The 142,916-nt window shown below is 43.0% G+C and overlaps 4 protein-coding genes and 5 long non-coding RNA genes across 13 annotated transcripts; 4 read left to right on the top strand and 5 right to left on the bottom strand.

Moving 5' to 3' along the window:
* Nucleotides 1-11,383: 11,383 nt before the first annotated feature.
* Nucleotides 11,384-16,995, bottom strand: LOC112432471 (uncharacterized). The gene is made up of 2 exons (XM_024801027.2): nt 14,347-16,995; nt 11,384-13,902 (listed from the first exon to the last, which is right to left on the bottom strand). Exons 1-2 carry the CDS (start codon nt 14,362-14,364, stop codon nt 12,736-12,738), a joined length of 1,185 nt encoding a protein of 394 aa, XP_024656795.2. The 5' UTR covers nt 14,365-16,995; the 3' UTR covers nt 11,384-12,735.
* A 12,283-nt stretch (nt 16,996-29,278) lies between these two features.
* LOC143414353 (uncharacterized) lies at nt 29,279-35,566 on the bottom strand. The gene is made up of 2 exons (XR_013094921.1): nt 35,299-35,566; nt 29,279-29,857 (listed from the first exon to the last, which is right to left on the bottom strand). It is a non-coding gene; the product is annotated as an uncharacterized LOC143414353 (long non-coding RNA).
* A 16,522-nt stretch (nt 35,567-52,088) lies between these two features.
* On the bottom strand, nt 52,089-78,675 carry LOC143414344 (uncharacterized). The gene is made up of 3 exons (XR_013094902.1): nt 78,540-78,675; nt 55,111-55,216; nt 52,089-53,981 (listed from the first exon to the last, which is right to left on the bottom strand). It is a non-coding gene; the product is annotated as an uncharacterized LOC143414344 (long non-coding RNA).
* A 359-nt stretch (nt 78,676-79,034) lies between these two features.
* On the top strand, nt 79,035-83,081 carry LOC106676426 (uncharacterized). Of its 2 annotated transcripts, XR_013094892.1 has the most exons (9): nt 79,035-79,187; nt 79,313-79,402; nt 79,491-79,610; nt 79,687-79,836; nt 80,147-80,218; nt 80,482-80,593; nt 80,674-80,782; nt 80,868-80,938; nt 81,465-83,081. It is a non-coding gene; the product is annotated as an uncharacterized LOC106676426 (long non-coding RNA). The 2 variants fall into 2 exon arrangements; XR_003023114.2 differs by having other exon boundaries at nt 79,687-80,218.
* Nucleotides 83,082-90,970: 7,889 nt separating this feature from the next.
* Nucleotides 90,971-101,126, bottom strand: LOC112432545 (uncharacterized). Of its 3 annotated transcripts, XR_013094878.1 has the most exons (4): nt 100,820-101,106; nt 99,263-99,587; nt 97,284-97,393; nt 90,971-94,666 (listed from the first exon to the last, which is right to left on the bottom strand). It is a non-coding gene; the product is annotated as an uncharacterized LOC112432545 (long non-coding RNA). The 3 variants fall into 3 exon arrangements; XR_003023097.2 differs by lacking the exon at nt 99,263-99,587 and having other exon boundaries at nt 100,820-101,105; XR_013094877.1 differs by lacking the exons at nt 90,971-94,666; nt 97,284-97,393 and having other exon boundaries at nt 99,023-99,587; nt 100,820-101,126.
* A 1,529-nt stretch (nt 101,127-102,655) lies between these two features.
* LOC112431643 (uncharacterized) lies at nt 102,656-113,077 on the top strand. Its single transcript, XR_013097161.1, has 6 exons — nt 102,656-103,058; nt 111,792-111,870; nt 112,070-112,187; nt 112,281-112,349; nt 112,514-112,888; nt 113,012-113,077. It is a non-coding gene; the product is annotated as an uncharacterized LOC112431643 (long non-coding RNA).
* Nucleotides 113,078-113,667: 590 nt separating this feature from the next.
* Nucleotides 113,668-117,023, top strand: LOC143412334 (uncharacterized). 2 transcript variants are annotated; one of them, XR_013097160.1, is made up of 8 exons: nt 113,668-113,840; nt 113,936-114,029; nt 114,425-114,781; nt 114,877-114,994; nt 115,069-115,160; nt 115,263-115,377; nt 115,748-116,690; nt 116,862-117,023. XR_013097160.1 is itself a non-coding variant. In XM_076882592.1 (7 exons), exons 1-7 carry the CDS (start codon nt 113,737-113,739, stop codon nt 115,879-115,881), a joined length of 1,014 nt encoding a protein of 337 aa, XP_076738707.1. In that variant the 5' UTR covers nt 113,668-113,736; the 3' UTR covers nt 115,882-117,023. The 2 variants fall into 2 exon arrangements, 1 of the variants encoding a protein (XP_076738707.1); XM_076882592.1 differs by having other exon boundaries at nt 115,748-117,023.
* Nucleotides 117,023-117,803, top strand: LOC112432446 (uncharacterized). The gene is made up of 3 exons (XM_024801010.2): nt 117,023-117,029; nt 117,155-117,310; nt 117,547-117,803. The coding sequence occupies exons 2-3, from the start codon at nt 117,199-117,201 to the stop codon at nt 117,753-117,755; spliced, it is 321 nt and encodes a 106-aa protein (XP_024656778.2). The 5' UTR covers nt 117,023-117,029; nt 117,155-117,198; the 3' UTR covers nt 117,756-117,803.
* A 2,228-nt stretch (nt 117,804-120,031) lies between these two features.
* LOC143416917 (uncharacterized) lies at nt 120,032-124,610 on the bottom strand. The gene is made up of 6 exons (XM_076882591.1): nt 124,573-124,610; nt 123,886-124,091; nt 123,270-123,435; nt 121,426-122,301; nt 120,872-120,915; nt 120,032-120,147 (listed from the first exon to the last, which is right to left on the bottom strand). Exons 2-4 carry the CDS (start codon nt 124,087-124,089, stop codon nt 121,625-121,627), a joined length of 1,047 nt encoding a protein of 348 aa, XP_076738706.1. The 5' UTR covers nt 124,090-124,091; nt 124,573-124,610; the 3' UTR covers nt 120,032-120,147; nt 120,872-120,915; nt 121,426-121,624.
* Between the last annotated feature and the right edge of the window lie 18,306 nt (nt 124,611-142,916).

The following is a 142,916-nucleotide window of genomic DNA, read 5'->3' as shown; positions in this document are numbered from 1 at the left end:
CTGTGAGGGTCATGTTTTTTGACTTTTCCAGTGCTTTCAACACCATCAGGCCGACCCTCCTGGGTGATAAGTTAGCAGCGATGCAGGTGGATGCTTCTCTGGTGTCCTGGATTGTTGATTACCTGACAGGAAGACCACAATATGTACGTCTCCCACAGTGTGTGTCTGACAAGGTGATTAGCAACACAGGGGCACCACAGGGGACTGTCCTCTCCCCCTTCCTCTTCACCCTCTACACCACAGACTTCAGCCACTGCACAGAGACCTGCCATCTTCAGAAGTTTTCTGATGACTCTGCGGTGGTTGGATGCATCAGCAGGGATGATGAGACAGAGTACCGGGCTGTGGTCGACTCCTTTGTCACGTGGTGTGAGCAGAATCATCTGCAGCTCAACGTGGCAAAGACCAAGGAACTGATCGTGGACTTCAGGAAGACCAGGAAACACTTGACCCCTGTTTCAATCCAGGGGGTCAGTGTTGACATTGTGGAGGACTATAAATACCTTGGAGTACACATTGACAATAAACTGGACTGGGCTAAAAACACCACAGCACTTTACAGGAAGGGCCAGAGTCGTCTCTATTTTTTGAGGCGACTGAGGTCCTTCAACATCTGCCAGAAAATGCTGAGGATTTTCTATGAGTCTGTGGTGGCCAGTGCGATCCTCTATGCTGTTGCATGCTGGGGGAGCAGGCTGAGGGTCGCAGATGCCAACAGACTTAATAAACTGATCCGTAAGGCCAGCAATGTTGTGGGGATGGAGCTGGACTCCCTCAAGGTGGTGTCGGAGAGGCGGATGCTGTCCAAGATAAAGACAATGTTGGATAACACCTCCCACCCACTCCATGACATGCTGGTCAGTCACAGGAGCTCGTTCAGTGAGAGACTGAGATTACCGAAAAGCACCACTGAACGACACAGGAAATCATTCCTGCCTGTGGCCATCTCCCTGTACAACGCATCCACTTAACACACTGTTTGCTGCTACAACTACACATGTTTCTTTTCCAAATATTTATTTATAAGTGACTTATGTATGTATGTATGTATATATATGTATATATTGTACTATTCTTAGTTAGCGTATTGTCTGTCTTGTCTTAATGTTGGTTTAAAATGGAGCACTGTAACAAAAAATAATTTCCCCCAGGGATCAATAAAGTATTCTGATTCTGATTCTGATTCTGATTCTGATGACTACTGAAACCCTGAACCTTCCTTCCTCCAAAACATGGTCCTCCGAGCCGGAGTAGCGTTAGCGTCATGGATTCACAGCAGCCATTGACTGAAGATTTGAGACGTTCCGGTCATGATAGTCGACCTCCTGCCCACCTGCAGCAGTATGACGTTCAGTATCCTGGAAGTAGAAGTGCTCGATGTGATACAGAGAGTCAAACAGAATGCCAGCATAGTGACACAGACACACATGGGCTGCAGGATCCTGATGGGGAGTCAGGAAGACAACCAGAGACATCGCCTACTCCTTTACCCACCAATCAAGATGAGGTGATGAGGGAACTCCTGATGACAATGAGGGAGATTAGGCAACTCATGATTCAGTTATCTCCTCCCCATTCTCGCAGTTCCTCCAGATCTTCAATTCACATTGTCTCTGATGAAAGCAAATCCTCTGTTTGCAGTTTACAAGCCATTCCCCAAACACATCAGCAACATGAGCAGTTCCCAGTGATTGATCCAGCAACATGTCAATCACCCTCTCAGCCCCCCCCCCAGGTTAGCCGTCACTCTGGTGCAGTTCTGGCTGCTAGCCCTCCTTTCCCTAATTCAACAATATTAGATGCTGCAGTTCCTTCAAGTGGTTTGCCTAGACCAGTTTTTCCTACACCAGATGAGACTCCTTTTAATTTCCTGGCCACGCCACTGCAAGGTCCCCACCAGATTTCATGTGTTCAACCTGCTGTTCCTCTAGATGAAGACCCCACTCAACCTCTCGTTTGCATTCCAGAACCAAGGCAGCACCCTCCTTTAAAGCAGCAACCAGCTACATTTGATGGTTTGCATGCACAAAAACCTTCGGTACCCATTACTGCTAGTTCTAGTCACCCTGTTAGCACTAGAACACATGTGTATAAACTTGAGGGTCCTTCTTTCCCAGACCTTACCAGAGAAGATGAAATCCAGTATAGGCTGTTACGATTGGCCCTTACTAACCTGCTTGACCCTCATGAGACAGAGCATTTCAAATATCATGTCCTTCTTGATCACCTGAAAGTAGACAAAGCTAAACGGTTAGCTATTTCCTTTTCCTATGCTCCTGACCCATACACTCAAGCCATCAAAGCTCTTGATGAGCGTTATGGGCAACCAAGAGAGCTAGCATTGAAAGAGCTACGGAATATACTTGAGCTTCCTCCTATCAGAGCAGGTGATGGTCGGACTCTGGATTACTTTGCTCTTCGTGTGCAAGCTTTGGTTGGTTTGCTTAGCACTATGGGTGATCAAGGACGGACAGAAGTAAATTGTGGCTCCCATGTCGATCGCCTACTTGAAAAGTTGCCCGCAGAGCATTCCAGTCGCTTCAAACGGCACATTTACAGGGAACAAGGAGATATGATGTATGACTTACCTTTGTTCTCATCCTGGTTGCAAATGGAATGCAAGTGTCAACCAAGAAAGGACAGTCCTGTTTCATCCTTTAACCAGCCACGACCTGCCCATAAGTACACCTCTCCACTCACAACAATATTACATGGGACAAATGCATCCGATCCTGTACAGGCAGCACAACCCATCATAATGACTAAGGCAAGATGTGCATATTGCTGCTCACCTGAACACCACATTAGCAAGTGCCCTGAGTTCATTAACAAGACAAAGGATGAGAAAATAAACTGGATAAAGAGAAACAAACGGTGTTGGCGTTGTGCTAGGACTCATCAGGCCGCAAAGTGTGACCTGAGGAAAGCATGTGCCACCTGTATGGGACTACATCTACAGATCCTATGTGAGGTGAATCAGAGACCTAGAACTGAAACTAATCCTGTAGTGAGGACACTGTACTTTGATAGACCTAGCGATTGTCCCAGTGTACTATTAAAGCTTGTGAAAGTGCTCCTGCGTAATGGCAAAAGAACCCTGGAAACATATGCAATACTTGATGATGGCTCCCAACGTACCATGCTTCTGACATCTGCAGCTAAGCATCTCCACCTAACTGGGAAAGCTGAAAAATTATCACTCAGAACTGTCCATCAAGAAGTTGAAACTATTCAAGGGTCTTGTGTAAGTTTCCAGATTTCTCCCATCGCACATCCAGAGAAAACTTACACAATAATAATAATGCCTTCGCTACAAGTCACTTAGCACTTTCAGACCACACCTACCCCGTATCCTCTCTTCAACGGAGATACAAGCATCTTCAAGGTATCCCATTAACCTTCATTAACAAAGCAGCTCCACTACTGCTCATAGGCTCTGATCATACCCACCTTATTACGCCTATTGCACCAGTTAGACATGGACCATTTGGATCTCCTGCAGCAGTCAAAACCCGCTTAGGATGGACACTCCAAGGTCCAATCACAGACTTCCAACCCCAGAGCAGTTCCACACATGCCCAATGTTTGTTCACATCTTCCAGTTCAGGTTCAGGAGAACCGCTCCAGCACATCCTTGTGTCCGCTGATGGCTCGGCTCTGAATTCATTCAGCCACCTCATACTCTACCATCAGCATTACCTATGTCGTCACCGGCAGTGCCACTATCACCAGTTCCACCGCCTGTGGCTGCCATTCCGCCAGTGGTCAGGGCGCTGCCTGCTCCTGCATCACCTGGTCCTGCCTCTGCCAAGCCCCGTACATTGCCCCCAGCACCTGCAAAACTGCCCAACGGTCTGCAGGTCTGGGCCTGCCGCTGCATCCCACGCGGTTGGCATTTGGACCTGCTTTGCCGCCACCGCTGGCTACATGGTCGGCCCCCTGAACTGTCTGGCCTGCATTGTCGACCTCTAGGTCGACCCCCTGAACCTATATTAGACCTGTAGCATGTCTGATTCCTCTGCCCCCGCTTTGTGAACATATTTCTCAGTAGAAATATGGGGGCGGCTGTTGTAAAGGCTCACCTTCTAGCACATTCACTTCACCAGATGCACCTTGTTTCTTTTCCTCACCTTTGATTGGGTGTGGTGCTTCGCCTTAATCGCACTCACCTGTCACTCATTATATAAGGACTGCAACCAGAGACATCGCCTACTCCTTTACCCACCAATCAAGATGAGGTGCGTGTTGTGCGCTCTGCTGAGAAGGTGATTGGCTGCAGACTCCCATCTCTGCAGGACCTGTACACCTCCAGGACACTGCGGCGTGCAGCTCGGATCTCAGCTGACCCTTCTCACCCTGGACACAGTATGTTTGATCTGCTCCCCTCAGGCAGGAGGCTCCGGTCCATTCGCACCAGAACCTCTCGCCATAAGAACAGTTTCTTCCCCTCTGCTGTTGGACACATGAACAATAACCGTATGACTGTTCCCACCACTAACACATGACCCTACGCTGTGTTCACTGCATCATTCCATGTTTGGCACTGATCACCACCTGCAGTCATGTATATATCTATCTACTTAGCACTTTTAATTCTTATTCTTGTTTTTTTTCTCATGTCTATTTAAGCGTTATTTATGACAGTATGTTTGCACTAAGCACCGCAGCAATTTCCTTTTTTTTTTTTTTGAATTCAACATTTTTATTTTGCAAATCTTCTCCTTTTCCCCCCTTTACACCAATGAACCTCAAAATGAGACTTCTCCACAATCAAAAATCCAAGGCATATTTTAAAACGTGAACTGATGACAGTCATGATCACATTTTAGTCTCCGCTACAATGAAAACAATGAACGGTGAGAATACACAAGAGGCTGTAGTCACTGTGACCTTTGTAATCCTGAGTGGTCACTTTGATATTGTGAATATTTATTTTTCTGCAATTCACTCACTCTAAACAAATTCCCTGATTCCTTCTTATTATTTTTGGCAAAATACCTATTGCCATGTTCTAACAAAAATGACAAATCAGCAAATGCACAAAAAGAAATGTGTATGGACACCGAAGATGAAGTACAAAAAACAAGGAACAGTTATTTACAAATGTAACAAGTTAACTGAGTACATAAAGTGTAAAACTGCAAAGCCTTCATATTTATACCCTTACATTTCAACTATATTTGTTTGATGCAAAAAAAACATTCATAAAACCATTCTTATGAGCTTCTGAAAAACTGTTATTGCTCCATTTCAAAAGTGCACAGCTTCAGTTTTGAAAATAAAATACAGACTTTTTTGTTCAGGTACAATTAATATTTTGCTGAAATGTTAGCTTTAACAGAAATTTTTCATGATGACCAAGAGCACGTCAGTTAGAGAGGTAATTTAACTGCAAGTGCCAAAAAGGAAAAAGTTATGCAAATAGTAATAACAACAACAACAACAACAACGCCACAATAAATAGCAGTAATACTTGGAAAGTCAAAGTGATAGAAAACTACTATGAACTAAAGACACCAACTAGTGTAGAAAGAGTGCTACCACAATATCAACAAAAATATAAACTTCTGTTTTTCCACCTTTTTAAGAAGTTATTCCTGAGATGTGTTCAAAAAAATAAAAATAAAAATATAGATTCTGTATAATATCACATTTTCAATCGAACATGCTACACAATTTATATGACAAAGAGCACCCTTTTCAGTAAAAAAAACAAAAAACAACAACAATAGAACATATGGAAATACAATGGGCACAGACCTAAACTGTGGAAGATGAATGGCAGTTTTGACTGGCAGTCAGCTTTAGGTTGAGCGCCACTCCAGGTCCGGGAGTCATGATCTGACTCCACATGTAATTTAAAGAAGGAAATAGGAACTGTGTATTTGCTACTTTGACTGGTCACAAGGTCAGAGGTCAAAGATACTCACAGTGGTCAGCATTTTGTAAACATATTCACATCACCACAGAGCCTTTATCAGAACGCACAAAGAACAGGAAACCTCTCCCCTTCCAAAACAAGGTGTCACACACACAGCATAACACACAGTTTATTCTTTCCAATGATGCTTCCAAAAGTATCAATAAGTTTCATACACATTGCAACACAGTTTTACTTGGGGCATGTTGTTGCTTGTCTGCACACTCAAATGACCCATTCACTCCAAGCACCAATAAGTTTAGACTCTGTTATACTGAGTGCAGAGGCAGCAATTTCCTAATGTTGTAAACCTGCTCAACATTTGGCAATAAAACCCTTTCTGATTCCGATTTACTGTATAGCACTTTGGTCCTGTGCTGGGTATTTTAAAGTGCTTTATAAATAAAGATGGTTTGGATTGGATAAAATTAAATACATCTTGTTCTCTTAGACTTTATTATTGTGATCCAGTGGAACTCTTTTCCTGCTCCCTGTTATGGATCTCTGTGACTACAATAAAATTCCCTCCATCCATCACTGAACTGCACTGAAGTAAAACGTCATCCTAAACACTGCAGTACACCAAAGGACACCACTAATAAACACTGATTACACTCTGTTCTTCTTGCAGCAACAATTTTTTCTGCAGGTAACAATTTCCCATGTCACCCACAGCTGTAACTCAGCAGTAAGAATGTATTTGTCTCTATTCAAATGATGATTCAGTGAATTTGAATTATCCTGCAGCAGGAGAATGACCCCAAGCATACAGTCAAAGTCATTAAGAACTATCTTCAGTGTAGAGAAGAACAAGAAGTACTGGAAGTGATAGTACAGCCCACCACAGAACCCTGAACATCATCGAGTGTGTCTGGGTTTACATGAAGAGAGAGAAGGATGTGAGGAAGCTGGTAGGAACAACCTACCTTCAAAAACTGTGTGCAAGTGCACCTAGAAGAATTGATGCTGTTTTGAAGGCAAAAGGTGTTTACACCACTTATTGATTTATCTTTTGTTCATTCACTGCATTTTGTTGATTGATGAAAATATGGTGACTTTCAGCTCACAGGGCTCAAATAAGAGAACCAATCAGTCATATTTGTAGGTTATTGTTACGCCCCATTCTAGGGGTACAGAAACATAACATAAGGGTTGGAAAGGAAGTGACCCCACCCTGGTTCCAAAAACCATAGTCAGAAGCCAATCTTTGAAGTGAGCGGTGGTTCATTTGTATCTACACTGAAAAACTTTACTCTGGGATGAACAAAGCCCGAAATAACAAGCCCCCCCCCAAAAAAAAAGCAACAACAAAACAAGCTAAGTCAGGAAAGGAGGTGCTGTCTAAACCCTATGTGAAACATAAACCAAACAAAGGACACATGCTACACCTAACTCCCTAACTGAAATAAACAGGAGAATATTAAGGCAGCTCTCCTCTTCTGCTTCAGTGCTTATTTACAGTTTACTCTTTACAAGTGAAAATGTGTCTACATACTATGTCCAAAGCTCTGTAGGTCTTAAGGATCACACACACGAATGTCACAAAGTTTGGAGGCCAAGGATGGGTCTGCTGCTGCTGTCACCTGCTGCCGCCAACAACTGCTGGTGAGGGATGTTTTAAAAACAGCCACATGATGAGGGGACCAATAACCCACCGCCAGCTCTCCTATCAGGAAGGACCTGTAGATACTTAAAGACATAGCACAGAAACAAACTCTAGACGGCCAGGGCCGTAACAGCTATTGCCAATAACCTTCAACTATTAAAATACATTTTGCTAAAGTGACTTTAATGTCCCCTGTATTAGATCAAAATAAGAGAAAACCACTGTTGTGATACCCTTTATCTCTCACCTGGGTTTGTTGGTTTTGTCAAGTCAATTAATACAAAGAAGGACTGGCTTTGTTGAGCTGCCTCAGTTAAATCACTAACACAGGTACACACTTAGCCTGTATTTTTGTAGGAACATTACATTCTGGCAACTTAAGCTCACCATCTGTAAACTTAACATGTGAAGCTCAAGATTACAGAAAACAAACTGAAGCAAAATTAAGAGAAACTCTATATTTGTTTCTTTATCAGTACCTGTGAGAAGACTGTTCATACTGTGTTGTTCTCTCTGCAAAGTTTTCTATCAGTAAATCTCAGAGAGACAAAGTAAACATTTACCGTCAGGTCCCAAGCTACTGCTAAAGATACTGTTACTGTGCCACGTGCATATCTTTGGAAATAATGAATTAGGTGGCAAAATCTGAGAATTAAAATCAGTTAATTAACTAAAAAGATAGAAAACAAGTAGAAAACCAAATTGAAAGGAAATATGTGTCGGTGTGTCTCCTCCTGTGATAAAGCTCCACATGTACCACTGAAAACAGTTAAATTAGTTTGAATCAGAAATCAGGGCTCAAACTACTTGTTCTGAGACCATTTCTTCATTTTTCACACCAAACTGTTTGTAGCTGTCGCATTGAAATGTAATTATTATGTAATTGCAATGTTCAACATTTGGTGTTTAATCTGGATTCATGTTGTGTTGTCGCCACCTACTGGTGGGCCTGAGTGTGACGCTTTGTGGTGCGCGTGCTTTGGGGTGATGCTCAATTAAACGCACATGTCACCAGAGACTGAAGGCTCGAGCCAGAAAGAGAATGCTGGCTTGTGTAAAAGGTGGAAATATTGAAGATATGGACTACAATTGCTCATGGATGTTCAGTAGAAAGGCGCAAACAGTGTGTTGGTGCGTTTACTTTGTGTGCATGTTTTATTTGAGTTGTAATTTTTGTTCTCCTGATGTAATATCCGTGTTTTTCATTGATCATTTCACCATAGTTTTTCACGGTGTTTGCTGGTGAAAAGAAGATTAAAATACTGGCTGAACATCAGTTGGAGCATGGCCCTTCATTCTACTTCGAACATGAAAAACCTTCAGGAGCAGTTACACTGTTTAATAAGACAAACGTTACAGAGTTCATCAAATATAACTAACGCTTTAACATGATCAGGATTTCATAATACAAACTCCAACAGGAAAACAGCTGCAGAACATGTGGATCAAAATGAATTCATTAAAAAAACAACATGTGGACTTCAAGGACTAAATACACTAAAGTGAAAGGAGGAGCAAAAATTAGAGGTTTAACAGAATTTGAATTAAGTAAAAGTAGTCACCTGTGATCTTTAAAATGGTCCTGATGTGTGCTGCTGTTTATAACTTTCAACATTTCTTTGCTGCCACTGTGAATATGAATGTGGTCTTTGCCTAATTAAATAAATGTTACACTGACTCACTGCTTCATGTTCTGGTACAAACTGGCATTATATGAAAGTACAGCCCAAAACCAGTTTAGCTTGAGTTTCTTTTTTCTGGACATAAAGTCACAGCAGGTGTTGTTTCAAAGCTGGTGGACAGATTTAGTTCATTTTGGAGGTTTTAAGAGCAACTGCTGTGAAAATATTTGTAGTTTTGGAAGAAAATGATTTATGATGAATGAAGGATTGAAATTTAACTTAGGTAACACTAGAGCTGGGCGATAGAACGATAACGATATGTATCGCGATATAACTTTTACTCGATAGAGAAATTAAGCTATCGCGATAGACCTCGCCGCTCTTGTCCTCAAAAAAAAAAAAAAAAAAAAAAAAAAAAAAGGTCAGCCAATCCAAATTAAGTAGCGCAGAGCCGAACCAATCACAGCCGCAGCGTCACGTCGCGTGACTTGTTACGTACAGCACAAGTGCCAAGCCGCACGTGTGTTTGTTTGGGAAGCAGCCAGCGGGTAATGGAGGAAATGAGTGTGCCGACTAGAAAAATCAACCGAGCGTGACCGAAGAGAAAACAGATGATGGTTCCAATGCCGGAGAGATTGTCGAACGGAAGAGCCATAGAAGTTCCGTAGTGTGAAGGTATTTCGGCTATTTCAAGTCTGACAAAAAACAGAGTAGCGTGCACTGTAAATGTGCCGAAAGCAAGTCTGGAAATACAATAAACCGGTGCATGCGTCACACTGTGCGCCACGTTATTGTTTCGGTGAAATGGATTTCTACAATACTGTTATTGTTAATTCTACTCTCTGCAGTGTTTAAATGCTTACATATACACACAGTTACTGTCCCTCCACACATACGACTCGGTTCTGCTTCTATGCCCCAGCTTTGTTTACTTTTTCCCACCGAGGCTTCTAGACTTCTGATTGGCCAATATTTCTGCACGGTTAGGAATCTAGCGCCACCTGCTGCTTTGGCATGTTCATAGCAGCGTTTTCCTTCATTTCTGCCTTTATGTGTGGACGGGATTATTTTTTAAAACGAAAACGGAAAATCTCCGTTTTCAAAAATACCCGTGTACGTGTGGACGTAGCCTCAGTCTCTGACTGGAAGCGCTAATTCGTCATTCGGCTTTTGTCAGACTAAAGTAACTGTTAAAACTGTTTGAAAAGCTCAGCTATACAACAAGGAGACATTGAGAATTTCCTTTTAGTTCTCAGTTTATTTGATATTGACAAAAGTTAGTCAGTTTTGTCTGTTCTTCTGTAAAACAAACTAAGATTTATTTTTAGAATTAATATTTTGTTTCTAAGTGGAATTGACAATTTAGTCTGTTTCGTTTGTTCTATTTTGAAACTTAAACGCTTTAGCGGCTGCCTTTTGTGTAGTTTGCAATATTTGCCTTTATTTATCTGAAAAGGTCTCATGTTCCTTAAGTACATCTACCCTGTTGAACTTATTATGGGAAATAAATATTTAAATAAAAACAAGCTGCTGATTATTTCACATTTTACTTGTGAGCAACGGCACATTTAAATCTTACAAATATAGTTATTTGGCTTATATCGTGATAGATATCGTTATCGCCTGAAATGAAAAAAACATATCGTGATATGAAAAAATCTCATATCGCCCAGCTCTAGGTAACACATAAAATGAATACAACTACTAAACACTACTGTGTCCTAAGGAAACAAAGACTAAAATGTAACAGGGATAACATTTTAGAGAATTAAAATCCCTCAAAGGAAAAATAATAAACTTGATATGCATATCTATACATGCAGCTTCCTAAATGTAACATTCAGGATTATTCACTGCAGGTCCAGAAATCAGAGCTCCCTCATCAGATCCAAGTTTGGCATCAGCTGACACTCTTTACAGGAGATTCCATCTGAACTCTGTGGAGCCTGATCTCAAGGTTTTTAAGTCTGAGCCTGAAACCAGAAGAGGATCTTTCTCTCTCTTCAGATTCATTGTGATCCAGTGTTAAGAAATATACTCTAAAACACTTCTTCAGTAAAGACTCAGAGAAGAGAAACACACAGAACTTCTTGCTAGCAAGGGCAGTCTCCAGAACTGAGACTCGCACTGAGAAACTGCCCTGGTCTTTATTTATACTTCAGGGAGCGTTTGTTCCTTACATTGGAATGTGGAGGTGTGTGTGTGTGTGTGTGGGGGGGGGGGGGGGGGGGGGGGGGGGGGGGTTCAGAGTGTGGCCCCATAAACGACTTCCCTTAACCTGCTGGTCTGGAAAATCCAACAGTTCATCTATATGTAAAAAAGCATTTAAACTGACATAGCTACGTTAATCCTACCGTAAAACAATAAGACAAGGTACGACCTCTCCCATGCTCCTAGGATGTGGGGGTGAACACCCTAGAATGTTACAGAACTCCTAGGATGAGACATTCTTTCAATATGCCACCAACTATATACTTCTACACACAAATGATTACATGCAGCATTCTACCATATGCAAACTTATATCATTGAAAGACTATACTGACTACCAAGCACAATTTTCCTATTAACATCCAGTGATTTCAGTCCTGCATGATCAGGCTGATGTTTGCACAGAGCAGATAATGAAGTGAATGTTTTTGCACATTGGTAACAGTGAAACAGTTTATTTACAGCGTGGGATCGTTTGTGTTCGGAGTATGAACTGACATTCCTGAAACTCTTGTCACACTTGTCACAGCTGAAGTTCACTTCCATGTGTGTACGTTCATCTTTGTTACCTGATTGTGACAAGCTTTTGTCACAGTGTCTGCACTTGTATGGTGTCTCTCCTGTGTGGATTCCCTTATGCTTTTTCATTGAGCTCACGTCCAGTGGTGAAGGATGACCCACACTGGTCACAGATGTGCTTTTTGACCCCACTGTGGAAGAGGTCATGTATTTTAATGTACTTGGTGTGTGGAAGCCTCTCCCACATTCTTTGCAGTAGTTCATTTTGTCTCCAGTGTGGCTACGTTGATGTGGTTTTTGGTCCCGTTGATGATTAGAAGTTTTTCCACAAAGATCACAGAGAAACTCTTTCCCACCACCACAGTGACGACAGGGTTGAGAAATGGATCCATGTGCGTCGCTCCACTTCTAAACAAAGACATTGTAAGTCAGGGAATTCCTTCAACGTTTTTATTCTGAACGTCGCCTGAAATAAAAAGCATCTCTGCCAACGTCCAATTACATTTTACTGTTTACATTACAACACTCAGCTTACTGAAAGAAAATGAGTCTTCATTTTTCCAAAGAGTTCATTCAGTATAACTCCATAAATTTACTGATCAGACTTGTTCCAAACAATCAGGTTAAAATTACAAGATAAAAAACTACACTCAACAAAAATATAAATGCAACACCTTTGTTTCTGCTCCGATTTGACATGGGATGGACATAAAGACCTAAAAGTCACTCAGATACACAATATTACCATCTTCATCTTTGTTACTATGACCTGATTGTGACCAGCTTTTGTCACAGTGTCTGCACTTGTATGGTGTCTCTCCTGTGTGGATTCCCTTATGACTGCTCTCTGGGGGGGTTTAAGTGTTAAATCCACTGTGAATGATTTGGTGTCTTTTTAAGTTTCCAGCCTTGGTAAAAGCCTTTCCACACAACTCACAGCTGTAAGGTTTAACTCCAATGTGGATGACTTGGTGTGTTCTTAAGGTTTGTGCCAGGGTAAAAGACTTTCCACACAAGTCACAGCTATAAGGTTTAAATCCACTGTGGATGATTTGGTGTCTTTTTAAGTCTCCAGCCTGGGTAAAAGACTTTCCACACAAGTCACAGCTATAAGGTTTAAATCCACTGTGGATGATTTGGTGTCTTTTTAAGTCTCCAGCCTGGGTAAAAGACTTTCCACACAAGTCACAACTGTACGCTTTAACTCCACTGTGGATGAGTTGGTGAGTTTTTAAGCCCCCAGCCTGGGTAAAAGACTTTCCACACAACTCACAGCTGTAAGGTTTAACTCCACTGTGGATGACTTGGTGAGTTTTTAAGCCCCCAGCCTGGGTAAAAGACTTTCCACAAAACTCACAGCTGTAAGGTTTAAATCCACTGTGGATGAGTTGGTGTGTTTCTAAGTGTCCAGCCAAGGTAAAAGACTTTCCACACAACTCACAGCTGTAAGGTTTAACTCCACTGTGGATGATTTGGTGTCTTTTTAAGTCTCCAGCCTGTGTAAAAGACTTTCCACACAAGTCACAACTGTACGCTTTAACTCCACTGTGGATGAGTTGGTGAGTTTTTAAGCCCCCAGCCTGGGTAAAAGACTTTCCACACAACTCACAGCTGTAAGGTTTAACTCCACTGTGGATGAGTTGGTGAGTTTTTAAGCCCCCAGCCTGGGTAAAAGACTTTCCACAAAACTCACAGCTGTAAGGTTTAAATCCACTGTGGATGAGTTGGTGTGTTTTTAAGTGTCCAGCCAAGGTAAAAGACTTTCCACAAAACTCACAGCTGTAAGGTTTAACTCCACTGTGAGTGAGTTGGTGTGTTTTTAAGGTTTGAGCCAGTGTAAAAGACTTTCCACACAAGTCACAACTGTACGCTTTAACTCCACTGTGGATGATTTGGTGTTGTTTTAAGTGTCCAGCCAGGGTAAATTCCTTCCCACACTCATCACAGCTGTAGGTTTTCTCTCCCTTTCTTCTGTGAGGTTTGTCAGCCTCCTGAGAGCGCTGACTTCTCGCTCCATGTTGGTCCTGCAGTGACAGAGATACAAACACAGGCAGTGAGTGAAATGCAGTCGTGGAACAAACTGAAATTGGTGGAATCAAACATGTCAAAAAAACACATTGTTGGTGTGTTACCACCACCTTCTGGTGATAGTATCACATTACAATGATGTCCTACAATGAGAGTTGTACAAAATGACAATATTGAAGAAATATTGATCATCAAAGAATCTATATAACTTCAGAAAATTTTTTCAGTTCAACTGATGATATTGTGGTTTCAATGTGTGTAGAGAAAATAAGATCTTTGTATTTTCTTGCAACTTCTGTGGTTTTTGGTTGTGAATGTAGATTCTGTATATATGGAGGAGCCCAGGATGGAAAAGATAAAGCTGCTGTTAACAGGTTTTTAAAAACCGACCAGCTGTACACACAGTTTCAATAACAGTGTAACTATGATGTTCTTCTCACCTTTTGTGTTGAAGACATTGTTTCCTCTGTAGTGGCTGAGCTGAGTCCAAATGGCTGAAATTGTTCCTCTGCTGCACCACCAGACTCTTCTCCTCCTGTTACTCAGCTGGGACACAAAAAGTATATATATGTGTATTTTATCCCTGACAAAAAGAAGCAGATCAAATAAACATGACTAAACTCCTCAGTGACAACAATACCTTTGAAGCTTCAAGGTGAAACCCCAGAAGCAACTACAAAAAGAAAGTCATCAGTTGCCTACAAGAACTTGAAAGGGAAAAACCCCTGACCCCCCTGCAGATCACCACCTTTACCCAGGGGATGCTACACCCTGTATATATGGACTTCCATAGATCCACAAAGACGGAGTCCCGATCAGTCTCAATGGTAGCAGTATAAACTCAGCCACCTACAACATTTCAAGCACCTCATTACCATCCTAGCGCCCCTAGGATGGTAATGGTTGAAATGTAATGAGGTTTTTAAAAAACATTTCGAAACTCACTTTGTTAATGTGGAATTCTAAAATTATTTTACAAATGGAGAATTTATTTATTTATCAAAATTTATCAAAATTATTATTTTGATTTACTCATGAAAGTGGCCACTTTCATGAGTAAATCATATAAGTTTTTACTATTTCTTTTCCATATGGGTTGTATCTGCTTGACACATGAGGGGGCATCATAAATAATACCGTGATGCTATAAAAACAACTGCTTGTGTATTATTGGGCGGAGATTGACGCTGAGTGTGTGACAGTGTTCATCCCCCCACACGTGTGTTTATTAAAATCATCGTTTGTCCCAACCCTCCTGGACAAGTGTTGTGATTTTGAATCCCTCCTGTATTCCTCCTCAATATTTGAACGCTTAACAGTGTCCACGTCACACAGCTCCATGGATTTTGGATTATCTTCTCTGCTCAAGGGGAGGAGGTGGAGAAAGAATCTATTCGGGTCCTGCTATGTCGGATTATTGCTGCCAACCTGTTTTTTGTGGAGCGCTTATCGGAGCAGCACAAAGACTTTTTTTGGCTACAACTGGAGGAGTTTCCCATTCACTGCCAAAGCAGCAAGTCCCTCAGCATGCAGACCGAATCACTCCAGCCCCTGTGTGACGCAGCTCTCCCTACACCAGATACAGGAATTAAAGTTGGCGTGTTGAGCCTCCCGCCTGTCTCCAGGTCCATGTCGATGCAGCAGCAGACAAGTGCTGCATTTTCCTGGACACAACCAGTGGCTGCTTCTAGCACCACATTCACCTCAGCCATGGCAGCGCCAGCTTCCACAACCGTGGCTTCCAGGAGGAGGCGGTGTCCACGTCATCACCCCGGCTTACAGCAGCATGAGGTGGGTGACTGTGTTCCGCGTGTTTTTTCTAAGGAGGAAGCTAAAATCAACACAGATTTGCTAGTTCATTGGCCCGGTTATGAAGAGACTGTTCATGTTCATGAAAGGACTAAGACTGACAAGTTACTGCCCAAGTCTTCCACAGAACATCTTATCCCTTTGCACAATTATCTAGCATCTCTGTGTATTGATCATGCCACGACCCATGCTTCTAAGAAGTCAGGCTTCGAGACTGTTTTCACTGGAGATGCTAGCCGTGAGGCTCAGCAAAGCCCCTGTGGGACTGAGACCCAGGCCAGGTTGGATCCAGAGGCTGATTTGGAGGACTAACTTTGCTCCGGACCTCCCGAAGAGCCTGTTTCTGCTTCCATGGGGGTCACTGAGCAGTTTGTGTAGACTCTTCTAGTGTCTGCTGGGGGTTCAGGCGAACCACCCCAGCACTCCACAGCTCCCGCTCCGCCATCAGTTCCTGCTGAGTGCTCTGGAGAGCCCGCCCTGCCGTCTGTGGTTGCCATGCCGTCACCTGCCATGCCTCAGCCAGAGGTTTTCGCACCTGCTCGCCCTGCCACGCCAGCTGGATGTTCAGCCGAGCCCATCCAGCATCCTGCCATTGTAGCAGATGTGAAATGGTCGACTGCGTTGTGACAACAGACACGGACTGGCTGGAAACAGGGTTTATTCCTATAAAACAGAGTGCAGCAGCAAAATCAGTGTCACACAGCGGCAGCAGGCTTCTCCTCACCCAGTGTGGAGTCCGTACAGCTCTGCTTGCATCATATAAAAGAAAATACAACTTATCAAAATAATAATTTTCACAACCGCCACTTCAAAATCAAATATTACAGTGGGGTAAAACAGAGACAATTATGGAATCACTAACAATAACGTATAACATTCAAATTCCCATTAAAATAGGTCAATTGCATAATACATATTCAAACAACTTTTTAACTCTTCCCAACATGGCTGAAGATACTGCTCAGAGCACAGCCTCGGGACATGAGCTCATTATACACATAAAACAAAAACTACACATTTACACATACCTATAAAACAGAGTGCAGCAGCAAAATCAGTGTCACACAGCGGCAGCAGGCTTCTCCTCACCCTGTTTAACACAAGTCAGTTCCACACAAACGGATGATACAACAGATAAAGCGCAGTTCCAAATATCATTTTTCTCACTCAAAGCGATTGAAAACACTTTGAGAGCTTTTAACCCTAGGAGCCAATACTTAACAAAGACAAATACACCGAATTTTTATGGATAATTTAGTACAGGGAGAAGAGCTACAGAAAGCGTGCCTCACCAGTGTGGAGTCCGTACAGCTCTGGCTAGGAAACCCCACACCCGCAATGTGGCCGCAGGTGGCGTTACACTGATTAATGTCCCACTTCAACAATAACACACGGAACCTTAGTTCCACAAAAATAAAGTTCACACAATAAAAAAGTATAACCTATGTACAATACAGTTTTGAGAATGTTCACAATTCGTACATTATATCTCAGCTACACCATGACAGCTAGAGGTTCAGCTGAGCCCGTCCAGCATCCCGCAGCTTCCACGTCTGGTTCTGTCTTGTTACTGATCAAAAAATCGTAAAGTGAGCTTCTCCACATTACAGTGGGCACTGGAGAACATCATCTATGTGGGACACGATTAGATAGTAAGTCCTAAGTCCCTTGTCTAAAAGGATTCAGCAAGGTAATCCATTCTAAATTCTTCTTGATGCATGCTCAATCATTCAGGTAAGTAAATCTCGAAAAGTTGATTCTGTTCATCTGGACGTAGCGTTTTCAGTGGGAGAAACGTTTTGTCACTCATCCAAGTGACTTCTTCAGTCTCAGCTGACTGCAGGTTTCCCCAATCTTATAAACAGTAACTAGAACCACTGAAGGAACAATGGGCTGGTAGGTCAGTTCCTTCATCATAATTATGTAAATTCTCATGACCACTGATCAATGGCCATGAGTACCATTCACAGAGAGTTGGAGAATGGCTGTAATCACAGCATTGTAAGATGGCAAAAGATGTCCCCTTAGTCCCCCTCCGCGATTCAGGGATGGTCTTTCCCTTCTCATGTAGATGGCCTCATTGACGCCACGCTCAAACTGGCGTTCCTCCCTGTCCAGGATGTGTACATCCTCATCAGTGAAAGAGTGTCCACTGGCCTGTAGGTGTTGTGGAGGCAGATTTTTCTTCTCATGTATTAATCACATATTTAATCATATCACATTAGTTATAGAAATATCACTCTCACTTTACTATAGTAAGAGCACTGAGCTCAGCAGTACAGCCGGGATCCAGGTTTTGATTGCATGATTTTTTTTTCCTCTTTCAGAAATATGGAACAGAAAACATGGAGTATGAAGTGTGTAGAAACTGAGGAATGCAGTAAAGAGAAGTGTGTTTGTGTGTGTCTGTAAGAAGTGATGGAAAGAGATGTGTTAAAATGTGGATAGAAGAATAAGAGAGGGAAAGTGTTATTGAGCAGTGATGAAAATGATATTATAAGTGTCTCAGTCTGTTATTACAGGTGACTACGGAACTGGATCAATGTCCACCACGGCACAGCAGCCAGAACAAAATATATATTAACAATGCTTGGTGCATGAACTCCACTACTACTGAGAGTCACTGCTCACCTAATGCAGAGTTTTTAATGGTCAAATGCAGACCTTATTATCTCCCCAGAGAACTCACTTCGATCATACTCACTGCCGTGTATATACCCCCCGACGCTAATGCTAGGTTGGCCATGAAAGAACTTTCTGCAGCCATTAACAAACACCAGAATAAACACCCCAAGGCTGCTTTTATTGTTGCTGGCGACTTCAACCACACCAACTTAAAGACAGTCCTCCCCAGATTCCACCAACATGTCTCCTGCCACACCAGAGGAGACAAGACTTTAGACCATGTGTATTCCAACCTGGCTGGAGCCTACAAAGCCACACCCCTCCCCCACATTGGACAATCGGACCATCTCTCCTTGTTCCTCACACCTAGGTATTCACCACTCATCCAACGTGTGAAACCTGCTGTGAGGACAATTAAAGTGTGGCCAGAGGGGACAGAGGCAGTGCTCCAGGACAGATTTAAAAACACAGACTGGAATATGTTCACCCACACAGACCTGGACCAGTACGCCTCATCTGTACTGGATTACATCTCCGAAACCACAGACAGTGTCACCACCCAGAAACGGATCACCATGTACCCCAACCAGAAGCCTTGGATGAACCGGGATGTTCGTCTCCTCCTGAAGGCCCGCAACCCCGCCTTTAGGTCAGCAGATGCACACGCCTACAGCACAGCCAGGGCTAATCTAAAGAAGGGCATCAAAAAAGCCAAACACCATTACAAAAAGAAGGTAGAAGAACACTTCTCCAACTCCAACCCCCGATGCATGTGGCAAGGACTCCAGACCATTACAGACTACAGGACCACCAAACCCTCCCCCGCATCCTCTGATGTCTCCTTTCTCAACGAATTCAACAACTTTTATGCTCGTTTTGAGCGAGGGAACCCCACAACCACAACCAAAGCAGACATGACGCCAGACCACCAACCTCTGACTCTCTCCCCCACCGATGTAGGAGCGGTGCTGAGCAGGATCAATGTCCACAAGGCTGCAGGTCCTGATGACATCCCCGGGCGTGTTCTCAGAGCGTGTTCTGGGGAGCTTGCAGGAGTGCTCACAGACATATTCAATCTGTCCTTGGCCCACGCTGTGGTACCGGCCTGCTTCAAATCCACCTCCATCGTCCCGATACCCAAAAACTCCAACCCATCTTGCCTCAATGACTAGTAGCACTCACCCCCATCATCACTAAGTGCTTAGAGCAGCTGGTCCTAGCACACTTCAAATTCTGTCTCCCCCACACCCTGGACCACCACCAATTCGCATACCGCCAGAACAGGAGCACAGAGGATGCAGTCTCCATCGCACTGCACTCTGTCCTCTCACACCTGGACAACAACAACACCTACGCCAGAATGCTGTTTATAGACTTCAGTTCAGCATTCAATACAATCCACCCCTCACAACTCATCAGGAAACTGACAGATCTGGGCATCAGTTCCCTCATCTGCAAATGGTTACTGGACTTCCTGACCAACCGCCCCCAACATGTCCGGCTGGATAACCACTGCTCATCTACCATCACAATGACCACAAGGCTGTGTGATGAGCCCTTTCTCACCTGGACGACCAACTGCTCCAAGCTGGTCAAGAAGGCTCACCAGCGCCTCTTCTTCTTGAGGACTCTGAGGAAGAACCACCTGTCCTCAGTAGGGATGGGTATCGAAAACCGGTTCTTGTTGAGAACCGGTTCCCACTGTTTCAATTCCTTGGAACCGTTTGCCATTTTTGCAAACGATTCCCTTATCGATTCCAGTCGCCCCGAATGACGTCACCACGTTGCGGAGCGTCATTTACCTGGCAGGAAACACGGCGCCTAAGCGGCTCAAATGCTCAAAAGTTTGATTATACTTTATGAGAACCGATGACAACAGGGCAACTTGCAAAGTAGATATTTCATTTAAGGGAGGAAACACTACGAATATGCAAAAGCATTTGCTCACAAAACACGCGATGACACGCGTTTTTAATTCCGCTCCGGACTCGTGACTCTCAACCCAGCAGCAGCGCTAACGTTTGCACGTCCTCTCCCGTTAATGCGGCAGGTAAATAATCAACGAACAGTGCATATTATGTTAGCGCAATCTGCCTTATTACAAGACCTGCCATTACTGTACATGTAGGTGACCATGATGAGAGAGACAGACAGAGTCTGGCTGGCGCTCGCTGGCAGTTCTCGCTGCAGTCTACCGGTAGCGTCTCCTTTCAGGCCAGGATAGACGAATGTCACCGAGCAGTGACTAAGTTTGTGGTCAAAGGCTTGAACCCATTTGCCACAGCAGATGCCCCGATTTTAGGTAAGTGAATGTGTTTAATTGTGGGCAGGGACATTACTGGATATTCTTGTGTAATTGCCACAGAACAATTTATGTTATACTTTGTTATTGCTACAGAAGAATATTTATTTTATTATTTTACATTTACAATTTTTTTTCCTGGGGACCCTGTGACACCCCATTGAAGAGCCGTAGGCTGGATCTCTTAAGATCTCACTGTTGGGTTTGTAAGGCCATGTTACTCCTAAATTTCTATCTTGTTCAAAGAGAAGATATAAAACAAAAAGTTCTAAGTGTTCTCCTTTAAAAAAAAAAAAAAAAAAGAATCGATAAGAGAATCGATAAAGAATCGAATCGTTAAACAGAATCGAAAATGGAATCGGAATCGTTAAAATCTTATCAATACCCATCCCTAGTCCTCAGACATCCTGGTGAACTTCTATCGTTGCACCATCGAGAGCATCCTGACCAACTGTATAACAGTCTGGTACGGGAACTGCTCTGCCTCGGACCGGAAGGCGTTGCAGAGGGTCGTGAAAACTGCCCAGCGCACCGCCGGAGCACCACTTCCTGCCATAAAAGACATCTACAGGAAGCGGTGTCTGAAAAGGGCTGGGAAAATCATCAAAGACCCCAGTCACCCATCACATGGACTCTTCACCCTCCTGCCCTCTGGGAGGCGCCACAGGAGCCTCCGGACTAAGACCACCAGATACCGGAACAGCTTCTTCCCCACAGCTGTCAGACCCCTGAACTCTGCCTCCTGACATCTGACCCACGTTAAACTCATGGACTGAACATACACACACACAATGGACAACTGTACCCTCAAACACACAATAATAACATGGAGTGAACCACTACTCACAACCACTAGCACTTTATATAGCCTCTGTAGAAATTATATCTCACTTATCTTAACTGCACTACTGTATAGCTCTGTGTAAATAATCATTCTGTACATTCGATAATTTTTAACCCTACAACTGTTTGCAGCTTGCATAGTTCCCATTTCTGTATAGCTGTATATCTCAGATTTCTGTAAAGTTATTTATTTCATATTCTGTATAGTTTTTCATATTTATATCCTGTTCATAGCCTGTACATAGCTTGTACTCACTACAGCCTGTACATACTTAGTTATAGAATATTCACAACATACTTCATAATGTGTACATTATAACATACCACAATAGACCCATTTCTGTAATATACTTACATATCTATACTATTGCTAATATATATTGTAATATACCTATATCACTAAAGCACTTCTGGATGGATGCAAACTGCATTTCGTTGCCCTGTACCTGTGCATGTGCAATGACAATAAAGTTGAATTCTATTCTATTCTATTCTAAAATGATAGATTAACATAATTGGAACCACACCGAGCCTGTGTTTTGGTTGAATATTATTCAGCTTCATCCCCATGTATATCTTACACTAAAGAACAAGCTTCGAGGACAATCAATGTATCCCAGAAGACAAATGCAGTTCGAGAGCAAAGGTGTCGGTTTCAAGAGTCAACAAGGTGAACAGACAGCAGCACTGCCCTAAATCTTAAACCTTAAAGTGTTCAGCAGCACGTACAAATGTCATCGTAGACGGGAGCGTACGCTCCCAATCACAAGCCGAGAGGTTCACCAAATTCAAATCAAATTCAAATTTTATTTGTCACATACACAGTCATACACGGTACGATATGCAGTGAAATGCTTAGACAACTGCTCGTAACCTAAAGAAAAAAAGACTATGAAGACTTTTCCAGCTTTGTGTGTCTGTTAAAATGCTTTTTACAAATCCTGCTGGAATATGTCTGGTTACATCTGCAGTCAAAGTAAGATGGAAATAATTGAACAAGCGAGCAAACCATCAACTTCTCCCAGCATGCTGAGCTAATGATTAGTTGGTGTTTTTTTCCAAACACCCTCTCAACCTTCTCTCAACGTGATCACAATAAACTGTGAACAGACACCGAGGAGAGCAGCCGAAGACTTCATTCAGGAGCTGTTGAAGTACGCCGACTTCGGGGGCGCTACCTAGCCGACAATGGAGTTAGGCATGTTGAACTGGGCTCACGCCTGTCTAGCTTATATTTTAACAATTCCAAGCCCCTTTTAAAGGATAATTTAAACGAACTATCACTCCCCCTAACACCTGTGACCGACGGGGAAAAACGGACCAGTGGTTACAACCGGAAGGGCATCTAAACCCGAGGGGCCGGCATACTTATACTTAAGCAAGTGGGAGCTCGTCGCCTAGCTTGTCGCCTAGCTCGCAGTCAGGAAACGCAATGGAGTATGAAGGTCTGAAATCGGACATCCTCTCCTCTCTGAAAGATGATATCTCCACGATTATCAGGTGAGTACTGACAAGTCCGCTTGCAGAGGATTTCAACTACCTCAAGTACAAACTAAGAGAAGTTAAGACGGAGATTGCTAACAACACAGCAGCAGTCCGCTCAGAAATTAACAATGTCAAGTCCGCTACTAGCCACCTGAAAGAGGGTTTATCATTATGGTCGGACAAGGTTGTCAGCCTCCAAGAGACGGCTGCAGGATTACAGACTGAGCTTGCTTGCTTAAAAGAAAAGAATGGAGATATGGAGTCAAGAATGCGGAGGTGCAATATTCATATTGTGGGTGTTGCGGAGGATGCCAGTTCCAGCTCGACCAGCTCAGTTTCTACTCTATTGAAAGATGTTCTGCAACTGGATGAAGAAATCCTGGTGGACTGCTCACATAGAGACCTTGCTCCCAGAAGATCTAACGGGAAACCTCAAGTTATCATCGCCAAACTCCATTACCAAGACTGCGTCAATGTGCTACGGCAGGCCCGGGAGCGGGGTCAGTTGCAACACAAGGGGAACCCTGTGGCCATCTTTCCTGATTACACCGCGAGCATTGCCATAGCTTGCTCTGCTTTTAAGGACGTGAGGAACCTGCTTCGAGGGCGTCAAGATGTCCGCTACGGAATGTTTCCAGAGAGACTGCGTATATCTTTTAGGGGCGAGAGTAAGGAGTTTCTGGATCCAGAGAAGGCAATGGTGTACGTGAAAAACGTCATCTTACCAAGTGAAACTGCCGGGTGAAGTTCCCCTCCTGACTGACTTGTTTCTAGCCAGTCGCAGATGATGGGCTTCGCAAGACACATGGTTTGGTGGACAGTAGAGCTGGGCGATATAAGATTTTTTTCATATCACGATATGTTTTTTTCATTCCAGGCGATAACGATATATATCACGATATAAGCCAAATAACTATATTTGTAAGATTTAAATGTGCCGTTGCTCACAAGTAAAATGTGAAATAATCAGCAGCTTGTTTTTATTTAAATATTTATTTCCCATAATAAGTTCATCCATTAAGCGGATGAGAATGGATGGATGAAGTTCAACAGGGTAGATGTACTTAAGGAACATGAGACTTTTTCAGATAAATAAAGGCAAATATTGCAAACTACACAAAAGGCAGCCGCTAAAGCGTTTAAGTTTCAAAATAGAACAAACGAAACAGACTACTAAATTGTCAATTCCACTTAGAAACAAAATATTAATTCTAAAGTCTTAGTTTGTTTTACAGAAGAACAGACAAAACTGACTAACTTTTGTCAATATCAAATAAACTGAGAACTAAAAGGAAATTATCAATCTCTCCTTGTTGTATAGCTGAGCTTTTCAAACAGTTTTAACAGTTACTTTAGTCTGACAAAAGCTGAATGACGAATTAGCGCTTCCAGTCAGAGACTGAGGCTATGTCCACACGTACACGGGTATTTTTGAAAACGGAAATTTTCCGTTTTAAAAAATAATCCCGTCCACACATAAAGGCAGAAATGAAGGAAAACGCTGCTATGAACATGCCAAAGCAGCAGGTGGAGCTAGATTCCTAATCGTGCAGAAATGTTGGCCAATCAGAAGTCTAGAAGCCTCGGTGGGAAAAAGTAAACAAAGCTGGGGCATAGAAGCAGAACTGAGTCGTATGTGTGGAGGGACAGTAACTGTGTGTATATGTAAGCATTTAAACACTGCAGCGAGTAGAATTAACAGTAACAGTATTGTAGAAATTTATTTCACCGAAACAATAACGTGGCGCACAGTGTGACGCATGCACCAGTTTATTGTATTTCCAGACTTGCTTTCGGCACAATTTACAGTGCACGCTACTCTGTTTTTTGTCAGACTTGAAATAGCCGAAATACCTTCACACTACGGAACTTCTATGGCTCTTCCGTTCGACAATCTCTCCGGCATTGGAACCATCATCTGTTTTCTCTTCGGTAACCTTCGGACACGCTCGGTTGATTTTTCTAGTCGGCACACTCATTTCCTCCATTACGGTCGCTGGCTGCTTCCCAAACAAATACACAATGTGCGGCTTGGCACTTGTGCTGTAGGTAACAAGTCACACGACGTGACGCTGTGGCTGTGATTGGTTCGGCTCTGCGCTACTTAATTTGGATTGGCTGACCTTTTTTTTTTTTTTTTTTTTTTTTTCTCTATCGAGTAAAAGTTATATCGCGATAGATATCGTTATCGTTCTATCACCCAGCTCTAGTGGACAGCGTAATTACTTCGTTAATACCACATCATGTTAAGGCTGGATAAATGACGTTTGCACTACTTAAGGTGTTTATTAAGGTGCTATGTTATTTCATTCGGAGTGATAGCCAGGCGGCTGCCAGTTTTGTTTCTTGTCTTTTGTTTTTTTCTTGGTCCTAGTGTTTCCCCAATGCCAGCATTCCAATGTGTGGTCTTGTTCAGATGGGGATTCAGGGTCACCGGGTTCTACATGGTGACAGGGTTTGGGATACTGCCAGAATTTTTTCTATTTTCTTTCTTTCTTCTTTTTTTCTCCTTTCGGAGTCTGGGGGTGCATATTCATGCATAATGTTGTTCTCTGATTAGATAACTCTATGGCTGCTGTCAACAAACACGCGAAGCGTACTGGTTATTCAGCCAACTTTGTAAGCTGGGATGTTAAGTCTATGAATCACCCTGTTAAGCGCAAAAAGGTGCTTATACACCTCAAAAATCTCAACGCTGACATATCTTTTCTGCAGGAGAATCACCTTTGTATAGCAGACCAACATAGACTGAAGAATAGTTGGGTTGGCCAAACATTCCATTCCAACTTTAACTCTGAAGAGGATTGGATATCCTTATTGGTAAAAGCATCCCTTTTGCTGTATCAAGCATTTTATTTGATCCCATGGGCCGTTATATTATTGTTGCTGGCCAACTTTATGGACTCAGACTAATTTTAGCCAGCATTTATGCTCCGAACTGGGATGATGAAAACTTCTTTGTCAATTTACTCTCAAAAATTACAGATACAGTGGGGCAAAAAAGTATTTAGTCAGCCACCAATTGTGCAAGTTCCCCCACCTAAAATGATGACAGAGGTCAGTAATTTGCACCAGAGGTACACTTCAACTGTGAGAGACAGAATGTGAAAAAAAAAAAAATCCATGAATTCACATGGTAGGATTTGTAAAGAATTTATTTGTAAATCAGGGTGGAAAATAAGTATTTGGTCAATAACAAAAATACAACTCAATACTTTGTAACATAACCTTTGTTGGCAATAACAGAGGTCAAACGTTTACTATAGGTCTTTACCAGGTTTGCACACACAGTAGCTGGTATTTTGGCCTATTCCTCCATGCAGATCTTCTCGAGAGCAGTGATGTTTTGGGGCTGTCGCCGAGCAACACGGACTTTCAACTCCCGCCACAGATTTTCTATGGGGTTGAGGTCTGGAGACTGGCTAGGCCACTCCAGGGCTTTCAAATGCTTCTTACGGAGCCACTCCTTTGTTGCCCGGGCGGTGTGTTTTGGATCATTGTCATGTTGGAAGACCCAGCCTCGTTTCATCTTCAAAGTTCTCACTGATGGATGGAGGTTTTGGCTCAAAATCTCACGATACATGGCCCCATTCATTCTGTCCTTAACACGGATCAGTCATCCTGTCCCCTTGGCAGAAAAACAGCCCCATAGCATGATGTTTCCACCCCCATGCTTCACAGTAGGTATGGTGTTCTTGGGATGCAACTCAGTATTCTTCGTCCTCCAAACACGACGAGTTGAGTTTATACCAAAAAGTTCTACTTTGGTTTCATCTGACCACATGACATTCTCCCAATCCTCTGCTGTATCATCCATGTGCTCTCTGGCAAACTTCAGACGGGCCTGGACATGCACTGGCTTCAGCAGCGGAACACGTCTGGCACTGCGGGATTTGATTCCCTGCCGTTGTAGTGTGTTACTGATGGTGACCTTTGTTACTTTGGTCCCAGCTCTCTGCAGGTCATTCACCAGGTCCCCCCGTGTGATTCTGTGATCTTTGCTCACCGTTCTCATGATCATTTTGACCCCACGGGATGAGATCTTGCGTGGAGCCCCAGATCGTGGGACATTATCAGTGGTCTTGTATGCCTTCCATTTTCTGATGATTGCTCCCACAGTTGATTTTTTCACACCAAGCTGCTTGCCTATTGTAGATTCACTCTTCCCAGTCTGGTGCAGGTCTACAATACTTTTCCTGGTGTCCTTCGAAAGCTCTTTGGTCTTGGCCATGGCGGAGTTTGGAGTCTGACTGTTTGAGGCTGTGGACAGGTGTCTTTTATACAGATGATGAGTTCAAACAGGTGCCATTCATACAGGTAACGAGTGGGGGACAGAAAAGCGTCTTACAGAAGACGTTACAGGTCTGTGAGAGCCAGAGATTTTCCATGTTTGAGGTGACCAAATACTTATTTTCCACCCTGATTTAGGAATAAATTCTTTACAAATCCTACCATGTGAATTCATGGATTTTTTTTCACATTCTGTCTCTCACAGTTGAAGTGTACCTCTGGTGCAAATTACTGACCTCTGTCATCATTTTAGGTGGGGGAACTTGCACAATCCACAATCGGTGGCTGACTAAATACTTTTTTGCCCCACTGTATGATAACATACAATCTCATCTTAGCTGTGCTTTCTAGCCTAGACCAATGATCTAATAAGGATACTCCTAAATCAAAACCCACAGAAATTATTACATGCTTTTTCCAATCCCACGGCGTTGTTGCCTTTTGGCGTTTTCATAACCTTTCATCAAGGGCATACTGCTACTACTCTCCTGTCCACAAAACATTCTCTCGGATAGATTTTTTTCTTTTATTGATAAACGTGCTCTTCCACTGGTTGAAACTTGCAATTATCAATCTATTGTTATTTCAGACCATGCTCCCCTAGTGATGAGAATGCACATCCCTGGTGCCAATCGCATATACTGCCCCTGGAGTTTTAATCCTCTTTTACTCTCTAATGAAGCATTCATGAATTTTAGAAAATCTGAGATTAGAGACTTTCTTGAACCAAACCAGACCCCTGGGATGTCTTTTTCAGTCATATGGGAGTCACTGAAAGCCTATCTTCGGGGTCAAATTATCTCATTTTCAGCAGCAAGAAAAGAAGCTGACACTGAGCACTTGAAACAGCTATTATATGATATTTTGCGGTTAGATATAAACTACAGTCACTCACCATCGGAAAGCACCCTTAAAGAACGTCAGACCCTCAAAATGAAATTTGATCTTTTTTCAACAAAGCAAGTGGAGCAACCTATCCTAAAGTCTAGACGTACTTTCTATGAGGAGGGAATTGGCAGTGTCTTAGCACATCAAATACGTCAAAAGTCATCCAAACAGTTCATCTCTGAAATAGCTGATGAACAGGGCCTAAAGCATACAGACCACGCAGAAATCAACTCCTGCTTCCAACAATTTTACTCTTATTTATATACCGCAGAATCACGCCAAGATGAGTCTGCTATGGACAGTTTCCTTAGTTACCTCAGTATAACCACAGTTGACCCAAAACTGGTTACTGAACTCGAAAGGGACCTCTCTATCCAGGAGGTCATGATGGCGATTGGTGGAATGCAAAGTGGCAAGTCCCCTGGACCAGATGGATTTTTAAAGACATTTTCTAACGAACTTGCACCACTTCTGCTGTCAGTCTTTTTGGAGTCCTATTCATCTGGCACTCTCCCTCCAACTATGAGAGAAGGGTTTTTTTCACTCATTCTTAAAAAGAACAAAGACCCTCTCCAATGTAGCTCATACTGGACGATTTCACTGCTAAACACCAATGCAAAAATTCTTGCAAAGATTTTTTCACAGCGCTTAGAGGTCGTGTTACTAACAATCATCTCCACAGACCAAACCGGCTTTATCAAGGGCAGACACTCTTTCTTCAACATTAGACGCATCTTAAGCATAATTCATGACCTTCCCTCAAAGGATTACACCTGAAGCCCTACTGTCACTTGATGCTGAGAAGGCCATTCCACCGGGTGGAGTGGGACTACCTTTTATATAGTTTGAGCAAATTTGCCGTCCCGGGCTGCTCTGTCACTAATTATCGTTACTGTACTTTCATTACAAGTGTTATACTGTAAAAGCAACAGGCTGCACTCTGATTCAGCTCCTGCGCAGAGCTGATTATTAAATATGTGCATTCAGTCTCCACATGTGTAAAGACAGTAACACCAACTTTATTTTATTTTTTTAAGCTTGTACCTCAGTAACTCCTCATTAATCTGTAACTATGGATTAAACTGTAGAACTGAAAAAATGTAAGAGAAGAACTTCAGATCCTGAGCGTGTGAGGAGAGAAGGATCAGCTTTATTTCAGATTTAAGAGATAGACTTTATAATTCAGTTTGCGTTGGTTCTGTTCTCTTTGCGATTACAGGAGCTGCCCTCAGGTTCAGACCTCAGCACCAGTCAATGACAGCAGACAGATCATCCAACATGTTCACATGTTAACTGCAAAATTAACTGATGAAAACAGTACAAAGGTTAAAGTACCACATGTGCTGTCAGTGAAAGCTGCAGCTGTTTTATTGATGAAGTCAAAGACAAAAAGTCAAAAGGATTAATCACCCATGTAACTGTGTCACTATATATCAGCATTAACATAGCCCTGTTTGGTGTTTCAAAGAGCTGCTGATCTGTAAATGTCCGGAGACTCTGGAGAGTATCCGAGTATTTATGACGTTACACGTTACACAAACCAAAAGTCTCCATCACAGTGTTCATGAAGATGAGGAGTACTGAAGATTTCCCAGTGAGGGAGCTGCTGGTGAAGATGATGAGTTCCGCTTGATCAATGCCATGAGCTTCAGTCTTCCTGGTGTTTCTTGAATGAAGCCTCTATGGGCAGAAATCTGTGCCATCAGAACCTGAATATGAATAAGTTAAATTTGAATTTGAATTGCTCAGATTGAATCTGAATTGTAACTTGAATAAATGCTTTAAAATACTGAACATGAATTATCCTAATTTGAAATTCAATTTATTGGTTTGAAAATGATCATCACTAAATTGAAATTTAATTTTATATTTTGAAAACGAATTAATTTTCTTTGAAACCGCATTTTATCCTTTAAAAATTCAGCTTTCGAATAATTTCAGATTCACTTCTCACCATTCAGTTTCAGTTCTACAATTCAATTTCAGTTCCAAAATTCAGTTTTTTGGGACTTAAATCCGGTTCCGGTTCAAGAGTAGTCGAGTGCAGATTAATAGAACTACGTTTTGCTAGCAGACCTACAGCATCTTGAGCTGAATTAAGACTTCAGAAGTCATTTGTCATGTCGAATGACCAGCGGATAAACTCTCAGGTTACTAATAAATGTATTACATGTATAGGAACAAGCGTCATGTTAACAAATGATAGCCATACAGTACCTTTAATCTTATTGTAGGTGTTAGCTAAAAATGCTAATTTAGCGTAGTTTGCCCTGAATTCAGCTTTGACAAACAAATATGATCGACTGTTTCTAGTAGAATTCCAAAGTTGTCATCTTGTACCCTCTCAGAGTATGCTTGCAGAGACCCCTACAGTAGGGAAACATGCAAACCGGTAGGGATGGGTATTGATAAGATTTTCACGATTCTGATTCCATTTTCGATTCTGTTTAACGATTCGATTCTTTATCGATTCTCTTATCGATTCTTTTTTAAAAAGGAGAACACTAAGCTTAGAACTTTGTTTTATATCTTCTCTTTGAACAAGATAGAAATTTACAAGTAACATGGCCTTACAAACCCAGCAGTGAGATCTTAAGAGATCCAGCCTACGGCTCTTCAATGGGGTGTCACAGGGTCCCCAGGAAAAAAAATTGTAAATGTAAAATAATAAAATAAATATTCTTCTGTAGCAATAACAAAGTATAACATAAATTATTCTGTAGCAATTACACAAGAATATCCAGTAATGTCCCTGCCTACAATTAAACACATTCACTTACCGAAAATCGGGGGCATCTGCTGTGGCAGCCTTTTACCACAAACTTAGTCTCTGCTCGGTGACATTAGTCTATCCTGGCCTGAAAGGAGACGCTACCGGTAGACTGCAGCAAGAACTGCCAGCATCTGAGCCAGACAGACTCTGTCTCTCTCATCATGATCACCTAAATGCACAGTAATGTCAGGTTTTGTAATAAGACAGATCGCGCTAACATACACTCAACAAATATATAAACGCAACACCTTTGTTACTGCTCCCATTCCCCATGGGATGGACGTAGAGACCTAAAATTCATTCCAGATACACAATATAACCATCCCCCCCAAACAGTGGTCACAAATCAATCCAAATGTGTGGTAGTGGGCACATCTGCTATATTGAGATAATCCATCCCACCTCACAGGTGTGCCACATCAGGATGCTGATCTGACATCATGAGTAGTGCACAGGTGTACCTCAGACTGCCCACAACAAAAGGCCACCCTGGAATGTGCAGTTTTTTGCGCTATTGGGGGTCTGGGGACCCAGAACCGGTCAGTATCTGGTGTGACCACCATTTGCCTCATGCAGTGCAACACATCGTCGCATGGAGTCTATCAGATTGTCAATTGTGGAATGTTGGTCCACTCCACTTCAATGGCTGTGCGAGGTTGTTGGATATTCGTGGGAACTGGTACACGCTGTCGTATACGCCGGTCAAGCACATCCCGAACATGCTCAATGGGTGACATGTCCGGTGAGTATGCTGGCCATGCAAGAACTGGGACATTCTCAGCTGCTATCTGCCCTGAACAATGTGAACCATGATTCATCCGTGAAGCGCACACCTCTCCAACGTGCCAGACGCCATCGAATGTGAGCATTTGCCCACACAAGTCTGTTACGGTGACGAGCTGGAGTCAGGTCAAGACCCCGATGAGGACAACGGGCATGCAGTTGAGCGTCCCTGAGACGGTTTCTGACAGTTTGTGCAGAAATTGTTTGGTTGTGCAAACCAATTGTTCCAGCAGCTGTCTGGGTGGCTGGTCGCAGACGATCTTGGAGGTGAACCTGCTGAATGTGGAGGTCCTGGGCTGGTGTGGTTACACGAGGTCTGCGGTTGTGAGGCCGGTTAGATGTGCTGCCATATTCTCTGAAACGCCTGTGGAGACGGCTTATGGTTGAGAAATGAACATTCAATGCACGGGCGACAGATCTGGTTGACATTCCTGCTGTCAGCATGCCAATTGCACGCTCCCTCATTGCTTGTGGCATCTGTGGCATTTTGCTGTGAGACAAAACTGCACATTCCAGGGTGGCCTTTTGTTGTGGGCAGTCTGAGGTACACCTGTGCACTACTCATGATGTCAGATCAGCATCCTGATGTGGCACACCTGTGAGGTGGGATGGATTATCTCAATATAGCAGATGTGCCCACTACCACACATTTGGACTGATTTGTGACCACTGTTTGGGAGGGATGGTTATATTGTGTATCTGGAATGAATTTTAGGTCTCTATGTCCATCCCATGGGGAATGGGAGCAGTAACAAAGGTGTTGCGTTTATATTTTTGTTGAGTGTAATATGCACTGTTAGTTGATTATTTACCTGCCGCATTAACGGAAGAGGACGTGCAAACGTTACTGCTGCTGCTGGGTTGAGATTCACGAGTCCGGAGCGGAATTAAAAACACGACATTCATTTAAGGTCATCGCGTGTTTTGTGAGCAAATGCTTTTGCATATTTGCAGTGTTTCCTCCCTTAAATGAAATATCTACTTTTCAAGTACTGCAAGTTTCCCTGTTGTCATCTGTTCTCATAAAGTATAACCAAACTTTTGAGCGTTTGAGCCGCTTACGCGCCGTGTTTCCTGCCAGGTAAATGACGCTCCGCAACGTGGTGACGTCATTCGGGGCGACTGGAATCGATAAGGGAATCGTTTGCAAAAATGGCAAACAATTCCAAGGAATTGAAACAGTGGGAACCCGGTTCTCAACAAGAACTGGTTTTCGATACCCATCCCTACAAACCGGTGTCCAAACCTTTGTATTTTAGCTTTATTTATGTCTTTAGCTTTATTATTTATTTATGTCACACAATATTCGAAGCACATAGCCCACACTGTGGGAATTTACGACTGTGCATAAATCCTCCTAATATTGGTACGATCTGAGCTCAGACACTAAGCGACTAAGCGAGGGGGCGGGGGGAGCTGCAGCCTGTGATGTGAGTGAGCTGATGGAGAAACGCAGCCAACCAGACAGAGGAGAACTAAAGTTCAACCAGGTACCAAAGCAAATCATTCGTACTGTACAAATAATGTAAATATGACGGTGTATCACGAAAGATTGATATCAAACTGATCGCTTGACCCATATTACGTTACTTGCTCTTCAAGTGAATCAACAAATGGCGAAATGAAAAGACGATCAACAACAATGCTGTTTCTTTAGAGAGTCTTAGCTTACATGTGTGTTTATTTCATTTTTTCAGTTGTTACCCTCCATGGCTAAATAAATCGGTTTCAGTTATGTACTGAAATATAAGAATGGATATAAGGGGCTTCTTTCAAAGAAAAAACTCTGGTAGATGTTATTTTATATATTATGCTTTGTATGTTGTTCAGTATATCTATGCAAAACAAGAGGAACTTCAATACACAGCAGTATATTCACAGTTTAAACCAGATATTTACATACACTTTGTGGAAAACAGAAGAACATTTTTTTACTGTACAACATCAATTTAGAGTAAACTTGTTTTGTTTTGGATAAATAAATATTGAAATATATTTTGAATTAATTAAATGTCAGAATAAAGAGAGACAGAGCTTCTATTTTTATCACTTTCATCAAATTTAGGAGTACATATACACTAAGTTTATTGTTAATTAATAAGAAAACTGCAGACGATTCCATTCTGAGCTGAAGAAGCTTCTGATAGGTTAGTAGAGTCCATGTGAGTAAATTGGTGGCACAGCTGTGGATGCATATAAGGCAAAACACAGAGCCTGTTTCTTTGACATGGGAAAATCAAGAGATGTCAACCAAAACACCAGGAAAAGGATTGTGGAGCTCCATAAGTGTGGCTCAATTTTGAATACAATTTGGTGCCATTTGCAATTAAGAAATACAGATAGTTTCTGTCTTTACTCTTAAAGTTAACAAATGTGTTTTTTTTATATTCATCAATCTAAAGAAATTTAGTCTGATTTGATGTTACAATTAAAAAGTGTATCTGTTTTTATCTGAAGAATACATAAATATCTGGTTCTTATCAGACTGAACTTATCAGTCTTTGCTCGATCACAGCGGGTGGTCATCCCCTTGTCATCAAAGCGTAGGTGTTGCATCATATCTTGGAAGCGGCTTCGTGCCATAGTTCCAATTATCTGTGTGTTTCCCAGGTTTGCTGACCAGCAGTCATTTACAGATGGAACCCTGTAAACCCCCCGCAAGATGACAATTGCAATAAATGCCATTAGTTCAGGGAGGTCCATGAACCAATGAACATGCTCCGTTTGTTGTGCATGTTGAATAGTCCATTCTTGATGATTGAGAATGCTTCAAGATGAAACACAAAAGGAAGTTCACAGCTTTTAGCAGCTCCCCCACCCCCTCATTCACACACACCCACTCCCCTCCCTCCAGAATTCCTAGGTAACAACCTAATTTACATATCGTTAGCTTCATAGCATAAGTGCCTAAGTCATTGACTTAGTCAAATGACTTAGGCAATTATGCTATGAAGCTAACGATATGAATGACTAGCCAATTTAGCTTCCACTTGGCTGAAGCTAAAGCTTAGCTTTTAAAGGTAGAACGGTAGAAGCCTGGGAGTCCTAGTAATCACATGTTAGAATTGTATATACAGGTGCTTCCAGATGCCTATAGCACCTGCTGCTTATTGCATTTGTGTATAATACGTAATAAACATTAAGACTAAACAGTGTCTTTATTTTATCAGACGTCTTTATTTGCGCTGGAAGACAATAAAATACAGATGCATCTGGAGATTATCCTATGAAATCCTATTCTAACGGCTGATTTCCCTCCCCCAGGCTTGTAACTGTGGCTTCCTGTCCTGGGGTTGGCTGTTCTCCTGCCCTGCACTCCATCCTTTTGTTCATACTCCAAGACTATTTTTCTATATCGTTAGCTTCATAGCATAATTGCCTAAGTCATTTGACTAAGTCAATGACTTAGGCACTTATGCTATGAAGCTAACGATATGTATTCTTACCCCCTAGCAACCGCCATTTCATAATGTTGCAAGCAATCACAAACTCTACAGTCTGTCTAACTCCAGTGTATCCCAAGCAATCTATTATTCTGAAAAGAGCTAAACTCAACATAAACTGAACCCGCATTAAAGTTAGCTCGGTGCTTACCTTTAGATGAGCCCACAAACCGAGAGAAACTCCGTGATGAAGCTGGAACTCTTTCCAAACACAGGAAACAGATCAGGGAGCAGAGACCCACGTGGTTCCCGTTGATTACAGCTACAATCCAGGACACAAGGGTGTGCAGATCGATGCAGACATCGATCCAAACGTTGGTAGTGGTATATGTTCCTGTAAGTTCACTACTTTACTCCCGTTTCATAAAAAAGCAGCTCTCTCTGCTCGACTCCTCTCCTGCACAGACACTTTGCTCCGTCCCCTTTTCCGGCTCTGCTGTGATTTGTTGCTGCGAGGTCACGTGACTCAGCGTCACAAGGTAACCACGTGGGGTGTTATTTCAAAAGTAGCGCCTATCTCCTTTTCCTAAATTCTTTTCCTTGGCCTCGATGAAAATCGTGGGAAGGAGATTTGCTAAGGACTCAGGGAAAGAGAGGAGCGATGTGACACCGGATGTCCGCCCGTTGAAACTACATTGTGCAGAAGATGGACTACAAAACAAACTCTTACTTCGTCACAATGTGTTTTAACCCCGAGAACAGCCTGTTAAAAATATCCTTTCATTACAAAGTTTTGAAGAAAATTTTAAAGAAGAAGGAACCTTTAGGGTCAGATTTACTAACATCTGCAGCAGCTCAAAGACATCTTTTGATGTTAAAAAGCTGCTGGATTTACTGAAGAGACTCAGTGTCAGTTTGTGACTGAAGTTATGACAAATGTGTTTGTAAGAGTTTCACTTTCAGGAGAAGAAGATTTAAATGAGTGACACAAATGTAAATTACAAAGTCTGTGGTGCACAATTTACTACAAATTGCACAAAATCTACCACAGAATCCTGTCTTGTTCATGCTGTGGTTGTGATAGTGAGGACAGTTTATTGTTTTAGGGGGAGATGTTATCAAAACAAGTCTCTGATCCGCTCAAAGTTGTTATTTCAGTTCCAACAGTTTGGCTCTGGCCTAAAACTCTCCAGTCAGATCTTATACTGATTATTTTGAGGTGAGCCCCACTTATTGTTCCTTAATAATACAGTTTATGTGAAACCAAGCAGAAATGAATTACGCTTCTTAAATTTTTATAGTGCACACAGCTAACTCTTTCTACTGAATATGTAAAAAATAAAAGTGTTACTGTGTTACATGCCTGAATGTTGCTCATGGTCTGATGGGAAATAATGTTTTCTGTTCTTTAGCACATCGAACAGTCAACTGTTCACAGAGTTTAGGTTTAAAGGATGAAACAGTTTGTACTGATGCATCTCTCCTCTCCTATCTGAAGAGTATGTAAATATCTGGTTTCAACTGTATATTTGATGATGTTGGTGTTTGGCTTGATTGTCAGAACAAAGAGGGAGAGAGAGGAACAGCGAGAGAGAGAGAGAAACAGAGAGGGAGAGAGATGAACAAGAGCAGGTGAGACACACATGGTAGTCACATGGTTGTTTACCAAAAGTATCACCGTATCATAGGTACTCATGTATCTCATACCTAGTGTTTCTTTTTAGGTTTGTTATTTTTCAAATTCTATATTTATTACGTTCTGCAGGCTTGTTTGCACAACAAGGCTAAATAATTATATAAACTTTTCTCAATCTAAATAGTGGACTTTGGTAGAATTAAAAAAAAGGTGCAGTGCAGGTCTATGATGATTTTTAGTGCTACTATCATCTAGTTCTGATTCTGGTTCTGTCTTGGTTAAATCCTAAGTAGTCCTGATTTTAAACTGTTGCAGTCCAGTTTTAATTCCAGATCAGTTCTGGGTCTGGTTGAATTGGGGTTTAGTCCTCGTGTCTTGATACAGCCCCGACTTTGACCCGAGCAGCACCAATTAGTGGCTGAACGACAGAGTTGTCTATGAAGACTATGAGTGTCTTCATAGTTTTATTTTTGATATTCACCAATTTTTATATACTGCAAAAAAAACCCCCAAAAAACCGAAAATAAGTATTATAATGCAAATTTGCAAAAATAAATAGCATATGAATCAAAATAAACTATTTCCAGCAGTGCAATATGTATCCTAAGCATCCCAGAAACGACACAGAAAGTCATAAAGTCAAACATAACTTTTAAAAACACCAGTATAGGCTTACAAGGCCCTGATGGTAAAGAACTAAATTTCTGTGAAAATGACGTCACTTCCGGTTTTAGGCAGGTCATGGCGCATATGTGATAGTTCGCGCTGATGGACGTAGGAAGTGTTACGAAAAGCTGATCGGATCGGCAAAGCCTGTTTCTGGAATATTATGTTTTTGTTGCTGCAAGTGCTTTTTATGCAATTTTTGCAAAGCTTTATGTGGAAGGAAACTGTGACCGAGGACAAGCTGATGGCATAAGATGTAAGTACAACTCCTCCGGTTTCATATGCAAAAAAAATTATTGCGCTAGCTTTCATGGTTCCAGTGCTACCGAGATTTAAAAATAGTTATGCAAAACGGAGCGTGCCCGCTCCGACCGGCTTTAAACGGTTAAAGGAAACTGTTGATCGTTTTAAGCCTGCAGGGTCTCCAAATGATGCTGTCCCTCCTCGACTCTTATAGGAGGTGTTACCTACAGTTGGACCTTTGGTTCTCCAGCTGGTAAATTAATTATTTGATCTTAAATATGATCAACCTATCTCTAATAATCAGCTATGTACCACAGGCCTTCAAGCTGGCTGTAGTTAAACCTTTACTCAAAAAGCCATCTCTAGACCCAGCAATCTTAGCTAATTATAGGCCAATCTCCAACCTTCCTTTCATATCAAAAATCCTTGAAAGAGTAGTTGTCAAACAGCTAACAGATCATCTGGTGAGGAATGGTTTATTTGAAGAGTTTCAGTCAGGTTTCAGAGCTCATCACAGCACAGAAACAGCTTTAGTGAAGGTTACAAATGATCTTCTTATAGCCTCTGACAGTGGACTCATCTCTGTGCTTGTCCTGCTAGACCTCAGTGTAGCGTTCGATACTGTTGACCATAATATCCTATCAGAGCGATTAGAACATGCTGTAGGTATTACAGGTACTGTGCTGCAGTGGTTTGTATCATATCTATCTAATAGACTCCAATTTGTACATGTAAATGGAGAGTCCTCTTCACACACTGAGGTTAATTATGGTGTTCCACAGAGTTCAGTGCTAGGACCAATTCTGTTTACATTATACATGCTTCCCTTAGGCAGTTTCATTAGAAGACATAGCATATCAAATTTCCCCTTGTGGGACAATTAAAGGATTATTCTATTCTATACATTTTCACTGGTATGCAGATGACACCCAGCTCTGTCTATCTATGAAGCCAGATAACACATACCAATTAGTTAAACTGCAGGAATGTCTTAAAGACATAAAGACCTGGATGGCCGCTAACTTTCTGCTTCTTAATTCAGATAAAACTGAGGTTATTGTACTCAGCCCTGAAAATCTTAGAAATATGGTATCTAACCAGATTGTCGTGGCCTTTTACTTTCCAAACAAAAAAAATCCAAGGAAAGGCCGTGGGTGGCAACGGGAGGTTTGTTTTGGAACGCACTTCTGACTCATTGTTTAAAAATCATATGCCGTTTATTTCAGGAAAAAAAAAATACAAACAGAAATCAGCCAAATAACTTCTTAAAACTTAAACGAAGGTTAACTTAATTTTCTTTAACAATTCAAAAGTGGTCAAAAAATCATTTTTTAACCCTCCCGTCCTCCCATCTGACATTTGGCAAACAAAACAAAAACCTCTTTACCACACCCATCCCGGGTGCTCTTAATCTCTTAATTAATGGGAGGGTCCATAAACTAATAAACCAATCACTTTCCAAAAGCATTCAACAAAAATGGCCACAACATTCCGGCCCCTAATTCCTGTGTAACATGAATTAATTCTTTCTAAGTGGCCATCACCAAATGCAATACCAACAATTTTCTTCAGCAGTCCATCCGTATAGGTCTTCTTAAAAAACAAACAAAAGGAAAGGTCAATGTTCTATGATTTCAAGTCTCTGATGTTCATGTGTTTGCTTTGTGTGTATTCAAAAAAGGTGTATGTTGTATAATGGAGTGTAGGGCAAAGTGAGTGTCAGTGTAAATGTAGAGCCAGAGGTTCCAGAACTTGGCTCAGTTGGAGGCAAACATTCATTGTTTCCTCTAGATGGCCTCCACCAGGAGACATATTTTGTTGATTGGCCTCTCCAGCTCATTTGTTCGTGTCTTAACTCTAACACGGCGAACTACTCCGTGTGCATCGGCCATGGTTTCAGTGATGCGGCCAATGGGCCAAGAATTTCTTGGTGCAGCTCCATCAACAACAAGCACAACATCACCAATGCAAAAGTTCCTATGAATCTTGTTCCATTTCTGTCGTTCCTGCAACATAGGAAGGTATTCTTTCACCCACCTTTTCCAGAATAGATCCGCAATATACTGGGCTTGTTTCCATCGTCTTCGCAGATACAGATCCTCTTTTTTAAATAAACCTGGTGGCAGCACAGGTTTGCCTTTTAACTGGAGCAAGTGATTTGGAGTAAGAGCTTCTACATCATTGGGATCGTCAGAAGAAGGTGTGATTGGGCGGTCATTCAGTATAGCCTCCACTTCACAAAAAACTGTATGCAAGGTTTCATCATCTAGTACTTGCTGGTTTGTGATAGAGTATAATATTCTCTTTATTTCTTGCACCAAGCGCTCCCATACGCCACCATGATGGGCCCCATAGGGCGGGTTAAAGGTCCACTTTATGCCATCCTGTGCTAAACCTTTTTGGATTTTACTTTGGTTTAGCTCTAACATAGCTTGTTTTAACTCACGATTTGAGCTGACAAAGTTGGTTCCATTGTCTGACCGGATTTCTTTGACCTGTCCTCTGCGGCAGATGAATCTCCTGATGGCATTAATGCAGGAGCCTGTATCAAGAGAATGTGCCACCTCAAGGTGGACTGCACGACAGGTTAGGCATGTGAAGAGAACTCCATATCTCTTAACAAGACTCCTGCCTCTCTTTACTTCTATTGGTCCAAAATAATCAACACCAACATAAGTAAATGGTGGAAGATCAGCTGAGATTCTGTCAATAGGAAGATCAGACATTTTCTGCTCACCTGGCTTTTGCCGTCGTCTTTGACACACTATGCAATCTCTGATTATTTTTCTAGCTGCTGAATTAGCATGAGGGATCCAGTATTGACGGCGAAGGGTTGAAAGCATGTGATTTCTTCCTCTGTGACCAATCTTTTCGTGAATATGCTGAAGAATAAGCTTTGAAACATTGTTTTCTTTTGGCAAAATTGCAGGATGTCTTGTTTCCTCAGGTAAATCCGCTTTGCTCAGTCTTCCACCCACTCTCAAGACACCATTAGCAACTACAGGATCAAGCTTATACAGATGACTTGACTTACTTACAGTGCCAGAGTTTAGGGCAGTCATTTCATCAGCAAAATGTTTTCTCTGCACAAAGCTCACTATAGCTTCCTCAGCCTTGGACAAATCCTCAGTTTTGAGCAGAGTGTTCCATTTATCCTCTTGCTTAACACATATTTGACTTCCACAGTGCGTGCCCAGCAACTTCTGTCTTTTCCTTGTTTGCAGTTTAAGTCTTTCTTTTACTTTCAGGATCCATGCCACACACCTTTTTAATTTTGTCCAGCTGGAGAAGTACAACAGCAGCTTAGTAGTGGGACACACATCTTCTTTCAGCACAGCTGCACACATCAGGCCCTCCCCTTTTATTTCTGGGTCAGCTTCCAAATGGACAGATACACAATTCATGCCTACAGGCCAGTGACCAACAGGTTTACTGAGAAATTCTGGACCACTGATCCAGGTGGACGATTTCAGGAAACAGCCAACTGTCATTCCTCTTGTGGCTGCATCGGCTGGATTCAGCTTTGAACTGATGTACCTCCACTGCTCAACTTTTGTCAAAGCATGAATGGTGGAAACTCTATTAGCTACATACGTTTTGAACCGTATGGTTGTGTTTGCAATGTACTGTAGCACAGTTGTGCTGTCAGACCAAAAGACTGACTCACTCAGATTAAGATTAAGTTCAACTGATAGCATTTTGTCTAAGCGCACAGCTAAAACTGCAGCAGCCAGCTCAAGACGTGGGATGGTGACTTGTTTTAACGGCGCCACCCTTGCTTTACCAATAATAAAGGAAACACACACTTCCTGCTTGCCATTAGATAGCCTAAGATATGATACGGCACCATATCCAGTTTCACTGGCATCGCAAAAGTGATGCAGCTGTGCACTTTCTATCTCCCCAAATCCTTTGGGTGTGACACATCTACCAATACTAAACTTGTTAAGAAGAACTAAATCCTCAACCCATTTTTGCCAGGTTTGTGCCATTTCTGCTGGTATTGTCTCATCCCAGCCAACCTCAGTTTACATAGATGTTGCAGAATTTGTTTTGCAGGCAGAATGACTGGAGCTAAGAAACCCAAAGGGTCATAAATGGAGCTGACATTGGACAGAATACCACGTCTTGTAAGTGGTTTGTTCTTGTTCACAATACTGAATGTGAAAACATCACGTTCAATATCCCATTGCACACCGAGAGCTCTTTCTGTGGGTAGCTGATCCCGACTAAGGTCCAGCATCTTTACACCTGTGGCTCTATTTTCCTCCGGGATCTGACAGAGGACAGAGCGATCACTACATACCCACTTATTGAGCTTAAATCCCCCCTTGGCACACACCTCAGTAAGCTGCTGATAAAGTGAGATGGCCTGCTCAACAGACTGAGCAGATTTAAGACAGTCATCTACATAAAAACTATGCCTGATTGTATGTATAACCTCCTCTGGGTACAGATGTTGGTTGTCATCAGCAGTCTTTAGTAGTGCATAGGTGGCACAGCTGGGGGAGGATACTGCACCAAAAATGTGGACCAGCATTCTATGTTCCACCAGCTGTTTTGTGATGTCACCATCGGGCCACCAGAGAAAACGTAAAAAGTTTACGTGTTCCTCAGCTACTCTGACCTGATGAAACATCCCTTTAATGTCTGTCATAAGTGCTATTGGACCCTGCCGAAAGCGAATCAGCACACCTAATAAAGTGCTAGTCAGATCTGGGCCTTGTAATAGCTCTTTGTTCAGTGATGTTCCAGAAAATGTTGAAGCACAATCATACACAACACGCAGTGTTTTCTTGCGGGGGTGGTAGACCCCATGATGAGGTATATACCACACCTTTCCTTCCTCATTCTTCAACTGTTCTTGTGGTATGATTTCTGAATGTCCCTCCATACTAACATTGTGCATGAATTCTTTGTATTCTTCAAAGAATAACTGATCCTTCTGAAACCGTTTTAGCAGATATTGCGCCCTCTGCTGAGCCACCTGCTTGTTGTTTGGCATTCTTACTTCAGGTTTACGAAAGGGTAATTTCAAGTAATAATGGCCATCCTTAAGTACAGCTGACTCTGACATTATGTTCATGAACTGTTTATCTTCTACAGACATTTCTGCACGCTCATTACACTGGTTCTCCACAAAATCTTGATTATACTGCTTAACCAGCATTTCCTCTAAACTACTTATAGAAATGCGGTTTACCTGGACAAAACTAGCATCATGCTCATCCCTTTCACTACCCTGACTGAGTGGCCCATTGACAACCCAACCGAGACGAGTTAGCACAGCATAGGGTCCATTACCCTCACTGTTAATGATTCTCCAAGGTTCCAGCGCTTTGGGAGAATTCACACCAATAAGCAGCCCAATGCCAGCATTTATCGGTGTCAACTCAACCTCCTTTAAGTAAGGCCATTTTCTTAAGTTTTCTTCTTTAGGGATATTTTCTTTAGTGACAGGAATAAACTTTTGAGTGTACACATCAGGCAACCTCAAATACTCATTCTGTTTCAAAGCAGCTACTTCCATACCAAAAAGTTTATAGCTACTCACTGGCCTTTCCTGACCCATAGTCTTTAACATGATTTCCACTTTTTTTCCAGATGTATTTAACTGCATCATCAACGCCTCAGTGCAAAACGTTGCAGAGCTGCCGGGATCAAGAAAGGCGTACGTCTCCACAACCTTCGTCCCATTTTCCAACTTCACTTTTACTGGAACAACTGACAAGGCACATTCATTAGCCCCGGCCCCAGTATAGCTACCAAAGTTCAAAGAAACAAGAGCATTTGAGACTGATGATTCCTTACATTCAGCTTTAGCTGCTTGCCACTGCCGTTCATTTGAGTCTATGTGGAGAACAGTAGGGTGATTTTTGTTACAGGTGTGGCACGTCAAACGATGTGGACAAGCTTTACTCATGTGGCCTCTCTGTAAGCAACCAAAGCATAAACCTTTACTCTTAAGGAATGTCACCTTTTCTTTGTTGGCCTTTAGTTTGAATAAGTCACATACGTCCAAAAAATGAGTTTGGTCACAAAACAAGCACCGAGTTTGATCTAACCCTTTATCTTCATGGCTTATCTGAATCCGTTCCGGTTTGAGTTTGTCATTGATCTGTTCTGAAACTACAGCTACAGAAGTAGCAAAGCTACTGCTTTTAGTTTTAAGCGGTGTCTTTGATGGTTTTGAAGCTATCTTTTCTTTTGTGTTTTGACTCTCTCCAAAAACAGGATCTAATGCAGCTCTTGTTTGCTTTTCAAGAAAATCAAGAAGATCTTTAAACCCTGCTCTGCGATCGCACTTTTCTGTTATATCAACGATTATTAGTCGCCATTTATCACGAAGTCTAAAAGGCAACTTTGAAACAAGAATCCTCATATTGGTTGAATTTTCCAGCTCATCAAGAAACCCAGCTTCATCCATTGTGTTGAAGCAGCTTCTTAGAAAGAATGTGTAAGCACGTAATGCTGAAGCATCATCAGACTTTAAAACTGACCAGTTAAGAGCCTTGTCTATAAATGCAGACGTTATCTTTGCTCTGTTACCAAAGTTCCACTCAAGCTGCCTTTTTGCCTCAACATAAGCTGTCTGTGGACTCATGTGCATACAACTTCTCACTAAAATTCTGGGCTGTCCTGTAGTAAACTGTTCTAAATAATAAAGCCTATCCTGCATATTATCAGTTTTAGTCTCTATTTCTTGTTCAAAAGCCTTAAGAAAGGATCTAAAACGCAAAGGATCACCACCAAAAACAGGAATGTCTATAGCTGGAAGCAGTGACAACCTCTGTTGGTTTACAAGCATCTGAGTAATTTCATTTTGCTTTGTCATAATCTCTATTAGGGCACTGCTGTGAACATCAACCTGTGAAGAGATTGGCCTTGGGCTCTCCCCTTCTGGTTTGACCCCAGCAGGCACATGTGTCTCTAGGGGCATTGGCAAAGGAGAATGAACTAAAGGGGTTTTCTTTGGTCTTGGAGCCTTTCGAGCTGTAGCAGCAGGTATGAACTCTGTAGATGTTCCAGAAGGCGCTGTAATCCCGCCTTCTGATTCAACCTCAGCCCTGGATGCAAGGCTCTGCCGATCCTGAGCAGAGGTGAGAATTTGCCTTTTTGCATCAGCCTTAATCAACTTAGTTCTTAGAGCCAATGCTTCTTTTCTTGCTTTTAATTGAACTTCTTCCAGTTCGAGTGCATGTTTTTCTTGCAGTGCGTCCACCTCCGCTTTTAAAGCGGCTCTTTCCACTTCAGCTCCCATCAGCGCAATTGAAGCCGCACGCGAGCTTTTACTCCTTAAACTTAAGGCTGCTGTAACATTACTGGGCGCTTTACTAGAGCCCTTGCTGCCAGGTTTAGCAACTCGTTCAGAAATCATGTCGCTCGCTTCTTGCGCTACTTGTGAGACACTATCATGCGGCGCAATGTCACTGTCATGAGATGCTACCTTTGATTCAACATTAGAGGCTGCAACTTCATCCTTTTGTGGATCAGGGTCTGCAGTTCACCAAGTGTCGATTTCATGCAGAAAGTCTTTAAAACTGATCAGCTTAGGTTCATACCAATCGCTGTGATCTGTTTCTTTTTCGTCATCGTTCAGCAATTTTTGAACTGAAGTCTGTGAGTCCATAAACTCTCCCAAATAATCATTAAATGTTCTCATGTGTTCATCTATGGAGGCTTTTGATTCTCCAGCATCAATGAGAGCATTAATGTCATTTCGTTTTCTTGTCAGAACGCCAAGCTTCGCTCTGCGTTTTTTAATTAAATGAAAAAGCTCTCTTTCTTGTTCCTCCATTTTAACCAGAAAATTCGTTTCACAAGGTCCAAAAGATAATTGTTTAATACAAATGTTTCATGTTGCAGCTCAGCAACGGGAGGTTTGTTTTGGAACGCACTTCTGACTCATTGTTTAAAAATCATATGCCGTTTATTTCAGGAAAAAAAATACAAACAGAAATCAGCCAAATAACTTCTTAAAACTTAAACGAAAGTTAACTTAATTTTCTTTAACAATTCAAAAGTGGTCAAAAAATCATTTTTTAACTCTCCCGTCCTCCCATCTGACATTTGGCAAACAAAACAAAAACCTCTTTACCACACCCATCCCGGGTGCTCTTAATCTCTTAATTAATGGGAGGGTCCATAAACTAATAAACCAATCACTTTCCAAAAGCATTCAACAAAAATGGCCACAACACAGATTCTTACGCTGGATGGCATTACCTTGGCCTCCAGTAACATTGTGATGAACCTTGGAGTCACTTTTGACCAGGACATGTCCTTCAACGCACATATTAAACAAATATGTAAGACTGCTTTCTTCCATTTGCGCAACATCTCTAAAATTAGAAATATCCTGTCTCAGAGTGATGCTGAAAAACTAGTTCATGCATTTATTACTTCCAGGCTGGACTACTAGAATTCATTATTATAAGGATGTCCAAAAAACTCACTGAAAAGCCTTCAACTAATCCAAAATGCTGCAGCAAGAGTCCTGACAGGGACTAGAAAGAGAGAGATTTCTCCTGTTTTGGCTTCCCTTCATTGCCTTCCTGTTAAATCCAGAATTGAATTCAAAATCCTGCTCCTCACATACAAGGTCTTAAATAATCAGGCCCCATCTTATCTTAATGACCTTGTAGTACCATATCACCCTATTAGAGCACTTCGCTCTCGCTCTGCAGAACTACTTGTTTTTCCTAGAGTATTTAAAAGTAGAATGGTAAATGGCCTGTATTTATATAGCGCTTTACTAGTCCCTAAGGACCCCAAAGCACTTTACATATCCAGTCATCCACCCATTCACACACACATTCACACACTGGTGGGAGGCAGAGCCTTCAGTGTTCAGGCCTCTCTTCTGTGGAACCAGCTTCCAGTTTGGATTTGGGAGACAGACACTATCTCTACTTTTAAGATTAGGCTTAAAACTTTCCTTTTTGCTAAAGCATATAGTTAGGGCTGGACCAGGTGACCCTGAATCCTCCCTTAGTTATGCTTCAATAGATGTACGCTGCCGGGGATTCCCATGATGATGAGTTTTTCCTTTCCAGTCACCTTTCTCACTCACTATGTGTTAATAGACCTCTCTGCATTGAATCATATCTGTTAACCTCTGTCTCTCTTCCACAGCATGTCTTTTATCCTGCCTTCCGTCTCTCACCCCAACCGGTCGCAGCAGATGGCCCCGCCCCTCCCTGAGCCTGGTTCTGCCGGAGGTTTCTTCCTGTCGAAAAGGAGTTTTTCCTTCCCACTGTCGCCAAAGTGCTTGCTCATAGGGGGTCATATGATTGTTGGGTTTTTCTCTGTATCTATGAAGCGCCCACGTCTCTCAGATCAGCTGATCAGCTGTTCCTGAATGTACCCAGGACTGAGCATAAACTTAGAGGAGATCGTGCTTTTTCTGCAGCAGCTCCATTTATTCATTCAGTCATTTATTCTATGTATTTTGCCAGAAACGCCAGGCACTCTCAAAACTATTACAATGACCACCAAACAAACAATAAATGAGAGCAGGTGAACAGATTCCACACAAAGACATGAACACAAAGCGCGGACCCGATGCACCTGGACCAGCTGCGACCCATAGTAAGACCACATCTGGATCCCCTTCAGTTCGCTTATCAGCCTCGTCTCGGAACAGAGGACGCCATCATCTACCTGCTCAATCGTGTCTACACCCATCTGGACCAGCCGGTGAGCACTGTGAGGGTCATGTTTTTTGACTTTTCCAGTGCTTTCAACACCATCAGGCCGACCCTCCTGGGTGATAAGTTAGCAGCGATGCAGGTGGATGCTTCTCTGGTGTCCTGGATTGTTGATTACCTGACAGGAAGACCACAATATGTACGTCTCCCACAGTGTGTGTCTGACAAGGTGATTAGCAACACAGGGGCACCACAGGGGACTGTCCTCTCCCCCTTCCTCTTCACCCTCTACACCACAGACTTCAGCCACTGCACAGAGACCTGCCATCTTCAGAAGTTTTCTGATGACTCTGCGGTGGTTGGATGCATCAGCAGGGATGATGAGACAGAGTACCGGGCTGTGGTCGACTCCTTTGTCACGTGGTGTGAGCAGAATCATCTGCAGCTCAACGTGGCAAAGACCAAGGAACTGATCGTGGACTTCAGGAAGACCAGGAAACACTTGACCCCTGTTTCAATCCAGGGGGTCAGTGTTGACATTGTGGAGGACTATAAATACCTTGGAGTACACATTGACAATAAACTGGACTGGGCTAAAAACACCACAGCACTTTACAGGAAGGGCCAGAGTCGTCTCTATTTTTTGAGGCGACTGAGGTCCTTCAACATCTGCCAGAAAATGCTGAGGATTTTCTATGAGTCTGTGGTGGCCAGTGCGATCCTCTATGCTGTTGCATGCTGGGGGAGCAGGCTGAGGGTCGCAGATGCCAACAGACTTAATAAACTGATCCGTAAGGCCAGCAATGTTGTGGGGATGGAGCTGGACTCCCTCAAGGTGGTGTCGGAGAGGCGGATGCTGTCCAAGATAAAGACAATGTTGGATAACACCTCCCACCCACTCCATGACATGTTGGTCAGTCACAGGAGCTCGTTCAGTGAGAGACTGAGATTACCGAAAAGCACCACTGAACGACACAGGAAATCATTCCTGCCTGTGGCCATCTCCCTGTACAACGCATCCACTTAACACACTGTTTGCTGCTACAACTACACATGTTTCTTTTCCAAATATTTATTTATAAGTGACTTATGTATGTATGTATGTATATATATGTATATATTGTACTATTCTTAGTTAGCGTATTGTCTGTCTTGTCTTAATGTTGGTTTAAAATGGAGCACTGTAACAAAAAATAATTTCCCCCAGGGATCAATAAAGTATTCTGATTCTGATTCTGATTCTGATCAGTGACATGTCGTGTTTCTCACCCGGCGACATGAACACGGACACGCCGTCGGGGCAGAAAGTCAACATCTAACTGATTCTGAGCTGCAGCTTTTGTTCCTCTCCGGCCTAAAGAAAGCTAAATTTTTTCTGCTTAATACTTTTTTTTTTTAAAATTATGCCAAATTGAAAAATGCTTAGCTTGCTGTTGTTTTGTGTTTTATCCTCAGTTACTTTGAAACACTTACTGAGTCAAAATTGAATTTAATCAAATCAATTATAGAAATCATTGATGATACCCAGCCCTAGTGAGTAGCCTAAGCCCAACAGAAGTGGAGGCAGCTGTGGGTAATGAGAAAAGATGAAAAGGTTGATAACACATTATATGCAGTAAATACACTGCCCAGGTGTCCCCTCTCCCCACTGCCTGTCAATAAAGAACTTTGTGTTGACAAGATTGTTAGCTAATCATTTACAAATCTATAATATCTGCATGGACAGCGTTAACTGATGAGGTTGAAAAATTCAATACTCAAAAGTTTACTCTTCAGCCACCACTCTTCTGCCATCTGCCTTTTTTTTATTAGCCACAGTAAAGGCTGCGCTATGAATTCTGGGATATGTTGCGCCACGAATGAATAGAATTCAACTTTATAGATATGTGAGTATATTACAGAAATGGGTCTATTATGGTATGTTATAATGTACACGGTATGAAGTATATTGTGAATATTCTATAACTATAAGTATGTACAGGCTGTAGTGAGTACAAGCTATGTACAGGCTATGAACAGGATATAAATATGAAAAACTATACAGAATATGAAATAAACAACTTTACAGAAATCTGAGATATACAGCTATACAGAAATGGGAACTATGCAAGCTGCAAACAGTTGTAGGATTAAAAATTATCGAATGTACAGAATGATTATTTACACAGAGCTATACAGTAGTGCAGTTAAGATAAGTGAGATATAATTCCTACAGAGGCTATATAAAGTGCTAGTGGTTGTGAGTAGTGGTTCACTCCATGTTATTATTGTGTGTTTGAGGGTACAGTTGTCCATTGTGTGTGTGTATGTTCAGTTCATGTGTTAACGTGGGTCAGATGTCAGGAGGCAGAGTTCAGGAGTCTGACAGCTGTGGGGAAGAAGCTGTTCCGGTACCTGGTGGTCTTAGTCCGGAGGCTCCTGTAGCGCCTCCCAGAGGGCAGGAGGGTGAAGAGTCCATGTGATGGGTGACTGGGGTCTTTGATGATTTTCCCAGCCCTTTTCAGACACCGCTTCCTGTAGATGTCTTTTATGGCAGGAAGTGGTGCTCCGGCGATGCGCTGGGCAGTTTTCACGACCCTCTGCAACGCCTTCCGGTCTGAGGCAGAGCAGTTCCCGTACCAGACTGTTATACAGTTGGTCAGGATGCTCTCGATGGTGCAGCGATAGAAGTTCACCAGGATGTCTGAGGACAGGTGGTTCTTCCTCAGAGTCCTCAAGAAGACGAGGCGCCTGTGAGCCTTCTTGACCAGCTTGGAGCAGTTGGTCGTCCAGGTGAGATCCTCGGAGATGTGGACTCCCAGGAACTTGAAGCTGCTCACACGCTCCACAGCTGTAAGGGGACAGCTGTGGATGGGTGGATGTGGGTCAGCATTCCTCCTGTAGTCCACGAATGATACACCTGACTCCTTCAAGTCCGGGGAAATGAAGTGCGCATTTCCGGCCGCATTTGGAATTGGGACAGCCTTCATCACGTCGCTGTGGTGTAATCAGCCTACAAATGGGGTCTCAAAATTGTACCAAAAAACTCTGTACCTCCCTCTAACCACACACTTCTTCGGGTTTGCCATCAGCCCTGCCTGCCTCAGGGAATCCAGGACCGTGACCAACCACTGCACACTGAGGTATCACTATGAATGATGACATCATCCAGGTAAGAAACAGCATATGCAGTGTGAGGACACAGCTATCGCTACAGGAAGTGCTGAAAACTGGCCGGGGCTTCAAACAAGCCAAACGGAAGTGTGACGAATTGGTACGAACCACACAGAGTGGAGGAGGCCGTTTTTGTCTTTGGACTCTGCAGACAAGGGAATCTGCCAATCAGCTGTGTTTCAAAGTGGTGCTCCATGAGAGTCGTGCACACGGGCAGGGGGGAGAACACATCTGTAAAGCGCTGTTGCAATGCAGGAACATCTGCTTTATTGGAATGTGTGAGATGTTAATCACAATGCATCTTAAACACACACTCTAAAAGCGTCATGCCCACAGCACGTTTTTGAGAAAAATCAAATATTTTAGTCCTTGAAGATCATTTTAGAGTTTTTAATGAGCTGCAGGAACCCTGTTCTGTGTGAGTGGAGAACAGCCAAGTCGCCTCCTCTGATAAACCTCCACATGTACCACTGAAAACAGTTAAATTAGTTTGAATCTGAAATCATGGCTCAAACTACTTGTTCTGAGACCATTTCTTCATTTTCACAACAAACTGTTTAATAAGACAAACTTTACACAGAGTTCATCAAATAATACTAATGCTTTAACATTATCAAGATTTCATAATACAAACTTCAAATCAACAGGAAAACAGCTGCAGAACATGTGGATCAAAATGAATTCATTAAAAAACAACATGTGGACTTCAAGGATACAGTAAATACACTAAAGTGAAAGGAGGAGCCAAAATTTGAAGGAATTTGAATTAAGTAAAAGTAGTCACCTTATGATCTTTAAATTGGTCCTGATGTGTGCTGCTGTTTTTAACTTTCAACATTTCTTTGCTGCCACTGTGAATATGAATGTGGTCTTTGCCTAATTGAATAAAGGTTACACTGACTCACTGCTTCATCTTCTGGTACAAACTGGCATTACATTGAAGTACAGCCCAAAACCAGTTTAGCTTGAGTTTCTTTTTTTCTGGACATAAAGTCACAGCAGGTGTTTTTTCAAAGCTGGTGGACAGATTTAGTTCATTTTGGAGGTTTTAAGAGCAACTGCTGTGAAAACATTTGCAGTTTGGGGAGAAAATGATTTAAGAGAAGATTTTACCACAGCAAAAGATTAAATATGAAGGAAGGATTGAAATTTAACTGAGGTAACACATAAAATGAATACAACTACTAAACACTACTGTGTCCTAAGGAAACAAGGACTAAAATGTAACAGGGGTAACATTTTAGAGAATTAAATCCCTCAAAGGAAAAATAATAAACTTGATATGCATATCTATACATGCAGCTTCCTAAATGTAACATTCAGGATTATTCACTGCAGGTCCAGAAATCAGAGCTACCTCATCAGATCCAAGTGTGGTATCAGCTGACACTCTTTACAGGAGATTCCATCTGAACTCTGTGGAGCCTGATCTCAAGGTTTTTAAGTCTGAGCCTGAAACCAGAAGAGGATCTTTCTCTCTCTTCAGATTCATTGTGATCCAGTGATTTCAGTCCTGCATGATCAGGCTGATGTTTGCACGGAGCAGATAATGAAGTGAAGGTTTTTCCACATTGGTAATGTTGGGTCTAAACTCAGACCCCGCTGTATCCAGAACTTATTCCCATGAAAGAAAAGCAAGGCAACAATGTTCGATCGATTTCTTGCGCAAGGGAAGCCCTCATCTGTGTCCAGCATGACAATGAACCCCAAATGGTGGCCTCCTCTCGCTGCCTTTTATTGACAAACTTCAAACAATAGTTTACAAAACACCTCCCCTTGCAACCCCCCTTTGGTTACAAAGACAAGGCACTGTATGTAAATGTATACACTGAGTGTGTGTGTGTGTGTGTTATGTGAGAATTTGTGTGTGTGTTATGTGAGAATGTGTGTGTGTGTGTGTGTGTGTGTGTGTTATGTGAGAATGTGAGTGTGTGTGTGTGTGTGTGTGTGTGTGTGTGTGTGTGTGTGTGTGTGAGAGTCCTCCTGCTGACCAAAGGGTCATAAACCCCAGGAAGCTTTCATCAAAAGAAACAGATCTTTCAGATAGGATGTATCTACAATAAAACCTCCCCGGCACAGAGTGGCTGGAGAGGTGGTCAGGATCAAAGAGATGGCTTTGATCCTACTGCTTAAACTAAGACTGTACAAATTTAAGAAACACAATGGCAACATTCAACAATTAGACTTAACAGGTAACAGTGAAACAGTTTATTTACAGTGTGGGATCGTTTGTGTTCGGAGTATGAACTGAGATTCCTGAAGCTCTTGTCACACTGGTCACAGCTGAAGTTCACTTCCATGTGTGTACGTTCATCTTTGTTACCTGATTGTGAGAAGCTTTTGTCACAGTGTCTGCACTTGTATGGTGTCTCTCCTGTGTGGAATCCCTTATGCTTTTTCATTGAGCTCATGTCCAGTGGTGAAGGATGACCCACACTGGTCACAGATGTGCTTTTTGACCCCACTGTGGAACAGTTCATGTATTTTTAATGTACTTGGTGTGTGGAAGCCTCTCCCACATTCTTTGCAGTAGTTCATTTTGTCTCCACAAAGATCACAGAGAAACTCTTTCCCACCACCACAGTGATGAGTCTTCATTTTTCCAAACAGTTCATTCAGTATAACTCCATAAGTTTACTGATCATATTTATTCCAAACAATCAGGTTGAAAATACAGGATAAAAAGGTAAATACATCCTCACAGTAACTGCACTTGTAGAGTTACTTTCTGGTGTGGATCTGTTGGTGTTTTTTCAGCTGATGAGGATATTTAAAAGACTTTCCACACAAGTGACAGTTGTACGCTTTAACTCCACCGTGGATGACTTGGTGTGTTTTTAAGCTTCCAGCCTGGGTAAAAGATTTTCCACACAACTCACAGCTGTAAGATTTAACTCCACTGTGGATGAGTTTGTGTGTTTTTAAGGTTCCAGCCTGGGTAAAAGACTTTCCACACAACTCACAGCTGTAAGGTTTAACTCCACTGTGAAAGAGTTTGTGTGTTTTTAAGTCCCCAGCCAGGGTAAAAGACTTTCCACACAAGTTACATCTGTACGCTTTAACTCCACTGTGGATGAGTTGGTGAGTTTTTAAGTTTCCAGCCTGGGTAAAAGACTTTCCACACTCATCACAGCTGTAAGGTTTAACTCCACTGTGGATGAGTTGGTGTCTTTTTAAGACTCCAGCCTGGGTAAAAGACTTTCCACACTCATCACAGCTGTAAGGTTTAACTCCACTGTGAATGAGTTGGTGTGTTTTTAGGCTTTGAGCATGGGTAAAAGACTTTCCACACAAGTCACAGGTGTAAATTTTAACTCCACTGTGGATGATTTGGTGTCTTTTTAAGACTCCAGCCTGGGTAAAAGACTTTCCACACAACTCACAGCTGTATGCTTTAACTCCACTGTGGATGACTTGGTGTGTTTTTAGGCTTCCAGCCAGGGTAAAATCCTTCCCACACTCATCACAGCTGTAGGTTTTCTTTCCTTTTCTTCTGTGAGGTTTGTCGGCCTCCTGAGAGCGCTGACTTCTCGCTCCATGTTGGTCCTGCAGTGACAGAGATACAAACACAGGCAGTGAGTGAAATGCAGTCGTGGAACAAACTGTAACTCCCTCCATTGGTGGAATCAAACATGTCAACAAACACATTGTTGGTGTGTTTCCACCGCCTTCTGGTAATAGTATTACATTACAATGATCTGCTACAATGAGAGTTGTAATGAAAATGACATTATTGAAAAAATATCAATCAGCAGAGAAACTCTTTTACTTCAGAAAAAATTAAAGTGATGATATTGTTGTTTCAATGTGTGTAGAGAAAATATGATCTTTGTATTTTCTTGTAACTTCTGTGGTCTTTGGTTGTGAATGTAGATTCTGTATATATTGAGGAGTCCAGGATGGAAAAGATAAAGCTGCTGTTAACAGCAGTAGATTCTGTACAGGGAGTGCAGAATTATTAGGCAAGTTGTATTTTTGTATTGTGACTTGTTCAGTGGTGGTCGTCTTTCAGCCTTTCTCACCTTGGCCATGTCTCTGAGTATTGCACACCTTGTGCTTTTGGGCACTCCAGTGATGTTGCAGCTCTGAAATATGGCCAAACTGGTGGCAAGTGGCATCTTGGCAGCTGCACGCTTGACTTTTCTCAGTTCATGGGCAGTTATTTTGCGCCTTGGTTTTTCCACACGCTTCTTGCGACCCTGTTGACTATTTTGAATGAAACGCTTGATTGTTCGATGATCACGCTTCAGAAGCTTTGCAATTTTGAGACTGCTGCATCTCTCTGCAAGATATCTCACTATTTTTGACTTTTCTGAGCCTGTCAAGTCCTTCTTTTGACCCATTTTGCCAAAGGAAAGGACGTTGCCTAATAACTATGCACACCTGATATAGGGTGTTGATGTCATTAGACCACACCCCTTCTCATTACAGTGATGCACATCACCTGATATGCTTAATTGGTAGTAGGCTTTCGAGCCTGTACAGCTTGGAGTAAGACAACATGCATGAAGAGGTTGATGTGGACAAAATACTCATTTGCCTAATAATTCTGCACTCCCTGTATATATGGAGGAGCCCAGGATGGAAAAGATAAAGCTGCTGTTAACAGGTTTTTAAAAACAGACCAGCTGTGCACACAGTTTCAATAACAGTGTAATTGTGATGTTTTTCTCACCTTTTGTGTTGAAGTCATTGTTTCCTCTGTAGTGGCTGAGCTGAGTCCAAATGGCTGAAATTGTTCCTCTGCTGCACCACCAGACTCTTCTCCTCCTGTTACTCAGCTGGGACACAAAAAGTATATATTTGTATTTTATCCCTGACAAAAAGAGGCAGAGCAAATAAACATGACTAAACTCCTCAGTGACAACAATACCTATGAAGCTTCAAGGTGAAACCCCAGAAGCAACTACAAAAAGAAAGTCATCAGTTGCCTACAAGAACTTGAAAGGGAAAAACCCCTGACCCCCTGCATATCACCACCTTTACCCAGGGGATGCTACACCCTGTATATATGGACTTCCATAGATCCACAAAGACGGAGTCCCGATCAGTCTCATTGGTAGCAGTATAAACTCAGCCACCTACAACATTTCAAGCACCTCATTACCATCCTAGCTCCCCTAGGATGGTAATTTCAAAACATTTTGAAACTCACTTTGTTAATGTGGAATTCTAAATTTATTTTACAAATGGAGAATTTATTCTACAATTTATCATCTAAGCATCTAAGAATTCTGTATTTCGATGTGTGTGTGGCTATTGTGGTTCTCCATATGGTGGTACAAATAGAGGACATAGATGAAGTGGCACACATCACGAGGGGGTACATTTACAATCACACACAGTGTGGTTGGCTAGGTTAACTCACAAGCAGAATTTAGCTGTGCCTGACTACAATAGAGACTTTCTTCTTTAGATGTTTCTGAAACAAGAAGGTGTAGTAAACAGATTTGTTTCAGAAAAAGGGGAAAGTAATTAAAACGACATACATAAGCACAGAATATTTTAATCCCACTAACACATACACACACATGCAATGAAGCTCATGAATACCAGATGGTATTTTAAACCTGTGTTTCTGATTTTATCATCTTGTTCGGTTCACTTACTAAGATGAGAAGCGATATATGAACTATCCATCCATCCATCCATCCATTTGCTGCCGCTTATCCTTTTCAGGGTCGCGGGGGGCACTGGAGCCTATCCCAGCTGTCATAGGGCGAGAGGCGGGGTACACCCTGGACAGGTTGCCAGTCTGTCGGAGGGAACCCACACAAACACGGGGAGAACATGCAAACTCCACACAGAAAGACCCCGGCCTGATGTTGGAATTGAACTCAGGACTTTCTTGCTGTGCGGCAACAGTGCTAACCACCGTGCCACCATGATATATGAACTAGTGGACTAATATTATATTAGGAAAGATGACTGAATGATAGCAGGGGTGAACAGAATGCAGCAGAGGGTTTAAATGAGTGAGACTAACAGATTCTTAGTTTCTTGTTCCTGATGATCAGATAAATGATGAGTTTAAAATCCAGGTAAGGAACGAAGAAGGCCAAATATTTTGAGTTTTTAGAAATAATTTTTGATTTACGTCTTAAATTGGACAAGCATGTAAAGAAGATTGCTAAGACGGTCAAGGCGAATCTGAATTGTTTTGTGTTAAGTCAGAACTACAGGGAGTGCAGAATTATTAGGCAAGTTGTATTTTTGAGGAATAATTTTATTATTGAACAACAACCATGTTCTCAATGAACCCAAAAAACTCATTAATATCAAAGCTGAATGTTTTTGGAAGTAGTTTTTAGTTTGTTTTCAGTTTTAGCTATTTTAGGGGGATATCTGTGTGTGCAGGTGACTATTACTGTGCATTAATTATTAGGCAACTTAACAAAAAACAAATATATACCCATTTCAATTATTTATTTTTACCAGTGAAACCAATATAATATCTCCACATTCACAAATATAAATTTCTGACATTCAAAAACAAAACAAAAACAAATCAGCGACCAATATAGCCACCTTTCTTTGCAAGGACACTCAAAAGCCTGCCATCCATGGATTCTGTCAGTGTTTTGATCTGTTCACCATCAACATTGCGTGCAGCAGCAACCACAGCCTCCCAGACACTGTTCAGAGATGTGTACTGTTTTCCCTCCTTGTAAATCTCACATTTGATGATGGACCACAGGTTCTCAATGGGGTTCAGATCAGGTGAACAAGAAGGCCATGTCATTAGTTTTTCTTCTTTTATGCCCTTTCTTGCCAGCCACGCTGTGGAGTACTTGGACGCGTGTGATGGAGCATTGTCCTGCATGAAAATCATGTTTTTTCTTGAAGGATGCAGACTTCTTCCTGTACCACTGCTTGAAGAAGGTGTCTTCCAGAAACTGGCAGTAGGACTGGGAGTTGAGCTTGACACCATTCTCAACCCGAAAAGGCCCCACAAGCTCATCTTTGATGATACCAGCCCAAACCAGTACTCCACCTCCACCTTACTGGCGTCTGAGTCGGACTGGATCTCTCTGCCCTTTACCAATCCAGCCACGGGCCCATCCATCTGGCTCATCAAGACTCACTCTCATTTCATCAGTCCATAAAACCTTAGAAAAATCAGTCTTGAGATATTTCTTGGCCCAGTCTTGACGTTTCAGCTTGTGTTAGGGCTGCTCGATTATGGCAAAAATGATAATCACGATTATTTTCACTGAAATTGAGATCACGATTATTTGACGATATTTATTTAACCCTTTAAGACCTAAATGGTAAATGGTAAATGGCCTGTATTTATATAGCGCTTTACTAGTCCCTAAGGACCCCAAAGCGCTTTACATATCCAGTCATCCACCCATTCACACACACATTCACACACTGGTGATGGCAAGCTACATTGTAGCCACAGCCACCCTGGGGCGCACTGACAGAGGCGAGGCTGCCTGACACTGGCGCCACCGGGCCCTCTGACCACCACCAGTAGGCAACGGGTACTATAGAACCAAGTCCACCAGAGCTTATATTATTTTTTTTACATGCTGTAGTGCCATTTGTGGGAGCATTTCAAGTTGCTATACATCAATACAACTGTTATAGCCCATATTTTAATAATATGTATGCATTAAGTCCATAGTAATTACATAAATTGCAAAAAAGTGCAATAAACTACAAAAAATATTGAAAATCGCTTTTGTTTTGTTTACATATATTTCTACTTGGAGAAATTTAAGAGGTTTATCCCTCAAAACTTTAAATACAATAAAGTTGCAAAAAATAGTTTACAACAACAGGAAATTTATTTTGAGTGTCTTCATAGTTTTATTTTGGAGATACAGTTTTTATATACTGCAGGAAAAACAAAAAACAATCCTATGATGCAAATTTGCAAAGAAAACAGCAGGTGCATCATTTCACTGTGGGAAGTGTTACGAACAGCTGATGGATCGGCAAAGCCTGTTTCTGGAGTATTATGTTTTTGTTCCTGCAAGCGCTTTTTATGCAGTTTTTGCAAAGCTATATGTGGAAGGAAACCGTGACCGAGGACAAGCTGATGGCATCAGATGTAAGAACAACTCCTCCAGTTTCATATGCAAAACAAATTATTGCGCTAGCTTACACGGTTCCGGTTCTACAGGGATTTAAAAATAGTTACACAACACGGAGCGTGCTGCTCTGACCGGCTTTAAAGGGTTAACAATGACTTTAAAAAATAATATAAAATAGTGTGCAACACCACTGAAGTTTTTTTTACCTCTCTTTTCAACCAACAGCAGTCACTCTCCTCTCCAAATAACTTCTGCTTAGCTTTCCGAGCTTCCCTCGGGTCCTCTTAATCAGCGGTCTCCAACCTTTTTTGCGCCACGGACGGTTTATGCCCGACAATATTTTCACGGACCGGCCTTTAAGGTGTCGCGGATAAATGAGGGAGGGGCTAATAATCGGCTCAGTCATTTTTAATGATCGTTGAAATTCCAGATCGTAATCGTGATTAAAATTCGATTAATTGAGCAGCCCTAGCTTGTGTGTCTTGTTCAGTGGTGGTCGTCTTTCAGCCTTTCTTACCTTGGCCGTGTCTCTGAGTATTGCACACCTTGTGCTTTTGGGCACTCCAGTGATGTTGCAGCTCTGAAATATGGCCAAACTGGTGGCAAGTGGCATCTTGGCAGCTGCACGCTTGACTTTTCTCAGTTCATGGGCAGTTATTTTGCGCCTTGGTTTTTCCACACGCTTCTTGCGACCCTGTTGACTATTTTGAATGAAACGCTTGATTGTTCGATGATCACGCTTCAGAAGCTTTGCAATTTTGAGACTGCTGAATCCCTCTGCAAGATATCTCACTATTTTTGACTTTTCTGAGCCTGTCAAGTCCTTCTTTTGACCCATTTTGCCAAAGGAAAGGTAGTTGCCTAATAATTATGCACACCTGATTTAGAGTGTTGATGTCATTAGACCACACCCCTTCTCATTACAGAGATGCACATCACCTGATATGCTTAATTGGTAGTAGGCTTTCGAGCCTATACAGCTTGGAGTAAGACAACATGCATGAAGAGGTTGATGTGGACAAAATACTCATTTGCCTAATAATTCTGCACTCCCTGTATATACCTACTTTAGCAGCTCAGTTATTTATGCATTTGTCACGTTCCTGGGTCTTTTGAGCCATTGTTTTTAGTTCTAGTTCATTTTTGATGTTTATCAAATCAAATCAAAATTTATTTATATAGCACATATTAAAACAACAGTGTTGACCATAGTGCTTCACAGTCAGTAAAAGCACGAGACAGTTAAAACAAACAATAGAAGAGGACAACAAACAATAGGTAACAACACAACAAGCTAGACCAGCCAACTAAACAGAATCAAAAGCCAAAGTAAAAAAATAAGTTTTAAGACGTGATTTAAAAGACTGGATAGACTTGGCAGTATGAATATGAACGGGGAGGTTATTCCAGAGTCTAGGTGCCACGGATGCAAAGGCCCGGTCACCTCTCGACTTCATTCGAGTCCTAGGTTGTGCTAGGAGCCTGTGATTGATGATCTAAGTGCTGTGTTGGGATTGTATGAATGGAGTAGTTCAGAAAGATAGCTGGGCGCTAAATTACAATGGTTTATGTTTAAGTTCTTTAGGTCAGTGAAGTTCATTTGGTTATTACACTCAACAAAAATATAAACGCAACACCTTTGTTACTGCTCCCATTCCCCATGGGATGGACGTAGAGACCTAAAATTCATTCCAGATACACAATATAACCATCACTCCCAAACAGTGGTCACAAATCAGTCCAAATGTGTGGTAGTGGGCACATCTGCTATATTGAGATAATCCATCCCACCTCACAGGTGTGCCACATCAGGATGCTGATCTGACATCATGAGTAGTGCACAGGTGTGCCTCAGACTGCCCACAACAAAAGGCCACCCTGGAATGTGCAGTTTTGTCTCACAGCAAAATGCCACAGATGCCACAAGCAATGAGGGAGCGTGCAATTGGCATGCTGACAGCAGGAATGTCAACCAGATCTGTCGCCCGTGCATTGAATGTTCATTTCTCAACCATAAGCCGTCTCCACAGGCGTTTCAGAGAATATGGCAGCACATCCAACCGGCCTCACAACCGCAGACCTCGTGTAACCACACCAGCCCAGGACCTCCACATCCAGCAGGTTCACCTCCAAGATCGTCTGAGACCAGCCACCCAGACAGCTGCTGGAACAATTGGTTTGCACAACCAAACAATTTCTGCACAAACTGTCAGAAACCGTCTCAGGGACGCTCAACTGCATGCCCGTCGTCCTCATCTGGGTCTTGACCTGACTCCAGCTCGTCGCCGTAACAGACTTGTGTGGGCAAATGCTCACATTCGATGGCGTCTGGCACGTTGGAGAGGTGTGCGCTTCACGGATGAATCATGGTTCACATTGTTCAGGGCAGATGGCAGCTGAGAATGTCCCAGTTCTTGCATGGCCAGCATACTCACCGGACATGTCACCCATTGAGCATGTTCGGGATGTGCTTGACCGGCGTATACGACAGCGTGTACCAGTTCCCACGAATATCCAACAACCTCGCACAACCATTGAAGTGGAGTGGACCAACATTCCACAGGCCACAATTGACAATCTGATAAACTCCATGCGAAGACGATGTGTTGCACTGCATGAGGCAAATGGTGGTCACACCAGATACTGACCGGTTCTGGGTCCCCAGACCCCCAATAGCGCAAAAAACTGCACATTCCAGGGTGGCCTTTTGTTGTGGGCAGTCTGAGGTACACCTGTGCACTACTCATGATGTCAGATCAGCATCCTGATGTGACACACCTGTGAGGTGGGATGGATTATCTCAATATAGCAGATGTGCCCACTACCACACATTTGGACTGATTTGTGACCACTGTTTGGGAGTGATGGTTATATTGTGTATCTGGAATGAATTTTAGGTCTCTACGTCCATCCCATGGGGAATGGGAGCAGTAACAAAGGTGTTGCGTTTATATTTTTGTTGAGTATAGATTTCTCTTTTATTTTCTTCCCCTGTATTTAAGTTTCCCTCACCCTTTGTGTTTCATGCTGCGTGTCTTATGTTATCAAGTTTGTATTGTCATGTCTGCGTCTCATGTCTCCTGTTTCATTTTGAACGTCTGTGTGGTATGTCAAATCTGTTCGATGGCATCATTTAGGGCTGCACAATTAAATGCTAGAAAATCGCAATCTCAATTCATACTTATGTGTGATCTCATATCCAAATGACAACGATTTAAGAAAAAAAAGAAAAAAGGTAAAAAAAAGATGACGATTGTACCGCATTTTGATCCGGGACATAATCTGAATGAAAACAAACGCTCACTCTTCCTGCTCAACAAATGACAAAGGAAGAGCCTTATACCACGTGATACAGAAGCAAGCTTCAGAAGCCAGGTTCTCAAACAAATCTCCTCTATGACCCACAATGAATCGTGGGATATAGAAGGTCCGATTGGCCTCCCTGTTGCTGCGGAGCCTGGGACGGTCTGCTTGCCTCCACCCTGGGGGGAAGGGTAACATCTCTTGGGTCTGGGTTCTGTTTCCCCCTCTGGGGGCGAGGGTACCTGGACCCGGGGTATAGAGTATGTTTGGGGAGTGGGATTATGTGTACATGTCCATTTATGTCAATCCTGACATTGGGTGAGTGCTGAGTGTTTGTATATGTGTGCATGAGGGTGGGAATGCATGTTTGTGTCTGTGTGTGCCTGTTTGTCTGTGTCTATATGTCAATATGTCAGGGCGGGTCTTAGACTCCACCTCTCTGGGAACTCCCAGGCCTATCTCCCCTCACCACACTCCCTGCCGTGACCGATGCCCTCAGGGGTCGGTGCATTGGTGCTTCTTGGTGTCCAGGGCTGGGCGCTTAGGTATGTACCAGCTCACTCCCGGTGGCTACTTGGCGGGGCCTGGTGCCTGTTGCTCGGTCAGGCCTCCTCAGGGGTGCAGGGGGCTCTCAGGCCTCCGGCCTCTGGGCCTGCAGCTTGGTTCACTCTGGCATACCTGGCTGCCGGCAGAGCTGGCGGGCACGCCGGTGCTGCCCCCTCTAGCTTCTGCTCGGTGGCTACTGGGTGACGCCTCGTCTGGGGATCCTCAGCCCTTCCCATGAGGGTGGCACGGATGTCCCTCCGGTGGTCCTCCTTGGGCTCTCACACTCTGGGGCCTGTGGATGTCTGGGGCCTGGATCTCCTCCATGCCTGCTTCATGCCCTGGGGGACAGGGCTATGGGTCTCTACATCCTCTTGCAGACCATTACATGTGGAAACCATTTGAATACAAGCGCGCTGATCCACACAGGTGTGCACACGGGTGTTCACTGTTCGTAGACTTAAATTACACCTTTCTTGGCTGCTACTTTAAAGCACATTGTGCGCTGTCTGACCTGCGTGCTGCACAACAACATTGAATATTTAGTATTTACTGCTGTTTACACTTAGCTAGATTAATGCGATGGTGTTGTGTTTAGTATGTTGATTTGGGTTTTTTTTTGCTTGTTTTCTATTCTTTCTCTCTCAACAGGTGATCCAGGAGATTTTATTATTATTTTTTCCCCTTTCTCACTGTCCCTCTCCCCTTCTGTTTTTCTTTTCCTTCCTCTTTCTTTCTCCCTTTCCTATCCCTCACTCATGTCTGTCCCGTCTGTAACTACTGAAAATAAAATAAAATAAATAATAAAAACAAAGGTCGATCAAATGGACCAATACGGCAATGCCACGATGATCCATTTGGCAAAATAAATCCATTGGGTATCCTTGTTGGTCTTCAGACAACAATTCTGACGGCAATTCTAAATTCTCAAGAACAATTCTAAAGAACCAAATGGGACAGGCAAAAAAAACCAACAAAAAAAAAAACAAATGACAAGGGCAGAGCCTTATACCACGTGATACAGAAGCAAGCTTCAGAAGCCAGGTTCTTAAACAAATCTCCTCTATGACCCGCAATGAATCAGTTATCACCTGGCTAAAGATATGGCTCCCATCAACACTGTGCAAAACGAGGGATTTAGGAAAATGATCAACACCCAAACACTACACAGTTCCGTCCTGCAACTATTTTTCAAATGTTGCACTACCTGCTCTATACACGCAGTGTCGGGCAAGTGTGGAGATCGAATTACAAGCAGTACAACATTTCACGGCAATGACAGACTTATGGTCCAGCCAAACTAAGTGTTATATTTTGGTAATAGTTGTGGTTTACATTTTAAGAAAAATACCTAATACGTACCTCTCTCATCAGCTTACACACGGAAAGAATACTGTTCAAAATGTTATTCTTAAAAGTATTTTAAGGTTTTGTAAGTAAGAGTAGACAATTGAGACATTGTTTTTATGTTCAGTCTCAACTGTTACAAAGTTGATGTGCAGTTAATAAGTGCAATAAATATTTATATTGGAAAAGAAAATCATGAGAGAATCGTGATCTCAATTCTAAGCAAAAAAATCGTGATTCTCATATTATGCAAAATCGTGCAGCCCTGGCATCATTGTCACATTTTAGAGAAATATAATTTACTTAGTTTTAAGAGTTTTAATCATTTGTGTTTTCTTAAATTAGTCTTTAAAGGTATATATAGGATGGCCCCAGAGTGTCTTAATAGATACATCCAGAGACAAGATAGTAATTGTATTACTAGAAGCATGGTGAACGGAAACTGCAAGATATCATATCGCAGATCTAAATTTGGTCAGTCGGCATTTTCCATAAAGGCTTGTAATCTGTGTAACCCACTTCCAACCAAAATCAAATTGATTACAGACATCAGATCCTTTCCATTGAAGGTTAAAGTTTGGTTAAAGGGAAATCAGAGATGTTTTCATTTTAACTAATGTTATTATTTTTATTTATTGTCTATTAATTGTAGTTGTATTTACGATGTATTTTGGCTTTATGAAAATGTATGTTTTATGGTAAAATGTATTTATTTTGATTGTAAGCCCAACAAGTGACAATTGTTGAAAATTTGCAATAGCTATAAACTTATGTCCGTTACATCAGTTTCATGTTTTGTACTTGGACTATGTCAAACTGCACTGTGCCTTTTAAATAAATACATTCAAATTCAAATGTGTGAGGGATGCTTTACCATGACATACACCTGGTTACATGGGAATAAACTTATTAGAGATGGCACGATACCACTTTTTTATGTCCGATACCGATACCATAAATTTGGATATCTGCCGATACCAATATGAATCCGATATAGTGTTTTTTAATCAACAAAACTGTTTTTTAAAATATCTTGCTGCATTTTGCAACTCTGCAAGTTCATACTCAAGTTTAAAACAACAACTACACTAAAGCTATTCTGTTATACCTGTATACAAAAAAAATATTTCATAGTTCAGCAATACTGATCAATCTAATAAACTTAAACCTACACCATCCTCCCTATTCTGGTATTTTAAAGAGTACTTAGCGTAAATATTAAGCAACCTAACTAATAGGGTTCCAACTCCCAGCAACAACAAAAATAAATAAATAAAAAATAGGGAACCACCCCTCACGTGCCACCTCATGATGCTTAATCGACGTAATCAACCTTAATTTGATGCAGTGTGAAAAAAAATGCACAGAAATCAATTATTTTTCAAGAAATATTAAATAGATTCAACATCTTTCTTCAACAAAATTGCAGACTGCACAGATGGTACCTTCCCAAAGTAAAAAGTACTATAGCTTACTAGGGTATACATATTAGACTTAATAGTCACTATATACAGTAATTGACTTCTATTCATTTTACATCAAATTAAAAATTTAGGTGTCAGATAATTATTTATTAAAAGCTCGACATTTTAAATGAGAATAAGAAAGAAAAGTATGTCTTTGTGTCCCCTTTTCCCTGTTCATGCCCTATCGGCCCCCCTGGCTAAACTTTGCTAGATCCGCCCCTGCACAGTTACCAGCATCAGCTACGTAGAAAAAGATCCTGGTGTAGAAAGTAATATTAAATAAATTCTAACAACAGCTTATCAAGCTTAAACGTGCTGCTGTTGTTCAGCCGCTGGTTTCCTCTTTCTGGTGCAAAGTGCGCCAAAAACAAACAAGAGAGACGGACTCGCGACAGAAAAGCCGATCAGCTGATCATTGATCAGTTTCACGATTGAAGTAGCAGCCGGAGAGCGAGAGGCAGTCGCTTGTTAAGCTTAACGTGGGAATGCTTTACAAACATTCAGAGATGGACTTACACACTTGCTTTACTTCTCTCTGGGATAACTTTGTCGGAGATGAAATGCCGGGTTGCTAGCGAAGCTCCACAGGCTATCCAGACCAGGACAGGTCCCGCATGCCACAGCTGCTCTATCACGTGATGCATACTGCTCGACGTGCTAACGTTCTGAGGTGAGTTACGGCGTGTTGCAAGTTTTGTGAGGTGCTTTCGTGATATTTAATGGATCGGATTACATTTTTTATTTTTGCATGATTGGAACTAACTATACAACAATCGTAAAGTGAGCTTCTCCGCATTACAATGGGCACTGGAGAACATCACCTATGTGGGACACGATTAGATAGTAAGTCCTAAGTCCCTTATCTAAAAGGATTCAGCAAGGTAATCCATTCGAAATTCTTCTTGATGCATGCTCAATCATCCAGGTAAGTAAATCTCGAAAAGTTGATTCTGTTCATCAGGACGTAGTGTTTTCAGTGGGAGAAACGTTTCGTCACTCATCCAAGTGACTTCTTCAGTCTCAGCTGACTGCAGGTTTCCCCAATCTTGTAAACAGTAACTAGAACCACTGAAGGAACAATGGGCTGGTAGGTCAGTTCCTTCATCATAATTATGTAAATTCTCATGACCACTGATCAATGGCCATGAGTACCATTCACAGAGAGTTGGAGAATGGCTGCAATCACAGCATTGTAAGATGGCGAAAGATGTCCCCTTAGGCCCCCTGCTCGATTCAGAGATGGTCTTTCCCTTCTCATGTAGATGGCCTCCTCGACTCCACACGCAAACCGGCGTTCCTCCCTGTCCAGGATGTGTACATCCTCATCAGTGAAAGAGTGTCCACTGGCCTGTAGGTGTTGTGGAGGCAGATTTTTCTTCTCATGTATTAATCACATATTTAATCATATCACATTAGTTAAAGTAATATCACTTTCTCACTTTACTATAGTAAGAGCACTCCTGTCACCAGTTTGCATGCATGTGGAATGTTAACACAGTGAGGCCATTGTAATGGGAGACATTGAACACACAGTGGGACTCCTCCTTATCAGGGATGTAAATCCTTAGGTGACGATCAAGCAGAAAACAAGGTCATAATAATTCTCTCTGTGAGGGAGGAGGTATAGGTAAGATTTTGGGTTCGTCACATTTCATTGAGGGATTTTTGATTGGCCTCAAATATGCCTGAAGCACCTAAAGAATGAGGTAGTTCTTCCAGTGTTTAATGTGATTGTTTTGGTTTCCCCAATCACTGATGTGGGCAAAGTAAAGATGATTGTAAATTCCTTTGAGAGGGTTTACACTGTTTAAATGGGTCTATTGCCCTACAATAGTAAAGAGTACAGTACACTGCATAGATAAAGAGGAAAGATCTATCAGTCTGTTGTAAAAATTTAGCTCAGAAGTGTTTGATATATGTTGGCTCTACATGGCCACATCTGGGTTTTACCCCAGACTTTGAAAGCACTAACATTGAAGTTAGTTTATGTTTGTGGTATTCATTTACCTATAAGTTCTAATATAGTCACTGTCCTTTATGGTAAACATCTGGACAGGGCAAAGCAAAAGGCACAAAGGAGTGTGTGTGATGTTTAGAATATTCAGAAACCTAAAGTATGTATCAGCAGCAGAATGGACCTGAAAATAAGTGCCCATGTTTGTTTCAGTTATATGAAGCTTTGAATATTGTGGATTAGTAGTACTGCTGCGTTTGTTGCATCGCATTGCTGTAATTGTTTATATGCTTTATATATTCTGAGGTAAGTTGATCTATAGTGTTACATCATATTCTATAATGATGTTATGTGTTTGTATACTTTTTGCCCAGTTTGACCCATTTAGCAGAAATCAGCCTGTATAAGGCTCTGATATCTATTCTGTATGACTTAAAGCAGTTATGACATGGTCTGATTTTCTCACCCAATAAAGGAATATTTAATATATCAGTCTACTCTTCATTCTATCAGAAACAGTTATCACAGCTCTGACATTTTCTTGTTACACATATGTATAAGAATTGAGACTAATTTAGTAATGCCAACAAAATGAAATAACAATATTTGTATCTTATATATAATACATCTATATATACACTGTCAAAGATAATTGTCTTTGAGTGACGATTTAAGGTGATAGGAAATATAAATAAATGCAACTTGAATCTTTACTGAAGCTCAGTATTTGACAAAGTTCAAATTCACTGCTGCAATAACTAATAATGATTAATATAAAAATAACTTTAATATTTCCCATATTATATTTACATTACCAAAGTGAGATGACTTTAGTCTCATGAAAAACATTAGCTAGTAAATAACCATTAGCTAATCTTAAAATGACTGTTCAGTACAGAAATGAAGCCTGGCAATCATGTTTTTACAGTCCCGTGGTCTCAGCCTCAGATACTCAACAAATCAAACAAAGCTTATATAAAAACAGATGAACAAAAACATTTTCTCCTTCATTTCTGTTTCATACAGCATTAACAATGCCATACGGCAAGAACCAGTATCACAGGAGTCGTTAAAGGAGGCCAAGAATACAAAGTTTCTCTTTACGCAGACGATATATTGCTTTTTATAACTGACCCCACCCTAAACACCTCAAAACTACTAAGCACTCTACAAAGATTCGGTTCAATGTCTGCCTACAAAATAAATCGTCAGAAAAGTGAATTCATCCCAATCAATGCAGCTGCAAAAAATATCCCATTTAATCTAATACCATTCAAAATAAATAATAAAAAGTTTAAATTCCTCGAAATCTGGATCTCCGGCTGTTACAAAGATCTTTATAAAATAAACTACCTGCCAATGTTGAAGAGTCTGAAAAAGGACATCACCTGCTAGAACTTATTATCCCTTTCCCTCAGTGGGAGGATTAATATAATGGCCATGTCAGTCCCCCGACGGGTCCCGATGGCGCGAGCGCACCGCGACCTGTCGACCTACACGCCGAGCCCCCAACCGCGAGCAGTCATGCCTACCACACCAGTTAAGGTACCGAAATACAACGGGCTAACCCCGCTAGAGCCCTACCTCTCACAAGTGCGGCTGGCTGCCAGACATAGTGACTGGAGTGAAGAGGAGACTGCTACACACCTAGTGCTAGCATTAGAGGGAGATGCACTGCAGATACTCCTTGACCTAGCCCCGGCAGAGCAGCATGAGCTCCAGGCCCTCAACGTGCACTCGAAAGGCGATTCGGGCAGCGGCACTCCACTGATCAGAGCAGAGAGCAGCTAACCAACCGGAGCCGTCGATCGGGGGAGAGCCTGGGCACCTTTGCAGCAGACGTGTTGCTGTATGCTCGTCGTGGCTACCCGGAGTTTCCAGCGGCAGCCTGTGAGGAGCTTAGCCTGCATGCTTTTCTGCAAGGACTTTTCCCAGAGCGACTACGCCAACACGTCCGCCTGGCCATGCCTCAGACCCTCCGTGAGGCGCTCCTTGAGGCTGAAAGGGCCGAGCCGAAGCTCACCTCGCGACCTAACCAGCAGGCGCCGCCCCACCAAACTACCCCCAAATCAGAGCCGCAGACTGCGACGGGGAGGGGGGGGGGGTGTCGCCGAGATGTCCCAGCTGCAACCCTCGGTGCCCTGGAGGCGTCCTCGTCGACCGACCGACCGCTGCTACCGGTGCAATGAGTCTGGCCACGTGGCGCGTGACTGCCCAGCACCAGCCCCGAAGACCAGAACTATGCAGCCTCAGGGAAATGAGGAGGGAGCGGTGTAGCGAGGGGACCACCGGTCCAGCTTCCTGTTCCCCTCCAAGGATGATGCACAGTGGTGGCACCTCAAGGGACTCTACCTGAGCTGCTGTGTTGAGGACCAGCTATGCCAGGCCCTGGTGGACACGGGGTCTACCATTTCCCTGATACGACCTGGCGTGCTCCCTGAAACATCCGGGCCACTGGTGAAGGGTTGGTTGCCCACAGACACCCAGCTGATGACAGTGACGGGGGAGAAAACTGTTATGCGGGGGAAGAAACCGTTGCGGATCCGAGTGAAGGATCTAGAGCTGGTGCACGACTTCTGGCTCGCCAACATTCAAGACCAGTGCATCATTGGCCTGGATCTGCTGAGCCGCTGGGGGGCCTGCGTCGACACCGCGAAGCTGGCTATCACTCTTGGCGCAGAGACTTTTGCTCTCCAGCGCGGCCAAAAGCAGGGAGCGGGGACCAGACGAGACAGGCGTCGGGCAGCTGCCGCTCAGCAGATTTCGGATGCCGGTGGCTGTGGGTCATCTCCACTCGCCTCAGCCTCTCAGCCTGACAAACCTCCTTCGACCGAGACCATCGAGGCTGTTGATGACCTTTGGCAGCGCAGCAGCGTAGGCCTCAATGTTGACCAGCGCCAGCGGTTGAGGTGCCTCCTGGACAAGAATGTGGACATCTTTGCCACCAGTGACAAAGTCTGTAGGCAGACGAGTCTGGTCCAGCACACCATCGACACCGGCTCTGCTCAGCCCATCCGTCTGCGCCCACACCGGCTGCCCCTCTCAAAACGGCAGGTAGCAGAAGAGAAGATCCGTGAGATGGCTGCGGCTGGGGTGATCAAGCCATCCAATAGCCCATGGGCGGCACCCGTGGTTCTGGTGGATAAGAAGGATGGCAGCCCGAGGTTCTGCGTGGACTTTCGCCGTCTCAATGCAGTCACCAAGAAGGACTCGTACCCGCTGCTGCGGATCGACGAGGCCCTAGATTATGTTACCGGCTCCAGTTGGTTCAGCTCCCTCGACCTACGCAGCGGTTACTGGCAGGTGGAGCTAGCCCCCGACGCAAGGCCTAAGACTGCATTCACCATTGGACATTGGATTGTCTCACCTGAGCGAGGTCTTGAGTGCCATCCGACGAGCTGGGCTGCAGCTCAACCCCGCGAAATGCCGGCTGTTGGCGGGAGAGACCACGTTCTTGGGCCATGTGATCAGCGCTCGAGGTGTTGCCACTGGCCCCGCAAAAGTGGCTGCGGTCCGGGACTGGCCGACTCCCTCGAACGTCAAAGAACTGCGGAGCTTCCTGGGCATATCCTCCTACTAACGTCGGTTCATCAAGGGGTTCGCGACGATGGCCAACCCCCTCCACCGTCTGACTGACAAGGGACAGCTGTTTGGCTGGGAGGAGGCCTGTGCTGCGGCTTTTGCACAGCTGAAGGAGGCCCTCACCAGAGCCCCAGTCCTGGCCTACCCCGACACCCGGCAACCTTTCATTGTGGACACTGACGCTAGCAGTGTAGGAGTCAGGGTGGTCCTTTCCCAGCAGGACGAGGCTGGAGAACGGGTGGTGGCGTACTTCAGTCGTGCCTTGGGGCGAGCCAAGAGGAACTACGGCGTGACCCGGTGGGAGCTGCTGGCCGTAGTGCTAGCGGTGCAGCACTTCCAGCCATATCTGCACGGCTGCCGGTTCCTCCTGCGCACTGACCATGCATCTCTGACTTGGCTCCTGAACTTCAAACACCCAGAAGGGCAGGTGGCCTGCTGGCTGGAGGTCCTTCAGGGCTATGACTTCGAGATCCAGCATCGGGCAGGTCGACAGCATGGCAACACTGATGCCCTCTCCAGACGGCCCTGCGTAGCCGTGGAGTGCCGCTACTGCCTGCGACAGGAGGAGCGGGCCCAGGAGGTGCTGGGGGTGGCTACTGCTCAGGCCACAGCCGGCGGAGGGGGGTGGCTCCCATTGACAATGCAGCAGCTGAAGCGGGAGCAGGAGGCCGACGCGACGTTGGTTCAGGTGGGGGCCTGGCTCGAGGCGGCGCAATGCCCAGCCTGGACAGGGGTGTCGGGACAGGAGCCCGAGGTGAAGGCCTACTACTCCCAGCACAACAATCTGGAGACGCACGACAGCGTCCTGTACCGGAGATGGCGGGCCCCCGGTCAGGGCAGAGATGTCCTGCAGCTGTTGGTGCCTCGGTCGCTGCGGTCGCAGGTGCTTGAGCTGGTCCACGGCTCGGTGGGGGCAGGACACTATGGGAACGCCAAAACTCTCCGCAGCCTCAGGGGACGGTTCTACTGGCCTGGCTGTCAATGGGATGTGGAACTTCATGTGCACTGCTGTGACACCTGCACGGCACAGAAGGGCCCAACTCAACACTCCACTGCCCCCTTCAGCAGTACCTGGTGGGGGCCCCAATGGAAAGAGTGGGAGTGGAAGTCCTAGGGCCTTTCCCCGTCACCGAGTCAGGGAACCGGTATGTGTTGGTAGCTATGGACTATTTCACGAAGTGACCAGAGGCCTACGCGGTGCCGGACCAGAGCTCAACGACGACGGCCGAGAAGATGGTGGAGGAGATGTTCACCCGTTTTGGGGTCCCAGCTGAGCTCCACAGTGACCAGGGGCATAACTTCGAATTGAAGGTCTTCGGGGAGATCTGCTGGCAACTGGGGGTGGAGAAGACGAGAACCACACCGCTCCACCCACAAAGCGATGGCTTGGTTGAGCGCTTCAACCGCACGCTGGCCACCCAGCTCGCCATTCTCACCAGCGAGATTGTAACCGACATCTGCCCCTGGTCCTTTGGTCGTATCGGATTGCGGTGCAGGAGTCCAGCCAGTGCACACCTGCCGCTCTGATGTTTGGACGGGAGCTCCGGACGCCTGTGGATCTGGTGTTCGCCCCCCCCCTCCCCGAGCTGGAGATTGATGGTGGGCCAGAGATGGACTACTACAGGAGGCTGAGGGAGCGGCTGCAGATGGTTCATGACTACACCCGCCAGGCCCAGGCCAGCGCCGGAGTACGACAGAAAAGAGCCTACGACACCAAGTGCCGAGGGGGGGTTTTCATGCCTGGCGACAAGGTTTGGGTGTATTGCCTGGTTCGCAAGAGAGGAGTGTCCCCCAAACTCTGCAGTCACTGGCAAGGGCCGGCGGAGGTCGTGGAGCAGCTAACAGACGTGGTGTACCGTATCCGCATGCCGGGCCCGGGGCGCATGGTGGTGTTGCACCGGGACAGGCTCTCACCGTACCGACCGCTCGCTCCGCCAGACGCCGGGGCAGGGGATGATGGTGGCACCCCATGTTCTGACCCGAGTGACTTTTCCCCCGCCGTGCCACCTGATAAAATAACACATTGATTCGTGCCATATAAAAAGTGAGACCTGTCAATTCAGATTATTTGTCAAATATACACTAATGAATCAATTTACATCAGCAGCCTAACAATTGTTATGATGATAAATACTAGTTAATCTATAGCACCAAATCATCAGTCAGTCACCCGTGACCTGGCCTCTTCACCTCTGTCCGAGCTACAGCATGGCAGAGCTGCACTGTTACCTGACAATTAGGACATACATGACAATAAGAATAAAACGGGTAGCTGCTTCAGTGTTTCTGTCAATTTGTGCAGATCGTGACTCATCAGTAATGTTTGCAGGGTGAGTGCATTTTTAAAACAATTTGTGCAAACTGCACTACAAGGTGGAATAGTTGCAAAATCATGACTACCTCAAGATATTTGTCTCAAAAATTAACCGTATGAATATGTCAGTGCCATAGGATGAAATTATTGTGTCACCAACATTTTAACGTTAGACATACAATTTTAACAGCCTAAGTAAACTAATATCCTGGCTTGCTCGAAGCTGCCGTTTTCTCTGACAGTTTCAATCAAAATTAGAAATGCTGCTCTGAGACTGAGAGAACTAATAGTGCTGCCTGTTGTGCAGTTAGTTTCCAAAACACGTTATTCGTGGTTACATACAATTTTAGACTGATGCTGGCCAAAGCCTAGCATAGCCTGTAAAGTTATTATGACAGACACATTTTATGAGTGAACTTGGCTTTAAGTGACTTACAGGTTTCTTTGAAAAATACTTTCTTACACTCAACAAAAATATAAACGCAACACCTTTGTTACTGCTCCCATTCCCCATGGGATGGACGTAGAGACCTAAAATTCATTCCAGATACACAATATAACCATCCCTCCCAAACAGTGGTCACAAATCAGTCCAAATGTGTGGTAGTGGGCACATCTGCTATATTGAGATAATCCATCCCACCTCACAGGTGTGCCACATCAGGATACTGATCTGACATCATGAGTAGTGCACAGGTGTACCTCAGACTGCCCACAACAAAAGGCCACCCTGGAATGTGCAGTTTTTTGAGCTATTGGGGGTCTGGGGACCCAGAACCGGTCAGTATCTGGTGTGACCACCATTTGCCTCATGCAGTGCAACACATCGTCTTCGCATGGAGTTTATCAGATTGTCAATTGTGGCCTGTGGAATGTTGGTCCACTCCACTTCAATGGCTGTGCGAGGTTGTTGGATATTCGTGGGAACTGGTACACGCTGTCGTATACGCCGGTCAAGCACATCCCGAACATGCTCAATGGGTGACATGTCCGGTGAGTATGCTGGCCATGCAAGAACTGGGACATTCTCAGCTGCCATCTGCCCTGAACAATGTGAACCATGATTCATCCGTGAAGCGCACACCTCTCCAACGTGCCAGACGCCATCGAATGTGAGCATTTGCCCACACAAGTCTGTTACGGCGACGAGCTGGAGTCAGGTCAAGACCCCGATGAGGACGACGGGCATGCAGTTGAGACGGTTTCTGACAGTTTGTGCAGAAATTGTTTGGTTGTGCAAACCAATTGTTCCAGCAGCTGTCTGGGTGGCTGGTCTCAGACGATCTTGGAGGTGAACCTGCTGGATGTGGAGGTCCTGGGCTGGTGTGGTTACACGAGGTCTGTGGTTGTGAGGCCGGTTGGATGTGCTGCCATATTCTCTGAAACGCCTGTGGAGACGGCTTATGGTTGAGAAATGAACATTCAATGCACGGGCGACAGATCTGATTGACATTCCTGCTGTCAGCATGCCAATTGCACACTCCCTCATTGCTTGTGGCATCTGTGGCATTTTGCTGTGAGACAAAACTGCACATTCCAGGGTGGCCTTTTGTTGTGGGCAGTCTGAGGTGTGCACTACTCATGATGTCAGATCAGCATCCTGATGTGGCACACCTGTGAGGTGGGATGGATTATCTCAATATAGCAGATGTGCCCACTACCACACATTTGGACTGATTTGTGACCACTGTTTGGGAGGGATGGTTATATTGTGTATCTGGAATGAATTTTAGGTCTCTACGTCCATCCCATGGGGAATGGGAGCAGTAACAAAGGTGTTGCGTTTATATTTTTGTTGAGTGTATATCCAGGTTCTTCCTTGTTGCTGCCGTCCTGTCCTTTTTGCAGGTCCTCGCAGCGCAGGCTTGCCGCTGCTAAAACTAAACAGAGCTCCCTGAAAGGCACAGCCAATCGCATTGGCCATATTTGTCACATGAGGTAGGACTCCTGTAACCCACATCAGATTTGTGGGTTGTGCTGCTGCATAAGGTTGGAGGTGTAATTTTCCCTCCCCGCCGCTAGGAGGCGAGTATGCCTTGAGATGACTTTCTGTTAGTCAACATTTCCTATTGTGGAAGCCATTACTCAAGAGGCAACTGCCAAATTAGCTGGAAGATCCTGGTAAGAAAAGCTGAAATAAAAGTTAAATTCGCAATTTATCTTCACATACTAGCTGTTAACAGATGGCTATTTATTAGGATCTGAAATCTGTGAAATACGGTCGTGGGAAGCTGCGTCAGCCGGGCGAGCTATCTCACCACTAGCCCCAGTAAGGGATGCTACATGAATGTAAGCGCCATGAAGACATGTAGTTGACTGCTGTTAATATATTTCCTGTTTAAAAACAACCAATCGGAGTTGTGATATTTATGTTTAAAGTACTGTAACATCACTGATGTACAGATGTTTAATTTTAAGTGCTAAAGAATATATTAAAATGTGCCCAGCTAACCGCTAGTATTAAGCTACTGCTTAGTGATTTCTGTGTATTTCTGTGTTCTAACATTACTGTGATTCAGTTGATTTAGTTAGCTTTCCAAAACGTTGGAGAAGAAGTAATATCGTCATGTAGTGCTTAAATGCACAGCTTTTAGTTTTGTTGACTTAAAAGTTAACTCATTTGATAAAGATGCAAAAAGTTCATAAAATGTGATTATAAAATGTGAGGGATCTCATTACTCTGTTGAACGTATTAATGTTTAAAGAAGTTGATATATTTTTCTGAGAAATAATTCAAGTTGAAATATCTTAAAAAGAAGAACAGTTAAAAGCGAGCTGTTAAAAGGATAAATATGGGAGAGTCTTACAAGTTTATTTATTCTTAAAAATGGTAAATATGAGGTATATTTTCTGTTGCACTAAGACCTTGTGTGATGTAACTCAAGTTATTTCATGATGGTTGAGACGCTGTATAACTAAAATAATTTGTTATACTTGAGCAATACTTGGCTAAAAGATGAGTGATGGAAGAAGCATAGATAAAATAGTAATGTATGCACTCTGAACTGTGTGCATAGATTGGTTTTTGACCAGGACAGGATCATTCGAGATCTGAACCCTGTGGGTTAAGTGGCGAGCCAATCCCAAGAGAGTGACTGTTGACGGACCCGGGTGCGGTGTGGCCAGCCGTGGGATCCATCTTCCGCGAACCTCAGGACTATTACTACATTTCTTGACACAGATAAGACTAACACTTTAAACATCTACCCGGGTAGCGTTAGAACCAATGGACAGAAACACACACACACACACACACACACACACACACACACACACACACACACACACACACACAAGGAACTCTAATTTCTCTTTCCAAAGAGAAGTGCACTGAGCAACAGGAGCAGAAGCTCTTTAATTGAAACTCTTTGGAGAATTTCCTTGAAGAGGATGTTGGTTTTGATTTTATTTTTAAGCCCTTTAATGTGCGTTTGTGCACTGTAGGATGCCGGCTTTAGACAGGCAGGGTTTGTAAACTTTACAACTTTCAATACAGTTTCTATTCAAATCACATCTTATCTATCATTGAGTGGTTCCTTCTCTGCTGATCCTTTCAAGGCTCCATAGTTTTACCCAGTGTTGGTCAAGTTACTTGAAAAAAGTAATCAGTAACTAATTACTGATTACTTCCCCCAAAAAGTAATCCCGTTACTTTACTGATTACTTATTTTCAAAAGTAATTAATTACTTAGTTACTTTTTAAAAACACGATTTACAACCTGAAGAGGTGATAAAGCGATAGATCTTTCAGCCCAATTCTACTTTTTCTACATAATCCTTCATACAAAATGTAATCAAATGGAAAAGTCTCTTTTTTTTAACTTGTTTTATCAGTTTTAATCTTTTAACTTCATGCATCAAGCAAAGATTTAATTATATGCAACATTCTCTGACTTGAATAAATTAGTTTAACATTTAAACCTATTTTCTGCACATTCCAGCACATAAAATAAAATATTTTTTGTGTTTACACTCACTCTTTCAAATAGATGCACGTAAAACACAGCAGAAAATAAATAAAGTCAAAAACTCAGCGGTCCTGTTACTCTATTTTCACCTGTAAAGCAGGACTGCGGTAGGCGGCGGTTTACCCTGGTGCAGGTGTGCTGCGGTCAGTTGAAGAATCCGCGAGTTTCTCTGTGAATTTCCCATTACGTCGTTGCGCACTCGGTGCTTGCTTGGAAGTTTAGGGGTTTTTTTCACTGTAAAAAGAAGTTTTCTTCCCATGCACGATGGACGCTAATTGTAACGCGTTACTGCCCATCTCTGGTCTTACCTGGAACTTTCTGATACTGGTCCAAAGTTGTCAAGACAATAATTTAATGCATATCTCATGTTATTTAATTGTAATACCTGTTACACTCCAGTAGAGAGCATAATTTAACTTTTTCTGCACCGCTGGGTGAATGAGACAATGACAGATCTTTTTTTTTTTTTTTTTTTTCTATCAGGTTTGTTTTTCTTTACTCAAAGAGATCAAATTATTGGTGGGGACAATTCAATAATCGCTGGATATTGGTGGGGACATGTCCCTTCCGTCCATGCCAAATCTATGCCCTTGACAGAGAGAGAGAGAGAGAGAGAGAGAGAGAGCTGTGCATGAAGTGTGATTTTTATCGTGGTGGAAGCAAAACAGCAAATGTCAGAGGGAATTCATGATGACATTTATCAAATGTGAAGTTAGTTTGCTGCTTCTTTTGCTGCTGCCTCGGTCAATTTTGGTTGGAGACGTAAACACAGAGCTGACCCGACGCAGCAGAATCGCTGAGCTCCGACAGTCCGTCTGCCGTGTCAGGTGAGAAAGGCGAGAAAGACAAAGAACTGAAGAAGCTTCTCGGATGAGAGGTGAGACGTCTTCAAGCAACTTATAGGAGTCCAGACGCTTTTCTTTGCAAGCTCCTTTGATCGAAGAGACAAAACTGATTGATGATGCGTCGGGTGTGTGTTTACGTCTTTGTGTGGAATCCGTGTACCTGCTCTCACTTAATGTTTGGTGGATGTTGAAATAGTTTAATCTGAGAATCTGGCGTTTCTCGCAAAACAAAGTTATATTTAAAAGTCAATTCAGGATTTAATGATTCGATATCGCTTTATTCAAACTACTCACCTCCCTCTCTCCACCTGCACTTTCAACTGGACCACGACCAATCAGAGAGGTCCCGCCCCTGACTATCTCTGATTGGTTTAGTCCACGATAGGGGCATAACGTGTGTCTGTTGTTGACCACACGGAGAGTTGCGGAGATTTTTTTTTGTTGTTGTAGTGCGACCAAAGATTTTTTTTAGTCGCACCATTGAAAAATTTGGTCGCATTAGCGACCAATTTGGTCGCACTCTAGAGCCCTGCCTGCAGCCCATCCTTTTGTTCATACTCCAAGACTATTTTTCTATATGTATTCTTACTCCCTGGCAACCGCCATTTCATAATGTTGCAAGCAATCACAAACTCTACAGTCTGTCTAACTCCAGTGTATACCAAACAATCTATTATTCTCAACAGAGCTAAACTCAACATAAACTGAACCCACATTAAAGTTAGCTCGGTGCTTACCTTTAGATGAGCCCACAAACCGAGAGAAACTCCGTGATGAAGCTGGAATTCTTTCCAAACACAGGAAACAGATCAGGGAGCAGAGACCCACGTGGTTCACGCTGATCTCAGCTACGATCCAGGAGACAAGGGTGTGCAGATCGATGCAGACATCGATCCAAACGTTGGTAGTGGTATATGTTCCTGTAAGTTCACTACTTTACTCCCGTTTCATGAAAAAGCAGCTCTCTCTGTTCGACTCTCCTCTCCTGCACAGACACTTTGCTCCGCCTCCTTTTCCGGCTCTGCTGTGATTTGTTGCTGCGCGGTCACGTGACCGAGCTTCACAAGGTAACCACGTGGGGTGTTATTTCAAAAGTAGCGCCTATCTCCTTTTCCTAAACTTTTCCTTGGCCTCGATGAAAACGTCATCGTGGGAAGGAGATTTGATAAGGACTCAGGGAAAGAGAGGAGCGATGCTGAGAATTGGAACAGCCTTACACTCTGTAACAATGTGACACCGGTGTTCTGGGAATTTCTCCTACCCCGTAAACCGTCCTACCCGTTGTTCCTGAGCATGTACGCGCATGCGCACAACACAAAAAGGGAAGCTAAGCGCATCCGGCTGTGATTTCACGCTACTCAATTGTCATATTTGCAGGAGAATAGGTAAGTAGTAAGTATTAGTACTTTTTATAGACGTTGATACTTGATTTTTTAAGCCTTTGTGATTGTTTGTCAATATTAAAGTGAAGTCGCTATCTGCTTTCTGCACAAAACTGTCGAATTTGCAGATTCGGTGAAGTCCGCTGTCAAGTTACTGGACGCGTGGTATTTGCACAACACTTTTGAGTCCGCAGCTTCGGTGTTTTAAGGCTGTTTCGGTAATCTCGTTGTTTAATAAGTTAAATTATTTGCATTGTCAACTGCACATATTGAAGCTCATAAGAAAATGTTTACTGACATTCGTAGATATGGAGAAGAAGTGGGAAGAGATTTACGCGTTCATTTCTGCGGGCTTCTACCCTTCAGGATATGACAAGGCTCAGAGGCAAAACCTCAGAAGATATGCCTCAAAATTCAAACAAAAGGGTCAGTAATTTATTGTTAATACTAACAACTCATATGTGGTTAAATTAATTTCTAAATATATATTGTTTTACTGCAGATGGAGAACTCTTTGTTGGAACCAGAAGAGTAGTAAAAACCATGGATGATGCCAGGAAGATATTTCATGAGTTTCATTCATCTCCAATTGGAGGACACACTGGCACACACAAAACGCTAAATGCAGTGTGTTCCAGATTTTACTGGTTTGGTATGACAGTTGACCATAAAACATGGTTATGTATTAACTGTTTGTACTGTTGTTAAATAGCGTTTAAAATAAGCAAATTTTTTGATATCAGTTAAAAGAGAAACTGTACACTTGCAAAATATATAAATATGGTTAATTAGTGATATTACAGTAACAACCTGTAGGCCTGGCAGAGATTTGAAGACACACACACAAACTATTGTTGCTAAATAGTTTGTTCGTTAGAGAATATGTCATTAAGTGTTTTTGTTTTTTACAAATGAGAATGTTGAACATTTACGTGAACTCCATAAATATTTTTACCTTAAAGATTCAGGAATGTGACCAGTGTCAAAAAGTTGGGAAACCACTGACTGCTGTGCAACCGTTGCAGTGTATTCAGGTAAATATTATGCCCCGTTTACCCATCAAACTATGCTTGTAGCTCATTTTTATTTTAGGTAGTCAAAATCTCCTCACAATCTGTACTGCTGTTAGACCCTCTTGGAAATGAAGGTTGTTATGAAAGGAAAGTTATGCGTAACTGGAGGTATTCATCATTCATTAATTATCTGTTTTAGGTTGTTTGGTTTGTGGGTTTTTTTTTTCTTTTTATTTAGAGCAAAATGCTGGCTACATTTTAAAAACTTGTTTTGTTTTTATTAGGAATTTTCTGAAGATGAAAGGAAAGGAAGAGTCCTGAGTGGATTGGAAAATGGAGACTCTGCCACATAACAAGCAGATGGACTCCAGCAGTTGTGGAGTTTTAGTGTTGAAGGTATTTAATAAGCAATTGTATTTAACGTATTTAACTAGAATTAAGTTAATCAATTGCAATTACTGTAACATATTTTACAGTTTGCCAAACACTACCTTCTGAGTGGAGAGGTTACTAGGGTGCTGTCCACTCCAGAAGCCATTGGGCTGCACCGCACTGAAATTGCTTGCGAACTGCTAGAACATCAAAGTAAGTTGAGTCATGTGCTTTTGTATTGCAATAGCACTTTCAGTTTTGTTTAAAACTGTTAGGTTTAATGTCAGTGTGTTTCTAGGTAATGCTGATGACTACTGTGTGGTTTGTTCCATGCTGGAAGCCGATCCTGAGTCCAGTATGATTTAAATGGTAAAACAAATAAACCACAAATGCAATATACAGTGGCTTGCAATAGTATTCGGCCCCCTTGAACTTTTCCACATTTTGTCACATTACAGCCACAAACACAAATCAATTTTAATTGGAATTCCACGTGAAAGACCAATACAAAGTGGTGTACACGTGAGAAGTGGAACAACAATCATACATGATTCCAAACAATTTTTACAAATGAATAACTGAAAAGTGGGGTGTGCGTAATTATTCAGCCCCCTGAGTCAATACTTTGTAGAACCACCTTTATCTGCAATTACAGCTGCCAGTCTTTTAGGGTCTGTCTCTACCAGCTAGAGACTGGTAGAGACATTGGTCTTTCACGTGGAATTCCAATAAAATTGATTCATGTTTGTGAATGCAATCTGACAAAATGTGGAAAAGTTCACGGGGGCCGAAACTTTTGCAAGCCACTGTAGTAATTATTTTCTCATCAAATTCATAATGTTGGTTAACACACTTACACCCCCCCCCCCCCCCCCCCCCCCTTCTCCCTCTTCAGGTGCAGTGCGAGTTTTGTTCCAGATGGTCACATTTTGGATGTGTTCAATATGAGAGCAGCCTGGTCAAGTACCTGTGCAACAAATGTACATAATTTGTACACTGTTTCTTTTTCAGTTCTTTCTCCCTGTGTTCTGTTGGATCTATAAATGTGAAATATATGTATCTGTAAATATATACTGTAACTATAATGGAGTGAGTTCATTGTCAAAGTTTATATAGTCAGGTGTTCCAATCACTTCATTGGTGACAGCTGTATAACTTAAGTACCTTGGCATGCAGACTGCTTCTACAAACAAGTGCCAAACCATGCTACTGTTGTTATTATAAACTAGAAGCATAATTCTGATGGGAAGAATTACGTGCCAAAACATGCTACCTTTGTGAATGTGACCTACAAGCACACTTTAATGGGTAAAAAGAAGTGTCAAACCGAACTGGCTTTATGAATATCAGCTACAAACATACTCTGATGGGCAAAGTTAAGTGGCAAACCGTCATACCTACTTAAATTTGTGCTGGAATTATTGTTTGGCAGCAGAAATGTGCATAAATTACATACAGTAGGACATTTTGCCAAAGTAGGGCAGTTTGTCATATGGCAGCGTAAAATTATCCTACTGGTAGGACGGTTTGCCAAAGTAGGATGGTTTGTCAGAACACCGGATGTCCGCCTGTTGAAACTACATTGTGCAGAAGATGGACTACAAAACAAACATCTTACTTCGTCACAATGTGTTCTAACCCTGTTGTTTTATGGAGGTCATATAAACGAGAACAGCCTTTTCAAAATATCCTTTCATTACAAAGTTTGAATTTTAAAGAAGAAGGAACATTTAGGGTCAGATTTACTAACATCTGCAGCAGCTCAAAGACATCTTTTGATGTTAAAAAGCTGCTGGATTTACTGAAGAGACTTAGTGTCAGTTTGTGACTGAAGTTATGACATATGTGTTTGTAAGAGTTTTACTTCCAGGAGAAGAAGATTTAAACGAGTGACACAAATGTAACGTACAAAATTGCACAAAATCTACCACAGAATCCTGTCTTGTTCTTGCTGTGGTTGTGATAGTGAGAAACACTTGCATGAATCACGAGCTTACTCTGTATTGTTGAGCCACTAATTGGTGCTGCTCTCAGCAGAAAGCTGATTTTTACTGAACTGAAGTGGCTTCTTCTTAGAGAGATATAAAACACACTGTTAGTAGATCATCCTGCAATTGTGACATCACAATAATTTGCCTCGCTTTATAAATCTGTCACTTCTATCACATATAAAATTAAATACATAAGTATCATACAGTTTAAACGAAGCACTGAAACTTGACAGACACGCCGTCGGGGCAGAAAGTCAACATCTCACTGATTCTGAGCTGCAGCTTTTGTTCCTCTCCGGCAAAAAGAAAGCTTCATTTTTGCTGTTTAATACATTTTTTTTTAAATTATGCCAAATTTAAAAGCGCTTAGCTTGCTGTTTGTCTGTGTTTTATCCTCAGTTACTTTGAAACAGTTACTGAGTCAAAATTGAATTTAATCAAATCAATTATAGAAATCAGTGATGATACCCAGCCCTAGTGAGTAGCCTAAGCCCAACAGAAGTGGATGCAGCTGTGGGTAATGAGAAAAGATGAAAAGGCTGATAACACATTATATGCAGTAAATGCACTGCCCAAGTGTCCCCTCTCCCCACTGCCTGTCAATAAAGAACTTTGTGTTGACAAGATTGTTAGGTAATCATTTACAAATCTATAATATCTGCATGGACAGCGTTAACTGATGAGGTCTGAAAATTCAATACTTACATTTAAAAGTTTACTCTTCTGCCATCTGCCGTTTTCTTATTTTTTAAAAAAAAAAAAATTAGCCACAGTAAAGGCTGCGCTATGAATTCTGGGATATGTTGTGCCACAAATGATACACCTGACTCATCCTTCAAGTCCGGGGAAATGAAGTGCGCATTTCCGGCCGCATTTGGAATTGGGACAGCCTTCATCACGTCGCTGTGGTGTAATCAGCCTCCAAATGGGGTCTCAAAATTGTACCAAAAACTCTGTACCTCCCTCCATCCAACCACACACTTCTTCGGTTTTGCCATCAGCCCTGCCTGCCTCAGGGAATCCGGGACTGTGACCAACCACTGCACATGCTCCACTGAGGTATCACTATGAATGACAACATCATCCAGGTAGGAAACAGCATATGCAGTGTGAGGACTCAGCTATCACTACAGGAGGTTCTGAAAAATGGCGGGGCTTCAAACAAGCCAAACGGAAGTGTGACGAATTGGTACGAACCACACAGAGTGGAGGAGGCGGTTTTTGTCTTTGGACTCTGCAGACAAGGGAATCTGCCAATCAGCTGCGTTTCAAAGTGGTGCTCCATGAGAGTCGTGCACACGGGTAGGGGGGAGAACACATCTGCAAAGCGCTGTTGCAATGCAGGAACATCTGCTTTATTGGAATGTGTGAGATGTTAATCACAATGCACACTCTCTAAAAACGTCATGCCCACAGCAGGTTTTTGAGAAAAATCAAATATTTTGGTCCTTGAAGATCATTTCAGAGTTTTTAATGAACTACAGGAACCCTGTTCTGTGTGAGTGGAGAACAGCCAAGTCGCCTCCTCTGATAAACCTCCTGTTGGGGGAAAACTCTGTAAAAAAAACCCAGGAGAAATAAAGACACAATGAGACAAAGTTACTTTCTTTATCAAACGTGTACACTGGTGAGCTGCTAAGAACAACTCACACCATGCACAGTGGCTTGGTAATTTTTATAGGCACAGAGCACAGAGACAGTGAGAACAGGATAACAAATAATAAACAGATAAAATAAAACAACTCCATATATGGTGCTAGTCTCGTCAGCAGAGAGCTAGGGAAGATAAAACAATCTAAAACAATATGTCCCAGAAACAAGATGTGTTTGCTGGGAAAGTCTAAAAAGATAATTCTAAACTAATCTAACCATAGGCAGAGGGCAGACAAAAGGCATCTTTGTACATTTAAAAGAAGGTAAAGAAACATAGAATCATTTTTCCTGTAACATTCCCTCCTGTTTTAACTTATTTTAAATGTATACAACAATTGTCTGTGAAGGTTATTTATTAAGTATCTTAAGCAATTTTTTAATTTTCAAAATGTCAGCATAGCAGAAATGGAAGTCATCTGGTCTAAAGAATAAAACAAAAGAAAATAATAAAAAGAAAAACATAGTAAATGAAAATCATAGTAAATGAAATAACAAGTGGAATAAACAAGAAAAAATAATAAAACTAAAACTACAAAAAATAAAAGATAAAAACCTTATATTTTAAAACGAAAACTACAAAAAATAAAAGGATGAAAACTAAAATGAAAACTTTGTATTTAAAAATGATGAAAACCTAATATGTAAAATGAGAACTTCAAAAAATACAAGGATGAAAACCTTATATTTAAAATGATGCAAACCTTAAATTGAAAACTTTATATGAAAAATGATGAAAACTTCATATTTAAAATGAAAACTTCAAAAAATAAAAGGATGAAAACCTGCATAACCTACTAATGTTTTAATCAGTGCGTGATCACTTGACAAGTCATTTTTAATCACCACGTCATTCATTAGCAGTTATTACAAGTTCTCCTCTAACAGAATTGCAACGGGATGCTGGTCTTCTTCAGGCACGGCAACATAAGCAGTCATTGTAGTTGTTATCATCTGTGAAATCATTACTCTTAGACATGGCAACACACACAACACTAATATGAGCAGTGCTATCATGATGAGACCTAGAAGGAAAAATGGCTTTGCTACAGCAGCCAGCCATGAACCGCTGAACAGCCAGTCCAGCCAGCCTTGTGCTGTAGCTGCTCCAGGTGTGTGGTCAGTGACATATTTTTGCAGAGCGGTCAAATTCTGCAAAGCTTCATAAATGTCTCCTCCAGTTTCGTATCCATCAGGGATAAAAGTGCAACATGTTTCCCCGATCAGCTTGCAAACTCCTCCTTGTGATGCTGTTAGCAGGTCTAGTGTCAGTCTGTTCTGCAGCACCATCGTTCTGATGGCCTGCTGTTCTCCTGCTAAGGCCGTTCCCAGGGCCTTAGTTAAGTTGATGTGTCGTAGCAGAGCATATCGGTTGATTTCCACGTGATCCCGCACCTCGGCAACTCCAATGCCGGGGATCAAGCTCTGTAAGAATTTCACTCCTCCTCAGATGCGAAACTCTGGTTCCTTTACTGCTTGGTGCCGTCCGTGCACATCCTGTCTGGTAATGAGTCTTTGTTTGTAGTATCATTCGGTAGCTGTAGTTGGAGCGACAGTTGAGGCTCATCAGTGTCGCGTTACTGGCACAGGTTTCGTTGAGTGAACAGTCCATACACTTCCTCTCGTTCCTCGGTGGGCAGAAAGTGTATATGTATTTGCATAGCAGTCAGTTTTATTATTCAAGTAAGCTGTAGTGTTCATAAACTGCCACCAGAAATTAGTGGCATAGCCATGGGGAAACTTGGTGTACTTTCCTTTGTCATACAGTGTCTGCCTTTTCTTCATATAGCGTGACTTATTGTCCCTCACGGAAGCAAAGATGAGGAGCCCGGCCATGGTCAGGGCCGCTGCAGTTGTTAAGAGCCACCACCTCATGACGACGGGACACACCCTCCTGTCGCGAGTAGACCCCCCGGCCAGGAAAGCTGACCCCTCCACCGGGCGAGATCACAACAAGTGGGCAAGCCTGCCGTCAGCTGTGTTTAGATGGCTTCACTGACTCGCCTGCAGTGACTCTGATGGATCCAGGATGGTCGTTCCGCAATTTTGCAAGCGGTCGGTGTAGTGAGGAGGACTTGGTATGGCCCCTCCCACCTGGGTGTGCTCCAGTTTTTCCTTTGGAGCACCTTGATCAGAACCCAGTCACCGGGCTGTGATCTGCAAGACACTTGATAGACATCATTACATTCTTCGTCATTTACAATCATCTCTTTATTTTCCTACAACTTAGACATACATTTTGCTACTGAAATTGTATCTGCCTTTTTCACTGGGTAGATTTCTGGCCACTTTGAGAATACATCTATAACCACTAGGGTGTATTTTTACCCTTGGCATTCATTTAGCTCAATAAAGTCCATATGGATTGTGTGGTCTCAGGTTTCCCTGAGCATTATATTTTTGACACGTCATGCACGTTCTGACAAATTGTTTTGCTGAGGTTTCAAAATTTACAGTGTAGAATTTACAGTGTAGAAAAGAGAGTTGACAATACTGGTCAGTCCCCCCGTTGACAAATGCGTACAGCCATGAGTCACTAATGCCGCCATTTTGTGGAGCGATTTTGGCAGCACTGGCTTGCCATAACACATCATTAAGTCGTTTGTCAGAACTGCACCGTGTGTTAGCCATTTTGCCTGCTCTGCTGTGCTTGCTGCTTTTTGTTCATTTTTCAACACATCCAGTGGAATCTGATGTGTGTTTACTGCCATCAATGTGATGTTTGCCTGTTGTGCCGCCTATTTTGCTGCTCTGTCAGCAAAATTGTTGCCTGTAGTAATGAAAGAGTCAGTAGGCGTTGTAAGAGGTTGGCATGCTGGTTTGTCAGTTGGTGTAATCATTCCTCTGTTATGCCAAATTTTTTGCAAAATGATGCACAGCAGGGAAAACATACTGGCTGTCTGTATGTATGTTTATTAGTTTGTCTTTGTGTATTTAGCTTTCGCGTATCACAGCTATCAGCTCAGCGCTCTGTGCAGGACATGAAGAAGAAAGTGGTTTTGCTTCTATTATTTTACTATCTGTGGTTACTGCGTAACCTACACAATTTCGGCCTGTGCTGTAAGGTCAAATGCTGTTCTCCTAGCTTCCACACTTGCTGATCATAAGGTGGATCTGGGCCTGGAGTTTGTTTAAATCTCAGAATGTTGTGATACTCGGTCGGTTTCTGGCACTCAGGTGTAATACCAGAAAAGAATGGCATGACTGCTATCTTAAGTTTTGTCAGAGCGTCTCTACCTAGCAAATTTACTGGACACAACGGGTCATATATGCATTTAATAAAGCACCTGCGGCCACTTGCTGTGTGTACTAGTTCTAAAAGGGCAGTTAATTGTTGTACAGTTGTGTGGCCTGAAGCTGACTTTACAACTAATTTGTCCTCTACTCCTACAATCTCGTGTGAAGTGACCTTCCTCTCCACGGTTCTAGCAGGCGTTGTCTCTATGTTATCTGCTGTTTCTGCGTGGCTGTCTGCAGCCTTGGTGTTTGTGACTTTGCTCGCCTCTCTGTTCCTGATAGCCACCTGTGGATTAGTGTTTTAGTCTATTGTCAACAGTCAGCCTTATTTTGAAGTTACAGAAAGCTTCTTCTTTTTTGTTCGTCTTGGTTTGGGAGAAAAGATGCAACACTACATTTTCACTTAAGGCAGTTTTAGATAATTTCTAGTTCTTCAAACAATGCATGGATCTCACACATTTCAAACTTTCAAGTTAGGGTTGTTTCCCATTTATACATATATATATATATATATATATATATATATATATATATATATATATATATTTAACTTTGCATAGCTCACAGCTCTAAACCTAGGCATTTTTCAATCATATGCCTAATCACTATGTGTCACTGTGACTCTCAAGTATTGTCACAAGTTCGTTTAAATTCGTTTCCAAAACCAACAAAATAATCAAACAAAAACAAAAAACATAAAACGTGTCAGGACACAAAAGAAAAAAGAAAAATGCTGCCACCCGAACAAGGCAGAAGTCTGCATATGTTGGCTTGTAATAGCATGCAGCTTGTAACATGGTAGACTAATGTGCCTGTGTTAATTCAGCTCCATATTATTGTGTGAAGTTGCACTGGGTTGGGAGTGGTTTTGTGTGTGTCACATTTTTGGTGAGCCAATGGCTGGAATGAGGTTGGACTAATTAGAGGCAGGTGTACTTGATTGCACTGATACACTGGTCTACTTATAGCCCACACTACAAACACTGCTGTGTTGTTTTGTCTCTCTGTGCAGGTATGTAATGTGATGAAATCAGATATGTTTGGGATGGACGGGTTTTGCCCTATGAATTTTATATTAGGTGTGTCGTTTTGTCTCTCTGTGCAGGCCAGGGCCTATTATATGCCACAGCCTAAAGGCAGCAGGGTTGCAGAGGCTTGAGTGACCACTGACTATATGCTTGCAGGGTGGTGGGTCCCCAAGGACAACTTCTAACCCTGTTAAAGGCAACATGTGGGGTGCAACTTGGCCGTGTGGCATAGCTGGCTCTGGCCTTGGGACTGTGTGTTTTTATACAATTCTTAAGTGGGACACTGGACTGTTTTATCTTTTATCTCTTGATATATTTTTCATCAATAAATTATCTTTTAGAATTTTATTGACTGACATCTTTTTGCCCACGACTGAGACGGTTGGTCAGACCTAGAGTCTTTCTTTGGGTGTGTTACAGCAGCTTCTGCTCTAAAAGAAACAAATAAATAAAAAGAAAAGAAAATGTGTAACATGCTCATCAGCTTAGCAGTGTCTACATATTTAATTCAGCTTCTCAATCCTGTAGTTTTAGCTGTTGTCTACAGGGTTTTGCTTATTGGTTGTTATTATAGGTGTGCTCTATATCTCAGCAATGTGTCATTCTAGGATGATAAGTTTCAAGCTGGTCAAGTGCCTCTATGCACTTCATTAGTTTAGTTATTCTCCGTATTGTCTTCATCTCACATGTCATTACACTGAGTTTCAGCAAACCTTAAGCTTGATGCAGACTACTGCTTAACAATTATCCACCTCACATCATAACCGATTAAGGTGCCTCTTCATATTAATATTATGTCATTGTTAATATTATCCTCTTTGTCTTATATAACAGCAATAGCATATTATAATATTTTATCAGCGTGTACCACTATACTACTACTGAGCCAATTTGTTAGTTAGGATCATCTTATTCAGCAAACAGATAATTTAGAATTCATCCAATCTGCGGTCACATTTGTTCTCTCTGTTGCATGGCGGACCAGGCAGTTCTATTATAATGTATTATTTATATTTTATTTTGTATCCATCAAGGGCTTCAGATGACCTGCAGAATCATCCTTTTCCCAAGGTGGAGACAGTTACCTTTTCACACACTGTCCTTGGCTGAACAGTGACACAGCCTTAATATACTTTATTTATTTTATTAAAATATTTTCGTGTGAATTATTTGCTTTATATTCATTTTATACATGCTGGGCATGGTCATCATGCCAACTGTGTTTCATTGTTAATATCACTTTACAGGTTGTTATCCTTGCTATTATTAATTTCAAATACTCTAAAGATAATTTCTACTGTAACTTTCCCTTTGTTCATCTTTATTTCGTACTTTTTATATTTATATCTACTCAGTGGGGTCTGTTTTCAACCCTTTTAAACTACTTCAAACTACTGTGATCTCTAGTTTTCACTTAATAAGGGATTATTAAGTTCTTCCTGATATGGGTGGTGCTGCAGATGCGGCTGCAGGAATGAGTGATGGTTTACTAAAAGGATTGTGGGAACTGCACAGTGTCTCGTCTTCTGGTTTTACTAAACTGGCAGTTGAGTTCTGGTCTTCTGACTGTTTATATTTTGTTTTCTTAAATCTCTCAGTTTACAGACACTGTTTTTGTCCGGCGTCTGGACTTTTCTTTTCTCACCACTGCTCGTCAGCAGGAATGAGTTTTAAGTTCACTTGCTTGATTACCCATCTTATTTATGTATTTACTTATTTTTGTTTAAGTAATATATACACGATACAGCTGCTATCACCTTCGCTGGTATTAGAGACGAGAGTGGTTGCTCACACGCCCTTCTACTTTCGGACTATTTCCAAAAGCGGTGTGAACTTTACGAGACGGAACTCGACCGTTCTCTCAACTCACCAGCACGTCAGTGAATAGCAGTAAAAGAAAAACACAGTAGGAGCAGCTCAGTCTCTTATTGGACCGTGAAAATTCAGCTTGCTCCATTAATTAAAACAATACACACACTCACATTCACAGCTTCGACGCGCGCGACCGGAACCCTTATAATAAGGGGAGCTCCCAGAGCTACTTACTCCCTAGACCCAGTCTAGACCCAGCTGGGGGAGCTACCCAGAGCTCCAAAGCTACCAGTCGACGAGCTTCCAAGGCTTCCAGTCGACGAGCTACGCTACCAGTCGACAAGCTACTTCCGCTATTTTAAATTCCCTGAATTCAAAATGCGCTTTTACGCAAGATTGTGTCAGTGTGTCTGTATCTACCTGGTCAGTGTCGCCGGGTCTGGTCCACCTCGATCGGGCCCCACCACCGTAGGTCGCTTTCTAAGAACGTTGGCCAAGACTCGAATTTAACGCTCTTGGTCTTTTATCACACACCTAGTATGTGAGCTGTCGACAGGCGAGCAACGTGGACTGGTCACGGAGATGGGACACGATGGAGGTGATCCGGCTCCGAAGGACCAAGAAATGTTGGGGGAAAACTCTGTAAAAAAACCCAGGAGAAATAAAGACACAATGAGACAAAGTTACTTTCTTTATCAAACGTGTACACTGGTGAGCTGCTAAGAACAACTCACACCATGCACAGTGGCTTGGTAATTTTTATAGGCACAGAGCACAGAGACAGTGAGAACAGGATAACAAATAATAAACAGATAAAATAAAACAACTCCATATATGGTGCTAGTCTCGTCAGCAGAGAGCTAGGGAAGATAAAACAATCTAAAACAATATGTCCCAGAAACAAGATGTGTTTGCTGGGAAAGTCTAAAAAGATAATTCTAAACTAATCTAACCATAGGCAGAGGGCAGACAAAAGGCATCTTTGTACATTTAAAAGAAGGTAAAGAAACATAGAATCATTTTTCCTGTAACACCTCCACATGTACCACTGAAAACAGTTAAATTAGTTTGAATCTGAAATCATGGCTCAAACTACTTGTTCTGAGACCATTTCTTCATTTTCACAACAAACTGTTTAATAAGACAAATTTTACACAGAGTTCATCAAATATAACTAACACTTTAATATTATCAGGATTTCATAATACAAACTTCAAATCAACAGGGAAAGAGCTGCAGAACATGTGGATCAAAATGAATTCATTAAAAAAACAACATGTGGACTTCAAAGATACAGTAAATACACTAAAGTGAAAGGAGGAGCCGAAAATTTGAAGGAATTTGAATTAAGTAAAAGTAGTCATCTGTGATCTTTAAAATGGTCCTGATGTGTGCTGCTGTTTATAACTTTCAACATTTCTTTGCTGCCACTGTGAATACGAATGTGGTCTTTGCCTAATTGAATAAAGGTTACACTGACTCACTGCTCCATCTTCTGGTACAAACTGGCATTACATGGAAGTACAGCCCAAAACCAGTTTAGCTTGAGTTTCTTTTTTCTGGACATAAAGTCACAGCAGGTGTTGTTTCAAAGCTGGTGGACAGATTTAGTTCATTTTGGAGGTTTTAAAAGCAACTGCTTTGAAAACATTTGCAGTTTGGGGAGAAAATGATTTAAGAGAAGATTTTACAACAGCAAAAGATTAAATATGAATGAAGGATTGAAATTTAACTTAGCTAACACATAAAATGAATACAACTACTAAACACTACTGTATCCTAAGGAAACAAAGAATAAAATGTAACAAGGATAACATTTTAGAGAATTAAAACCCCTAAAAGGAAAAAAAATAAACTTGATATGCATATCTATACATGCAGCTTCCTAAATGTAACATTCAGAATTATTCACTGCAGGTCCAGAAATCAGAGCTACCTCATCAGTAGTGATGTGACGTTCTGTATCGAGGTTTCGAAGCGTGTGTCGAGTAATGGAGGGGGCGTTTCCGCGAAGCGCGTATCGAGGCTTGCTTCATTTATGGGAGGAGCTGAAAATGATGACGTCCGAAGCCTCGCTGCCCGGCTGTACCACATGACTGGTTCAGGAAGCGGTTCAAACTTTGCCGCAAATAATCATTTTCCATACTGCCAGCATAACTATACACAGTATACTGCCATCACTACAATATAGATGTTTTACACACTCCATTTGTTGTTGACAGTTACAGGCTGTGTGCAAAAGGCCACACGCTTCAAATTCATGCCAACTAATATTTTTACGTCCAGTAGGTGTCCTGCTAGAGCAAATGAAGCTTCAAGAAGCTTCGCGTTGGGGTGAACCAATTGGATGAAAAGCTTCAGTGCTTCATGAGGCATCATCTGCCCATCACTACTCATCAGATCCTAGTGTGGCATCAGCTGACACTCTTTACAGGAGATTCCATCTAAACTCTGTGGAGCCTGATCTCAAGGTTTTTAAGTCTGACCCTGAAACCAGAAGAGGATCTTTCTCTCTCTTCAGATTCATTGTGATCCAGTGATTTCAGTCCTGCATGATCAGGCTGATGTTTGCACAGAGCAGACAATGAAGTGAAGGTTTTTGCACATTGGTAACAGTGAAACAGTTTATTTACAGCGTGGGATCGTTTGTGTTCGGAGTATGAACTGAGATTCCTGAAGCTCTTGTCACACTGGTCACAGCTGAAGTTCACTTCCATGTGTGTACGTTCATGTTTGTTACGATGACCTGATTGTGAGAAGCTTTTGTCACAGTGTCTGCACTTGTATGGTGTCGCTCCTGCAGTGGTGAAGGATGACCCACACTGGTCACAGATGTGCTTTTTGACCCCACTGTGGAAGAGGTCATGTAGTTTTAATGTACTTGGTGTGTGGAAGCCCCTCCCACATTCTTTGCAGTAGTTCATTTTGTCTCCAGGGTGGCTACGTTGATGTGGTTTTAGGTCCCATTCGTGATTGGAGGTTTTTCCACAAAGGTTAAAGAGAAACGCTTGCCCACCACCACAGTGACGACAGGGTTGAGAAATGGATCAGTGTGCTTTGCTCCACTCCTAAACAAAGACATTGTATGTCAGGGAATTCCTTCAACAATTTTATCCTGAACGTCGCCTGAAATAAAAAGCATCTCTGCCAACGTCCAATTGAATTTTACAGTTTAAACTATAAAACTCGGGTTACTTCTTCATTTTTCCAAACAATCAGGTTAAAATTACAAGATAAAAAATCAATACATCCTCACAGTAACTGCACGTCTAGAGTTACTTTCTGGAGTGGATCTGTTGGTGTTTTTTCAGCTGATTTGGAGCTTTAAAAGTCTTCTCACACAGGTCATTTATAAGGTCTCTCCTCAATGTGTTGTTGTAACTGTGCATCTGTTGTAAACAGTTTCCCACACTGATCACAGCAGGAAACATCAATTCCAGTGTGAATCCGTAAGTGAATATTTCGGTACTGTTTGTCACTGAAACTTTTTCCACAAAAGTCGCAGCTGTACACGTTAATTCCAGAGCCTTACCACACAACTCACAGTTGTGTGCTTTAAATCAACTGTGGATCAGTTGGTGTTTTTTTAAGGTTCCAGACTGGGTAAAAGACTTTCCACACAACTCACAGCTGTAAGGTTTAAATCCACTGTGGATGAGTTGGTGCATTTTTAAGTTTCCACCCTCGGTAAAAGACTTTCCACACAAGTCACAGCTGTACGCTTTAACTCCACTGTGGAGGAGTTGGTGTCTTTTTAAGTTTCCAGCCTGGGTAAAAAACTTTCCACACAACTCACAGCTGTAAGGTTTAAATCCACTGTGGATGAGTTGGTGTGTTTTTAAGCTTCCACCCCCGGTAAAAGACTTTCCACACAAGTCACAGCTGTACGCTTTAACTCCACTGTGGATGAGTTGGTGTGTTTTCAAGCTTCCAGCCTCGGTAAAAGACTTTCCACACAAGTCACAGCTATACGCTTTAACTCCACTGTGGATGAGTTGGTGTGTTTTTAAGTTTCCAGCCTGGGTAAAAGACTTTCCACACAAGTCACAGCTGTAAGGTTTAACTCCACTGTGGATGACTTGGTGTCTTTTTAAGTCTCCAGCCCGGGTAAAAGACTTTCCACACAAGTCACAGCTGTACGCTTTAACTCCACTGTGGAAGAGTTGGTGAGTTTTTAAGTATCCAGCCCGGGTAAAATACTTTCCACACAAGTCACAGCTGTACGCTTTAACTCCACTGTGGAAGAGTTGGTGAGTTTTTAAGTCTCCAGCCCGGGTAAAATACTTCCCACACTCATCACAGCTGTAGGTTTTCTCTCCTTTTCTTCTGTGAGGTTTGTCGGCCTCCTGAGAGCGCTGACTTCTCACTCCATGTTGGTCCTGCAGTGACAGAGATACAAACAGCGGCAGTGAGTGAAATGCAGTCGTGGAACAAACTGAAACTCCCTCCATTGGTGGAATCAAACATGTCAACAAACACATTGTAGGTGTGTTTCCACCACCTTCTGGTGGCAGTATGACATTACAATGATGTGCTACAATGAGAGTTGTAATGAAAATGACATTATTGAAGAAATATTGATCAGCAGAGAAAATCTTTTACGCATAAGAAATTTCAAGTTCAACTGATGATATTGTTGTTTCAATGTGTGCTTATAAAATATGATCTTTGTATTTTCTTGTGACTTCTGTGGTTTCTGATTCGAATGTAGATTCTGTATATGTGACACCGGTGCGGAAAGGCTGAGTTTTATCTTTCTCTTATCTTCTTTCCACAGGTGATTTGTGTTTTTTAAAGGAAGGAAACCTTCCTCAAAACAGGCAGAGCAATGGAGCCGCCGAGGGAAAAGCACACGAAACAAAACTGTAGAATTAAAAATATAATTTATTATGTTTAAATAGTTAAAAATATAAAATGAATTAAAACAACCTTGGCCAAGGGAAGACACAATAAAAATCAATAACACACAACATTAAAAGTCCAGTGGAATCCACCACGGCCTAAAAGTCACAGAAAACTAAGAGGTCCAGCGTAGTATTAAAAGAGGGAAACCCAGCAGAGTCCTCGCCTTCCTCCCCGCATTCCACGTCCTGGTGCACTGAAGAAAGGGAGGGAGCGGCAGTCACTATTCCTTTGGCAGTTTACTTTATAAAAAGGATAAGTCAAAGACTTACCCGGGTGGGCAGAGCTCTCAACTCCGCCCGCCGCTTCCTCAAACTGCAATCGGCACCGCGGTCTCACTGCTTCTGTTCTCCCGCAGTGCACGAGCTGGCTCTTGTCGTTATTGCCACCAGACTGCCGCTACGCGTCCCTAGTCGCTGGTCATCTGCCTTTTTTTCCTCTGATCGTTTCCCCTTTCCAGTCGCTGGTAATCTCTCTTCCCAGTCGCTGGTCGTCTGCTCCATCTGATCATCTCTACTCTCTGATCGTCTCTCGCTCTCCCCTCTGATCGTCTGTGTCTTTCCTCTGTCTGTCTCGCATTCTCCGTGTTACATTTTCGTTGAACACCGGCTCCAAACCTCTTATGTGTCCTTGAGCACTCTGTAAATTACCTTTTCTTTTCTCTCAGGTGTGTCCAATTAGTAAAAACGGGGGAAAAGGCGGAGTCTCTCCAGGACAATTTGCCGGCAACTAAAACATGCAAACTAAATAAAACACTGCACAAAAATATAACCAATGCATGCAATATAAAAAATAAATATGTACACTTCACATTAAAATACAGCACAGCAAAACAACGTCCGTCCTTCCCTGGATGACATATATATGGATGAGCCCAGGATGCAAAAGATAAACCTGCTGTTATCATGTTTTTAAAAACACACCAGCTTTCAGTAATATTGTAACTAGGGATGCAACGACACCCATTTTTCCAAACCGATACGATACCGATACTTGGATCTGAGTACTTGCAGATATTGAGTACAAAAACCGATACTTCTACCACACACAAGTTAAACTTAACCAGTAGTAAAGAAACGACCCCAGACAACTCTTTAACACAAACGAAACGTTTACTGAACACATCACAACACTTCCCTTTTTTAAACTCAAATAATATTCCAATTCCTTAACCAAATGAAATACACTGTACTGTATAAATGAAATAATTCCCTTTCAAATTATATTACACAACCCAACTTATGTTATCACCTTTTGGTAAGTGACTCACTAATATACACTCCAAAACACGTTATATAAATCCACTAAACACACAATATTCACACATGGGCCCCACACACACTCACATTCACACTTGTTGCAGGCCTGTTTGCTGCTCACGCCAGATGATGGAGAAAAATCCTCTTCTCCCCAGTAAGAGCACAAAAGTCTGACTTACAGTTCCGTTGCTCGGTAGGTCACCGTTCACCAGTCCCACACTAAATCCACTCCACGGTGGTGCGACCGTTGAAACAAAAAGTCACTTCACCCACACTCTGTTGCGAAGCTCTCACACGGTTAGCTTTCTAGTCACACACTCTTTTGTGCTAGTTAACCTCAGTAAAACTAGCCGAGTCTCTCACTTTGGTTCAGCTAACCTCGTGCATCTCTCTATGCCGTTCTCTTCTCCTCCTCCATTGCAACAGATACACAGGTCCCGTTTTATGCTACCTTCACGGGCTTCCAGAAAATTAGAACTCTGAATAATATTTAAACTCCATTCAGAGTTACATACCATAAAATAATATTTTATGATTAACATAACAGTTTGATTGCTCTAATTACCTGTATTTACCTTGTGACATATTACAGGGCAAATTACATTCTGGGTACAGTTACATCACATAACATCAACTGTGAACACCTTATGTTACCGTGGCGTTTAAGTCCATGGGAATTATGAGTATCTACTCCCAAATTCCCATCCGGGCTACATTATTATCGGTTCATGGTATCGCTTAACTTTTACAAGTATGAGTACACACACATTTTACAGTATCGGCCCCGATACCAGTATCGGTGCATCCCTAATTGTAACTGTGATATTTTTCTCACCTTTTGTGTTGAAGTCATTGATTGTTTCCTCTGTAGTGGCTGAGCTGAGTCCAAATGGATGAAATTGTTCCTCCGTTGCACCACCAGACTCTTCTCCTCCTGTTAATCACCTGGGGGGGACACACGCAGCAGGATTTGTAAAAAGAGTTTTGATAAACACAATGCTGGACAGCAATGCTGTCATGTACACAAATACTGTACAACAGCTTCTTGCCATTTTTTGTTTCTTTTTATAATTTAATATATAATAAGGCAATGACTTTCTGCAAACAGTATTTCTTATAACTCAGCAGTATACTGCATCATAAAACAATATCATTCATTCACAACAAGTCAGCAGTTTAATGTAATGCAAATCAGTTTAACTAATGGAATAGTTGTCAGCTTCTTCTAATTCAGGAGAATGATGCAAACTAAAACTACATAATAATTCACAATCTTTAATTAGGGGTATAACATGGCATAAAATAATATTATAATCTAACACTGTATAACTGATTTCAATTGAAAGCCTGCATGCGCTAGTACCTCTTGCCACGAGTTCCCAGAATTCGTTGCGGTTTTACCCCTGAGTGACGTCACATTTTCAATCTCTATTGGGCTTTGGAGCGTGATGTCACGGGGGTGGGCGTGGAAAGGATTTTGGCCCGATCCGCCATTTTGGGAGTCTAGCGCAAGTGAAAAGGGAGCGAAGTCACACACAACAGCCATGGTTCGTATTTGCTGTGTGGTCAGCTGCAATGTTCGATCACACAACCGGCAAGAGAATAAGCTTGAAAATGGTTTATCTTTTCATTCTTTCCCAACCTGGAAGCAACACGAGGCAGCTCGTGTATCGATGTTAGCAAAAAACTCAGGCGTCTAGCCTGGAGAGCAGCTGTGAGACGAGCTGACGTTCTCTTCCATCTCCAAATATCTGTTGGTGCTCCAGACATTTTCATTCCGGTAAGTTCTAATAATAATAATAATGGATTGGATTTATATAGCGCTTTTCTAGGCACCCAAAGCGCTTTACAATACCACTATTCATTCACTCTCACATTCATACACTGGTGGAGGCAGCTACAGTTGTAGCCAGCTACAGTTGTAGCCACAGCTGCCCTGGGGCAGACTGACAGAAGCGAGGCTGCCATATCGTGCCATCGGCCCCTCTGGCCAACACCAGTAGGCAATATGTTCATATCACTCTTTATAGCCTATTAGTTTTATTTTCTATGCGCTCTGAGCTCATAGCAAATTAGAACAAACATCCTACTGAGTGATTTTGCAGAACTACCTTCTATTTATAGAGTTGCTAATTATTTGGCATTATTGCAGCAAACCAGCCGATGAAATGGATGAAACATCATGACTGAGTTCCAGCACTACTCAAGGGACCTGCTTCCAACATACCACCATGCCAATCAGATTACTTCTTCCATGTGAGGGTGAAGAGGTGACCCTCCTGGATAAGATGGTGAAGGTTTGCTGCGTTTGGTGAACAGTGTGATAATAAAACCAGGGAAGAATAAAACCCGCTCCTGTTAAATACTCTTAAGTCTTGTGCTGTTAAATTTGCTGTATTTTTTCAAAAGATACAGTAAATAAACTAATGTTAGTAGTGAATGATATCATGTAAACACTCATGATTTTGTGTAAACATTTTGTCATTTGTAAACTATAAAGGACATGGATTCTACACTGTTACTGATGTGATGTTCTATAAAGTGGTTTTAATAAAATTAAAAAAAGAGGCAAAAATTAGTTTGTTTCTTTATTCAACTTTTGAACAGTGGGACTCAGTCAGTATATATTCAGTAAATGCAAATTATTTACACGGCAGTGCACTACAGGCATAAATCTAGACCCCTAGATAAAACATGATGGGTCATTCCCACAACCCACAGCTTTACTGTGTTCCAGCAAAGTATCCAATAGCAGTGTCAACTCCTCCACAGTAGCAGGTGGGATTTTTCTGCTTTGAGGACGGCTCCTTTTACCTGTCACTACAGATGGTCTGTTTATGTTTTGATCAAGAGCCTTTTTTTGGGCAGCTGAAGAGGAGAAGTCCATCTTATGGCCAACCTCTGGCTGTATCTTGGTCATATTACCCAGCAAAACCCAGTATGCAGGTTCATCTGTAACAGTCCTTGTGCCACAGATCAACACTGCTGCTTCTACATTAAACAGAAGAGCAGCGACATGGCTGCAGGTCTCTGCGACTCCGGCCATACAGCTGCAGTGGGCGGCTTCAACCTTCCCTGTGATGCTCACAGTGACCCATGGCTGCGATGCTGGTTCATTCAGTCTTTGAAAGTGCAGGACCTGAAACACACACAGACAAAGTTCATTTAAAGACAAGAACTAATGAGCCAAGGCCGACGTAAATGTGTTTAATCTACTTTATCATAAATGTAACAAAGTGTTTAGAAAGTTAGCACAAACATGTGATTTTTCATTTCTTTATGTGTCCATCTATAGAACGCTGCATGTTATAGTGTAAATCTGCCTGTTCTCTGTCAGAAACCTGCCTGCAGAAAATGAACCTAAAGTATGTAATGCAAGGATGTCATCACTTTAGAGATGGAGAAAGCATAAAGTGACAATTATGAATCACTTAATATGATAAGGAGATTCTGCAGGTCATTGATCAAAGTATAAAACTAAAATAAAATGTATTTTTAGTGACACAGGATACAAACATGGAAGCAAGATGTATAATTAGGATTATTTATAATAAATATGAATAGTGCAATTTCTTTAACCATAAAGAATAACAATCCTTCAGGACAATGTCACATCAATGCACTGAACTCACTATGTTATCCATCTAACAGCCTCCACATGTTCTCACTGTAATTTCCCCTCATGAATGAATTTATGCTGCACTAATCTGAATGTTTGCAGGGAAATCAAACGCGTTTCACTCGCAGTACTCGAGCTGACTTACCTTTGTTTGAATGACGACTTGTACGCGCTGACTCCACAGACAAGGTCCGAAAATATGTCAGGCTACGTCAGTAGCGGTTGGTCTTCAGGGTTTCCACTCCACGGCCGTATTTCATACGGGTCCACATTTCCAATGCACGCTATTTTCTGCAAGTACCGCCGCTTCGCCTCTGGACGCAATCGGTCTCTATACAGTTCATTCTCTTTTAAGCTGCTTTTAAGCATCTTTCTTGTAGTCGTCGTTCCAACACAGTGTGTTTGTTTTGATTCGTAGACCCCGAAAACGACGCTGCGCTCCCACAATGCTTTGTGGCGTGACGTCAACTCCAAAGCCCTATGAAGTCCTAAAGGCTGATTGCCCTCCCCCACGCTTGTACCCGTGGCTTCCTGTCCTGAGGGTTGGCTCTTCTCCTGCCCTGCACCCTTTGTTCATATTCAAAGACTATTTTTCTGTATGTATTCTTACCCCATAGCAAGCGCCAGATTATAATGTTGCAGACAATCACAAACTCTACAGTCTGTCTAACTCCAGTGTATACCAAGCAATCTATTATTCTTAACAGCAACAACATAAACTGAACCCACATTAAAGTTGGCTCGGTGCTTACCTTTATATGAGCCCACAAACCGAGAGAAACTCCGTGATGAAGCTGAAAGTCTTAAGAAACAGATCAGGGAGCAGAGACCCACGTGGTTCACGCTGATCTCGGCTACGATCCAGGACACAAGGGTGTGGAGATCGATGCAGAAATTAATCCCAACGTTGGCAGTGGTATATGTTCCTGTAAGTTCACTACTTTACTCCCGTTTCATGAAAAAGCAGCTCTCTCTGCTCGACTCCTCTCCTGCACACACACTTTGCTCCGCCTCCTTTTCCGGCTCTGCTGTGATTTGTTGCTGTGCGGTCACGTGACTAAGCAGACCAACGTAACCATGTGGGGTGTTATTTCAAAAGTAGCGCCTATCTCCTTTTCCTAAGCTCTTTTTCTTGCCCTCGATGGAAACGTCATCGTGGGAAGGAGATTTGCTAAGGACTCAGGGAAAGAGAGGAGCGATGCTGAGAATTGGAACAGCTTTAGGCTGTATCCCAATTCAGGTTCTGCAGCCCTAAAGTACGCAGCCTTAACGGTCCAAAAGGGCCGCGTACTCAAAGACCGCTAAGGCCGGAAGTGCGAGGCTTGTGAAATGCCGGTCGAGCTCCGTCTCGCTGCCCAGGTTGCCTAGCAACCATGATACTAACCGCTGTAAACGTTTCATACAGCTTTGTTTGAGAGAAATGAAGGAGAACATATTTTGTTCATTTGTTCGTTTGTTTCTACACGAGCTTTGTGTGATTTAATAAGTATCTGAGGCTGAGACCACATGACTGTAAAACATGATTGTTGGGCTTCATTTCTGTACTGAACAGTCATTTTAAGATTAGCTAGTAAATAACAATTAGCTAATGTTGTTTATGAGACTAAAGTCAGTGTAAATATGATATGGCCAATATTATAGTTATTATATTAATCATTATTAGTTATTACAGCAGTGAACTTGAACAATTCACGTGAACAATTCACTTTTATTGTCACATCACATGTGCAGGTACACTGGTACAGCACATGTGAGTGAACTCTGTGTCAAACACTGAGCTTCAGTAAAGATTCAAGTTTCAGTTATTTATATTTCCCATCACCATAAATCTTCACTCAAAGACAAGAATCTTTTACAGTGTATAAATACGTATAGATGTATCATATGTAAGAGACAAATAATGTTCATTTAATTTGTTGGCATTACTAAATTTGGCTCAATGCTTACATATATGTGCAAAATGAAAATGTACGAGCTGTGATAACTGTTTCTGATAAAATGAAGAGTAGACTGATATATGAAATATTCCTTTATTGGGTGAGAAAATCAGACCATGTCATAAATGCTTTAAGTCATACAGAATAGATATCAGAGCCTTAAACATGCTGACTTCTGCTAAATGGGTCAAACTGGGCAGAAAGTCTACAAACACATAACATCCTTATAGAATATGATGTAACATTATAGAAAACCCACAAAACGCTACGTCCAGATGAACAGATTCAACTTTTGGAGATTTACTTTGCTGGATGATTGAGAATGCATCAAGACGAAATATTGTTTGGTCTGGGTCTAAACAGAGTGCATTGTGTGCATAGCTGGATTGGCCATCGGACATACCGGGCATTTGCCCGGTGGGCCGCTGGCGATTTTTTGTCTTTATGGGCCGATGGATTTTTTTTATTTTTAGGAAGGGTATAGATAATGAAAGGTGTTGGATTGGCCAATTGGTCATGATCGACTCTGGGCTGGACCAATTACAGCCGAGGAGGCCGGATGCACCCTCCCCCTTGTTTAGCAATCACGTGATTTTCGCGCATTGCATGCCGGGAACTCGTGGCAAAACAATCCAAGTACCGCATCAAATGCAAGCGTTTGCAGCGCCGCAAAATGTTCATTCTCCGGTTCCAATACCTTCTTTTTTTTTTCTTTGCCGCACAAAAAAGGAATGTACAAAACAAAAGGAGAACAATGCCGGTCCGTACAAAGACAGACTCGACGAAAAGACAAAGAAAAGATACGAGGAAAAAAATCAAAGGAGTGAAAGTGTCAGACCCTTACGAGCACACAGAGGGACAAAAGACATTAGCGTGCTGCCCAACTTTCACCACGCTCAGATTTATAATTATACGGTTCTTGGAGTGAGTGCATACACTCATGAAGTTTAGTAACTTCAGGTCACTGTAACAAGCCCAGGTACAGTTTACCGACGGATGGGTGCAGGACCTTGAAATGCACCGTGTAGAACGAAAGACCATCGTACGAACAAAGGTAAGTTTACCAGTCTCACAAATCGTCGTCATAAATACACATTCGTTAACCGTTTATTAATATAACCTTTGAGCTCAACGGTAATTAATTAGTGGAAATAATCTCTGGTAGCATTACAGAAATGTAGCAGTGACAATACAACCCGTTCTCACTCCCGACGCGTAAAATAATGACGATTTGTCACGTCCCTTAACTTCTCATGCTGACGCCTAAGGTACTGTAACGTTGGGTTGTGTTGTGTGGTTGAGAAGAGGAGGCAAAACACCTAGCAGGCTAGGCGGAAGGATACACACCCACACTGGTATCAGTAATCCACGGTGGTTCTTTAATACGCATTCTTCAGCAACCATATAAAAGCCCGGCTGAACGGCTGCGGCTCAACAACAAAATGCCCAGCGTTCATACAACCCAAGCGTTGCAAACAAAACAAAAAAAGGGTCTGGAAAAGAAAACATAAGTCCGTCCCTCGTTAAGCACGAGCGTGAAGGCACGTGTCCTCATAATCCCAGAGCGAGAGAGAGAGAGCGAGAGCAGTGGCACACACTGATGACACCATCAACCCTCGATTTGGGTGTCTTAACACTAACGTTTGTAATAGATTTAATCCATCATCGTTGGATTAAATGGCTAATGCTGCAGTAGCCACGTGTAGTCGTTACAAGTCGTTACAAGTCGCAAGCATGCTGACGGTAGCTGTGGCCATTTTTAAATACATTACACCGTTTCCGAGCTCAGTCACCTCTGTTTGTTTGAAGCTTTTATGAAAAAACAAACTTTGAAACACACATCAAGGTATTACTTTAAATATATGTATTTTTTACATACCTGCATTAGAATCAATCAGTTCCGCCTCATTTTCTTATTCTTATAAATGGGTCTCTCCGTTCTCCCATCATCCTTTGTGTTACCGCGCCAGATCCGCGGCCCCGAACCGTAGTAAGGAAACCTCTGGCAGTTACTTGACTCGCAGCCGGCAACAGCTTACTATACAGGTCAACTCCGCTAGCAAGAAGATCGAGGGAGGCGTAGGAAACTGCTTTACTGAACCTTTATTTCTCCTCCAAGGCACGAACACCGCGTACAGTGGGCTGAAACAGTTTACTCACAGCGGGCATCGCCGATACAACTTTGGCTGCCGAGGGAGTTATTATATTCCTTTTATTTACTTTCTCTTCGTCTCTTCTGTAGTTAACCGTTACTCTTCTTTTCCTTCTCCGCTCACCCTCACACACCCGACAGGCAGTTCCGCTACACACACCCGCATACATTTCCCATCAGGCTTCACCCTTAAAGGACCATGCCTGTAACACTACCCCCACTCTGGATGATAATTAAACCCTTAACATCATTCCAGCACATGAACCCCCCATTAACAAGGAAACATACAGCATTCGTGCCCCCAGTCCAAAAATGGCGATCCTTAGGATGGAACAATCTTGAAGTAGACAACTGTCCATATTTTAAGCACAAGAAAACATAGGATGTACAGGGTTCACTTTGAGGAGGGTGTAAGTCAATGTCCATATCCCGCCCTTCACATAGACAGTATTCATAAAGAAAGACATTAAGGCACTACAGCTGAACGTTTACCCCTATATCCAGCTTTACCTCATTAGTATAAACAGTTCAAACAATAACTTGCAGCCCGTCGACAGCCATGTTGCCAGGAAACAGCAAGACAAACAAGCCCAACAGTACACGTAAGAATAGCCCCCTGTAACAACTCAATTTACAACAGTCATATCACTTAACATATGTAACATGAACAATTTTTTTTTTTTTTTTTTTTTAACTACTGAGCAGGGCAGCGATCCGCCTACACCCCGACTCAGTTAGGACATACTAGCCTAGTGACTGACCCAGTCACCAAACATGTCCGGCGCCCGCCGCACACGCTGTGGTCTGGAACGGGGTGTGGACCTGAAGGAAGGGTGCTGTTCTGGTCCTTCAGCCCCATCCACGTAAGGCTGAACAGGGCTGGCTGGCAACCCACTACCATCTCCTTGAGTGGGTGGCGGAGAGCCAGCTCTCAGGGAAGCACCAGTATCTGGTTGATCTGCCCCAGCTGGGGTCTCCCACAAGTCGAAGGGGCCGAAATCAATGTCAGAATCGCTTTCGTCGAGCGCTGGAGGAGGCACCTCGGTGGGTGCTGCCTGGTCGGAGTCTTGGAAGACCCAGCTGTTGTCCAGCGGCGTTCTTGAGTGATAAGGCTTGAGTCTGTCGTGATGAACCACTTTAGCCTTTGCTCGGGGCCCCTTTTTAATGCAGTAGACTAAATCATCCAACAGGCCCACTACGAAGTAGGGGCCCTCATAGGAAGGCAGAAACTTGCGAACCTTGTGCCGCACTCTCTTGGTCCCTTTGATCAGATGCCACACTGCAGCGCCGACTGGATACTGAACTTGGCAGATATTCTTATCGTACTGTTTCTTAGCGCGCTCAACAGATTTCCCGAGAGCCTCCCGTGCCAGTTGGTGGGAAAGCTCCAGCCTTTCCCTGAGTTGCACCACATACTGTGGTGTAGTGCAGTTGGGGGTGTCGTCGGCCGGCAGACCCGCGACCAGGTCAATAGGCTCGGTTATCTCTCGGCCCAGAAGCATCATGTTTGGGGTCAATCCTGTGGAACTGTGCTTAGTTGCCCGATAAGCCATGACAGCATAGGGAATCATTATATCCCAGTCCCAGTGGCAGCGCTCCGCGGTGGTGGCTAAGGCCTTCTGCAGGGTAGCATTAAAACGCTCTACCTGGCCATCGGACTGTGGATGAAAGGGCGTGGTGCGTGTCTTTTTGATTCCGAACAGTTCACACATCCCCTGGAACACAGCCGACTCAAAGTTGGTGCCCTGGTCGCTATGCAGAGACTGTGGGGCTCCATATCTACATACCCACTCCGCAACAACCTTTCCTGCCACCGTGGGCGCTTGTGCATCGGGGACTGGATAAGCCTCCACCCACTTGCTGAAGTAGTCTTGTACCACCAATATGAATCGGTTATGCCTTTCTGTTTCGTTCAACGGTCCCATCAGATCGACTGCAATCCTCTCCATGGGGGCGCCAACACGTACCGTGCCCATCGCTGCCTGGGGGGTTTTTGGGGGCCGCGCCCTTTCAGCACAACTGGTGCAAGTGCGGCACCACAGGGTCACATCATCTTTCATGTTGTACCAGTAGTACCTATTCTTCAAGCGTGCCAGGGTCCTTTCTGCCCCAAAGTGGCCACCCACTGGGCCATCGTGCATCTGCTGCATTACGGAGTGATGATAGGCGTGAGGCAGAAGGATTTGGGGGAAAAACACATTACTTTCTGTACAGTGGAATTTCCTCACCAGCACTCCATCTTTTAGGTACAGTCTCTTCCACTGCGCCCAGTAGGCTTTGGTTGCGGGGCTGCATGCCGCTACATCGGCCCAGACGGGCCGACCTTCCCCTTTTTCCTTCCATTCCCAAACTGGGCCTATATCCACATCGTTCTTCTGGCTAGCCAAGAGCTGTTCTGGGGTCCAGCCACTGAACAAGCTAGTGTGATGGGACTCATCCACCCGGTGGATATTTGGGCAGGTGTCGTGGCTACTACTGGAACAACAGTCCACTGCTGCTACGGGTGCACACTCTGGTTCTGCTACCCGGCTTTTCCCATCGGTACCATCAGGCCCCACTACCCCCACTGGGGGCTGCCCTGGGGGGGTCATGCTGGTACCACAGTCCTCTAAGTTACACTGCACACCTTTATGCTCGAACCGGTCGCTGTTGATGGTGGGCTCTGGGAGTGTGCACGGGCATGAAGCGCGGCAGGGTCTCCTGGAAAGTGCATCCGCATTCTGGTGGTTTTTCCCAGGTCGGTGCAGCACCTGGAAGTTATACTCTGCCAGCTTCTCCAACCAGCGGGCCAGCTGGCCCTCGGGCTCCCTCAGCCTGGTCAGCCAGCGGAGGCTGCTATGGTCAGTCCGGACAGTGAACGGCCTACCCAGCAGGTACTGTCTGAAGTGGGAAGTGAACGCCACAACCGCCAGAAGCTCTCGCCTGGTCGTACAATAGTTTTGTTCGGTAGCCGACAGCCGCCTGCTCCCATAGGCCAAGACCCGCTCTTCGCCCCCTTGCACTTGGGAGAGAATCGCTCCAATCCCACAATTGCTGGCATCAGTGTCGAGGAAGAAGTCACCCTGGTCCAGTGGGTAACCCAGGACAGGGGCTGCCGTAAGCCGTCTTTTTAATTCCTGGAATGCTCCCTGGCAGTCGGCAGTCCAGTTAAAACGGGCATACTTCTTAGTGAGTTCGTGGAGGGGTTTAGCCACTGTGGCAAAGTCCTCCACGAACCGGCGGTAGTATGAGGCTAAGCCAACAAACTGACGCACTTCTGTGACGGTCCGCGGTGCAGGCCAGTCCGTCACCTGCTGGACTTTCTGGGGGTCCGTGGAAATACCTCCAGCAGAGATGATATGGCCCAGATAGGCCACCTGCTCCCGAAACAGGCAGCATTTAGATGGCTTCAGTTTTAGGTTGGCTCCACGCAATCTGATGAACACTTGCTCGAGCCGCTCCAGCATCTGGGTGCTATCCTGGCCCAGGACAATGATGTCATCTAGGTACACTAGGCATGTCTCCCACTGCAGCCCAGCCAGGACTCTGTCCATAAGCCTTTGGAATGTGGCCGGTGCGTTGCACAGTCCAAACGGCATCACATTCCACTCGAACAATCCCTTACGGGTACAAAATGCAGCTGCTTTTCGGGCTCTGGGGGTCATCTCTACCTGCCAGTACCCTGAAGTCAGGTCTAGTGTACTGAAGTACTTGGCAGTAGAAAGCGTGTCAAGGGTGTCCTGGATGCGTGGCAGGGGATAAGCGTCTTTAAGGGTTCGCTCATTTAGTGGTCTATAGTCCACGCATAGTCTGGGACTCTGGTCCTTCTTCTTCACCATCACAATTGGAGCAGCCCAGCCGCTATTGCTAGGTTGAGCTAGCCCAGCCTCCAAGCTCTGCTGTACTTGCTGGTCGGCCGCTATTTGTTTGTCCCCTGCCATCCTGCGCGGCGGGTGCTTAACTGGTGGCCCTGGCGTGGTCAGGATGTCATGCTGGACAACACCAGTGCGACCAAGGTCATTCGGGCCAGTGGAGAAGACATCACTGTAGGACCTCAGCAGGCCTGCCAGATCGTAGCGGGCAACGTGAGTCAAACCGGGGCTGCTCTCGGCGTAAAGGGCCTGCAAATGGCTTGGTACAGAAGCAGGGGGAGTACCATTAAGTTCGAGGGCTGCCAGGACCCTTGGTGGGCGACCCCCCGATCCCTCCAGGACCTGCACGGGCTGAAGAACCCCTGCCACGGCACCACGCTTTAAGGTGACAGCTGCGGCCCCAGGGTTAAAGACTCTGATTGGGATGCTAGAGGGTTTACTAGGTTGCACAACTGCGTGAGCTACCAGTACTTGGTGCTTCTCCACAAAGCCCTTTGTAGGGCTTAGCATCATGTCTCTATGGGCGGCACAGTGGGAGCTGGAAAACCCGGGGACCACATACTCGCAGCCTGGTTCCAAAACCGTAGTGCGTGCCACCCTAACAACAAGCACCTGGGGTCGAGGGCCCACGCCAGAACATGGTATCTTTTCATTAAACAGGGTTATCTCTTGGCGGCCGTAGTCTAAGCAAGCGCACGATTGTTGCAGGAAAGGGTGCCCCAGAATAACTTCAGTGCCTTCAGCCATGTCGGCCAAAAGAAAGTCTACATTTTCAACACCGCTCCCCACCTGTACAGGCAGGATGACCTCGCCCAGAACGGCCAATCCCTCTGGACCAATGCCTTGTAGAGTCTGAGCAATGGATGCCTGCACCTGAGGTCTTGACTCTGCGGGGATGGTGTTAAAATAGTGGAGGGGCAGCACATTCCGCCGTGCACCAGAATCCAGCAAGGCCCGTATTTCCCGTCCCTGTATTGCTATCTGGACACACATCACATCTTGGCCTCCGTTGTGGAACACTGTGCCTGGGTCAGGGGCTGGGCCTCTAGCAGCTTTTACAGGCTTTTGGGCAGGTGAGCGAGGAGAGGGGCAGTTCCTCTGTAGATGTCCTATGCCGGAGCAGTTATGGCAAACAGCCTCCTTCCTGCTTGACCTGTTAGATGTGCTCCAGCTTTGGCGCCCACGCTGGATAGGTCTTTGGGCCCTCTCCGGTGGTTCATAACTTAGCATATGAACACTCTCCCGTAATGCAGCTGTTCGGGTCCCCTGTGCTGTAGAGACTCGTGGCCCTGGCTGCATAAGCTGTGTGACTGCCCTGGCGGCCCTTTTCGTTGTCTCGAACCTGTGGGCGATTTCATAGGCTCTTGCCAGGGTGCGTGGTTGTTCTTCCAACAATTTCTGGACCATTTCAGCATCTGCCAAAGCATTAGTGAAGATCTCTACAGCAATGCAGTCCTGCTCCAGCTCGGAGCGGTTGGCATACACAATGGAAACCTTCTCGTATATATCATCTCTGAGGGTGTGCAGGGCCTCACCTGGTTTCCGGATTCTCTGCCGTAGCTCAATGCCAATGGCTGCTGCATGCTCTGAACATGGCCCATAGGCAGCCTCCACCTCCTCCACAATCCTCTGGTAACTCCAGCGAGCAGATTTGGGGTTTTTGTGGATTATGGCTCCAGCTGCGCCCCTCAGGCTGAATCTCAGTTGGACAGCCATGGTGTTCTCCGTCCAGCAGTTGGCCTTTGCACAGGTCTCGAACTGATAGAGAAAGTCTTTCCATGACCCTGACCCATCGAAATGGTCTGGTTGTAATGTGGGAATTTTCTCCTTGCCCCTCGTCTGTCCATCAGCACTACAATCTGCAAAACCCCCGTCTTGCACTACACCAGGAAAACAGCCGCGTGGCCCTGGCATGGCTTGTTTTGAACTGTGACCCTGGTCATGCTTGCAAAGCCCACACCCCCCATCTGGTGCTGGTATTGCCATGCGAGTTGTTGGGGAAAAATAGCCCTGAGCTGGCATTTCATAGCTGTACTGCGCAGGTTGGGGTATACCCGGCATAATGTGTAGCTTCGCTGGCTCAGTAAACGGCGTTTTTCTAGGGACACTGCAGGTACAGTTCATGGCGGTGAATGGCTGGCTGCATGGCCGAGATGTAACAATCCGAGGTGGGTGATCATGCGAGCCATGCTGTCCCACTGTGAGCGGTGTAGATGCAGTGTTACCAGGGCCTCCGCAGTCTGAGCATTGCAACTGCTTAAACTCACTGCACACTGCATTCTGCTTCGCTATTGGTGTTAAGAAAGGGTTGGTGTGAGCTGAAGGTGGCGGGGTGAGATGCCATGCAGCCTCAAACTCCGTCGTATAGACTGCTGCTATGCTCGCCGCTGGCGTTAACTCTATGTCCGTGATGAAGGGGTTGCTGCTGTGGATTCTATTGTTTACATAAGTGGCACGGTCCACATTAGCTGTGCCACTCTCTGGGGTTTCTGGCAAAAATGGGTTGCTGCTCTTACTGAAGTACATTCCCATGCCATCCCCTTCAGCATCTCTCGGAGCCGCCATTTTCTCTGTCGTCCGAGGGAAAAGAGAAAAAGAAAGTTCGCTCCCTCTCTCTCGGCGCTTTGCGGAGTTTTATCCCGGACGAGCCCCCAGTGTTACCGCGCCAGATCCGCGGCCCCGAACCGTAGTAAGGAAACCTCTGGCAGTTACTTGACTCGCAGCCGGCAACAGCTTACTATACAGGTCAACTCCGCTAGCAAGAAGATCGAGGGAGGCGTAGGAAACTGCTTTACTGAACCTTTATTTCTCCTCCAAGGCACGAACACCGCGTACAGTGGGCTGAAACAGTTTACTCACAGCGGGCATCGCCGATACAACTTTGGCTGCCGAGGGAGTTATTATATTCCTTTTATTAACTTTCTCTTCGTCTCTTCTGTAGTTAACCGTTACTCTTCTTTTCCTTCTCCGCTCACCCTCACACACCCGACAGGCAGTTCCGCTACACACACCCGCATACATTTCCCATCAGGCTTCACCCTTAAAGGACCATGCCTGTAACATTTGCTTACACAGGTTGCGTCTGATTGGTTGGAGCTGAGCGACATCCAAAACTAACAGGAGTGGTGAATGAATCTATAAATGTGTTTTACGTGTGAAATGAAAATAATAAACCTAACAAAGGATTATGTACGTTAAATCTGCGCACTTTCAGATCGTGAATCAGTTTGGAAAACACTGTGTGATGGCCACAACATGAAGCGATTTTATTGTTGAATTATCAGTGATACTTTCACGTGTTTTTGTTGAGAAATGTTAACGATGTCATTACAAGAAAGCATTAAATAAGGGAGAAAAACCCGTTGGCGGAGAGGGTCCTCGGTTCTCCAGTTAGATTGTGCTTCACAGCGTCATGTTTCGCCGTGACGGGGTTATTATTGGAGTAAATGGATGGCTGGCGCCTCTGCTCGAAGCGTCTCTGATCGCCGTGAGCGGGTTCATATTGGAATGAATTGACAACCCACAGCATCACATAAAAACGTGGAAGGGTACTGTAACAGCCGTTATGGTGTGGTGTCCCTTTAAAGGACTTGTGTGCTGCAAAATACCTTCACATGGTGCGTAAAGCAGTTTTTGCGCTAAGAGTTCTGCTAGCTCTTTACAAACTGATGATGCTAACGTTAATTGCTAACGTTAACTGGAGCGCCAAGACTGAAAATCATTTGAGTTGCGTTAGTTATGTGTTTATGTCACTGAGTTCTGCAAAAATCTCTTTCCTCTTTAGCTTGAAAATGAGTGATTCAGAGGATCCCGAGCTGGAGGAAGAGCTTCAGGCTGCTGACGAACTCCTTCAAGATATGCAGGTAACATTTTTAGTGGAAACAGTTGTTAAAGAGGGAACACGCTTGTCTAATATTTTGTACGGAGTAAACGTTATGTTATTTGAATTTATTTTTAAAGTTTATGTCAAATTAAGTTGGTTAACTTAAGATGTTTGATAATCTTTGCTTTAATCATAGACTGTATTTTAGGTGTTCCCTTTTTTCCTTGTTAATTGCGTAGAATGATGCACGGAGTGAACCTCAGCCAAGACCAGTGCGCTGGAAAAAACGTGACAGACAGGGAGATTTTATTCCTCAAAGACCATCAACCAGTCGAAGTACTAGTTGCATGCCACGTGGTCAGTGTTCACGCAACCATTGATTTTATCTCACAACTTGTTTTCACCAAAGAATTTCAGTAAGTAAATATTCTTCATCCCCCCCCCCCTCAGTGTCCAGAGAGCAGCATCAATGTCCACGTGAAGAACCTAGTTATGTTGCCAGTGTCAACCCAACAAAAGGTACTTTACCTTCTTGTATATATTGTGATTTCTGTTTACTTTTATATTTGTTGTTATAGTTGAGTTAGGCAGGGCTTTTGTGGAGTCCTAAGAAACATACTGCCTAGAGTGTTTTTCACTTTGTGGAAGAGTTTCTTCCTTTCTTTATATTTTTTTCTGTATAGTGTATGGAACTGAGGTGCTTCGTCAGGAGCTCCTTCAGTTGTTGGAGGATGGAGAAGAGGACGCAGCCATGACTTGTGAGACGTCGTGTGAGTCAGCTGCTACTCACTGGGCGATCAGAAATATGGTGTCCTTGCAAAAGTGGAAAGAGGCCAGGCCTTGTCTTATAGACAATATGTTAGCTACTCTGGATCCACAGTCACACCGTGTGTGTCAGTGTGGCAAACAAGTAGTTGTGAGGTGTCTGGACTGCCTGCCTCTTCCATTCCTTTGTGCTGACTGTGATATTGCAGTTCACACACGCTTTGTCCTGCACAACAGAGAGGCAGTAACAGGAGGGTTTTTGCAGCCTTCATCAGAGTTTCACAAGCCAATAGGTACGGTTTTTAAGTCTTATGCATTTCTTGCTATGTACTATGAGTGGGTGCTGTTATTGTATATTTATTGTGTATCAGTTAATTTCTAATTCTTTTTATATATATTGTGTGTTTTAATGTTAGTTCGGCTGTTGCCTGTGCAAAGGCCAGACCATGTGTGTGACTGCCCAGCAGGTAACGTTGAGGTTTCACCCGGTGCAATTGTGGCTTTTGTAACCATAAATGGTAAGTTGCCCTTTTGTCACACACTACATACACAATAGATGTGTTTGGAGGTTTTATTGCAAATTGTGCATTGCTATCTTGGTTTGAATTACCCTCGGCCCGCAGTATATGTGGGCACCTGTCAAAGGTCATTTGGATTTACCAGACCGATTTGAAAACAACATGAAAAAAATGAATGCTTTGAGCCATGACTGAATTTATCCTTATCCTTTCTAAAGGCCGTTATAACCTTACACTACCAGTGGTGAGCTGCACCAGCTGTGGCCTAATGTGGTCCCCCTCAGTTAAGGACATCCTGGGTAGTGGATATTGGCCTGGCACCTTAAATTTCTGCACCCTGTTTTCAATGGATGTCTTTCAGTCTTTCTATGACATTAAGAAGGCTGCACCAGGGATGTCACTTAAGGCATTTGTCAAAATGCTGGATGAACGAACAGCCCATTTTGGAAGGGTGGGTTTCTAAATTTGCTAAGTTTAAGGAAATTGTGCAAATCAATGTTTATGATGACTGTCCTTGAATATTCTGTTGTATGTCCTCTATGTAAAAGAATGGTCGAATATCAGCTGATGCCTTCAGTAAAAGTTTCTTGGAGTGGAGTGCTGTAAAGTTTGAGGTGGACAGGATGTGCAAGGAGCCATGCTTTAGCTGCCCTGCCTGCACTCCAGACATGCTCGCCGTCTCAGTTGATGGAAACCGCAAGCTTTATCGCTTTCAATCAAATGCAAGGTACGTTATGCATTGTGGACATAAATCAAATATGGATTTGTACAAAAATGTATTTTAATGTTTCTTTTCAAACAACTGTCACTGTGTTCGTTCAGCACTTCAGAGCAGGGGAACTTTGAAGGTGTCTTCATTGAAAAAGATGAGGAAGTTGCTGAGTTTGTGAAATACATCCAGAGACACACAAATCATGTAAGATACACATATGCGTTAATCTTGTTAAAATGATGTTAATGCCGTAACCATATACACATACGTGTGTGTGCATGTGTGTGTGTGTGTGTGTGTGTGTGTGTGTGTGTAGACATATATGGATGGGTCGATATTTTTTTTATTTTTCTCTTGGTGTTGTCGTAATACTATTTACTTTACTTTATCTTAATGTTTACTTAATTTTGTCACCATGTGTATTTAAAAAAAACAACATGATTTTTATTTTGTGTTATCAGTGCTGTCCTGGGGAGATATGAGGTCTCGTGTGACTTAAGGCTAATTCAGCTAATTGTTATGCATTTGTTTTAAAAAGTTTGTCCGTGATAGGGCTTAATCATGCCATGTCTTTTATGTTAAAATCTTTGAGTGTATAGGTCCCGGGGAAAGGGTTGTGCGGATCTTCATCTTGGACTGCAGCAAAGGAGTCGTCCAAAAAGTCCACTGGGAAGTTGGATGAGGAGGGCATGGAAATAGCTGTTTGTCGCCACGGAGTCCTCTTAGCTGCATTGAACATGTTTCGAGGGGAGATCTTTGCTTACCCCCTTTTTCTCCAGAGGAAGTTGGCAGCTAGCGTCCCAGGACATATTACGTTCCTTTGCTCCGATGTGGCCTGTAAATATTTCCCCTATTTAACCAAGGTGGCTCAGCAGTGCCCTGAGCTGAGGAACCTCTTGTCAATGCGTCCTTTTCTCTCCGTCATGCATGCAAAGGCTCACACTTGGAAATGCGAGGTATACTGCAGCTTGTAGTTTTGGATTAGTTTGAGACATTTTGTTATAAGGTTGAATGAATTCAGCAGTCATGTATTGTGACCTCCTTTCTATAGATCAAATGGGGAGGTGCATTTCAGGATGGGGCCGGTTCAACAGTTGGAGAAGAGGTGGAACAAGTAAACAGTTTCCTGTCTAGGGCGGCCATCACAACGAAGTACATGTCTAAAGCAGGTATGTGTCCATGTCTGAGATTCCACTCAGTCTCCTGCTCATTAATTCTTATTTGTATACTAACTGAAATGCAGGGCGAACAGACATGCTGACCCTCCTGGCTTTGGGGTGGAACAAAAGGAAAGTGGAACAACTGGGCCGCACTTTGAGCCAGCGATATCTAAAGGTCATTTTTTTCAACACCCATTTTAATGTGTGTGGTAATGGGGGGGAAACACCAGTACTCTTTTAATGTCAACATGAATGACATTTATGAATGCATTCTTAGATCATAAGGATCCTTAGAGAACAAGTGGAGAGCCTGAATGCGACCAGAAATGAGCTGGGTGTGGATGACGACACGCTGCAGCAATGGGTGGCCGATGTGCAGAAATGGGCTGAAGGTGAGTCTTAATATAATGCACTCGTATATAACAACAGGACCCACCATGGCCTCATTAAAGAACTTAGAGTTAAGATCTTTCTGACAGTGTCAACAAACAATGAAAAATAAGCCTTGTAAAAGCAAATTTATGGCAGAGTTGTTGCGTTTCATCAAATTGGATAGAACCTGGGTTGAAATGATATCGTACTAGTTGGTTTTATAAACCTGAACACCAACATACTTGTTATCTCATGATTATCATGAGATAGCAGCACATGAAGGCTCCAGATGTCTTATAATGAATGTCATCAAGTCAGTGATCACAGAGTCCACTGTAGTTTGGTGACTGTTACTCATCCTGTATTCTGATTAATATTCCTCTCACTTAGAAAGTGATCAAACTGATGGCAGCCTTGGAGCGTTGCAGGCACGAATAGAGGAGCTTGTCGTCATCATCAGAGTGCGAACACAAAGTCTTTACAGACAAAATGGTGTCACAGTTTCTTTGAAACGGACCGTTTGATACTTAGTTTGTACAGCTTGTGCAGCTACTTTGTAAACAGAATAAAATCAGATCCAGGTTTGTTTAAGCTGGATGTGATTTGTTCTAGCAAACAAATTGATGAGTGTAGATTAAAATGTAACTATATCAGAATCAGAATCAGAAAGGGGTTTATTGCGAAATGTTGAGCAGGTTTACAACATTAGGAAATTGCTGCGGTGCTTCAGTGCAAACATACTGTCATAAATTGCAATTAAATGGACATGAAAAAATAAAAGTAGGAATAAGAATTAAAAGTGCTACGTAGAAAGATATGTGCATGAGATATACATGAGATATATACATGAGATAAGAATTAAGAGTGCTCCGTAGAAGGATATATGCATGAGATATACATGAGATATATACATGAGAATAAGAATTAAAAGTGCTGCGTAGAAAGATATATACATGAGTGCAGGTGGTGATCAGTGCCAAACATGGAATGATGCAGTGACACAGCGTAGGGTCATGTGTTAGTGGTGGGAACAGTCATATGGTTATTGTTCATGAGTCCGACAGCAGAGGGGAAGAAACTGTTCTTATGGCGAGAGGTTCTGGTGCGAATGGACCGGAGCCTCCTGCCTGAGGGGAGCAGGTCAAACAGACTGTGTCCAGGGTGAGAAGGGTCAGCTGAGATCCGAGCTGCACGCCGCAATGTCCTGGAGGTGTACAGGTCCTGCAAAGATGGGAGTCTGCAGCCAATCACCTTCTCAGCAGAGCGCACAACACGCTGCAGTCTCTGTTTGTCCCTGATAGTGGCTCCAGCGTACCACACGGTGATGGAGGAGGTGAGGATGGCTCGATGATTGCAGTGTAGAACTGCATCATCGTCCGTGTTGGCAGGTTGAATTTCTTCAGCTGCCTCAGGAAGTACATCCTCTGCTGGGCTGAGGATGTACTTCCTTCCTTCACATAATATACATCATGTGAAGGTGTGAATTTTTTATGATTATTTACAGATAGCAACAAGAGGCGACACAGAATTCGCAAGGTCATCTTAGTTGAGAAGAAACGCTTGGCGGCTGCTGTTGACGACTACAACAAGCTCGCTGAACCAACAAAGCAAATCGTATCCAGTGATGCCCTCGTGCAGACCGACGTTTGGCCCTGGCAGAGCACAAGTGAACGTAAGCTCTTGATTTATAAATATCCTTTTTAAACAAACTCCCAGTATCTGAGCAGTAGTTGAATGTTTTGTTCTTGAATCATAATATGCTGCTATGTTTTCCCATCTGATGTTGTTAAACTGTAGCTGCTGCTGACCTCCGGACAAAGAGAAAGGTCTTTGAGAAGGTGATGGCTGTGAGGCGCCTGAGAGAGGAGGAGATGATCCTTTGCAGGGAGATGCGGCATCACTGGACAGTGTTGCGAATGCGTTCTGTGGTGTTGGGGACAATCTCCTCAGACTGTAAGCACTTTATTTATTTATTAATTTTTTGATGAATCGATTGAAAATAAGAGCAGATGCTAAAGTCTTACCGGATCTTTTACCTATATCTAGATTGCTAGCTAACACTGCCTTCCCCCTTTTAAAAAAATGTTTAATTACAGCATCCTAATTCCTTGTGTTTATGAGGTGAGGTTTTTTTTTGTTTTTGTTTTTTTTTACTTTTCTCATATTTATTTGTTTTGTTCTTTTTACAGCCTCCTTTGTTGGCATGTCGGAGGATGCACAGAAGGGACTCTGTAGCCTGGTTTTAAAAAAACAAAGTGAACTGAAAGCTGAAATGCTCAAAGTAAAGGACGTGTACAAGAGAATCCTCAGCCACCAACCACTCCTGGAAATGGACTCGGAGGAGGACATTCCAGACGATGCCACTGAGAGTGATTTGAGCACTTCTGATGAAGACTGATTGTGTCATCATTGATGTTATGTTTGGTAAAATAAAAAGTTAATCACATCTCTGTTCAATGTGATTTTTCAACAGACATTTTACATTTTGAGAAGTAAAATGGAATTTCCTTGGTGCAGTTGTTTACCCTGAATCATTATTTCCCATCTAATTTAATGACTAGTGTACATGTTCAGATATAACATAATTCTTATAACATAATTTAATTCATGGGATGCTTTCTGGACTGCTCAAATTATCACAAAATTTAAAAGCACCAGGCAGCACACTCACAAGTAAATTTTTTGTTCAGTGTTTTGTCGAAGAAATCAACAAGTACAATTGAGATGTTTGCTGTAGTGATGTGTTTGTTAAGAAGCATGCCAGCACACTGGTGAACTGACAGTCCCAGAATGCACCCGAGCCATTGACTCACCCCAGAGCAAATGAAATTGCTTATCTAGAAAGACAACCGTCATCAAAGAAGAAGTAAAAGAGTAGGAAACAAATGGTAAGGGAAGGTACTGTGGGGTAGGAAAGAAAGGCCAGAGCTGTGCAAAATGACCTCCAGCAGGCCACAAATGTGCACGTCTGCTCAAACGGTCAGAAATGGACTCCATGAGGGTGGTATGAGGGCCCGACGTCCACAGGTGGGGTTGTGCTTACAGCCCAACACCGTGCCAGATGTTTGGCATTTGCCAGACAACACAAAGATTGGCAACTTTGCCACTGGAGCCCTGTCCTCCTCACAGATGAAAGCAGGTTCACACTGAGCACTTGTGACAGTCTGGAGATGCCGTGGAGAACCTTCTGCTTCCTGCAACATCCTCCAGCATGAGTTTGGCAGTGGGTCAGTTTTGGTGTGGGGTGGCATTTCTTTGGGGAGCTGCACAGCCCTCCATGTGTTCGGCAGAGGTAGCCTGACTGCCATTAGGTACTGAGATGAGATCCTCAGACCCCTTGTGAGACCATATGCTGGTGCGGTTGGCCCCGGGTTCCTCCTAATGCAAGACAATCCTAGACCTCATGTCGCTGGAGTGTGTCAGCAGTTCCTGCAAGACGAAGGCATTGATGCTGTGGACTGGCCCGCCCATTCCCCAGACCTGAATCCAATTGAGGACATCTGGGACATCATGTCTCGCTCCATCCACCAACTGCACCACAAAATGTCCAGGAGTGGGCAGATGCTTTAGTCCTGGAGTCTGGGAGGAGATCCATCAGGAGAGCATCTGCCACTTCATCAGGAGCATGCCCAGGTGTTGTAGGGAGGTCATACAGGCATATGGAGGCCACACAGACTAGTGAGCCTCATTTTGACATGTTTTGAGGACATTACATAAAACCAGATTAATGATTCTGTATTGCATTGATCAAGGAACCAACCCAATAGGAGCTAAAGGAATCCTCTTGACATTACTTCACTCAGTAAGTTTATACTATGTTTAATGTGCATTTTCTTCATCAGTCTAGAACATAACATGTTAGCGCTCCCTGGTCCTTTTTGGAGACAGATCCTGAGACAGCAGGCAGCTATGGAGAACTCGTGTCAGCTGTGGTAATTAAGGAATACTTTGATTTAATATTGATTTCATGACAACTATCCTCAGGCACATATTCCTGGATATATATAATGACATAAGTAAACTCCCATTTTAGAATCATTGCCTTCTTTGATCTGACTTATTGCCTCAGACTTTGGCCCTGTGTCCCCAAAAGTATAGAAAATCCATGACACTGAGTAAGAGGCCTTTATCATGTTATAAGTGAGAGAGTTTGGTGTAACAGTGGTTGAACATGCCAAATCAATCCACAACATACTGCCATTCCCCAGCTGTAACCTGCATATGCATCAAACCAAAATCCAGTATCATAGCCACATGATAGACATAAAGATGAGGTTAAAAGGGTTGTCTCATTTTGCCAGATAGCTTCATCCCAAAAAAGATCAACATTCTTCAAAAACAAAAGTTTGTGAATATTTGCTTTTTTGCCAGGCCTAAACCAACCTGTTAAACTTATCAAATTATTGTCATAGATACGAACCTATTGATTGAAACAGAATAATCCATTGAAGCCTCCATCATCATCCACAATCACTGTTACTGTTCAGATTATTTTATCTCTGTTTTCCTCTAGAATGTTTTGAAAATCAGCATTTGCTGTAAAACTATGAGATGTCGAGTGCAGGGAAGATATTATTGATCGATCAGATTTATGTATGTTTTAGGTACTTAAGCCACAATTAGAGAGTGAAACAGAGACTGACACTGGTTGAAATGTATAGTAAATATTTTATTTTGAACTTTTATGCTGAACTACAAGCTGTGAACTGTGCGATCTCTGCGACCTGTGGTGCCTGGTTTACTGTGTGTAAAACTGCGCAGGTTCCCATGTGTCATCCCACACTTTGCCACTGTCAGGAGAAAAACATAACAAACAACAACGACAACCACACACAAAATAGGACAATTTAGGTTGTGACATATGACAATTTTTTAGGATGAAATATCTTCTATATTCATGTCATGCTTTATACGCCTTCATTGTAATATAAATTAATCAAATCAAGTCAGAGAGTATTAATATATGTAGTAGATGTCAAGCAGGACCACAGCAGCAGCCACGATCCATTGGAACCTGCTGGATGAGAGAGCACAGAAACTCCAGGGAAGAAGTTTAGTTAGTAACATGCATGAACTGCATTACTGAGACATGTATGTTTACAGATGGTGATGAGGAAGAGGGGGAGAGTTTTCAGTAAAAGGAGACGTGACTGCATCTTCAACCAATACTGAGCCTGCATAACCCTGAAAGAGACAGAGAAAGAAGGGGGGGGGGGGGGGGGGGGGACACTAACCCCCAGCAGTCTGGTCCTATTACAGCATAACTAAGGGCTGAGCTGAACCAGCCCTAACTATAAGCTCTATAAATAAGTAAAGTCTTATGCCTACTCTTAAAAGTGTTGACCATGTCCACCTCCAAAACTCATAATGGACTTTGGAGGTGGACAGCTATCAAGCTCCTCACAGAAGAAGACAATTTACTTTAGTCCAAATACATGAATTCAAATTGAGTTGATAACTATTTATCAACAATATGAATGTCTGTTCCCGTCCAACAAAGTTGTTACTACATACCATGTTGAGCAAGGCTTCCACTTGACTTTAACTTCTTCTTTTTCCTGAAAAACATGATATAAACAAACAATTAATTAAGAAAGACATGCAAGTTGCATACAAAAAGGAGCTTATAAACATTTGTGTACTATTGAATGGCTCAATATATTATACAATTAGTTTACAAAAACATAAGAACCACTACAATGCTTGTACTGCCAGCATCGAGTGCATGTCAGCAAAGCAACACTGCTTACATTGTGGCTCACAAGCAAAACTAACTGAAGCAGATGTTACTGAATGGGAAGGAGCACCTCCACATCAATCACTCCTTCTGAGCATGATGTCAGGAGGACTTTAAAGAACGTAAACATCAGGAAGGCAGCACGACCAGGTCGTATCAGGTGGTCTGTTCTTATTTAATGTCCTATTTGGAGTGAAATCCTGACTCAGTGGCTGAATTAGTGTAGATTCATCAAATACAAAAGCTTATGGATATTCAGTCAGGCACAGTTCAAATCCGGGAAGTCCAAAGATGCAAACAAATCTGCACAACAGCAGGCTAAATTACTTACATTTACAACTCTCCTGTCTACTATCTCTTCATATTTGAAAATCTTCTGTGTGCGGTGTTTTCGGCATTCTGAAAAATAACAAATGAAATATTTACATGAGTTCTGTAAAACTGGAAAAAATGCAAAAATTAAGAAAAAGAAATCTTAACAAACTTAACGAACCTGTCATGTGTTTCGTACATTTACAATACCATAACGTCTAACCTTTCCTTGTCATTTTTGTGTTTGGGACATCCGAGGTGTACACCGTAGAAATTGAGGGAGATGCAGGATGTGGAGATGGAGAGGAGGATGCAGGAGAAAGCAGAGATGAAGAGGAGGATGCAGGAGGAAGCAGAGACAGAGAGGAATGTGCAGGAGGAAGCAGAGATGAAAAGGAGGATGCAGGAGGAAGCAGAGATGGAGAGGAGGATGCAGGAGGAAGCAGAGATGAAGAGGAGGATGCAGGAGGAAGCAGAGACAGAGAGGAATATGCAGGAGGAAGCAGAGATGAAGAGGAGGATGCAGGAGGAAGCAGAGATGAAGAGGAGGATGCAGGAGGAAGCAGAGATGGAGAGGAGGATGCAGGAGGAAGCAGAGATGGAGAGGAGGATGCAGGAGGAAGCAGAGATGGAGAGGAGGATGCAGGAGGAAGCAGAGATGAAGAGGAGGATGCAGGAGGAAGCAGAGATGGAGAGGAGGATGCAGGAGGAAGCAGAGATGAAGAGGAGGATGCAGGAGGCTGACAGAGGGAAGATGTTGGTACAGGCTCTAAATGAAGAATAAATTCCTGGTTTAGAGCCTCTGGGTCTGGGACTGGTCTAGCATCGACACTGTCAGCAGAGGATGGTCCAGCTGCTGGTGTAGAACTTTTAGCAGGAGGTGAAGCTTGTAATTCTGAAAAATTTTAAATATTAAACATTCATTAAAATGGGTTGAAAAAATGTACAGTACACATAAACACATAATAAGTAGTGATTTGCATGTTTTCAGTTAAGTTTTTACTAAAGATACAACTGGTAAATATTGGCATCAAATAAGTCATCTCACACACTCACTGACCCAAATCATTCAGTACAAGTGCCCTCTAGGGTAGTGTGACATCTGTAGTGCTTTTCTACATTGTACATTAATAAATTAATGAGTGTGACTATAAATCCAGATAGATAATGACTTTTTCCTCTGATGACACTACTTTCCTGACTTTGTAGTGAATAACATTTGACACTTCAAGCTAGTACTGTGACTTAGGAGTTTTGTACAATGGTGATGCTAACTACCTCAGGGAGGTAATCAGGTAACCTCTTAAGAAGTATATAAGTTATTTAAGAATCTTGGTGTTCATATTGGTAACATTATAACATTTGTTATACTAGAAAGTCTCGAAGAGAATTATGAGGTCTGGTTTTTGTGAAGATTTTTAAAATTACATTTGTATATACATGAGTGTGAAAGACCATACTATACACACACACACACATAGAAAATTGTTCAGGTGGGTAACACCAGAGGTTCAGTATGGCTAGCTTTGGTGATGTGACCGACACATGGGGAGGTAATAAGGCAGATATAACACTATTTTCATGTTAGCAACAGGACATGTAGGGCAGCTGTCACCTCACAGCAAGAAGGTTACTGGTCTGAACCTTGGCTGAATAATAGAATAGAACAGAATAGAGTAGAGTAGAATAGAATAGCTGGTGACTGTTAACTATCCTCATCCTCACCATCTTGTTTGTCTCTATGTACCCCGTGATGATCTGCCTTCTTATCTAGGGTGTACCATGAGTATCACCCAAAGACAGCTAGGATAGGCTACCTGATAAGGACACCTGGTTACAGATAATGGACAAAGCATATCTTACTTCTCAGAAGGTGTTCATAAAGCTTCCTCATCTTCATGAGGATGTCACGTGCAGCACCTTCCGCTGGTTCGATCTGAGTGATCACGTCCCCTACTATACGGCCCTTACGGTCAAACTGTCCAAGAAACAGAATTGGTTGGTAGCCCAGGGCATGTAGCTTTGAAACCTGCAAAAACAACAAAGAAAAACATGCAGCCAGTCTTTCATGTAAGCAAATTGATGTATAACAAACCTTTAAGTTTCACATCTTTGTTGTTTTATTGTTGTCGATAGTTAAAAAGTATTTATGGTGACCAAACCTGTAAATGTATGATAAAATCCATCTTGAAATGTTTTGTCTCTCAGTTAATAGCCGATTAAATTAAAAATCAGAAGTAGCTTAAATAAAAATAGTTTTTAACAAGTTTTTTCTAGTTGGATGTCTTTAGTGTGATGATGTTATTCTGATGTGAATAACTTTTTTATTTATGCTCTTTTATAAATTAATATTTTATGTGTATATACATGTCTTGTTAGTTTCTTACTTCATGATATACAAGAAAACATTGACAACTGTGATTAATAAAGAATTGTCTACCAGACCAACCACTTATTAGATCAGAACATTTAAACTTACTGACAACTGGGCTGAATTAACCACCCTGCTCGCATTTCTGTTTTTTTTAACAGAGGCAGCCCAGTTACTGTTTTTAAACTGTTCTTGTTTTTTTTTCAATCCCTCCTTTAGGTTCAGGCTGCCCAGGCATCCACTGCATGTCTTCCTGTTGCAGGTGTTTGGGGCCTGACAGGAAGGGCATGGTTTGGTTTTTGGCTTTGTCATTTCTGCAAATGAAAATGGAACATGTAGGGATTATTTCAGGTCTGTTTTGGTGAAACGATTACAAAAATAATTTATGACCAAAGAAATAACTTATATTACGAGGCAGTATTACACCATATTTAGAAAAAAAATCAATTACGAGATTAAAGTCGTTAATATTGAGTTAATTACGTGAATAGGGTTAAAAAAACCTGAATTGATTACAGAAAAGATACATTGCTAAAATAGAGCAGTACTAACATTAGCTGGGTGGCCAAGCAAGTGTCTTACACATGAGAATAGATCACAAAAAAAATTAAATAAACTTTCGCAGAAGTAGTTCTCTTGGTACACAGACTGCTCTGTGAAAACATTTCAAGTTTAATATCAGTTTAATATCACTGAAATTTTTAAGTGACTTAAAAAGGAAAAAAAAAAAAAAAGTATCACTGAAATTAATATTTCAGTGAACATGCAAATTACCCACAGTTTATCACAACTTACTTAGCTAGGATCTGCCTCGTGTCCAGTCGAAAACTTCGATGCAGGACCGTGAGTTGAAAGATACATTTACTACGACTCCCAAGATGCATTGCAGTAAAAACCATCCAATCGCCTTGCTTAAGATCTGTTGACGTGTCGCTAAAGGCGCGCTGTAGATAAATATTGCAATTTGTAAAAAATAAAATATTAAAATTTGCAATTTTTAATTACATAATTAAACACTGGGCCAGTTTAATTTCGTATTATCGCTGGTTATTATTTTAGAGTAAATAAAGGAATAACGGGTAGCACCAAGCTGTTGTTATCTTCATTTCCATAGCGACGGCGGTTGAGGATTATGGGTAGTGTGCAGTTACGGGATTAGTGCGTCTGCGTAAATTGGTCTGATTGGTTGGAGCCGAGCGCATCCAAAACTAACAGGAGTGGTGAATGAATCTATAAATGTGTTTTACGTGTGAAATGAAAATAATAAACCTAACAAAGGATTATGTACGTTAAATCTGCGCACTTTCAGATCGTGAATCAGTTTGGAAAACACTGTGTGATGGCCACAACATGAAGCGATTTTATTGTTGAATTATCAGTGATACTTTCACGTGTTTTTGTTGAGAAATGTTAACGATGTCATTACAAGAAAGCATTAAATAAGGGAGAAAAACCCGTTGGCGGAGAGGGTCCCCGGTTCTCCAGTTAGATTGTGCTTCACAGCGTCATGTTTCGCCGTGACGGGGTTATTATTGGAGTAAATGGATGGCTGGCGCCTCTGCTCGAAGCGTCTCTGATCGCCGTGAGCGGGTTCATATTGGAATGAATTGACAACCCACAGCGTCACATAAAAACGTGGAAGGGTACCTTAGGCGTCAGCATGAGAAGTTAAGGGACGTGACAAATCGTCATTATTTTACGCGTCGGGAGTGAGAACGGGTTGGTATGTTGTAATCGCACTGGACAATTAGTGATACAAAACAACTGTTTTCTCCTGTGAATAAAAGTATATGTTTTTGTCAATGTACCATGGTAATAACAGAAGCGAAACGTAATATTGTGTCAGGAAAATTCACTATTTATACACAATAAACAAAGGAGCATAGCGCCACAATTTCTGTTCAGCGCCAGACTTGCTTGTAACCTATATCACCAGTTATGTTAAGAAAAATGACGCATTAACTACAACAAAACTCTGACCTTTGTGGGAATGCTTGGAGCAGACTAACATGTGAGCTGGAGTGTTCGGGGACGTTATATTTGGTATATCCAGACCATCCGTCAGCTCTTACTTCGGAAACATGGCTTAAAAATGTCTCTTCAACGATGTAATCCGATAAAAAGAAACGATCTCTCTACCCGTCGGCTTCCCGTGGCTGTCATGCGACCGACTATTGAAGTTAATAATACAGCAGCTTCTTGCCATTTTTTGTGTTTCTTTTTATTGCTGTGTAACTGAGTTCAATTGAAAGCCTGCGTGCGCTAGTACCTCTTGCCACAAGTTCCCAGAATCATTTGCGGTTTAACCCTGAATGACGTCAAATTTTCAATCTTTATCCTGGTAGGCCGGTCTATAGTCAAAATGCCCGGGCCAATTTTTTGTCCCAGTCCAGCCTTGATTGTGTGTGACGTCTTCTTTTGCGCATGCGGGCCGCTTTGAGGGTTCACACTAGAGCGCGTTTGCTGTTGCATTTTATTTATAGTGTGAACAAGCAGACAAAAAAATCAGATTTGATCAAAAAATCAGAATTAAGCATTAAGACCTGCAGTGTGAACGTAGCCTAATTATTTTCTCCTCTCTCTCTGTGAGCGCTGAGTCCAGTGTCAGCTTCAGAAATATTCCCCTCTGAAACCCCTTGGTGTGAGGAACTTGTTTAAAATAAAACTGCTCTTCTCTCTGGGCTGAACCTTGACAGTTTTAGACAGCTTAATTTAACCGCAGCTATTTTATCTCTCACATGAAACTTTGAAATCACTTATCAACCAAACAGATCATGCAAAAACAAGAACAGAGAGAGGAAAAAAAATGGTTTCAGACAAACACACACACACACACACACACATGCGCACGCAGCAAAAATCATTACAGGACCAGTTGGACTAGAAAGCTGAAAGACACATACTTACTAATCACTCAGAACTGCTGAGGACCCAGTTCGCTCACAGATTTCAAAAGCCTTAGTGATTATTATCCAGCATTAGTATCTGAACCTGGAATCATTTCTATGGAAACTGAATTTTATGTAAACGTTAAATTTAATCTGATGCAATCAGGTTTAAACTCACGTTCTGTTATTCACTGAAAATACAGACATTTAGAACAAACTAAGACCATCTGTGGTAGAGGAAATGTCTGCTGTGACTGCATCACTCTGCTCAGCTTTGTTGTTATTCAGCCTCTGCATGTTTACCTCTGCAGGTGAGTTTTACCTGTCAGGAGATAAATGCCATTTCAATGATAGATAAAGACAAAGAAATTGAGTAGGATTATTTCATATTCATTCCGTTTGTCTGTGTGTGTGCAGGCAACATGAGCCTGCACACATTAATTTTGTGATAAGTTTATTGAAAATTCTCTGTGTGTAAGTACAGTTTAGTGCTGTCTGATCATCACTCTGATTGACTGCTGTAGAAGTGAACAGTGTTACTTTGACCTTTAACCTCGCTGCGCTGTGTTGTTTCCTCTTTTTCAGATCACAAAATCATCACAGCTGAGTCTGGACAGGACGTCACTCTGACATGTCAAGCTCAAGTTCACATCGTCATAGTTGTAGAGTGGAGCAGAACTGACCTGGAAGATGAAGAACTTGTCCTTTTATATCAGCATGGATGACTTGTTCCAGATTACCAGCATCCATCTTTTGAGAACCAGGTGGATCTGAAGGACAGACAGATAGCTGATGGAGACGTGTCTTTGATTCTGAAGTGAAGAATGTGAGACAAGATGATGCTGGAACATACGAGTGTCATGTCATCAAGAGAGCTGGAAAACCTTTGAAGCTCATCAATCTGAAAGTTGGTTCTCCAAGTGAGTGAGGAGTGTTCAGTGTGTTTGAGATCTTCGGCTCTTTTAGCTGCGCTGCCTTATTGCTCCTAAATAGCTCTGTTTTCACAATCACTGAGATCCTTCTATTTTAGCCCAGCTGTGAATGATCTGTATTGGTAGTGTCCCGATTCGAAATATTGAGGCAAGGAACAAACCAACACTGGCCCAGAAGAGTTCAGTCAAATGATGATTTAATGAGTACATGTGTGGGAAGATGTACACTGCAACTCATCAGCATAGATCTTCTCCAAACAACTCAATTCAACTCAATTGTAAGCGTGAATGCTGTTTTAACCTTCCATTGCTCCAAATCACGTTACACAATAGATTGTGAAGACATCGCGCTTCACAAAGCTTGAAACCTTCAATAGACTGAGAATCAACTCTTATGAGCACAACTACTGATGTGACGTTCTGTATCGAGGCTTCGAAGCTTGTGTCGAGTAATGGAGGGGGCGTTTCCGCGATGCGCGTATCGAGGCTTGCTTCACTTATGGGAGGAGCTGAAAATGATGACGTCCGAAGCCTCGCTGCCCGGCTGTACCACGTGACTGGTTCATGAAGTGGTTCGAACTTTGCCGCGAGATATGACAGCGATATAAACCCCTCAGACTTCATTCAAAATGTAGGTGTTTGATGGAGAGTTGCAGTTAGTGAGAGTTTGGAGACAGTTTGGAGGTTCATGAGAGTGAGGAGAGAAAGTCTGGAGAGAATGGAGCCAGCTAAGAAGAGGAGGATGTCCTCCCCTGTGTGGGAACATTTTGATCTTATTCCTCCCAACAAGGTATGTAAATTTCTACAGAAGATGTATTTTCATAATACTGATGGTGCAATACAATTTATGTTAAGCGGCTTTACTTTTGTACAAGGTGAAGTGTTTGCTATGTGCCAGGGAGCTGGGATATAACAACAACACCTCATCCATGCTTAGGCACTACAGAGCTTTGCATGAGAATAAGGAGAACACAGATTGTGGAGCAAGACCAGGTGAGCCATCAAATGCAATGATAATATAGGATGCAGTAATGTTACTAAATGATATAACAATATTATACAGCTATTATAAGTTACGTGTGTGATATTTATATTTGTGCTTTATCTTTATTGTCTTTCCTCAGGAGAACAATCTCAAATAGATGAAGACCTGGTTAGCATGGTGATTGAGGACTCCCAGCCATTTAGCATTGTGGAGGACAAAGGAGTCAAAAGATTTGTTAAATCATTAAATCCTAGCTACGTTCTCCCCAATAAAGGTTATAAAAGCAGTGAAAATTTAGTTTTTACAGAATAAAATGTGAACAGGCAAGACTGAGGCTCAAAGCCTCAGTGTGTAGCTGTCCATACCTCAACGTTACAAAAGCACAACTACTGTCCACACCCCAACCACACCTCACCTCACAGTAAATGATCATTTCCATTTTAAGCATTTCCAAATAATCATTTTCCATACTGCAAGTATAAATATACACAGTGTACTGCCATCACTACAATATACATGTTTTACACACTCCTTTTGTTGTTGACATTTACAGGCTGTGTGCAAAATGCCACACTCTTCAAATTCATGCCAACTAATATTTTTATGTCCAGTAGATGTCCTACTAGAGCAAATGAAGCTTTAAGAAGCTTTGCGCTGGGATGAACCAATTGGATGAAACGCTTCAGTGCTTCATGAAGCTTCATCTGCCGATCACTAAGCACAATATGCAAATGTGTGTATACAATGATTATGGCTGCACATGCAATAAAAATGTTAATCTGATGCCAGTAGCTGTGATAAACAGTTTAATGCAATTTAATGATAAAGTTATATCAGAATCAGAATCAGAATCATAATCGTGTTTATTGGCCAAGTATATGTGCAGACACATACAGTGAATTTGGTTCCGGTAGATGGTGGCTCTCAAGCACAGCAATGTAAATCTCACACACACACACACACACACACACACACACACACACACACACACACACACACACACACACACACACACACACGTGTCTATATATACACATTACACATACATACACAAAGCTGTGTAAACCAACTATAAATAACGAATCTAAACTTATATACATAAAATACAGAAATGAATGAGGTGGAATGAATACTACAAAATGTACATAAGGTGCAGCTGCAGTCTGGCAGTGGGAGCAGTGTGACAGGTCAACTGTTAAGAAGGGAGATGGCGAGGGGAAAGAAACTGTTCCTGTGTCGGGTGGTCCTGGTCTGCAGGCTTCTGTACCGTCTGCCAGAGGGCAGCAGATCAAAAAGTCTGTGTGCAGGGTGTGAGGAGTCTGTGATAATTTTCCCTGCCCGTTTCCTGGTTCTTGAGAGGTACAGATCCTGGATGGAGGGCAGGGGGGCGCTGATGATCCTTTCTGCTGCCCGTACAGTCCGCTGCAGTCTGCTCCTGTCCTGTTTAGTGGCTGCTCCATACCAGACTGTGATGGAGGAGCACAGGACAGACTCAATGACCACAGTGTAGAACTGGATCAGCAGCTCCTGTGGAAGACTGTACTTCCCCAGTTGTCTCAGGAAGTACATCCTCTGCTGGGTCTTTTTGAGGATGGAGTTGATGTTGGTCTCCCACTTCAGGTCCTGGGAGATGGTTGTACCCAGGAACTTGAAGGTCTTCACAGTTGACACAGGGCTGTCTGATATGGTGAGGGGGAGCAGAGTTGAGGGATGTCTCCTGAAGTCCACTGTCATCTCTACAGTCTTAAGAGTGTTCAGCTCCAGATTGTGCTGACTGCACCAGAGTACCAGCCGCTCAACTTCCTGCCGGTATGCAGACTCATCACCATCCTGAATGAGGCCAATGACAGTGGTGTCATCTGCAAACTTTAGGAGTTTGACAGCCGAGTTCTTGGAGGTGCAGTCGTTAGTGTAGAGGGAGAACAGTAGTGGTGAGAGGACACATCCTTGAGGGGCACCAATATTGAGGGACCGGGTTTCAGAGGTGATCTCCCCCAGCCTCACTTGTTGCTTTCTGTCTGTCAGGAAGCTGGTGATCCACTGACAGGTAGCTGGTGACACGCTGAGCTGGGAGAGTTTGGAGGAAAGAAGTTCAGGCACAATGGTGTTAAAAGCCGAACTAAAGTCCACAAACAGGACCCTGGCATAAGTTCCCGGACGGTCAAGGTGTTGCAGGATGTAATGCAGCCCCATGTTCACTGCATCATCCACCGACCTGTTTGCCCGGTAGGCAAACTGCAGAGGGTCCAGCTGGTGGCCTGTAATGTCTTTCAGATGGGCTAACACCAGTCGTTCGAAGGATTTCATGACCACAGACGTCAAGACGACAGGTCTGTAGTCATTCAGTCCTGTGATGGTGGGTTTCTTGGGAACAGGGATGATGGTGGAGCGTTTGAAGCAGGAGGGAACTTCACACAGCTCCAGGGATCTGTTGAAGATGCGAGTAAAGATGGGAGCCAGCTGTTCAGCACAGGTTTTGAAGCAGGAGGGTGAGACGCCGTCTGGTCCGGGGGCTTTCCTGGGCTTCTGTTTCTGGAATAGTCGGCTCACATCCTGAGTGTGTATTCTGAGTTTCAGGGAGGAGGAAAGGGGGGTGAGAGGTGTGGTGGAGGTCGTTGAGTCTGGATTGGAGAGGGTGGTGGTGTTCCTGCTTTGCTGCGTTAGTCCACTTCTTCACAGTTTTGACTACAGGCTTGGCACGTTTGAGTTTTTGCCTATAAACTGGAATAAGATGGACCATGCAATGATCAGAATGTCCCAAAGCTGCCCGGGGCACAGAGCGATAGGCATATTGTTAATGTACTAAAATAATTCCTTTATTCCCACTGTTAGCAGTGTTTGATTTAGTGTTTTCATAAAAGCCTATTTCTTGTGTGTATATTAGTGCTCAGAAGAACAGACATGTGGTTTAAAGCCTAGACAAAAAAAATCCTCCTCATCAACACTTTTTTTTTTTGTCAGGGGACATTTGTTTTGTAATAATTGTTGTTCTTTTGATATGATTTGAAGCAGGCCATAGTTTATTTAACACAGTGGATGGTGCAGCAGAGATACCTGACTCAAAACAGGACACTCTTTCAGGGCCAGTGAATGTCACCTCTCCTCCAGCTACAGGTAGATATGAGCAGCACTTAGATGAATTTTTTGATTTTGCTCTGACAAATATTAACATTTTAGAAATTCAATTTCCTGATCCATTTTTGATCTTTTCTATCACTTTTCCCAATGTACCTGCAATTAATTCCAGATCCTTGTCTCTGTGTCGCTCCATGTACCTGGCCTGTACCACCACAGTCACTCTCTTCACAGCTTCCGCCCTGTGAAAGCTGTTCAAACCCCACCAAGGCTGACCGCTGGAATTGAAGCGATGGGACGAGGCGCGACCTCTCACACCGAACGCAGCATGGTTAACACCTTGGAGATGCTTACAGCTGCTGTGAAGACTCAAACTAACACCATTGAGCGTATGATGGGATACATCAGAGAGGGGCCTGCTCACAATGACACCCTTGAGCGAAAGTTGGATCACATCGCAGAACGGATCGCTGCAGTCGTGGGGTCTCAGAATCAAAAGAATGACAACACCACGGAACAGAAGTTTGATACCATCATGGGGAGGCTCACGGCTCTCCAACGCGAGATCGAGAGACCAGTGTCAGAGTGCTAAATTCGGAGCTGCTCGCATAAAGGAGAAATCAACAATATTCAACTCTTTTTCATTCAACGAAACAAACCCCTCCGACACAAAAGGGCGGTAGCTCTCATCAAAGCCTTCACTTCCCACTCCATTGCTAGGTGAAGTGGAAGCTGACATAGAACGAACGAAACCCACACTTTTCGGCTTCCTCACCGTGTTGGCCTGCTCCCTGCGCTGTAGTGATGGGCAAGCAGCAACAAGGTGCCCGATTTCATGACAATAAAAACATTTGCGATCTGACATAGGAATAGCAGCAGAACGTGTCTGGCGCTTAGGGGAAACCCTATAACTTCTGACAGGACGAGTTGAGGAAGTGTACTCACGGCGCTCTGTCGAAAGTGCAGCACGATGAGTTAACACAAACTCGTCGGCAAGGACCGCGGCTTTAGATAGTAACCCCACCTTCTGCTCATTAAGATACACCACAATGTTTTCAGGGAGACATGTCTTGAACTCTTCCAGCAGGATCAACTCCTTTAGCTGAGTAAAGTCCTCCGCATGACTGGCAGCCAACCACTTGTCAAATAAGACAGTTTTCTCACGTGCAAATTCCACAAACGTCTGACTATCAAACTTGCGACAGGCACGGCCTCCGGGACTAGTTCATAAGCCCGCAAAATAGTGGATTTGACAACCTCATAATCCAAGCTGTCAGCAATAGAAAGACTCGCAATGACCTCCTGCGCTCTTCCTATTAATTTGCATTGCAGCAACAGACTCCAGACGTCCTTTGGCCATTTTAAAGTGGTTGTGATGCGCTCAAAAGCAGTGAAATATGAGTCAACCTCTCCTTCCCTAAAAGGAGGTACCAAAACAATCTGTTTGCTAACGTTAAACTGGTCTATGGTTGGAGTGTCGGGGAGTGTACTTACAGGAACGGGAGCAGCGTCACTCGCTCGAGAACGATCAAGCTCCATAGCTCGAATGCGGAGATGCATGAGCTCGACTTCCTTAGCCTTAGCCGCCAGCTCCACCTCCTTCAAGCGAAGGGCAAGCCTGAGATCCTCCGTCACCAAACCCGCCCCAACCTGGCCAGCCGGGTCAAATTCAGGAGACTGAACGGCGACAGGAGCTTCCGCCCCCGACGGCATCCGCCCCTTGGAAGGCTTCGGGACGGCCCCAGCAGCTTCCGCCCCCACTGCCGTCTCCAAACTCCCAGACCCACTTGGCGAGGTTTTCTGCCCCCCAAACACTCCCCTGTCCACCAGTCTCTCCACCAAACATTGTTTAATATCTGCCTTCTTAGCATTCAACGGAACATCCACCCTGAATAAATTAGCCACTACCAACAAATCTGCTTTTGTGCACCGCTCCAACTTTTCAATGGAGGGATGTTGTGCAAAATCATCCATGTCAAACGACATCACGAGCAAAGCAAAAAAGGAAAATACAACTCCGCAGACACCCAACCGCATCCGCGCACTCCAGAGCCGCAAAACTCGCGCACAATGTTTCCCCCCACCACAAACGCAAAAAGGAAATGAACCAATCACACGAACGAAAAGGGACAAGCCCCCATTTATGTTACGCCCCTAGTCTAGGCGTGTAGGGACAGACATAAGGTTGGAGGAGAGAGAGACAAATCCCCGCCCTGTTTCCCAAGCCAAACATCCAAACCAGTTGTGAGTAAAGAAAGGTGATTTTATTTAAGGACAAGAAGCATAGCTCCAGGGTGAGCCCAGGCCAAAATAATAAACAAAACCAACTAAGTCCCACCAGAAAAGACTAACTAAACCCTAGGAAAGAAAAAGAACAAACAAATGACAGAGCTATCCCTCGCTCCCTGACCAAGAAAAACAGGAGAAAACGATTCCAAAAGAAAAGGCAGCTCACCCCTTCCGCTTCAGCCCACGAGTGCCTAAGCTCTCAACTAATGCACTAGGAGCGGCTTTCACAATTCACACTCCCACAAATACACAAGATAAGCACAGGCTGGGAAAACCAGGGTCAGGAATGCGACGGCTGTCAGGCTACTCGCTCGTTCCACACTCTCTCTCTCTCTTCCCCTGGAGCTGTCAGAGCGGCTTTTTGAATGTGGTCACCTGTTCCATGGTCCAATCAGCTGCTCACTACTCTTCATTAGGGGAGGGACCTGTAAAGAGTCTTAAACACAGTAAAGAGACACAGAACAAACAGCCCACACAGTGTTCTTATGGCCACAGCCGTAACAACACCACGGCGCCAGCTGCTCAGGCCCAAGGCTGGAGCCCATCAAAACAGCTCCCTGATAACGACTGTGCGATGACTATTCTTCCCATCCCATGCAAGGCCACCTGGGTTGGCTGGCAGACTGTTTACTTAGCCTGATAGAGCGAAGGACACTGTCTCAGCTGGACTCTGGACACGCACACACATACACTTACACCGATAAGCACGCACTCATCCCCCTCCCTTTCCAAACGCCTTCGATGCTTGTTTCCTGTGGGGGAAGACGGCGGGTCTGTGTGCCGCGCTGAAATGGTAGCGCTGTGTAGGACGACTGCTGTGTTACCCCCCACCCCTCTATCCAACCCCTGTGGCTTGTCACATGCTCTAATGTTGTGATGTGGACATTAATGTGCTCTCTGTGCAGAGGAGGGTTTTTTTTTATTCCTGTTCTCATGCTGTCCTCCCATAGGTGCCCAGCATGAGAAGAGGTCTCTTTTTTTCCTCTTGTACTTTTCCCATTGTTGTGTAATTTTTTCAGTGTTTTCTCTGTAACGCTGCCGATCTCCGACTGTATTCCCATGTGATGTCTTTGTTGTGTGTGTAAGTCGGGGGGAGGGGGGGGGGGGTCCTATTCCTCTGTGGGGAAACCTGCATATGGCCAATAAAGCATTCATTCAATTCAATTCAATAAGTGCACAGGGAACCAGGTTTGCTTGAGCCCAGGTCCCTGACAGTACCCTGCATGCTGGACGCTGTGCCGTACATCGACATGCAGGACCCTCCGTTGTGCTGACTTCCTGCTCGGGCAGAGCGGGTCCCTCCGGCGTCATTGCAGCTGCAGACGATTGAACAGATGGTAATGGTGGTGTAGACGACGGGACCGGCGTACCAGGCTGTGAATTTACCAGCTGTCCGGGCCGGTGAGCAGCCTTGATTGGAGGGAGGAGGTGGAGTTAATTAAGAAATGTGTAATACCCAAGGGGAAACCACAAAGCCACTTTCCCACAACGTGATGAACCTCTTCCCCGGGCATCTCCAGATAAATAAAATAGCTGCGGCTAAATAAATATTTACATGTAAACCAAATGAATGGCCTTTTTTATGTCTGTTTTTGTGATGTACCAAGATCTGAAAGTTTTATTTATTTATTTTAATGAGAAACTGAAGTATAGCAGAAAAATTTGTGAGCTTCTCCTGGTAATATCCTAGTAATAGTAAAAACTAAATTTTAAAGTGTCTTAATACATGCTCAATCAAGCAGTTAAGTAAATCTCTAAAAGCTGATTCTGTTCATCTGGATGTAACGTTTTCAGTGGGAGAAACATTTTGTCACTCATCCATGTGACTTCTTCAGTCTCAGTTGACTGCAGGATTCCCCAATCTTATAAACAGTACATTTGCATAATGACTGAAACCAGCCCACTGAAGTAACAATGATCTGGGAGGTCAGTTCCTTGATCATTAATATACAAATTCTCATGACCATTGAGAACAACCACTGACCAAAGCCCACTGACCAAAGCACACTGATCAATGGCCATGAGTACCATTCACAGAGAGTTGAAAGACATTCCCCAACTCTCTGTGAATCGATGACACAAGGATCCAGGCCCACACAGACGGTGCGTAAATCATGGGAGGCCACATCACAGACAGGAACAGAGACACAGATGGGCGGTTTAGACAGGAATAGGATAGGAATCCGTGGGAGGAAGTTGTATCCCCATCTACAAGACCGCACAAAGGAGGTATATGCTCTCTGCACTGGTATGTCATCCTTTAGGAGACACAGATGGGCTTTTTAGACAGGAATAGGATAGGAATCCGTGGGAGGACGTTGTATCCCCGTCTACAAGACAGCGCAAAGGAGGTATATGCTCTCTGCACTGGTATGTCATCCTTTAGGTTTATCACCATTTTCAGATCAGAATTACAACCAATATTGTTCCCATCCCACTCAAAGACCCTGCACTCATCAAACAACATTCTCTGGACAATCTCTTTTTGTTCCTCTTCCAAATGATCAAGATTCACTGGCGGATACCACGACATTGGGACAGGTCCAGCTGACTCCACCATTATCTTGCGAACTGTTATTGCAGGTGGGCACTCGCTTGAGGCCTCAACTTCCACAATACGTTCAACTGGCTGTAAGGTGCCCAGGGCCATCTTGCTTGTCAAGGTCATATCATGTTTGGTGTCATTACTTAGAGCAATGGTGATGTATGGGTTAGCTGGATTCTGTATTTCAACTAACCCCGTCAAGACATAGAACCGCTTTAGGGCCTGGTTGCCCTCATCATCCTCAAACAGCACTAAACAATCAAGCGGATTCATGGTTGATGGAACGGGGCACATTAACCAGGTGACCTGTTCAGGAGGGATAATCACATCCCTTTCAACTGTTCTCAAGTACCCTTGTGTAATGTTTGGCTCTACTGTCTGAATGAAGCTTCTGACCACCTCACCATTCTCAGGGGGAAGACAGATGGCATTACACAGCAAGGTAACAAGAGTAGGTATCAACTGCTCTAGTTGCTCCTCAACGATCTGTTCCAAGACATTGAAACCGATCAATGGTTTGTCCACAGGCAAGGTACTGACGAGGACCGGAATACTGACAGAGAGGCTGGGGTCTTCACTCCCCGGTAAGTTGATCATGATGGGTACCCAGCCATCAAATTATATGGTTTCCCCGTTGACTGCGCAAACTTTCAACTCATCAATTTCCTTGATGATTTCAGATAGAGGTTGCATGACTAAGTCAGGCAAGTATCAGTCTTTCCAATGTTTACTTATGATGCAAACTTGAGCACATGTGTCAAGTACTGCTTTCACTGCTAAGCCATTCAAATTGCAATGTATGAGAGCTTTCTTACTGATTAGCTTAGCAACTGCCCCACATTTAGTGTGGGGTGCCATAACACCAGACGTAGCGAGTGCCTCACCCTGCTGCTGGTTAACTACTTCTGATGTGACTGGCAAGGGGAGACTTGGTTTGCTACTGTTAAGGTTAGGTTGGGTCCCATATGAAGAGGACCCACTGCTTCAACCCTGTCACCCGGTAGAGAAACTGCTGTGGTGTCTCACTTTCATCTTTTCTGGCACACATTAATTCTTGAAAGAGTTCTGTACTATTTTTCTCTCTCAGGTGGGCATGGAGAAACCCCTTCAGTTCAAGTACAGTCAAATCGTCTTTATTGATTAACATATCTTTAAAAGTTCCAGGCCTTAATATCCTGAGCACTCCACGAACTATCTCTGCATCAGGGAAGCCTTCTCTGCGTCGACCTCTTGCTGACCCAGGCCCGCTGGACCCACCGTCTTAGCAACCATGGATCAGTCTCGGCTCCAACTTTCAGCTCGCATCAGCCAAATATCCTTGGGCAAGATACTAACTCCATGTTTGCCTACTGGTGGTGGTCAGAGGGCCCGGTGGCGCCTGTGTCCGGCAGCCTCGCCTCTGTCAGTGCGCCCCAGGGCAGCTGTGGCTACAATGTAGCTTGCCATCGCCAGTGTGTGAATGTGTGTGTGAATGGGTGAATGACTGAATGTAGTGTAAAGCGCTTTGGGGTCCTATGGACTAGAAAAGCGCTATATAAATGCAGGCCATTTACCACTTTTGTACTCTTCCGGAATAGCCCAAGTATGGGGGTTAACTAATCAAAATGAAAACATAACCCTCCACACACACAAACATGCAATAACATTAAAGCACATCACAAACATATTCATATTTCCAACACGTACTATAAACAAACCAATAACATAAGCTTCACCCATTACTATATAAATTAAAACCCTCTTTATCCATACTCCCTAACCTGGCACACTGGTCTGCTCCAAGAGCCCTTAAACAGGTGATTAAGCTGCTTTCACTCTTATGCTCCACATCCTGCAAGAAGCAACCAGGACAGGTGAGTACCTTATTTAGGTTACTCACAAATGATTAACTGTAAACAGCTTTAACCTTGGCTCTTCTCTGACACAGGTAGGATGGCCAGTCCCACTGTCTCTTCACCTTTACAAGCTGTCATTTTAGTTGTATGTCACATAAACCCAATAAAAGACTCCATAAGAACTCAAGTGTTTTTCTTTATTACACTATTTTAAATTCCCAATCCAACAATTAATCACTAACAATACCAACCAGATAATGGAACCCCTGGTCTCCATTAAAAGCAGCAAAACAGTAAATATATGACTAGGGATGGATACCGGTATCCGGTGCCATCATGGCACCGGTTCTGACATAAACGGTAGTAACCAGACCGAAAAGCAGCGCACATTTCGGTGCTTTATTTCGGTGCTTTTTTTTCCTGAGCTGTGATACACTTTAGATTCTAGCCAATCATTTTATGTTTCCGAGGATAGTAGGCGGGTCCAGGTACGTACGTTCTTTTAGATCAGAGCTACAGATTAAAAATGCCCAAGGCGAAGTGGTCAAAAGTCTGGCTGTACTTCACAGCAAAAGATGCAAACTCAGCAGCCTGCTACAAGTGCTTTAATCAGATACTGCAATACTGTCAAAGGAGGTAACACCTCAAATCTGATGAAACGCCTGGTGACGCATAGCGTTTTTTTAAAAGCCGAGAAATGCGCCGTATTTGATAGCTTGCTGAGACCTCACACCGTGTACATCTACTGCAGGTTTGGTGCCTGTTATCGGACCCGGAATTAGCAACATCCCCCCAAAACACGAAGAGTAGAGTCCTGGCCCCTAGCCCTGCCAGTGTAGCAGAAATGATGACGGACGAAGATGGCAGCAGCAGCCGTTCTTCTCTGCGTGAGTAGCTTAATGTTGTTCGTGTGTAATTCACGTTGAGTACGCTATCCATGTTATTACATTAATGCATGTAAGGTGAACTAGCAAACATCATCATCATCATGAGTATAATTCCCTCGAAGCACAGGCAGACGCAAGTGGTTTTCTGTCACTGGTTTATTTGAAGACTTCTCTCCAAAGCTACCGTGAAAACTATACAGCATTAACAAAATAAAACTCGGCATAAGACACAGCACTAAAAATAACACTGTACAACAAACACGATTGTGAGGAGAAAGTTGTTGGAAGGCAAAGAAACTTACAACTCAGATATCTATTTTTTACATGCGCACGGGCGGTCACTGCTCAACCGATGTGACACAGAAAAACCGCCCAGGGCATTCAGAACATCCTTTATTTACACTTAAAGCAAGTTTCCACAGCAGTAGGAGTGGCATGTATGGAACTGATAATTTTTCCTTAGAAGGAGAAAACCTTTCGCTTATCTGCTGAAAAAGGAGGTAACTTTGTATGTATAGAAATTCAGACATTCCCATAAAAGGAGGGGGAGAGAGAGAGAGAGAGCCAGCTTGTCTGTTAAAACAGGAGGTATGGTATCGTATGTCACCGCATTCCTCTACACATATGGCTTCAATCTCTCTTCCTGTGTTGGTTCCAATTCACAAGCTCTTCTTCCTTTAAATGAAGCTACAACTAAGCATAATCACAAAACTAAAAAATCTCTCATCAACGATAAATCAATAAATACCTCGTTGGCTGCATGCTGCAAAAAGGGAATTAGCTGCCATTCTTCTGAGGTTTCCTTTAACCGTTTAACTGTGTGGTACCTCACAGGGGTACCACAACAACATCATCCAGGTAGAAAACAGCATATGCAATTTGAGGAAGCAGCTACCGCTCCATGAGGTGCTAAAAAATGGCAGAGGCTTCAAATAAGCCAAATGGAAGTGTGACGAATTGGTACGAACCATACAGAGTGGAGAAGGCCGTTTTTGTCTTTGGACTCTGCAGACAAGGGAATCTGCCAGTAAGCGTTGGTTAAATCCAGCATCATAAAATAAGACAAGCAGTGCTTAACCAGTCCAGGTCAACTCAGGCATTGGACAAGCATCAAACCATGAGACCTTGTTCACTTTCTGATAATCATCACCAATGTTCCCTCTAAACTGCGCGTGTGCTCAATTGCGCACTGCTGGCCCAGTCTCTGTGCAGAAAAAATCCGTGTTGCACATAAAATAAAATTCTAGTAAATAATAAAATTAAAGTAAATACGTTAACAATTCTGTTTTGCAGTGTTAGTCAGTAAGTGACTGGCTGCTCCAGTATGGGATTAGAACAATGGCACCTCATCCCATAGTCCAGCCAATCACGTGATTCAAATTCGTATATGCGCAGCTAATCAACGTCGTTGACAGGCTATGACAGCGTCCTTATGTGCCGAAACCGGTGTTTTAGCGAGCAAAGTGGTGTGACTAATGTGGAGTGAAGCCACGTTAATGACAACGTGTACAACCATTGGAGATGTGAGCAGGACAGATGGAACAAGTGAAGTAAAAAGAGTGGACTTTATACCAGTTTTCAAATTGTGTTGATAGGCCACATAAAAAACAGAGTTGTGATTAAAAAAAAATCCAATGTTTGGTTTTCTTCCAGAATATTGTTGTTTATATTTACTGGGGCAAGCAAGGCAAGGCAAGGCAAGTTTATTTGTATAGCACAATTCAACAACAAGGTGATTCAAAGTGCTTTACAGAGACATTAGAAACAAGAACAAATAAAAAGCATGATTTAAAATTGATTAAAACAAGCAAATAAACTAACTAATTAACAAACAAACAAAACAGTATATAAAATCAAAACAGATAAAATCAGAACAGTAGATAAAATCAGTAGTTAAATGTAAGTTTTGAAATTTAAGCTTAAAGTGTGGATTTGGTGCTTTATTCAAATGCAGCTGAGAACAGGGGAGTCTTCAACCTGGATTTAAATAAACTGAGTGTTTCAGCTGATCTGAGGCTTTCTGGGAGTTTGTTCCAGATATAAGGAGCATAAAAGCTGAATGCAGCTTCTCCGTGTCTGGTTCTGACTCTGGGAACTGATAAAAGACCGGATCCAGATGACCTGAGGGATCTGGATGGTTCATACTGGGTCAGGAGGTCATTGATGTATTTTGGTCCTAAACCATTCAGAGCTTTAAAGGCCAGCATCAGAACTTCAAAGTCTATCCTCTGACGGACAGGCAGCCAGTGTAAGGACCTCAGAGCTGGACTGATGTGGTCCACTTTTTTGGTCTTAGTGAGGACTCGAGCAGCAGAGTTCTGAATGAGCTGTAGTTGTCTGACTGATTTTTTAGGTAGACCTGTAAAGATGCTGTTACAGTAATCAAGCCTACTAAAGATGAATGCATGGACTAGTTTTTCCAGGTCCTGTTGAGACATCAGATCTTTTATCCTTGATATATTCTTGAGGTGATAGTAAGCTGACTTTGTTATTGTCTTAATGTGTTTTTCTAAGTTTAGGTCTGCATCCATCACTACACCCAAATTTCTCGCCTGGTTTGTGGTTTTTAGATGTATAGATTGAAGTTCTCTGGTGACCTGTAATCGTTTTTCTTTGGCGCCAAAGACTATTACCTCAGTTTTGTTTTTGTTTAGCTGGAGAAAATTGTGGCACAACCAGTCATTGATTTCCTCAATGCATTTACCAAGAGCCTGTACAGGGCCTCGGTCTCCTGGTGACATTGTGATATATATTTGTGTGTCATCTGCATAGCTGTGATAGTTTATTTTGTTGTTGTTTATAATCTGTGCCAGTGGGAGCATGTAGATGTTAAACAGAAGGGGTCCCAAGATGGAACCTTGGGGAACTCCACATGTGATACTTGTCTGCTCAGATGTGAAGTTACCTATTGATACAAAGTATTTCCTGTTTTCTACGTATGTTTTGAACCAGTTTAGTACAGTTCCTGAAAGACCTGTCCAGTTCTCCAGTCGTTTGAGTAATATGTTGTGGTCAACTGTATCAAATGCTGCACTGAGATCCAGTAAAACTAGGACTGACATTTTTCCACTGTCTGTATTCAGACATATGTCATTAAACACTTTGGTCAGAGCGGTTTCAGTGCTGTGGTTCTGTCTAAAACCTGACTGGAAGGCATCGTAGCAATTATTCTGTTTTAAGAAGTAACTGAGCTGTTGAGAAACTGCTTTTTCAATGATCTTACTTAAAAACGGGAGATTTGAGATCGGCCTGTAGTTGTTCATTTGTGTCTTGTCAAGATTGTCCTTTTTCAGTATAGGTTTGATTACAGCAGTTTTTAGTGATTCTGGAAACACACCTGATAATAAAGAAAAGTTGACGATCTGTAACAGGTCTGACTCTAAAGTCTTTGAGACCTTTTTGAAAAAACTTGTTGGCAGGACATCTAAACAGCAGGAGGAGGAGTTCAGTTTACCTAAGATGTCCTCCAGGTCTTTGCTGTTAATAGGTTGAAACTGTTTCATGGTGTTTAAACAGTTTTTTGGTGGACACAGTACATATCCTGGATCTGCTGTTGATGTACCAATTGCTTGTCTAATTTTTTGGATTTTTTCAGTGAAGAATTTGGCAAAGTCATTGCAGGCCATGGTTGAATGAAGTTCAGCTGCCACTGACACAGGAGGGTTTGTTAGCCTGTCAACTGTAGAAAATAAGACCCGAGCAT

The sequence above is a fragment of the Maylandia zebra genome, linkage group LG3 (genome assembly GCF_041146795.1).
Source record: "Maylandia zebra isolate NMK-2024a linkage group LG3, Mzebra_GT3a, whole genome shotgun sequence".
Classification (NCBI taxonomy): domain Eukaryota; kingdom Metazoa; phylum Chordata; class Actinopteri; order Cichliformes; family Cichlidae; genus Maylandia; species Maylandia zebra.
The sequence above is the reverse complement of the archived record's forward strand: the minus strand, read 5'-3'. Positions and strand labels throughout refer to the sequence as shown.

Coding starts and splice junctions, on each gene's coding strand:
- LOC143416917 (XM_076882591.1), bottom strand. CDS start 124,089: ATGACAAAGCCAAAAACCAAACCATGCCCTTCCTGTCAGGCCCCAAAC. Junction 123,436..123,885: donor TTAATTCAGCCCAGTTGTCA/GTAAGTTTAAAT, acceptor TTGTTTTTGCAG/GTTTCAAAGCTACATGCCCT. Junction 122,302..123,269: donor TTATGAACACCTTCTGAGAA/GTAAGATATGCT, acceptor AAAATTTTTCAG/AATTACAAGCTTCACCTCCT.
- LOC143412334 (XM_076882592.1), top strand. CDS start 113,737: ATGTGCAAGGAGCCATGCTTTAGCTGCCCTGCCTGCACTCCAGACATG. Junction 115,161..115,262: donor TGAGCCAGCGATATCTAAAG/GTCATTTTTTTC, acceptor ATGCATTCTTAG/ATCATAAGGATCCTTAGAGA. Junction 115,378..115,747: donor TGTGCAGAAATGGGCTGAAG/GTGAGTCTTAAT, acceptor CCTCTCACTTAG/AAAGTGATCAAACTGATGGC.
- LOC112432446 (XM_024801010.2), top strand. CDS start 117,199: ATGGCTGTGAGGCGCCTGAGAGAGGAGGAGATGATCCTTTGCAGGGAG. Junction 117,311..117,546: donor GGGGACAATCTCCTCAGACT/GTAAGCACTTTA, acceptor TTCTTTTTACAG/CCTCCTTTGTTGGCATGTCG.